The 141,364-nt window shown below is 51.5% G+C and overlaps 1 protein-coding gene and 1 long non-coding RNA gene across 6 annotated transcripts; one reads left to right on the top strand and one right to left on the bottom strand.

The window, feature by feature from the left end:
• Positions 1–50,315: 50,315 nt before the first annotated feature.
• EPN2 (epsin 2) lies at positions 50,316–137,164 on the top strand. Of its 5 annotated transcripts, none has more exons than XM_042914454.1 (10): positions 50,316–50,453; positions 91,033–91,797; positions 112,825–112,937; positions 115,019–115,111; positions 116,080–116,254; positions 129,339–129,512; positions 130,085–130,171; positions 132,208–132,423; positions 134,349–134,386; positions 134,648–137,164. In XM_042914454.1, the coding sequence occupies exons 2-10, from the start codon at positions 91,203–91,205 to the stop codon at positions 134,864–134,866; spliced, it is 1,710 nt and encodes a 569-aa protein (XP_042770388.1). In that variant the 5' UTR covers positions 50,316–50,453; positions 91,033–91,202; the 3' UTR covers positions 134,867–137,164. The 5 variants fall into 5 exon arrangements, with proteins under 5 accessions (XP_042770388.1, XP_042770386.1, XP_042770384.1 ...); XM_042914452.1 differs by adding an exon at positions 52,331–52,437 and having other exon boundaries at positions 134,349–134,737; XM_042914450.1 differs by having other exon boundaries at positions 134,349–134,737.
• Positions 104,289–115,057, bottom strand: LOC122205843. The gene is made up of 3 exons (XR_006196290.1): positions 114,857–115,057; positions 106,379–106,865; positions 104,289–104,625 (listed from the first exon to the last, which is right to left on the bottom strand). It is a non-coding gene; the product is annotated as an uncharacterized LOC122205843 (long non-coding RNA).
• Positions 137,165–141,364: the final 4,200 nt, after the last annotated feature.

The following is a 141,364-nucleotide window of genomic DNA, read 5'->3' as shown; positions in this document are numbered from 1 at the left end:
GGAACGTGGCAGAAGCCGTTGCCTACCCCGGAGCCCTAGCCGCCCAGGCCTTGGCTAGCGCCCCACGGCCCCTCCCTGTCCTCCGCCTGCCCCAGACCCTGGTGTGACAGGATGTCATAAGGTTCCTCTTTCCGGCTCAGTTTCAGCTGAGGCTTCAAAGCCTCAGAATGGTGCAGTCACGGGGTTGGGATCCACCCCCACCCCAAATCTGAGGTGCCTAGAGGCAGAGGTGGGAGGGGACTCCTTATGAAGCAGACCATGTGTCCCCTGGGGCTCAGGGGGCCAGGTGGCTGGTTTAGTTTATGCTTTTCAAAGGGCTTATTCTGTGCCAGGCCACGCACAAAAAAGGCTAGTAGCTCTCCTAAGGGCCTATGGCTAGCAAGTGGCAGGCCTGGGGTTCAAGCCCAGGCAAACCTGAACCAGGCCCGTGCCATAACCCCTGTGCCACGTGACCTCAGCCTGGAGCCTGGGCCACATACACGGCGAGTCAAGGGAGTCGTGCCGGGGGTGGGCGGCAAATCTTAGCAGCATAAATGCACCAAATTCCCAGAGACCAAACAGGACCCCCCAAAAGGGACTTGACTGAGACGGCCCTTGGGGGCTTTGGGCACCCCAGCTGAGGGTGGATGGCAGGGCCTGGGAGGAAGGGACATCAGATCTGCAGGTTGGGACGAGCATCAAGCATACCAGGGGGACTGCAGCTGGGGTTCCCACGGAGGTCCCTCAAAAGCTGCCCACAGGAGGCAAAAGTCAGTCAGCATTGGTCACTAACAGGCCACAGCAGAACCAGCCACGAAAGACTCTCAGTCCTTAGACCCTGATCCCATGTGGCAGGCTGATTAATGGCCCGAAGACATCCAGGTCCTAATCCCAGGACCCTGCGAATGTTCCCTCATCTGACAAAGGGACTTCACAGATGTGACTAAGGATCTTGAGCCGGGGAGAGGATCCTGGATGATCGGGGCGTGGGGGGTGGGGGGGACCCTCAGGGTAACCTCAAGAGTCCTATGAGAGGGAGGCGGAGGGAGGGCTGATGGAGAAGAAGCAAGAATGTGACCAAAGTCTGATGCTACCGAGGCTCCTGGCTTTGGAGATGGAGGGAGGGGCCGTTAGCCAAGGGACGCTGGGACCACAGCTCTGGAAGCTGAGAGCGGCCATGTGTGGATTCTCCCCTGGAGGCTCCAGAAGGAGCCAGCCTACCCCTGCCTTGACGTTAGCCCAGCGAGACTGGTTTTGGACTTCTGGCCTCCAAAACTATACAGAATAACCGTGTGTCGTTAAAGCCACTAGAGCTTGTGGTAACTTGGTACAGAAGCCGTAGGAGACAAATACACCCATCACCCTCGGGGCTGATCCAGCAGGGACGAGAGACAGAAACGGCAGCTTGAGGGGCACCTGGGTGGTTCAGTCAATTAAGCCTCCGACTTCGGCTCAGGTCATGGGCTCAGGTCACGATCTCATGGTTCACGAGTTCGAGCCCCACGTCGGGCTCTGTGCTGACAGCTGGAGCCTGGAGCCTGCTTCGGATTCTGTGCCTCCCTCTCTCTCGGCCCCTCCCTGCTTACGCTCTCTCTCTCTTTCAAAAAGAAATTAAAAAAATTTAAATAATTAAAAAAAAAAGAGAAAGAAATGGCAGCTTGCGACCTAGAGAGGAAGACAGAGAAATTGATCACGACCCCCCCCCCCCCCCCCGACCCCGTTCCCGGTCTGGATCTGGGGCAGGGGGTCGGGGAAGTGCAGTTTCAGTGAAAGTCAGAGTCCTGTAATTATAGACTGGACTATACCATTAACACCCCAAGGAGGGAGGATGGGGACCTTCTTATTTTCAGATATTGACTGAGACATCTGAAGGGTCTCCCTGAGTTTTCATCCTGGGCAGGGAGGGTAAGCACTTGTCAGGGAAAGTTCAACAAGACAGTGGAGAGAAAGGATCACGTTGTTTTCTGGGGCTCGTTCGCTTAAGAACTGTTTCTTGAGCCTCTACTCTGTGCCGAGCTCCACGTAAGGTTTTGTGCATTTTCTCCCATGAGGTGGAGAAAAAAAGTCAAAACAAAACAGATCTCTGCCTTCAGACATAGATATCGGCAGAACCAGCACAAGGGGGTGCCACAGACCTGCCTTCCCATAAAGCTGGTGAAAACCAGTAAACAGAACCGAAACAATACTGAACGCTTCTGGAGATGGTCCAAAGGGTGAACAGAAAATGAAAAGCCGTGCAAGAACATTTAGGAAGATTTGGTAAGATAGGTGAGGGTCTGTGGTATTGGAACCAAGAACACTCCCTCCCTCCACCCTCCTTCCGGCTCAATGAGGTGCAGACTCGACTCTGGACCACTTCAGCCAACAGCACAGGCTCCCCCTCCCCCAGACCAAGAGAACCGGGACCCCCTTCCCCCACCAACAACACAGAGACCCTCTCTCCCCAGACCAACAACACAGGGGTCTCCTTCCCCCAGACCAACAACACAAGACCCCTCCCTGTGGTGACAAGCTGACGGAAGCCGGCTGCAAGGGTGGTGAAAGAATTCACCCAAGGTAGAGGTGCCTGGGTGGCTCAGCAGGTTAAGCGTCCTGCTTCGGCTCACGTCACAATCTCCCGGTGCATGAGTTCGAGCCCCGCGTCGGGCTCTGTGCTGACAGCTCGGAGCCTGGAGCCTGCTTCAGGTTCTGTGTCTCTTCTTTCTCTGCCCCTTCTCTGCTCATGCTCTGTCTCTGTCGCTCAATAATAAATGGACAGTAAAAAAAATATATAAAAAAACAAAAAGAATTCACCTAAGGTAGAACAAAGGAAATGGTGGTTTATTGAATACACCGCAAGAGAGCAGCGGGCAGGACAGTGAAGGAGAGACTGGATATGCACCAAAAGGTGACGATGACAAAGAAAAAGGTTAACCCCAAAAGGGGTGATGATTATACTGTGAGAGCAGGACGTCAAGGGGGGGAACAGCTCCAGGAAAGTTATGATGTCTGACCAAGTAAATTCGGAGGGGTCACCCTGAAGGAAAAGGTCGAGAATGAAGTCTTGCAATTGGGAAGGAGAGATCCTGAGCATTTGGGGAGGAAAGTAGGGAGTTTTTCTAAGATAATATAATCGAATGCTTGCATGGGAGAGAATGGGGACCGGGTATGGGCCAGATTCATGGGTCTCTAGGCCTCGGGGTGTGTACCCCCTGAGTCTCATTGGAACAGTGCTTAGATCTCCAATGGCTCACAGCTGGACTTGGCGGGAGGTCTCCTCATGTGGGGCAGGAGGAGTCTTGATTCTGGAAAGATGGCTTCTGGGGAAGCCGTGAAGGGTTACCACTGTTGGAGTGGTGGGGAGAACTTGATAGGACCCAGTTCAGACAGGTTCACATGGCTTTTTGTTCTGCGAAAGAGTCTTGAGGTACGCCCAATCCCCGGATGTAAGTTTTGGATGTCGTTTCCTGAGAAAGAGGGGCCAGGTTTTGGACTGTACTGGTTTGGGTGGTCATTAATGGTGGAGACAGTTTGCCCTCAGGGTTAATATAATGTGTGAGACAGTGGCTTTCAGGGCCTAATATAAGATTTGTCTGGAGGAAAGATCTCCCATAAAGAACCTCGAAGGTACTGAGATGGGTTGTGGGATTTGGGGGTGATACATGACCTTAATCTTGGCTAAAAAAACAAACAAACCAATTTTGTTTCTATCTGAGACAAATCAGACATTGGAAAGGAAATGTGGACCCTAATGGTCCCTGCACCCCTGTTCACTCCCTCACTGATGGGCATTTTGTGGAGAAACAAAAGTCAGGTGCTTAGGCTCATAATTAGTGCCAGACGGCTTTGGGATGTAAGAGAGGGGGCCTTGGTAGGGTGGTGGCAGGGTAGTGGCAATGGCAGGGGCCCCTAGGGCACTAATAGGATCCAGGGGAGCCTCTGGACCTTCAGGGGGAGGGGAAAAATGACCAGGTGGAATAAAAGAGGGGTAATCTAGAATGTCCACGGGGTTAGATGGGCCATGAAACCCAGAAAGGCAACTTCTACAGTTTTTCTGGGGGCCGGGATTGGGGACAAGGCCATGAAGGTTTGCACATGTGAGACTTCTGACCATTTGGAGGAATTCTGGCAAAAGAGGTCAAGCGGGAAAACAGTATTCTAAGAAAGAGCTCTGTGAGGGGCCTTACCTCTTGATCTGGGCCAGTTTTTCCCCAGGCCAGGAAACATTACATAAAGAGAGGAGACATTTTCTCCTCAGGCCTTGAGGTCAAATTCCTTCCAGTTTTTAAGAACACAGCCCAAGGGGGAGTCCGAAGGAATAGAAAGGGTTTGTCCCATAGTGGAAAAGGCCGGTCACCAATTCCCAAAGGGGCCTCCCACCTAGGAGAGGGTCACGGCAAACAGCAATAGTAATCCCTACTGGGTCACTGTGGGTGCCAGGTTTCCATTGCGCCCAAGCCTGTTGCCTAAAAGTGTCCCCTACACCCTTCCCACTCAAACCAACAACACAGCGCCCCTCTTCCCCCAGACCAGTAACACAGGGCCCCTCTCGCCCTAGCTCCTACTAAGAGGGCCTTCTTCCTGGGAGGCGCAGGACGTCGGCATTTCTCGACTTGTTCCAGCCACCTAAGTGCATGACCACAGTTGAGAGGTGGCTGCCCCTTTCTGCCCAGCCTCCGTGCCTGGAACAGAGCCAGTGCTTTGAGCCCAGTGTACTGGGAACCCCGGGGCCCTCTTACTCTGGCCTGGGCTCCCGAGGTGGTGATGGCACACCAGGAGGGGCAAGCGGAAAGGACCTCGGGCTGATCCCTCCCTAGCTCCTCACCAGGGCTCAGCTCCTAAAGCAGGAGTGTTATTCAGAGAGAAGCTTGCCTGGTCCCCACCCCCGCCTCCAGAACCCTGGCTCAGAGGTTTGCCTGGGGCTAGAAACTGGCCATAAAACAGCTCCTACTCTCTTCCCGCAGGAGCTGACCTCATTTATAGCAGAGAGCGAAGAAGTTCAGACCTAAAGGTGTTCTCAAGGATAGTGGAGGTTCTGGGGCGCCCGGGTGGCTCAGTCGGTTAAGCGTCTGACTTCGGCTTAAGTCATGATCTCACAGTGTGTGGGTTTGAGCCCCGCATTGGGGCAGCTCAGAGCCTGGAACCTGTTTTGGATTCTGTCTCCTCTCTCTCTCTCTGCCCTCCCTCCCTTGCTCACACGTTCTCTCTCTCTCTCTCAAAAATAAATATTAAAAAAAAAAATTTAATTATGAACTATACAGTATTCCTTCAAAGGAGACAGTTGATGGGATTCTTACTGTTCTACGATTCTTTCCTAGAACAATGTATGCCCCAGGGTATTGTTGAAAACAATAGAAAAATCAGTTGGAAATTAGGGCAGCTTAACAGCTGGGTGGGGTCAGGAGACCTGCCCAAACCTCTGTCATTCTAGGGTGGCTAGGAGCATTCCCTGAATTCCCTGTGCCTCCCTGAAAAGACTATCAGAGCCTTAACCCTGTGAGGAGGAAAGAGACTTCACCAAAATTATCCGGTTGTCACTGAGCAAATAAGAAAATAACAACAATAATGAAACAAAACAAAAAACCAAGAAAGCATGACCATACACAGGAAAAAAAACAAAACAAAACAAAAAAACAAACAGGCAACACAAACTGCCTGTGAGAGAGACCAGATGTTAGCTTGACCAGAAAAAGACTTTAAAGTAGTCCTTTTAAACATGTTTACAGAACTAAAGGAAACCATGATCAAGGAAGTAAAAGGAAGGCATGATGTCACGTCTCATCAAATAGAATAATTCTAAAGAGACTGAAATTGTGAAAGGAACCAAAGGGAAGTTACAGAGGTGGAAAGTACAATAACAAAAATGAAAAATTCACTAGAAGGTCCTTTTTTTTTTTCTTCTCAAATTTTTATTTAAATTCTAGTTAAACATACAGTGTGATACGGCTTTCAGGAGTAGAATGCAGTGATTCATCACTTAGCACAACACCCAGTGCTCATCCCAACAAGTGCCTCCCTTAGGACCCACCCCCATCGAGCCCCTTCCCCCACCCACCTCCCTCCATCAACCCTCAGTTTGTTCTCTATTGTTAAGAGTCTCTTATGGTTTATTTCCCTCTCTTTTTCCTCCCTCCCCTATGTTCATCTGCTTTGTTTCTTAAGTTCCACACATGAGTGAAATCATATGATGTTTGTCTTTCTCTGACTTATTTCACTTAGCATAATACATTCTAGTTCCATCCACAACGTTGCAAATGGCAAGATTTCATTCTTTTTTTTTTTTTAATTTTTTTTAAGTTTATTTATTTTTGAGACAGAGAGAGACAGAGCAGGAACGGGGGAGGGTCAGAGAGAGAGGGAGACACAGAATCGGAAGCAGGCTCCAGGCTCTGAGCCATCAGCCCAGAGCCCGATGCGGGGCTCGAACTCACGGACCGCGAGATCGTGACCTGAGCCGAAGTCGGACGCTCAACCGACTGAGCCACCCAGGCGCCCCAAGATTTCATTCTTTTTGATGGCTGGGTAACATTCCAGTGCATGTGCATGTGTGTGTGTGTGTGTGTGTGTGTTATATACACACACATAACATCTTCTTTATCCATTTATCACTCGATGGACATTTGGGCTCTTTCCATACTTTGGCTATTGTTGATAGGCTGCCATAAACATTGGGGGTACATGTACTCTTTAGAATTTGTATTTTTGTATCCTTTGGGTAAATACCCAGTAGTGCAATTGCTGGATTTTGGGGTACTCCTCTTTTTAACTTTTTGAAGAACCTCCATACTGTTTTTTTTTTTTTCCAAAGTGACTGCACGAGTTTGCATTCCCACCAACAGTTCAAGAGGGTTCTCCTTTCTCCGCACCCTTGCCAAAAAAATTCGCATTCAAAGAAACAATGGCAGAAATCTTCCCAAATATATTGAAAAACAGTAACCTATACATCCAGGAAGCTCAACAAACTCCAAGCAAAATACATACAAATAAAACCACAAATAGACATTATATGGCACAAATGCTGAAAGTCAAAGGCCAGGGAGAAAATCTTGAAAGCAACAAGAAAAATCCAAGTTCTTACAAGAGAACCTAACAGATAGGAGCACCTAACTTCTCTGCAAAAACCAGAGTACAAAAGGCAGTGAGATAACATCCTCGAAGCAGGCAAAGAAACAGCTGTCGACCAAGAATCCTGTCTCTAGCAAAGCTATCTTTTCAAAAATGAGGGTGAAATAAAGATCTTCCCAGGAAACAGAGGTGAGAGAATGTGTCGTTGGCAGACCCACCCTATAAGAAATACTAAAGGAAGAGAGGTCAACGTGGCGGAGAAGTAGGGGGGCCCAAATTTCCCTCATCTCTCAAACACAGCAGTATTGAGGCCAGAAGATTTGGAATTCCAGGAATCCGGGCTACAGAGTGACAGAGGCATCTCCAGGGGCCCCTGGGGACAGCTTGGCGGGCCATAGGTGCGTGATTGCAAATTGGGAGAGATAAAATGGGGGGCATAGGGAGGGAGGGGAGGGATCCCCTTCTGTGGAGAGACAAAAGGAAGAGAAAGAGAGGCTGTGGAATTGTGGGATTGTATTTGGCCAGGAGAAAAACCTCTGTGGACCCCAGACAGGGAAATGGAAAAAACGGAAAGAGAGCCCGTTTCTAACTTGCAAACAGCCTTGGGAGTGACGATCCAGGATTGCAGGACTTCCTCCGGACGGGGGCCTGCCACCCTGTGCACGCTCCTGGTGGGGAAGGGAGCCAGCCCCAGGCTCAGTAGGGAGCTCAGAGGTGCAGGCGGAGAGAGTAGTCCCCTCCCTTGAGTGCTGTGGGACAAAAGACCCCGCAGGCACCTGCCAGCCAGAGGCCCTTTGTCAGCTGGGCACAGTGGCACTACTCGGGAACTGGGGCACAGAGCTGGATCCTTTAAGACATCAGAGGTCAACGTGGCGGAGAGCGAGCGCCCGGGGGCTCAGGAGACTGTGGAGCAGGACACACGGCCTGAGCAGAGTGGTCTGGGACACCAGCTTGGGGGGAGGAGAAACTGGGGTGTCACCATTTTTCTTTTCATCCCCAACATGGTGGGGCTCCAAGGAACTGGACGGTGGGCTCACGGTAGAGGCGGGACCCACTTACACCAAACCCCACCCCTCCGTGCCCGGTAACTTCCTATCTATCGGAGTGAAATTGACACTGACCAGACCAGACGGCCCCTCCACCAGCTTCCAGACCAGCACAGCCACCTGTTGCAAGGCACCGTCAGATATTGTCCAGCAGCTTTGCATTTCTTGATTTGATTCTTGGTCAATTCTTTTTTTTTTTTTTTTTTAATTTTTTAACGTTTATTTATTTTTGAGACAGAGAGAGACAGAGCATAAACAGGGGAGGGCAGAGAGAGAAGGAGACACAGAATCTGAAACAGGCTCCAGGCTCTGAGCGGTCAGCACAGAGCCCGACGCGGGGCTCGAACTCAGGGACCGTGAGATCATGACCTGAGCTGAAGTCGGACGCTTAACTGATTCAAGCCACCCAGGCGCCCCGGTCAATTCTTATTATATATTTTTTTTTCCTTTTTTTTTTTTTTCTATATTTCTTTTCTTCCTCTTATTTCTTCCCTTCTCTGTGCTGGTTGTTGGTTTGTTTAAGCAGATATTTTTAATCTATTTTTTGACACCTTTTCGGTATCTCCTTCTTTACTTTCTCCTCTCTCTCTGGATTAAGCCGTATAGTATCTCTGACTCTCTGCCTAGTCAGTTTTTTTTTTCTTCTTTTCTTTTTCCCTGCCCCTATTATTTCTCTCTTTGTATGGGATAAGGCTTCTTCCACACCCACCACCCCCTTTAAACTTTTTTCCAGGGTTACTTCAACGAACAAATCAAAGCACACCTGGTGGAAGGTTCAAGCCACCACTATGAGTAGGGAGATAAAGCAGCCAGAGTCACAACAGAGAATACGCAACATACTCCAAAAACACCTCCTGAAGGGCCAGGCCCTAGACAGCATAGGACCCTTTTCAATAGAGTCGTGCTTGCAGGTGCAGGACACCTAACTAACTATAAAAACATGTAAAGGATAGAAAACTAGCCCAAATGATGAAACAGAAGGATTCTCAAGAGAAATTCCAGGAAGAGATGACAGCTAGAGAATTGCTCGAAATAGATATAAACAGGGGCGCCTGGGTGGCTCAGTCGGTTAAGCATCCGACTTCAGCTCAGGTCACAATCTCGCGGTCCGTGAGTTCGAGCCCCACGTCGGGCTCTGGGCTGATGGCTCAGAGCCTGGAGCCTGCTTCCGATTCTGTGTCTCCCTCTCTCTCTGCCCCTTCCCCGTTCATGCTCTGTCTCTCTCTGTCTCAAAAATAAATAAACGTTAAAAAAAATTTTAAAAAAAGAAATAGATATAAACAGTATATCTGATCAGGAGTTCAGAATAATAGTCATAAGATTAATAGCTGGGCTTGAAAAAAAGCACAGAAGACAGGAAAGAACCTATTGCTGCAGAGATCAAGGAACTAAGAAACAGTCCCGATGAATTAAGAAATGTTGTAAATGAGGTGCAAAATAAGCTAGATGCAGTGACAGCAAGGATGGGAGAAGCAGAGGGGAGAATCAATGAAATAGATTCAGAAATACAAACAGTTATTAGAGAATACTATGGAAAATTATATGCCAACAAACTGGATAACCTGAAAAAAAAATGGACAAATTCCTAGACACCCACACACTATCAAAACTCAAACAGGAACAGATAAAAAATTTGAACAGACCCATAACTAGCAAAGAAATTGAACCGGTTATCAAAAATCTCCCAACAAATAAGAGTCCTGGGCCAGGTGTCTTTCCAGGGAAATTATACCAGACATTTTTTTTTTAATTTTTTTTTAATGTTTATTTATTTTTGAGACAGAGAGAGACAGAGCATGAACGGGGAGGGGTAGAGAGAGAGGGAGACACAGAATCGGAAGCAGGCTCCAGGCTCTGAGCCACCAGCCCAGAGCCCGACGTGGGGCTCGAACTCACGGACCGCGAGATCGTGACCTGAGCTGAAGTCGGACGCTTAACCGACTGAGACACCCAGGCGCCCCTATTCCAGACATTTAAAGCAGAGTTAATGCCTATTCTTCTCAACCTGTTCCAAAAAGTAGAAATGGAAGGAAAGCTTCCAGACTCAATCTATGAAACCAGCATTACCTTGATTCCCAAATCAGACAGAGACCCCACTAAGAAGGAGACTTACAGGCCAATATCCCTGATGAACACGTATGCAAAAATTCTCAGCAAGATACTAGCAAATCGAACTTAACAGTATATTAAAAGAATTATTCACCATGATCAAGTGGGATTCACTCCTGGGCTGCAGGGCTGGTTCAATATTCACAAATCAATCAGTGTGATACATCACTTAATAGAAAAAAGGGTAAGAACCATATGATCCTGTCAATGGATGCAGAAAAAGCATTTGACAAAATACAGCATCATTTCTTAACCAAAACCCTTAAGAAAGTCAGGATAGAAGAAACATACCTTAGCATCATAAAAGCCATGTATGAGAGGCCCACAGCTAACCTCATCCTCAATGTGGAAGAAACTGAGAGCTGCCCCCTGAGATCAGGAACACGAGAGGGATGTCCACTCTCACCACTGTTGTTTAACATAGTGTCAGAAGTCCTAGCTTCAGCAAGAAGACAACAAAACGACATAGAAGGCATCTAAATTGGCAAAGAAGTAGTCAAACTTTCACTTTTTGCACAAGACATGATGCTCTACATGGAAAACCTGAAAGACTCCACCAAGAAGCCACTAGAGCTGATACATGAATTCTGCAAAGTCGCAGGGAATAAAATCAATGTGCAGAAATCGGTTGCATTTCTATACACCAATAATGAAACAACAGAAAGAGAAATGCAGAAACTGATCCCAAGTACAAATGCACCAAGAATCATAAACTACCTATGAATAAACCTAACCAAAGATGTAAATGATTTGTAGGCTGAAAACTATAGAAAACTTATGAAAAAAATGGAATAAGACACAAAGAAATGGAAAGACGTTCCATGCTCATGGACTGGAAGAACAAATATTGGTAAAATGTTGGTGCTACCCAAAGCCATATACCCATTCGATGCAATCCCAATCAAAATTGCACCAGCATTCTTCTCAGAGCTAGAACAAACAATCCTAAAATTTGTGTGGAACCACGAAAGACCCCAAATAGCCAAAGTAATGTTGGAAAAAAAAAAACAAAAAAAAAACTAAAGTGATAGAGCTCACAATCCTGGACTTTTGCCGGTACTACAAAGCTGTAATCATCAAGACAGTACGGTATTGGCTCAAAAACAGACACATAGGCCAATGATATAGAATAGATAACCCAGAACTGGACCCACAAATGTATGGCGAAAGCAGGAAAGAGTATCCAATGGAAAAAAGACAGTGTCTTTAACAAATGGTGCTGGGAGAACTGGACAGCAACAAGCCGAAGAGTAAAACCGGACCACTTTCTTACAGCATACACAAAAATAAACTCAAAATGGATTAGAGACCTAAATGTGAGACAGGAAACCATCAAAACCCTAAAGGAGAAAACAGGCAACAACCTCTTGGACCTCAGCCACAGCAACTTCTTACTTGACACGTCTCTGAAGGCAAGGGAGATAAAAGCAAAAATGAACTATTGGGACCTCATCAAGATAAAAAGCTTCTGCACAGCAAAGGAAACAATCAACAAAACTAAAAGGCAACTGATGGAATGGGAGAAGATATTTGCCAATGACCTATCAGATAAAGGGTTAGTATCCAAAATCTATAAAGAACTTACCGAAATCAATACCATAAAAACAAACAATCCAGTGAAACAAATGGACAGAAGACATGAAGAGACACTTTTCCAAAGAAGACATCCAAATGGCCAACAGACACATGAAAAGATGCTCAACACTGTTCATCATCAGGGAAATACAAATCAAAACCACAATGAGTGGCTGTCAGAGTGGCTAAAATCAACAACTCAGGAAGCAACAGATGTCGGCGAGGATGTGGAGGAACGGGAACCCTCTTGCACTGTTGGTGGGAATGCAAAATGGTACAGCCACTCTGGAAAACAGTGTGGAGGTTCCTGTTTCATAGGGACATGTGCTGATTCATAGGGGCACATATACCCCAGTGTTTATAGCAGCACTATCAACAATAGCCAATTATGGAAAGAGCCCAAATGTCCTCCAACTGACGAATGGGTATAGAAGATAGGGTTTAGGGGCGCCTGGGTGACTCAGTCGGTTAAGCGCCGACTTCGGCTCAAGTCATGATCTCGCGGTTCGTGAGTTAGAGCCCCATATCATTCTCTGTGCTGACAGCTTAGAGCCTGGAGCCTGCTTCAGATTCTGTGTCTCCCTCTCTCTCTGCTCCTTCCCCACTCGTGCTCTGTCTCTGTCTCTCAAAAATGAATAAACATTAAAAAAAAATTTTTTTTAAAGAAGATGTGGTTTGCATAGACAATGCAATACTAGTTGGCAGTGAGAAAGAATGAAATCCTGCCATTTGAAACAACATGGATGGAACTGAAGGCTATTTTGCTAAGTGAAGTAAGTCAGTCAAAGAAAGACAGATATCACATATTTTCACTCATAGTGGAATTTGAGAAAATTAACAGACGCCCATGGGGGGAAGAGATGGGGGGTAAATTAGTTTCAAACAGTGAGGGAGGAAAACCATAAGAGACTCTTAAATACAGAGAACAAACTGAGGGTTGATAGGGGAAGGGGGGGATGGGGAGTGGGGAAAATAGGTGATGGGCATTGAGGAGGGCACTTGTTGGAATGAGCACTGGGTGTTGTATGTAAGCGATGAGTCATGGGAATCTACTCCTGAAGCCAAGAGCATGCTGGGTACACTGTATGTTAGCTAACTTGACAATAAATTGTACTAAAAAAAAAAAGAAAGAAAGAAAAATATTAAAGGAAGCTCTTCAGGCTGAAAGCAAGTGACTCCAAATGATAATCTGAGTCCACCAAACAAACGAAAAGGCAACTATGTAATTATAAAAGAAAATGGAAGTGGATTTCTCCTACTTCTAACCGATTTATAAAGCAATTTTAAAAAGTAATGTGTATACAATGTATAGTTGGGGCTGTAACATGTAAAAATGTAATATGTGCAATATATTTGTCAATGACAGCACAAAGGAAGTTGGTAGGAGCAAAACTGTGTTGGGCTAAGGAAATAACTATAGATGGTAAGGTGATAATTATAACAATGTATTATTGGGTTTGTAACAGTAATGGATATAATATAACAACATACACAGTAACACCGCAAGAAGGGGGGAGAATAGAGCCATATAGGAGTATGATTTCTATATACATTACTGGAATTAAGCTAATATAAATCAGAAGCTTATTCAGATAAGTTAAGTTGTATGTGGTAAATCCTAGAGTAACTGCTAAAATACTAAAAAAAAAAAAAAAAAAAAAAGGGAAAATAATTAAAGGAATTAAAATTCCACATTAGAAAATATTCTCTTGGGGCGCCTGGGTGGCGCAGTCGGTTAAGCGTCCGACTTCAGCCAGGTCACGATCTCGCGGTCTGTGAGTTCGAGCCCCGCGTCAGGCTCTGGGCTGATGGCTCGGAGCCTGGAGCCTGTTTCCGATTCTGTGTCTCCCTCTCTCTCTGCCCCTCCCCCGTTCATGCTCTGTCTCTCTCTGTCCCAAAAATAAATTAAAAAAAAAAAAAGAAAAAAAAAAAGAAAATATTCTCTTAATGCAAAAAAAAAAAAAAAAAAAAAAAGCCATAAAGGAGGAATACAGGAACAAAAAAGGCATGAAATATAGAAAACAACAAGTTCCATGGCAGACATAAGTCCAACTATGTCAGTAAGAACATTAAATATAAATGGATTAAATAAGGCGGAGATTGTCATACGGGATTAAGAAACAAGATCAAACTGCATGCTGTCTATGGGGCGCCTGGGTGACTCAGTCGGTTGAGCGTCCAACTTCGGCCCAGGTCATGATCTCGCGGTTTGTGAGTTCGAGCTCTGAGCTGTCAGCACAGAGCCCGACGCGGGGCTCGAACTCACGGACCGTGAGATCATGACCTGAGCCGCAGTCGGCCACTTAACCGACTGAGCCACCCAGGCGCTCCAAGAGGGACATTTTTTTTAAAAAGAAGCTCTATGCCCAATGTGGGGCTTGAACTCATGACCCCAAGATCAAGACTCGCATATTCTACTGACTAAGCCAGCCAGACTCTCCAAAGAGGGACATTTTCATAATGATAAAAGGATCTATCCATTAGGAATGTATTGAAACAATAGTTACCAAGTAGCACATCACCAAAATACATGAAAGAAAACTGACCAAAATGAAGGGGAATATAGAAAATGAAAAAAATATTTGGAGACTTCAATAACCCATTTTCAAAAAGAATGAAACAATTAGACCACAAGTCAACTAAGAAATAGAAGACTTGAGTAAAACTATAAACTAACAAAATTTAACAGACATCTGTGGAACCCTCCACCAACATCAGCAGAATACACATTCTACTTAAGTGCACATAGAAATTTCTCCAGGATAAACCACATGCTAGGCCATAAAATAAACCATAACAAGCTTAAAAGGATAAAAACGATATAAAGTGGAATTTTAGAAAATGTTTTTAGGGGCGCCTGGGTGGCTCAGTGGGTTGAGCGTCTGACTTCGGCTCAGGTCAATCATGACAGGACACAAACAGGATGAATCACAGTTCGTGGGTTCGAGCCCTGCATCGGGCTCTGTGCTGACAGCTCGGAACCTGGAGCCTGTTTCGGATTCTGTGTCTCCCTCTCTCTGACCCTCCCTCATTCATGCTCTGTCTCTCTCTGTTTCTCAAAAATAAATAAATGTAAATAAAAAAATTTTAAGAAAATGTTTTTAATGCTTATTTCTTTTTGAGAGAGAAAGAGACAGAGTGCAAGCAGGGGAGGGGCAGAGAGAGAGACACAGAACCTGAAGTAGGCTCCAGGCTCTGAGCTGTCAGCACAGAACCCAACGTGGGAGTTGAACTCACGAACCGGGAGATCATGACCTGAGCCAAAGTCGGACGTTCAACTGACTGAGCCACCCAGGTGCCCCACAAAGTGGAATTAAATAAGAACTCAACAGCAGAAAATATTAGAAAACTCACAAATATGAGGAAAGTTAACAACACATCCTAAATAATCAATGGATCATAGAAGAAGTCAAAAGAGAAATCATAAAATACTTTGAGGTGAATGAAATGAAGAAATGTGATACCAAAATTTACACTAAAAATAGTGCTTAAAGGAAAACTTAGAGCTACAAATGCTTATAGTAGGAAAGAAAGATATGGAGCACCTGCGTGGCTCAGTTGGTTAGGCATCCAACTCTTAATTTCTGTTCAGGTCATGATCTCATGGTTCATGGGTTTGAGCCCTGCATTAGGTTCCGCACTGACAAGTGCTGAGCCGGCTTGAGATTCTCTCTCCCTCACCCCCTCTCTCTGCCCGTCCTCTGCTTGCACTCTCTCTCTCAAAAATAAATGGGTGAACTTTAAAAAAAGAAACAGAAAGAGGGGCGCTTGGGTGGCTCAGTTGGTTTAGCATTCGACTTTGGCTCAGGTCATGATTGCAAGGTTTGTGGGTTTGAGTCCCACATCGGGCTCTGTGCTGACAGCTCAGAGCCTGGAGCCTGCTTTGGATTCTGTGTCTCCCTGTCTCTCTGCCCATCCCTCGCTGGCGCTCTGTCTCTCTCTCAAAAATAAATAAGCAAGTTTTTAAAAAACATTTAAAAATAACAAAAATTTTAAAAAAGAGAAAGAAAGCTCTCAAATCAATAACCTAGCCTTCCACCCAAGACACTGGAAAAAGAGGTCAGGGCACCTGGGTGCCTCATTTGGTTAAGCATCTGACTCTTAATTTTGGCTCAGGTCATGATCTCATGGTTCATAAGATCAAGCCTTTCTTTGGGCTCTGGGCTGACAGCATAGAGCCTGCTTGGGATTCTCTCTCCCTCTGTCTATGCCCCTCCCCCATTCACATGAGCACACTCTCTCAAAATAAAAAAACAAAATAAATAAAAAACAAAAAGACACTGGAGGGGTACCTGGGTGACTCAGTTTGTTGAGTGTCTGATTTTTGGCTCAGGTCATAACCTTGGGATTTGTGGGTTCGAGCCCCATATCAGGCTCTGTGCTGACAGCTCAGAGCCTGGAGCCTGCTTCAAATTCTCTCTCTCTCTCTCTCTCTCTCTCTCTCTCTGCCCCTCCCCTGATTGCACGCTGTCTCTCTCTCACCCACACAAAAAATAAATGAATAAAAATAGAATAAAATAAATAATAAAAGACACTGGAAAAAGAAGAGCAAACGAAACTTAAAACATCAGTAGAAACAAGCAAATAATAAAGATCAGAAAAGAAATTAAAGAAGTAGGGAACAGAAAAAATAAAGAAAATAATTGAAACAAAAAGCTAGTTATTTAAAAATATCAACAAAATTGACAAACATTTAGCTAGGTGAAACCAAGAAAAGAAGAAAAGACTCAAATTACCAGAATCAGAAATGAAGAGCGGGGGTGGGGGTGGGGTGGGGGTTGTTATTACTACTTACCGTACAGAAATAAAAAGGAATATGAAGGAATATATGAACAATTGTCCACCAACAAGTTAGATAACTTAGATGAAATGGAACAATTCCTGGAAAGGCATGAACTACCAAACTGAATCAATGGAAAATAGACAATCTGAGAGATCCATAATAAATGAAGTGTTTCGAGTAGTAGTAAGTAAAGAAAAAAACTATCCACCACGAAATGTCCAGGCTTAGATGGCTTCATTGCTGAACTCTACCAAATATTTAAGGAAGAATTAATACCGATTCTTCACAAACTCTTCCGAAAAATAGCAGAGGAAGCAACACAACACTCCTATGAGGTCAGTATCAACCTGATACCAAAATCAAAGCCACCAAAGAAAACTACAGACCAATATCGCTTATGAATATGGATGCAAATCCTGAACAAAATACTAGCACACCAAATCCAAAAATACAGTAAAAGAGTGATAAGCCATGACCAAGTGGGATTTAGCACAGGAATGCAAGGCTGGCTCAACACCCAGAATCAATTAATGTAGTATAGCATACAAATAGAACAAAAAACAAAATCACAGGTCATTTCAATAGACTCAGGGAAAAAAAAATTGGCAAAATCCAACACTCCTTTTGATAAGAACGCTTAACAAACTAGGAATACAAGAGAATTTCCTCAACGTGATAAAAGGTATCTATGAAAAACCCACAGCTAACATCGTATTTAATGGTGAAAGACTGACTGATTTCCCCCTAAATCAGTAACAAAAGCGTTCACACTCACTACTTCTGTTCAACATTGTACTGGAGGGACTAGCCATTGTAATTGAGTAAGAAAAAGAAGCTAGAAAAACAAGAATAAGCAAAACCCAAAACTAGTAGAAGGAAGGAAACAATAAAGATTAGAGGAGAAATAAACAAAATAGAAACTAAAAACAAAACAAACAACAAAAAAAGCCAATAGTACAGATCAATGAGGGGCACCTGGGTGGCTGGTTGGTTAAGCGTCCAACTCTTGATTTCAGCTCAGGTCATGATCTCGCAGTTTGTGGGATTGAGCCCCACAATTGGGCTCTGTGCTGACATCACTGAGCCTGCTTGGGACTCTCTCTCCCTCTCTCTCAGTCCCTCCCCAACTCACACACACACACTCTCTTTCTCTCTCTCTCTCTCAAAATAAATAAACTTTAAAAAAGAACAGATAAATGAAACTAGGTCTTTGAAAAGATCAACAAAGTTAATAAACATTTAGCCAGACTTAGAGAGAGAGAGAGAGAGAGAGAGAGAGAGAGAGAGAGAGGACTCAAATCAGAAATGAAAGAGGAGAAATGACAGCCAACACTACAGAAAAATAAAGGATTGTAAGAGAATATTATGAAAAATAAACTGGACAACCTAGAAGAAATGGATAAATTTCTAGAAACATATAATCTCCCAGAACTGAATAAGGAAGAAATGGAAAATTTGAACAGATTGACTACCAGCAATGAAATTGGATCTGTAATCAAATAACTCCCAACAAACAGAAGTACAGGACCAGAGGGCTTCACAGGTGAATTCTACCAAACATTTAAAGAAAGGGGCGCCTGGGTGGCTCAGTGGGTTAAGCGTCCAACTTCAGCTCAGGTCATGATCTCGCAGTTCGTGGGTTCGAGCCCCATGTGGGGCTCTGTGCTGACAGCTCAGAGCCTGAAGCCTGCTTTGGATTCTGTGTCTCCATCTCTCTCTGCCCCTTCCCCACTCATGCTCTCTCGCTCTCTCTCTCAAAAATACATAAACATTTAATAATAATAATACAATAAACATTAAATAATTTTTAAAAATAAAAATAAACATTACAAAACAAAAAACAGTGCAGTACTAAAATAGAACAAAGATCAATGGGACAGAGTAGAAAGCCCAGAAATAAACCCACAATTATGTGGTCAGTTAATCTTTAACAAAGGAGGCAAAAATATGTAATGGGAAAAAGTCTCTGCAATAATGGTGCTGGGAAAACTGACCAGCGACATGCAAAACAATGAAACTGGGCCACGTTCTTACACCATACATAAAAAATAAACTCAAAATGGATTAAAGACCTGAATGTGAGACCTGAACCCATAAAAATCCTAGAAGAGAGCACAGCCAGTAATCTGTCATCAGCCATAGCAATGTTTTTCTAGATATGTCTCCTGAGGGAAGGGGGAAAAAAGGAAACATGAACTACATCAAAATAAAAAAAAAAAAAAAAACTTCTGCACAACAAAGGAAATAATCAACAAAACTAAAAGGCAATCTACTGAATGGGAGAAGGTATTTGCCAGTGACATATCTGATAAAGGATTAGTATCCCAAATACATAAAGAACTTATACAACTCAACACCAAAAACACAAATAATTCAATTAAAAACGGGCAGAAGACGTGAACAGACTATTTCTCCAAAGACACAGAAATGGCCAACCGACCCATGAAAATATGCTCAATATCACTCATCGTCAGGGACTTGCAATCAAAACCACAATAAGGTAACACTTCACACCTGTCCGAATGGCCAAAATCAAAAACACAAGAAACAACACATGTTGGTGAGGATGTGGAGACAATGGAACCCTCACGCACTGTTGGTGTGAATGCAAACAGGTGCAGCCACTTGGAAGACAGTCTGGAGGTTTCTCGAAAAATTAAGAACGGAGGGGCACCTGGGTGTGGCTCAGTTGGTTAAGTGTTCAACTCTTGATTTTGGCTCAGGTAATGAGATCTGAGATGTATGTTTGTGAGATTGAGTCCTGCCTGGGGCTCTGTGCTTACATCAGGAGCCTGCTTGGGATTCTCTCTCTCCCTCTCTCGCTCTGCCCCTCCCCTGCTTGTGCTCTCTATCTCAAAATAAATAAATAAACATTAAAAACAATAGAAAAATAGGGGTGTGCAGGTGTGTGTGTGAGGTGGTATGTAAGAATTCTTTTATTTTCTGCTCATTTTTTTTTGTAAAACTGAAACTGCCCCTGCAACATGTACCAATTAATTTTAAACACACACACACACACACACACACACACACACACACAGGCAAGCAAGTCCCTGGCTGTCCACAGAAAAAAATAGCAGGGATTATGATCTCATAATCATAGCTTTCCATCTATCCTATCATCCTGTAGAGACATGAGGAGGTTGTGTAGACAGAATTCTGAAATTATATTCATGAAAGAGAAAATCCCACTTATGATGATGATTTATTGCCTATTTTCTTCATACTTTCAAAACTGCTTAGGGGCACCTGGGTGGCTCAGTCGGTTAAGCGGCCGACTTCAGCTCAGGTCACGATCTCGCGGTCCGTGAGTTCGAGCCCCGCGTCGGGCTCTGGCCTGATGGCTCAGAGCCTGGAGCCTGCTTCTGATTCTGTGTCTCCCTCTCTCTCTGCCCCTCCCCCGTTCATGCTCTGTCTCTCTCTGTCTCAAAAATAAATAAAACGTAAAAAAAAAAAAAAAAAAAAAGAAAGGGATGTGACTGCTAAAAAAACAAAACAAAACAAAAAAAAAAAAAACTGCTTGGATTCGTTTCTGTTGAGCGTATATTTTATTTATTTATTTATTTATCTGAGAGAGAGAGAGAATACGAGCAGGGGAGGGACAGAGAGGGAGAATCTCAAGCAGGTTTTGCCATCAGTGTGGAGCCTGACACGGGGCTCGAACTCACAAACCATGAGATCGTGACCTGAGCTGAAATCAAGACTCTGGCGCTTAACCGACTGAGCCACCCAGGCCCTCCAAGCATATATTCTTTTAATAAAACCAACCAGAGGGGGCGCCTGAGTAGCTCAGTTGGTTAAGTATCCAACTTCAAAACTTCTGTCTCCCATTCTCTCTGCCCCTCCCCAGCTCATGCTCTCTCTCTCTCTCTCTCTCTCTCTCTCAACTAAATAAATTCTAAAAAAACAAACAACAAACAAAAAAACAAATAAAACAAACTATCACCCTTTATGCGGCGCCTGGCTGGCTCAGTCAGTAAATTATGCAACTTTTTAATCTGGGGGTCGGGAGGGGCAGAGGGAGAGGGAGGGAGAGCATCCACGACCAGGACAGAGCTGACAACAGGCTGACGACCCTGGGATCATGACCTGAGCCAAAATCAAGAGTCAGACACTTAACCAACTGAGACACGCAGGCACACACACCCCCCTCCCACCAGCATGTGCCTCTTGATCTCAAGGTCGTGAGTTTGAGCCCTATCTTGGGCATGGGGCCTACTTAATATAAATACATAAAGAAGTTGCTCCCTTGGGGAAAACAACAACAACAACTATCACAATTTAAAGTTAAAAAAAAATTCATGAACGAAGGGGACATTTCTTGCATACCTGAGTTTATAGGCAAGGGATCATATATTTATGTTTGCGGTGAAAAAAAGACGGCAAAGCTTTTATACCAAGATGATAGGATAATAGATAGTTTTTTTTTAAGTGCATTTTTTTTCTTTTTTTCTGCAATTTTTATTCTTAAAAAAATTTAAAGTTTATTTATTTACTTATTTATTTAGAGAGGCAGCGCAAGTTGGGGGGCGGGGTGGGGAGAGAGAATCTCAAGTAGGTTCCACACTGTCAGCGCAGAGCCTGATGCCAGGGCTCGAACTCATTAACCGTGAGATCATGACCTGAGCCAAAATCAAGAGTGGGGAGCTTAACTGACTGAGCCACCCAGGCGCCCCCTGCCAAACCTCACAATTTTTAATCACGCCATTTCAGTGCTCACAAGCTTCCCCCATCATGCACAGGGAAATAAAAATGCCTTAAATTCTTCCAGCTTATTAAGTGGCCCACAGCCCTTGTGGGAGGTCCACAGTTCCCATGTGAAAGTCAGGTTCATGTCCTAGGTACGTTATATTCCCATTAATTAATCCTTACAGTAACCCATTTCACTGGGGGCGAGGAGGGGGATAGACAGCCCAAGAATTGGAGGGACACCGGTTTGCACCTCGGTCACAGGGGCGCAGGGAAATAGTTTCTTTCCAGGGCCCCAAGGTTTATCCACATCCCGAGGCCCGCGCCTGCAGGCAGCCGGCCCCTCAGCCGAGGGCCGCCTCTGCCCCCTTGCGCCATCTCTCGGAACTACAGGTGGTCTTCCTGTCTGAGAAGCGAGGGCTCAGTGAGGGGAGGGGGGTGGGGGCTGAGCTGGAACGAAGGGACTCCTCAGGGCCCAGTCCACACAGACACAGAACCCAAGGGAAGGACTGACCCTACCCGCTTTCCGCTTCCCGCAGATGCAGAGACGGAGGCAGAGGGATGTGCCTAGGCCCAGGCTGCACGCGGAGCCAGGCCTGGCACCCCGTCTCCAGAACCCTGCTTCCCTGACGACCACCAGACCCGGGGGGCTCCCAGACAGGGGCCTGAGCCAGGGGAGGCCTGCAACCTTCCTCAACCTTCCTCTCTCTTCCTCTCGCCCCCCCCTGAACTATTACTGTAATTGAACTTAATCTTATTCTACAAGGACATCTTTTATTTTTTTAATTTGATTTTTCTTAATGTCTATTTGTTTTTGAAGAAGAGAGAGACAGAGTGCAGTGCAAGCGGGGGAGGGGCAGAGAGAGAGGGAGACACAGAATCCGAAGCAGGCTCCAGGCTGTGAGCGGTCAGCCCGGAGCCGGATGCGGGGCTCGAACCCACGAATTGTGAGATCGTGACCTGAGCTGAAGTCGGATGCTTAACCCAGCGCCCCTACAAGGACGTCTTTTAAAACGTCAGTAAATGTTTTTAAAGGGAGAACTTGCCTATTGCTACTCTTAAGTGGAACACGAGGGCCACTTTATACATAATAACAATGAAACTATGATAAAGACGACAATGTTATTAACCACTTTATACATAATAACAATGAAACCATGATGAAAACGAGACAATGTTATTAACCTCTACTTGATACTGTTCCTCACAAAAGCCGAGTGGGGCTCGTTCTTTGCTCAAAGGGAAGATTAGTCAAGTATCAGAGAAGGGATTTTCAAACACATTTTACCTTCCAACCCAGGAGACAAGTAAAAATTTCACAAAGTAATACCCTTATTTTTCTGATATTTTATATTCTGTTTGGTGCAATCTATCTTGTTTAATTTTTTTTTTAAATGCTCAAAGGCAGGTAGATAAATGAGTATAAAAGCTATTGGTGGCGGGGCACCTGGGTGGCTCAGTCGGTTAAGCGTCTGGCTGTGGTTCATGTCATGATCTCACAGTTCGTGGGTTGGAGCCCTGCATGGGATCCTGTCTCCCTCTGTCAGCACAGGGCCTGCTTCAGATCCTGTCTCCTTCGCTGCCCCTCCCCTGCTCATGCCCTCCCTCTCCCTCTCTCTTAAAAATTTTTTTTTTTCTTTTTTAAAGAATTTAAACAGGGGCGCCTGGGCGGCTCAGTCGGTTGAGCGTCCGACTTCGGCTCAGGTCACGATCTCGCGGTTCGTGAGTTCGAGCTCTGCATCGGGCTCTGGGCTGATGGCTCAGAGCCTGGAGCCTGCTTCCAATTCTGTGTCTCCCTCTCTCTCTGCCCCTCCCCCGTTCATGCTCTGTCTCTCTCTGTCCCAAAAATAAATAAACGTTAAAAAAAATTTGTTTAAAAAAAATAAAAAAAAAAAGAATTTAAACACTATTGGTTTGTATTCACTACTCTGATTGTGTAACTAAGGGGTCACAACCCATAATCGGAAAACCTTAGAGAACATTTAAAATCTCCCTAGGGGGCGCCTGGGTGGCTCAGTCAGTTGAGCGGCCAACTTTGGCTCAGGTCATGATCTCGCGGTCTGTGAGTTCGAGCCCTGCGTCGGGCTCTGTGCTGACAGCTCAGAGCCTGGAGCCTGTTTCAGATTCTGTGTCTCCCTCTCTCTGACCCTCCCCCGTTCATGCTCGGTCTCTCTCTGTCTCAAAAATAAATAAACGTTAAAAAAATTTTTTTAAAAATTAAAAAATTAAAAAATAAAAAATAAAATAAAGTCTCCCTAACACCATGCAGAAATCTCACCTGCACATAACAGACTGAAAGAGAATTAAGAAGGAAATGCTTTCCCACTGCAGCTGATTATCTCCCAAGAGGACATCACCAATTTTTCCTCCCCATACACATGTGTCATTCCCACATCAAGGAGGAAAGCCTGTGTCCTCTCCCCTTGAATCTGGGCTAGCCCAGACCAATGGAATGCACTGGAAGTAATGCCCTGGGACTTCTGAGTCAAGACCTCAAGAGAACTAAGAGCTTCTGGCTCCTTCCCCTTGGAATGCCCCTTCTTGGAATGAGCCATCACGTTGTGGGGAAACCCAATAAGAAAGATCCATTTGGGGGGCTACTGTTGTGGCTTCTAACAGCCCCAGGCAGCACCAGCTACCAGCTCTGATGCACCTGAACAGGTGGCCAGATAAAACACAGGACATGCAGAGAAGGGTGATTTTCAGATAGACAATGTAGCCATTCTTTAGTATAAGTATGTCTCAGATATTGCATGGGATATACTTATTCTTAAAAAAATCATTCATTATTAACCGGTAGGGTCAAATTGAACCGGGAGTCCTGTATTTCATGTGCTGAAGTCACAACCCGACACCTCAAGGACCCCGGGGGGGGGGGGGGGGCTTTCTCTAGCTGCAGGTGAATGCTCCGCCCAGGTGAAAGGCAAAGGGGCAAAGTTCAACCACTTAGGGCAGGTGCTACCCTTCCCAATTGTCCTTGAGGGGGCAATTCTGAGATGTGCCCTACCCATTTTTTGAGGCTCCCAGTGGCCCTGAGAAGCAGCTGCCAGCAGCAGGACCCTATTCCTTCCCTGCTCTCCTCCTGTCCGCAACGTCACTTCCCCTCCCCCGTGTGTGCCTGGTGCTCCCGAGGGTCACCTCCCAAAGACCCCTTGCACCCAAATTCTTGTCTCAGGGTCGGTTTTAGGAGAACTTAAATTGAGACAGTAAGAAGTCCGTAAAGGTTAACCCAAGAGAAGGACTGACCCTACCCACCCTGGCCTATAATAATAATATCTCTGATGATTCAGCCATATTTTCTCTCGCAGTGGAGGAACATCAGAGGGAACAGCTATCATTTATTGCACACTTACTGGATACACGCTCTAGGTGTGTTTCCTCACCAGTAGCCCTCTGAGGTGTCATTAAGTTGACTTTACAGATGGGGAAACGGAGGCACGGAGCAGCCAAGTGATGACTCAACATCTCAGTGCTGGTAAGCGATTCCAGAAAGCTTTCCCTGCGCCCACCCCAGGCTTGGTCAGGCTCCTCTCGGCTCCATGGTGCCCAGGCTGCTTCCGTTTCAGAAGGTGGGGTCCCCATCCGCTGAGTCCCAGCACTGCCCAGCTGGGGGCTGGCGTGAGGACGGGCATACACGAGGGATAGAGCAAACACTCAGACGTGTGGCTGGACGAGTGGATGGCTGAGTGAGAGGCGCCGTCCTGCCCAGCTCAGAAATCTACAAATCTGCGTTCATTGGGCACCTACTGTCTGCACAGCACTGCTCTAATGAAGGAGACTGACCGACTCCCTGCACTCACAGGGCTATCTTCTCATGGGACAGACAGACAATAACATGGTAAGTCAGATGTGGAGCTTGGCACGTACTAGTAAAGTTCTCTAGAGCAAAGTCAAGCAGGGAAAGGAGATAAGAAGGGAAGGGTATGATCTTAAATAGGGCAAGGAGGGAAGGCTTTGTCTCATCTGCTCTGTCCTCCTCTGCCTTCTGTCTTCTGTCTCAAGGCTAATTTGAACAGAAACCTGAGGGGTGTAAGGGAGCCCTATGGAGATCTGGGGGAAGAGCATTCCAGGCAAAGGATACAGCAGGTACAAAGGCCCCGAGGTGGGAGCGTGCCTGGGGGGTTGAGGAGCAGTGAGGAGGCCAGTGGGGCTGGAGCGGGGTGAGAGAGAGAGGGTGGGAGGTCACAGAGAGGCAGGACAGGGGCATATTCACCGAGAAGCCAAAACAGCCGAAACCAATGTCTCCTCATCTGCCAGGCCATCCAAGGCACTGGCAGGGGTCGCACGCTTTTTTTTTTTTAATGTTTTCTTTATTTAAGTAATCTCTACACCCCACATGGGGCTCAAACTCTTGACCCTGAGGTCAAGAGTCATGCCCTCCTCTGACTGAGCCAGCCAGGCGCACCAGTCACACGCTTCTGTAAAATCTGCCAAAGTAAATTAAATGCCTTTTCTGAAACCCTATGTGTTAAAAAAAAAAAAAAAAAGCCAATTTAAACATTTTCCAAGAAACATAGGTCAGTTATTGAGAGCGTCACTCCATTCATAATGTTCAGTTAATGTACTGTATTTAATTCATTTTATCCTCTTAGGAAATTTTTTTTCTTTTCTTTTCTTTTCTTTTCTTTTTAAGAGCGAGAAAGAATGTGTGAATGGGGGAGGGGCAGAGGTGGAGAGAGAAAATCTTTTTTTTTATTTTTATTTTTTTACATTTATTTATTTTTGGGAAACAGAGGGAGACAAAGGATGAGTGGGGGAGGGGCAGAGAGAGAGGGAGACACAGAATCCAAAGCGGACTCCAGGCTCCGAGCCGTCAGCACAGAGCCCGACGCGGGGCTTGAACCCACGAACTGCGAGATCGTGACCTGAGCCGAAGTCGGACGCTCAACCGACTGACCCACTCAGGTGCCCCGAGAGAGAATCTTAAGCAGGCTCCACACTTAGCACAGAGCCCAACATGGGGCTCAATCCCACGGCGGTGAGCTCATGACCTGAGCTGAAATCAAGGGTCAGATGCTCAACTGACTGAGCCACCCAGGCGCCCCTGGAGATTTTTCTACTGAAGTAGAATATACATAATATATATACAGAAAAGGACACACATCGTAAGTGTGGGCCTCAATGCATTTCCACAGAGAGGCCAACACCAGATCAAAAACCAGAATATGACCGGCTCCCTGACGCCCCTCAGGGGTGACCGCTTATCCTGCCTTCTCACAACACAGAAGCATTCGTTTGTCTGGTTTTGAACTTCACATGAGTGGGTGTCACCCGTTCTTGCTGCATTGCTCTCAGTGGTAGAAAGAGGCCGCCGTTCGCCTTCTGCCCTCTGTTGACTGCGACGGGCACTGCGGCCGTTTCCAGCACGGAGCTGTGATGACCAGCGTCACGAACACTCTAGAACCTGTCTCTTGGTGCTTGGTAACACGCTTGCACGTTTCTGTTGGTGCTGACGCAGGGGAACTGCTGACTCTCAGGGTGGCCACATGTCCTGCTTTATCAGTCACCGCCAAGCTGTTTTCCAAAGGGCTCCTGCCCGGCCAGGCAAGCAATACCGATCACCACCCTCTTCTGTTCTAACTCCCCCTTCATCCCAGATTCTCCCATTTTGCGCTTGTAAGGTTCTGTTCTTTCTGTCAAGGAGGGCCTCCTACGTTTTGAAAACTTCAGTCCTCCCCCAAACCTCGCTCTGCCCCGAGGGTGTGGCTTTGTAGACCATGGGAAGGTTCTGAGTGAGCCGGGAGCCCAGCGAGGGCCCTGAGCACAGGAGGGATGGGGTCTGAGTTAGGTGGGGGCAATCCGACTGGGGGCACGGGTGGTGAGGGAGGCCCTGCGCTAGTCCAGGTGAACAGCGTCGGGACCTGGAGGAAGGTGGGGGCTGTGGGTCAGATGCCGGGTACATTCCGGAGGGAGCCAACGGGATTTGCTGGGGGATCAGACCCAAGGATTGAGGGAACGAGAGATGTCTTGCCCTGAGCAGTTGGCAGGATGAAGTTTTATAGAGAAAGAGAAGACAGAAGGTGGAATGGGTCTGGGGGAAAGTTGGTTTTCCGACGTTGGATTCACGCGTCTGGCGTTGAGGGTGAGGGCAGGTCCGAGGACAGCATCTTGGGAATTGTCAGGGCTTGGCTGGTGTTTAGAGTCTCTGGGTGGAAGCCATCCTGGGAGTTAGTGTAGACAGGAAAAACAAGGCCCAGGATGTGCCCAGGGGTGGTCCAACATTTCCAGAGAGAGGAGGAGAGCCCGGAGAACTGGGTGAAGAGACTGCTGTGCAGAAAGCCAGCACGCTGCACACCCACGCCACCCCACCACAGCCTGGTGGCCGGCCACTGATGGCTTCACCCGTGAGGCCACCCCCAGCCTCGCTCCCGAAGCATCACCTCCTCTGTGCTCGGTCCGCCTCCCAGATCACTTCTGATGAGCTTTACTCACCTGGAATACAGCTGACATTATGCTCTGTATTTGTCTATTGCCTGTCCCCTCCGTGTCTGCTTCCTGAGGCCGTGACTCTACTCAGCCTGTCACTGCTGTATTCCCAGTTCAGTATCTAGAGCACCACAGTAGATACTCAGGAAATCATTGGGGAATACATTTTGCAGGAGGGGGAAAAAGAGAGGGAAGGCGATTTGCCAGAGGTTACATGGAGAAGGCAGGACAGGGATTTGGGCAAGGTTGGTGGCCCCAAGGCCGAGATCCTCTTGTCGCTCTCCCCCCGCCCCCCAACTTCTGGCCTCGATTGGTCCTCTGGACCCACGACCTTGGACCCGAGCCCGGGACAGGACTGGGTTCCAGGCGGGCTGAGACTGCGGCGCGATCTGGGAGCCGCCGGTAGAGGGCGCTGCCGACGCGCCGAGGGAGGAACCGGGCCGGTTTAACCTAATTGAGGAAAAGGGAGCAGAGGGTCTGCACAGGGGGTGCGGGTGGGGCGCGATAGGGAGACGGAGGCCAGAGAGAGGCTATGAGAGTCCCTTCCTAGGGACCTTTACCAGCCTGGGGAGGGAAGCAGAATGAGGACAGGCTTCCCAGGAGATGAGTTTTTAACTCTATCCTGAAAAATAGTGGGGGGTGGAGTTTGAGAAGGGCAGGGGGGTGCTGGTGGGGAGGGGAGGTCAAGTACAACTTAAGTACAACTTGGGTGTGCGGCAGTGGGCCCCGTAGGGGGCAGACACCCCGGACTACTTCACTGAGTGGCCAGGACCCCGGGGCTGCCTCTCCCCAGGCCTCAGGCTCATCATCTGTAGAATGGGGTTCCACTGTATGGTCTGAGGCCGCTTCCAGGTCCTGGGGCCAAGATCAGCAGGAAGGATTAGCTCCTAGGGGCCCACTCCCAGCAAACTGTCCCTCCTGGTTCCTACTGCAAGTTTCCAGGGAAAATGTTGGCGATAATAATAATGACTCTGTGTGTGTGTGTGTGTGTGTGTGTGTGTGTGTGTGTGTGTGTGTTTCCCTATTTCGGGAACTTTTCTTTTTTCTTCTTTTAAAGTTCATTCATTTATTTAGAGAAAGTGTGGGGAGGGGAGGGGCAGAGAAAGAGTCCCAAGCAGGCTCTGCACTGTCAGCGCAGAGCCTGATGGGGGAGCTCGAACCCACGAACCTCTAGATCTCGTCCTGAGCCCGAAGCCAGACGCTTCACTGACTGAGCCACCCAGGCGCCCCCAGGAACCTTTCTAAGTGATGTATATATTTATGAGATCAGTTAATCCCCCAGCAATACCATGAGCAAGGAACAACTACCAATTCCCTTTTACAAAGGAAGAAAGAGACTCAGAGAGGGAAGGGACTTGTCCAAAGCCACACAGCGGGGAATGAGTAGTTTGGCTCCAGAGCCTCTGGGTCCCTAAGGTCACTTGAGTGAGGACAGAGACCCCAAACCTCAGCCCTTCTCTGAGCACAGAGATATATGTGGCTCTGGAGGTCTCCCCACAAGGAGAGGCCCCCTTCAGTCTGGGGATGGCCAAACCACAGAGCTTAGCTGGATGGGATGGGGGTGGGGGCGCAGGGGGGGCAGTCGGCCCTGGGCTGGGGGGGGATGGTGCCTGGCTGGCTGATACTGCCTTTGGAGCAGCAGCTGGAGGGTACAATCCCAACTGTACCACTCTCTGCTGTGTGATTCCAGGCAAGTCACTTAGTGGCTCTGTGCCTCAGTTTCCCTTTCTGTAAATGGAGAATAAGAAAAGCGTCTCCTTTTTAGAAGACTGTGATGAGGATAAAACAACCCAGGGGCAGCGTTTGCCTACTATTGTTCCATGGGCTCTCCTTGGGTGACTCTGTCTCTCCTGGTTCTGGAAACTCGCCCCACGTGCAGCAGAGTGGCCAAGACTAAGTGACATCATAAGCCTCTCACCGGTCCTCCGGGGTTGATGTTAACTCTTGATTTTGGCTCAGGTCATGATCCCAGGATTACGGAGCCTGATTAGAATTCTCTCTCTCTCTCCCTCTGCCCCTCTCCCCGACTCATGCGTGCTGTTTCTCTCTCCCTCTCTAAAATTAAAAAAAAATAAAATAAATAAGGGGCACCTGGGCGGCTCAGTCGGTTAAGCGTCCGACTTCAGCTCAGGTCATGATCTCACAGTTCGTGGGTTTGAGCCCCACGTGGGGCTCTGTTAGGACAGTGCAGAGCCTGCCTGGAATTCTCTTTCTCACTCTCTCTGCCCCTTCCCTGCCTCGTGCTTTCTCTTTCTCTCGAAACAAGTAAATATAAATAAAAGAAAATTAAATTAAAAATTACATAAGTGGATTTGCCTATATGTGCATAAAACAGCTCTAAAGTTTTTAACAATGGACTGATTACATTATCTATCCCTAGGGAGGGGAACTGGGTCCTCGGGTCTGAGGTCAAAAGGAAATTTTTTGCTGCACACGTATACAATATCTAAAAGGGATACTTTGTGTGTTAACTCCCTGAACGACGGCAGGGAGTGGGAAATAGATACATTAATTCGGAGGTTCACACTCCAACACCAACAAAGGCCAGGCAAGAAAGGTCGATGAGTGAAACAGTCAATGTAAGGAAGTGGTGAGTGAAATAGGAAACAAAGGCAAATGAAACATTAAATCTCCCGGGGCGCCCGGGTGGCTCAGTGGGTTGAATGTCCGAATCTTTCCCAGGGTGGCGGGATTGAGCCCCGTGTCGGGCTGTGTGCTGAATATGGAGACTGCTTAAGATTCTGTAGACCGCTTCCTTGCTCTCTCTCTCTCTCTCTCTCAAAATAAATACATGAATAGATAAAATTAAAAATTAAATTTCCTTACAACTTACAGCCCGTTGACATGTCCCTGAGACAGGCAGAGTGACCTCCCTCCGGGAGCTCAGCTGCCTGGATGATGACACGCTGCTCAGGGCAAAAGACAATCTTAGCCCGACCCCCCAGGGTCCTGTAAGTCTACTTTAACATATACAAATTCCTTTGGAAACTTCCTTTATCTCTAACCCCCCCAAGATACATGTGGGCAACCATACTCCACACTTACGGCCCCCCGATAGACATCTGAGGGATCTCATGACTGAGCTTTTACTAAACGGTAATGAATGGCCTTTTCCTAGCATCGGCTAGCCCCTCAAGGTCCTAGCAAACTTGCTTCCAGAATATCTTAGAGACTTCCATTATCCCTAACACCCTCTCAACCTGAAGGTATATAATCAGTCACCTGTCACAAACCCCAGTGCAGCTCTTTCTGCCCATGGGTCCTATCCCTGTGCTTTAATAAAGCCACCTTTTTAAGAAAAAAAATGTTTAAACCTGGATTCATGTTTGAGAGACACAGCATGAGTGGGGGAGGGGCAGAGAAAGAGGGAGACACAGAATCCGAATCAGGCTCCAGGCTCTGAGCTGTCAGCACAGAGCCCGACGTGGGGCGGCTTAACCAACTGAGTCACTCAGGCGCCCCCATCAGGCTGCCTTTTGGCACCGAAGATGTTTCGAGAATTCGTTCCTGGCCATCAGCTCCGAACGCCAACACTTCAAACCCCCTCAGTGGGGACTGAGGCAAACTGAGTCATGTTCTACCCAAAGGGGCAGCCTTACTCAGTGTCAGCAGGTTGCTGCCTTAAGGAAGGGCAGGCCCAGAGTCGTCCTTCTAAGAAGAAATGGAAATGGGATGGCCGGTGGGTGAGGGAGGAGGTCAAGGTGACTACAGGGAGCATGGCCTAGGAGTGGCAGAGCTAGAGAGAGGTGGGACGGAAGGAGTGGTAGACACGTCTGCTGACCAACCTATCTGCCATTCCTAATCCCCCTCTCCGCTGCTGCCTTCCACCTTAGAGGATAGAAGAGACAAATGACTCGCTTTCCCACTCTCCTTTGCAACTGGGAGCAGTTATGTGACACAGTTCAGGCCAATTCATTTAAGGAGCCTCCTTGAGGGTGGAGATGAGTTTTTCATGATAAAAGGGACAAATGCTTTCAATTAACCCTGAACTTAACCATTCTTCTGCCTTCCCATCTTAAATGTGAATGCAGATGAAATGCCGGGAGCAGCAGCAGCTATTTTGTAAACAAGAGGGAAAACTCAAGTGAATTGCACACCGGCCCTTGACATCACTGGCCTGATAAAGCCGTACCAGCCAGAGCTGGTCTCCAAGCTCACTGTGCTGGGGGAAATTAACTCCTCTTTGTCTAAGCCATTGTGATCTGTTTTGTAGTCAAACATTCTGAACTTTACAGAAGATGGGTATTTGATGGAATTCAGAAGATGAGGGAAAACGGGAGGCTGGACAGGAGTCAGTGGAAGGTTAAGGATCCAGGGCAGAGACTTTTTGTTGGAAGGTAGGGGACGTCTGAGGATGTTTCCGTCATAATAACCAACATTTATTGAGCACACATGATGTGTGGGGCACAGGGATCTTCACGGATCAACTTATTTGTCCCCACAATCTTCTGAGCCAGGACTGGCTTTGTCCCCCTATGATGGGAGACTCTGGCCCAGAGATGCAAAGCAACTTGTCCAAAGGTCCTGTAGCTACTAGGCAGTGCAGGCAGGATGGGAACTCAAGCGGATGGAGTCCCCGCAAAAATGGAATCTTTGAGTCCTCCGTCAGTGGAGTGAATGAAGAAGCATGTGCCCCTCTTAGGGCCTCAGTCTCTCACTGTGTGAAATGGGGCTGATTGTCTCACCGCAGTGATGGGGCACCAGGAGCCTGTCATCTGTGGGTGGCCCTTGTGAGGGCTGAGGCAAGAGGGGATGGCACTGGAGTGGGGGGTGGGTGCTGAGATGTGCCAGCAGGGTGAACTGGTCTCTGCTGGGCCAGCAGGACAGGGGTGGGGGGGGGGGTCGCTGCCTGGTGCTTGGGGTCAGTCATGTGACACCTCCCCTTCCCGCTCCATCTCTGTGTCCCTATGCCCTGCCAGGAATCCTGCCAGGACCAGGGGCTACCTGCAGGGACAGAAGGAGTTTGTGGATGATGGCAGCTGGGGGCAGGGGACCTGGAGGGAGCAGCTGAAATGCTGAAGGCTCTGTGACCCCACTGGCCCTCTCTGTGCCTCGATTTCCTCCTCTGTAAAATGGGGCTTGAATAGCACCTCCGCCGCCTACTGAGACGGTTCACAGAGACGACCGCAAAGCCACAGCGAGGTGCGGGGACGCGCGGGGGACGCGCGGGGAGCCTCAGGGTGGCCGCTGGGGAGGCGTGTGCGGGCCCCGCGGTGTGTGGGTCCCTCCTAGGCCGACCTCACTCCGGTCTGCCCCACTTCCCGCCCCAAGCATTTCCGGCGGGCTGGTCTCAGGAAATACCAGACCGCCCCCCCCCCCCCCCCCCCCCCCCCGCCCCGCGGTCCCCATGGGCCTCACGTCACCCGCAGGCGAGGGAGCTGCCCTCCAGCTCCTCCAGCTCCTCCTCACCCGCCCCTCCTCCACCTCCTTCCGGCAGCCAGCGGGCCTTTGCTCACATCTCCACCCCCCCCCACCCCCACCCCCGGGAGTGCCCTCTTGGGCCGGACCTTCGAGACTTGCCGGCAGCCACCAGAGCCTTCCAGATGGTCTGCACCTCCTCCTTCCTCTTCCTCCAGCTCTTTACTCCCGCTGGGAGAAGGCAGGTTGAGGGCAGGGCTGGGGCGGGGCTGGGGCCCTGGGAACTGGGCTGTTACACCCGGGAGGCATGGCTGCTGTGATGGAGGGGGGGGGGGGGGAGTTGGGGACATTCTGGAAACCCAGAAGAGGAATCAGAGAAGCAATCGGGGAAGGCTGCCTGAAGAAGGTGACGTTTACGTCTGGACTGGAAGAGCAAGGCGTTAACCAAGGACAAGTGTTTCAGACAGTAATTCATTTAGTCAACAAGCCTTTACTGAGCACCTACTTGGTGCCGGTCCCAGCGTGAGGCCCTGGGATTGGGGCAGGAGGCAACATAGGTTTGCGTGCCCTCGAATATTGCAGCGGGGGAGTCAGAGGAGGAGGCAAACTGACAAATGGGGCACAGAGCTACTGAGGAAGAGACATGAGGGGAGGCGAAAGGGGCCTTGTGCTAGTCTGAGGCGGGCAGGTGGGCAGAAAGGCTTCCCTTCCCTGGGGAAAGGGCATTGGAATGACTGTGGGACAGTCCAATGCCCTGAGCAAGGCTTACTTAAGCAAAGATAGGGTTGGGGGGGGGGGCGGTTTCCCGATGGGGAGACGGCAAGTGCAAGGCTGGAGGTTGGGAGGACGTGGGAGACCCTGCTGCAGGAGCTGAGACCTCCAGGTGGCACGATATTCACAGGCCAACGAGGCCAGTGAGTCAGGCCAGTGAAGGGACTCGCCCGGGGTCACAGGGGTTAGAGCTGGGATTTGAGCCTGGAGTTCAGGGACAGGAACTGCTAGCCACAGGGGGCTTCCTGGCTTCTCGAAGCCGACCCAGTGCCGCAAACCCCTCCAGGAACAGCGGCCAGCCTCCCCTGCCAGGCACAGCCACCACCGAGGGCTGGCGCTGAGGGAGGGGGCGGCCAGCTGTTGGTAGGAGACACTGCCCTGGGACAGGCGGTAGCAGAAATCACCGTGGGATGCTGGAGGCTGTGGTGGCCATGATGTGGTTTCTCCAGGGCCCCTGTGGTAACAGCCTGGGCCCTGTGCCTGCCTCCTGTGGCTTCTTCACCCACAGAGTCCTCACTGGGGCCTGTTCTGTTTCCCAGAGCTTGGGCTGGGAGTCCGGAAGGGACCCTCCTCCGTCCCTGGAGACCTCCCTCTCTTTCTCTGCTGGGGGGCCGGAGTGGGCATCCCTGTTTTGTAGAGCAGGAAACTTGGGTTCAGAGAGGGACAGTGGCTGGTCCCAAGCCACACAGCAGAGGAGCTGCACCAGGAGCCCGCAGCTATCCCTGTCTCCTTTTCCCACGCTCCTCAAGGCGATTCCTGAGGGGCGCCTGCGTGGCTCAGCCGGTAAGGCGTCCGACCTCTGCACAGGTCACGCTCTCACGGTTTGTGAGTTCGAGCCCCACATCAGGCTCCACGCTGACTGTGCGGAGCCTGCTTGCGATTCCCTCTCTTCCTCTTTCTCTCTCTCTCTCTCTCTGCCCCTCCCCCACCTGCGCGCACGCTCGCTCTCAAATAAATATACTTAAAAGAGGAAACTTAAAAAGAAAAATAAAGGGGATTCCCGGGATCCCATCCAAACACGGGACTCGCACTCCAATCCTTGTTCTAGGTGGGTTTCCGGGGGTGCTGAGAGAACACATTCCATCAGTCTTCAAACGTGACCTACCCTGAGCCCAGCGCCCGTGCTCATAGGACAGGCTCTAAGGGTGTTTGTTACCCGTGGCTTCAGTTTGTAGAGGGACTGCATAAGGGCACAGGCTCTGGGTTCAAATACCTCCTGCCACCTGCTAGCTATGCTGCTTCACCTTCCTGTGCCTCAGTTTCCTCGAGGGCGAAATGGGATCGTGACAATGCCTTCCTCATCGGGTTGGTATGAAGGTTCAATGAGATAATATAGGGAAGTGTTTAGGAGAGGGGCTGCTAGGGGGTGTCTGTGTGGGCTTTGCTCTTATTATTAGGCACCTGCTGTATGCTGTGACCCTGCACAAGCCTCACAGCCACAGGTGAGGCAGATAGTTTCACACCCTCCGCTTCACAGATGGGAGACAGAGATTTGATGGGAGGTGAAGGTTGCCCAGAGTCTCACAGCTGGTAAGACATGGTGTCAGGATGGAAACCCAGGCCAAGCTGACTCAGACATCCCCGGGCCCCCCCCCCCCCCACCCTCCTGCCAGCAGGGCGGCTGTGACTCAAGTTTGCAGGAAGAGGGGGAGGAGGGTGGGGTAAGAGGTACCGAGGGGAATCCAAGACCTCTGTTTTCTCAGAAATAGAAGTGCATTTGGTGACGTCTGCATACGGTATGGTTGAGGCGGTCGGGGCTGAGAATGAGCCAGTAAGGGGCCCGGGAGTTCATCAACACAGGTGGCTTGACGGGGTTGTGGGGAAATGTGTGATCTCTTCAGGGGCGGCTGGATTTCAACCTGGGACTCTGAGGCCTGGGCCTGGCCGTGGCTACAACCTGGGCCCAGCCCCTAGCAGTGTAGGAGGCATCAGGCTGGCACGGGAGTCCCCAGTCCTCTCTCTGGCTCTGCCCTAACCTGCTGTGTGACTTCAGGCCCAGGCAAGACCTCTCGGGCTCCTCGAGGGCTAGAAGGGAGGCAAGTGGCTAGGATAAGTGAGCCCCCGGCCACCCTGCGTAGAGGGCTGTGAGTCAGCCGACTCAGAATTTGGAGGGTCCCAAGGTAAAGCCAGAGCCGGGGCTGGGGAGGTCCTGGACCCCCTGGGCTGGTGGCTGGTGAACAGAGCACCCTCTAGCAATAAGCCGGGCAAGGCGAGGCACACAGCCCACAGTGGAGCTGGTGGCTCATCCTTCTCCAGGGTCTGTGCACCCTGAGTAGCTGGGCCAGCTGTCCTGGGGGTGATAGTTTCCAGCTGGGCCCTGGGCCCCACCCATCAGGAAGAACCCAGACTCCCAGCAACTGCAGCCTGGATACGAGGTTGGAGAGCACTTCTCTGGGCCGTGCATCTACCCGTTGATTCACCAGATCTTTGTTGGGCGCCCACTGCGTGCCAGGCTGTGATCTGGGTTCTGGGGATTCTACCATAAACAAGACAGATATAAAGCCCCGCCGTTCGGAGGGGAAGGAGACAATAAACAAATCCATGCATAACATAAGTCAAATAGTGATCAAAGCTGTGAAATCCATACCAAGCAGAGAGCGGTGGAGAGAGGTATGGGTGCAGGGGGAAAGAGGGCACCATCATAGTGGCCCGGGAAGACTGACGGAGCATTGGACTGGAGGGAAATGAGGACAGGGCATCTGGATGTCTGGGGGAGGGCATTCCAGGCAGAGGGAACAGCCAGGGACAATGTGGGGGAGGCTCCACCTGCAGAAGAAGGCTTGGGGATGGGGTAGGGCGGGCAGGACCTTTTAGCCATGGGAGGCGCTGTGGATTTGATTCTAAGGGCCCTGCAAAGTCCTTGGAGGGTTTGAAGGAGGTGACAGGGTCTCATTCAGTCTTCCCAGCAACCCTCTGCCAGCAAGGGACGTCGCCCCTGAATTGCAGTGAGGAAGCTGAGCTCTGAGAGCACCACTGAGCAAGTGTGAGGTCTTTGTCCCAGGCTCCCAAATCCACTGTTTATGCGAGGCAAGGCACTTGGTGCAATCCAAGCCCTTCCCCAGGGGGCCACATTCCGTCAACCTGGGCCTCCCAGACGGGCCTCCACCCCTCAGCAGACAGACATGACGCCCGTGGCCAGGGGCCTGCAGGGGCCTGTCCCAGCCCGCCCTCAAGAAGCTACCAGACCACAGGGGGACAGAAACGAAACGGTGCGTCATCATCCAGGGAACAGGTGCTTGGGAGAGTCTGCAGCCAGAGAAGGCCCTGAGCACGGCCTTCAAGGTGGGATGCCTACTGAATCCTAAAATCTTCAGCCAGGTCAGCTGCTAGAAGGGGCCTGAGGGCCGGAGCGGGAGACAGTACGGAGGTACAATTTTGTTCTCATCTTTCTGCTCGGGGCCTTCTCAGCCACACACATTTACAAAAACTAATAACAATATTGCTTCATGTTCTTAACTTGTATTTCCTTTGGGTTGAAGAAAGGAGTGGGGAGAAGAAAAGAAGACAGGAAGGAAATAAGGAAGGAGAGAAAGAGGCAGGGAAAAAAAAAAAGATTTGAAGGGTTTTGTTTTGTTTTTTAATTTTTTTTGCCTTTTTCGGGGCTATCATGGCCCCAACCTTTGCATTCCATCACCTGTTGAGTCGCTGGCTTCCTGCCCCCTTTGGTTCCCCTGTCTTGGCTTTTAAACTGCTGTATCTGTACGAGCCTCCCCCACAGCTTGACGGCCCCTGGGACAGTCATGCTTCAGCCCCAGTTTTCAGTAACACACGGTTTGGGCGCAGAAAAGGAAGTCTGTATGGATGAGTGGGGGTGAGTGGGAGGAGAAGGTGGCAGGGAGAACCGGTCTGGAGATGTGTTCCACGGTCTCAGGATAGACTGGTCCATCCTGATAGTCCAACCTAGTAGCCTTGGCCTAGGGCCCTTCCAGCACTGAGGCCTGCCCTGTTGGCATTCTTCCAGCAACACTGAATTACAAGCTTATGAGTGCCGACTCTGTGCTAGGCCTTAGACTGCAAACTTTCCATCTTCCATCTGAGTACCGACAAGCAGGTGTTATTCATGGCCCCCTTTTACAGGTAAGAAAGCTCGAGGCTCCGAGAGGAGCAGTGAGTTGTCCGAGATCACCTAGCTGGGAAGTGATGGGGTCTGGATTCAAATCCAGGCCTCTCTGTCCCCAGGACCCCTATTTTCAACCATTGATATGCCCCCTGTAAGGGGCCAGATTATGGGCATGTCTTTGCAAACAGAAGAGCATCCAAGTGGAAAAGCTGTAGAAGTTAAGCAATTTCCCCAACATTGTCACAAGAGTTTATTCCTCTCCACTTCTAAACATTTCTGGATTCTCTCAGGGCTTCAATATTTTCCTCTGTGAAATGGGCCAGTAACCTTGCCTGGCCTCCTCCTCATCTAATGTGAGAGTACTGCGGGCAGGGCCCAGCCTCATTAGCATGATGGTTCCTTCCTGGTTCCCTGGGAAATCAGCCAGGCTTGGGGTTTCTGGGAGCAGCTCTCCGCGGCTTTGCTCAGCCCAACGCACATGCATACACGTTTCCTTGTTGCACAGAACTTTCATAGCTTCTGTAATCTGGGACTCATTTAAAGTAGACCAGGCAGGCATTATCACTGCCCTGTCCATTTTATAGTCCAGAAAACCGCAGCTCAGAAAGGCAGAGCGATATGCCTGAGGTCACACGGCTGCTGAATCCCTTGCACCCAGGGTATTCCAAATCCCTGTGGCTTTGCACCCAGCCCTATCACGTGAATTCTTCTGCAGGCTTCTCAGTCTGCCCAGGTCCCTCTGGCCTCCCCTGGAATCCTCCAGGCTGCAGGCTCTCAACTCAAACCCATCTGTTTTTCTTCTGGGGAGGAAGGAAGGGGATCAGGACTCTAAAAATGGAGAGGAAAGCAAGGAGCAGAGCGACAGTCACCCTGAGCACCTGCCCCCGTTGCCCTCACGTGGCTCTGGCAGAGGTCTCATGATGGGTGCAACGTCGGGGTGACAAAACCCACATGACAGGTTGGAAGACTTAGGTCCGCAAAAAGGTGAAATGGCTTCATGAATGAAGGAGCTAGGATCTGAAGCCTGGCTTGCTGACTCCCAATGTCATGCCCTTGGCATTGGAGGGGGCCGTACCTAGAGAGCTGACCGTCATCTCAGTCTTGATTTGGACTTTTTGCCCGAAACGATTAGCCGATGCTCACAGAAGAGGATGATGCAGGACAGGAGTGATCAAGGGCAGGGCATGGTCCCCAGCACGATGATGTCGTCTATTTCCACCTCTTTGTATCAAAGACAGAAGCATTTTAGGAATACAAGCAGCAAATGGCTTGCTATTACACCTAAAATGTGGTTGGGAGGGAACTAGGTGAATAAAACTAAGATTTAAATGTGACTTTAACAAATATTTATTCAGATCTGAATTGATATCAGGAACTAATGGAGAAGTGCTCCGAATGGGGTAAGTATTGCCACAAGAGACTTGCTACATTCCCTTATTAGTGACTTGAACGGAGGCACGGGGGCTGGGGGTGGGGGGGACAGCCATTTATTGACCTGGGATAGACAAGGTATCACATAGAGGTCTTTGGTCACGAGCAAAAAAAAAATGGATCCTGGTTAACTAAAGAAAAAAGTGAAAGGACATTTTTAAAAAAGTGGAAGGAGGGGCGTTTGGGTGGCTCAGTCGGTTAAGCGTGGGACTTTGGCTCAGCTCAGGATCTCCCCACTCTGAGTTTGAGCCCCGCCTTGGGTTCTGTGCTGACAGTTCGGAGCCTGGAGCCTGCTTCAGATTCTGTCTCCCTCTCTCTCTGCCCTTCCCCCACTCACGCTCTCTCTCTCTCTCTCTCTCTCTCTCTCTCTCTCAAGAATAAATAAACATTAAAAAAAAAGTGGAAGGAATTGGAGTGGCTCAGCGGATCAAAGGCAAGGCTTGGAACGGCTGCCACCTAAAGCAGCTCCAGGATCTCAGAAGTGACAATTGACGGGCATGTTTCTGAGAACGACACTGCTCTAGGGTGGTCCCTGAAGGAAGGACAGACGCTGGGCAGTTAATCCAATGGAGGACCCCTCCAGGTGGCTAGGATGTTGGCTAATATCATCCAAATTCCCAGAGGTATTACCTGCAGCTGACAGGTGGGATCTGAGTGAACAAGAATTTTGCTACGGTTGACCTCAAATCTTACCTTTTTGTAAATTTTTGAAAATTTTTTTACTTTTTTATTTATTTTGAGAAAGAGAGAGAGGGGGAGGGAGAGTGCGGTGGGGGTGGGGTGGGTAGGGCGCAGAGAGAATCCCAAGCAGGCTCTGCTCTGCCAGCTCAGAGCCCAGCACGGGGCTCTATCCCACAAACCGTGAGATCATGACCTGAGCTGAAATCAAGAGTCAGATGCTCAACTGACTGAGCCACCCAGGCGTCCCTCAAATGTTACTTTCGGCTTGAGAACCCGATATAGGTTGGGGATACCTGACATCACAGTAACCTATAGACAAGACTCTGGAATTGCTCTTTGAGGGCCTTTATATAAGGAGCGTGGCACAGGAGTGCAAAGACCTATATGGCCAAGGACACACATTGCATGGAGCATCGTTTCTAGAAACAGAATGCAGGGATAATGTCCTCCATTTGCTGGAGACTGGTTACCTACACTAAGCCATCATGAATGAGGCAGTTCTTTTTATGTTTATATGGAAGAATCACCAAGATATATGCTGTTCGGTGAAAAGAGCCCAATGCAGTGCATAGAGGAAGCTATAAGTATAGAGGTTGGAGGGTGGTACAGATACATATAAGCCTATAAGTAGCTAGAGAATCCATATTGCACTATAACAGTAGTTGCCTCAAAGGAGGGGGACTGTATGTCTGGGGAGACAGCAAATGGGACACTTATTTTTCACTGCCTAGCCTGATATACTGTCTGAAAATTTTCTGTGCGTGTTAAAGACAAAACAAAACAAAACTTGTATGTGGCACTTGGCTGGCTCAGTCGGTGGACATGTGACTCGTGGTCTTGGGATTGTAAATTTGAACCTCACATTGGGTGTAGAGATTATTTAAATACAACTTTAAAATATAATAATAAATAAAGCTTTTTATTTGGACTAATTTATGGAAAAGTTGCAAAATATAGCACAGAGGGTTTCCCTATACCATTCACTCAGTTTCCCCCCAGTTACCATACGTTTCCATTGTCCATTTGTCAAAACTAACAAATTAACATTGGTGCCATACCATTAACTAAGTCACAGAAATTATGTGGATTTCACCGGTTTTCCACCAATCTCCCTTTTCTGTACTAGGATTCCATCCAGGACACCAGGTTGCATTGAGTTGTCTTGTCTTTTCAGTCTCCCTTAGTTGGTCACAGTTCACTACTAGTCTTTCTTGTGTTTCATGATCTTGACAGTTTTGAAGAGAACTGGTTAGGTATTTGTAAGATTTGTGCACATATATTTTTAGGATTATTTTTAAAGATATTTACTAAATACAAAAAAAAATAAGAAGAGAGAGAATCAGAGAAAAAGAAATATGGAAAGACGGGAAGGGAGAGAGAAAGAATGATTAAATGAAGCAAAGGAGAGAACAAGGATAAAAAGACTTTGGGGTTTCTCAAAAGAGAACGTTTCCTGAGACAACAGTGAATGTGGCCTTCAAGAAAACTATAATGATGCGACCTGACCTAACAGCTCTGATCACCTGGTTCCTGGGCTGGTCTGAACTGGAAGTGTTAAGAATCGTCTCTGTGATATTGCTGATGATCGTAGAGTCAAAAATCTTGAATAAAATATTAGGAAGTCAAACTCAACAATGCACTGAAAAGATCATACATCATGACCAAGTGAGATATATCATTTCAGGAATGCAAGGATGGTTTAATATCCACAAATCAATTACTGTATACAGCACATCAACAGAACAAAGGATAAGAATCATGTGAACATCTCCATAGATGAAGAAAAAGCATTTGACAAAATTCAGCAGCCATGTATGGTAAAAACTCTCAACAAAGTGAGTATACAGGAAACGTATCTCAACGCAATAAAGGCCATATGTGACAAACCCACAGTAATATCATACTCAATGGTGAAAAGCTGGAAGCTTTCCCTCAAAAATAAGGAATAAGACAAGGACGTCCACCCTCACCATATTTATTCACCATAGTATTAGAAGTCCTAGCCATAGCAATTAGGTAAGAAAAAGAAATAAAAGGCATCCAAATTTGTAGGGAAGTATGGGGTGCCTGGGTGGTTCAGTCAGTTGAGCCTCCGACTTCGGCTCAGGTCACGATCTCTCAGTTCGTGAGTCTGAGCCCCATATCAGGCTTGCTGCCCTCATCGCGGGGCCTGCTTTGGATCTTCTGTCCCCCTTGCTCTCTGTCCCTCCCCCGTGCATTCTCTGTCTCTCAAAGATAAAATAAAACATTAAAAATTTTTCAAATTTGTAGGGAAGTAAAACTCACTATTTGCAGAAAACATGGTATTATATATAGAAAACCCTAGAGAGGCACCTGAGTGGCTCAGTTGGTTGAGCATCATACTCTTGATTTTGGCTTAGGTCATGATATCACGGTTTGTGAGTTCAAGGCCCATGTCATGCTCTGTGCTGTCAGTGCGGAGCCTGCTTGGGATTCTCTCTCTCCCTCTCTCTGCCCCTCCCCTGCTCACATGCATGCATGTGCTTTCACTCTAAATAAATAAATAAATTAATTAATTAAAAAAATAACACTCTAGAGACTCCACCAAAAAACTATTAGCACCAATAAATGAATCCAGTAAAGTATCAGGATACAAAATTAGTATAGAGAAATCTGTTGTTTTTCTATACATTAATAATGAACTATCAGAAAGAGCAATTAAGAAAATAACTCCATTAACAATTGCATCAAAAGGGATAAAATACCTGGGAATAAATTTAACCAAGGAGGCGAAAGACCTGTGTTTTGAGAACTATAAGACAGTGATAGAAGAAACCAAAGACAAAACAAACAAATGGAAAGATATACTATGCTCATGGATTGGAAGAACTAATATTGTTAAAATGTCCATACTACCCAAAGCAATCTATGGATTCAATGCAATCCCTATCAAAATACCAATGACAGTTTTTTCCATAGGACTATAACAAAAATAAGTCACAGGAATGTAATGTACACCATAGGGAATACAGCCAATAATCTTGTAATAACTTTGTATGGTGGCAGATGGCAACTAGACCTACCCTGGTGAACATTTTGTAATGTATAAAGACATTGAATCATGGGTCTTGTATACCTGAAATGAATATAATAGTGTATGTCAATTATAATTCAATTAAAAATTTTTTTTCTCTCTGCTGTGACAAAGAGGGATCCTAGCAGCTCTAGGCTTCCCGAGTCATTGGTGCCCACAATCTCAGAAGCAGAGAGGGCTACTTTGTTGCTAATTTTAGGTAAAAATCCTGGAGAAAGCAGTTATTGGCTGAGCTTGGGTCACATGCCATCCCCGAACCAATCGTTGTGGCCAGGGAGATGCAACACTCTCATTGGCCAGCCAGGGATATACCTGCCCCTGGTCTGATAGTGAGGAGGGTTGCTCTCCACACCTGTGCAAGAAAACGTTTAAAAAAATGGACTGGCTTGTTTAGAATCTTCACTATAGGGAAAAAAGCCGAAAGATTAAAAGACAATAAGAAACAGAAATGTTGTGTCATAAGATCAGAAGCTATATTTAAATGGATGCTATGTTTTTATAGTTGCACATAATGCCCTAGAGAGGAAAACTGATGCAGGGTATTGAAACTTGTTTATGAGGTGTGATAAGGGCTTTGGAAGAAAGGCATTGTGTAATCCCAAGCAGAACGGTCAGTTTGTTCGTTGATTTAGTGACTAGTACAAGTATAAAAGCATGGAGCTATCAAAAATTTAAATGTAGGGGCGCCTGGGTGGCGCGGTCGGTTAAGCGTCCGACTTCAGCCAGGTCACGATCTCGCCGTCTGTGAGTTCGAGCCCCGCGTCGGGCTCTGGGCTGATGGCTCGGAGCCTGGAGCCTGTTTCCGATTCTGTGTCTCCCTCTCCCTCTGCCCCTCCCCCGTTCATGCTCTGTCTCTCTCTGTCCCAAAAATAAAAAAAATAAAAAAAATAAAAAAACGTTGAAAAAAAAAAATTTAAATGTAAACTGGAGGTGGGGTTGGTGACCATTATCGTTAGGAATCAGGGTACTGAGTGATGAAAACCCAAGTCAACCAGTTGAAGGAGGAACAGGTTGTTGCATACCACCCCAGTACCTTTTCGCCTTCCATAAATTCACCGCCCCCCACCCCCCCAGCTCCAGGGATGAGTCCTGATTGGTCTAAGCCAACCACCTCAATTCCTTGCCCCAAGTTCCCCACAGCTGGCTCGGGGATGAGCAGGCAATCCAAATTCTTTCAATCACAGCAAGCCGTGGATGGTTGGGAAAAAGAGATATTGTTTGCTTCTGGGTGTTGTGGCTACAGACGTGACACACGGATCTGCTACAACCAGTTTACGGCAAGTTGAGAAACCAGCCAAGGAAAATGATGACGTGTTTATGAGGCATATGGCTTATGTCAAAGAAATGGAGCCAGAACCTTGATCATACTGTACCTGAAGCCCTAGCTCTGGAAATTTTAATTAAACGAGCTAATTGATTCCAAATATTATTTAAGCCACTTTGAGTTTGGTTTTCTTTTTTCGTCCTTTTTTCTTGTCTTAAATGTTTATTTATTTATTTTTTATTTTTTTTAATTAAAAATTTTTTTAACGTTTATTTATTTTTGAGACAGAGAGAGACAGAGCATGAACGGGGGAGGGTCAGAGAGAGGGAGACACAGAATCGGAAACAGGCTCCAGGCTCTGAGCTGTCAGCACAGAGCCCGACGCGGGGCTCGAACTCACGGACCGCGAGATCATGACCTGAGCCCAAGTCGGCCGCTTAACCGACTGAGCCACCCAGGCGCCCCAATGTTTATTTATTTTTGAGAGAGAGGGAGAGAGAGAGAGAGTACAAGCAGAGGAGGGGCAGAGAGAGAGGGAGACACAGAATTTAAAGCAGGCTCCAGGCTTGAGCTGTCAGCACAGAGCCGGATGTGGGGCTTGAATCCACAGACCACGAGATCATGACCTGAGCCAAAGTTGGACGCTTAACCGACTGAGCCACCCAGGCGCCCACATCTCTGTGTTACTTTCATTCTCAGGCTGGTTCTCCTACTGTAGAGCTGCCCCAGCCTTACATCCCACTAGCTCAGCAACCTAATGGGAGGAGAAGCTTCCTGTCTCTCAACGGTTTCTGCGAAAATCCTGGCTTGAGTCTTGGCCGGTTCTGGGTCGTGCGCCCGCCCGTTTGGAACGAACCACTACGACCAGGAGAGATGCTCTGATAGGCTTAGCCTTTGTTATACACCCACCCCTGGGGCTGGAGGGAAGGGGCAATCTCTCCCCTCAGCGTATTCAAATTCCTATTTCAAGGAGATCAGCTTGGAAATCAGATAAGCCTCGGGGTTTCCAGTATTGTTGCCCTTTTAGCATTGTGATCGAGGACGGATAATTGAATCTCATCTATAAAGTGGGAATAAAGATGGTCTCAAACTCAGGGTTGTTATTAAGAGGAAATGAGATCATCCAAGCCAAGCATTGTTATTGTTATTATTACTATTTCCTAAGTCTACTACCTCCACTTCCTGGAAGCCTGTCTGATTACTTCCCCCCCCAGGAGCTAGAAGAAAATTTTCTCCCTGTGAGCTTTCACAGCCCTTTCTTTCACGATTCTCTATGTGTTATTACAGTTTCTGCTCATGTTCATGATTCCTTTCTGCCCTTTTCAACTTCCAGCCCCTAGAGGGGCTACAGTAGGTTCATCACTGTATCTTTTTTTTTTTAATTTTTTTTAACGTTTATTTATTTTTGAGACAGAGAGAGACAAAGCATGAACGGGGGAGGGGCAGAGAGAGAGGGAGACACAGAATCGGAAGCAGGCTCCAGGCTCTGAGCCGTCAGACCAGAGCCCGTCGCGGGGCTCGAACTCACGGACCGCGAGATCGTGACCTGAGCTGAAGTCGGACGCTCAACCGACTGAACCACCCAGGCGCCCCATCACTGTATCTTAATAAGAACCACTGCTAACACCCATCCAGGGCTTGTTAAAAAAACAAAATTCAACCAAGAAAACGTTGAAGATCTCATTGACTTTATTAAATGATTCATAAGTTGAGTAGCACCCCATCTAGCAAGAAGAAGGACTGCCTATAAAAAATGGAAACCTTTCATAGGAAGGAAGGTGAGCCAAGGAAGTTATGAACAAAAGAAAAGAAAGGATTGTTCTAGGCGAGACCACCTTTCCTTAGGGGAAAAACTGGAGGGTCTTATTATACAGGTTACTTCACCTTCCTTAGGTGGTGGTAGGGGTGGGTAGGGAGAGGGCCCACCTCATTGGTGCAATCCCATTGAGTGTGATGGATTATTCCCACTTCACAGTTCAGGAAACTGAGGCCTGGGGGGACCAGTGACATGGCCAAGGTCAAACAGCAAATCAGTGGATAAGAAGTTTGGTGTTTCCGGATCCCCAGCACAGGATTCTTTCTGCTGGACAAATGGTTTTGAATCTAAAGTTCAATCTTTGGTGAAGATCCCTGAGACCTCCTTCTGAACCTTTTACTAGGTGATTCTTTTTTTTTTTTTTTTAATTTTTAAAAAATTTTTAAATTTTTTTAAATTTTATTTTTGACAGAGAGAGAGAGACAGAGCATGAGCGGGAGAGGGGCAGAGAGAGACACACACACAGAATCCGAAACAGGCTCCAGGCTCTAAGCTGTCAGCACAGAGCCCGACGTGGGGCTCGAACTCACAGACTGGGAGATCATGACCTGAGCCGGGGTCAGACCTCAATGCTCAGCGCTCAACGCTCAACGGACTGAGCCACCCAGGCGCCCCTAGGTGATTCTTTTCACTCAGCATGCCCACCTTCCTTAACCCAAGACATCCCTGCCTGCTCTGCACAGCCATCTGTTTGTGCTTCTGAAACACCACTCAGACCAGCCCCAGTCACCGCCTCATTATGCATCTGGAACCAACTTCCAAATCTTAGTGAAAGTGGACTTTACCTCCATTTTGACTTCAAATATTCTAATGGAGTAAGTTCTTTCTGGCTTATCTCTTTTTTTTTTTTTTTTTTAATTTTTTTTTTTAAACGTTTATTTATTTTTGAGGCAGAGAGAGACAGAGCATGAACAGGGGAGGAGCAGAGAGAGAGGGAGACACAGAATCTGAAACAGGCTCCAGGCTCTGAGCTGTCAGCACATAGCCTGACGCGGGACTCGAACTCACGGACCGTGAGATCTTGACCTGAGCCGAAGTCTGACGCTTAACCGTCGAGCCACCCAGGCGCCCCTGGCTTATCTCTTAATTTAGGCAAAAGGCCCTTCGGGCAAAGCATCCCCTGAGGAACCAAAACTACCCCCTCAAGCAATAAGGACTGACCTGAGCCAGCCAGACCCCGCCCGCAGGTGACTGACTCCAAGGTGACCGTGGGCCTGACCTTTACTGCCCACCTGCAGGTCCCCACCGATCTCTGTCCCATATTTGCCTAATGTAAACCTGGAAGTATTTTCAGCACTTTGGAGACTGTCTTTGGAGACTGTCTTTGAGTCCACTGTCTTCCCCGGGGCTGGCCTCACTGCAGTAAATCCTTTTCTGATTTCACCTCTCCTTCTCTCTCTCTGTCTTTGGATTTTGTCAGCAGTGAGCGGCGGAACCTGGTCTGTTTGGGACCCCTGGAGTCAGGTGCTCTTGTACGCCTGAGCCCCGGCTACACTAGGAAGGGCTGATGAAGATGTCTGCGCCAGCCCTGTGCCCTGGGACTGCTTTGGGCGTGGGCACAGGGTCTGGCTTGTCCCTCAGCCTCCTCTGCAAGACTGCTTACATGCTCTGGACCAGAGCGTGGGTGTGAATCCCAGCACTGCTGTGTGCTGCCTCTGTCTCCTCATCTGCAAAATGGGGATAGGACTGCTGACCTTAAGTGCTCATCGTGAGGGTGAATTGAGAGAGGGACCATGAAAGAAGGTGCTATATTTCAAAGCAGTGCAGGAAGGAGAAATCACTTGAAGGAATGCAGGAATGTCCCCTCTGACCCTGCACATGGGTGGGGGTTTGGGGCCTCAGGAGGCCCTCCCCCACCCCCCAGCCTGGCTCAATCTCCAACTTACTTTCTGGGCTGTACTTAGCTCATCGTATCTTTTTTTTTTTTTTTTAAGTTTGTTTGTTTGTTTATCTAAATAATCTCTGCACCCAACGTGGCACTCGAACTCAGGACTCCGAGATCAAGAGTTGTAGGCTTCTCTGACTGAGCCAGCCAGGTGCCCCATCGTGATCTTTCTGTCTGTATCAATTTCTCTTTCCAAAACTTGCGTCTTATCTCTGTGGCGACACGCTAGTTGGGTGGGGAAGGGAATGGGTCCCATGTGCAGAAAAACTGGCCTGGATGACCAAGCCCTGGCATCTCTCCAAACCTCTGATTCTTGTCTGTAAAATGTGGACAGTAAGACCGCTCACCTTGTGAGGCTCTGGTGAGGTTTCAGGCCAGCGCTGTTCAACGTGGTAGCATCCAGCCACATGTGGCTGTTTAAATTCATTAATTAAAATAAGTAAATAAATTCAGTAATTAAAGTTAAATAAGGTCTTAAAAACTCAGCTCCTTGCTCAGACTAACTGCATCTCACGTGCTTACATGTGGATGGCACGGTTAGAGAACATTTCGATCATTGCAGAAAGTTCTCTCGGGCAGCACTGGTTCAGACAATCTAACGCACTCCAGCCTGCACTGAGCACCCACAGTGTATTGGCATAATTCATCTGAGGTTGCAAATCCTAGTGAAAGTGAACTTTACCTCCATTTTGACCTCAAATATTCTAATGGATTAAGTTCTTTGAGGGCAGGGGCCATGATTCATGTAAAGCTCTGCTCTCCCACAAGGCCCAGGAAGGCCCCGCCAAGAGTGAGCTGCAGTTTACAGGAGTGTTGAACTGGTTGAGGACCCTCTCCAGGAGGGGGAGTGGGCCAAGTTCAAAACACAGGTTCCTGCCACAAGGTTTAATTCACTCTCCTGGTGCAGAAAGGACACTGAGCAGCGGAGGGGGCTGCAAACCATGGGGAGGAGTTTCTAGCATCTAGAATTACCAGTGTTGGACTTTTCAAAGGAAAAATGACCGGGTGGGTTTACCAATGTGTTAGTTTCTCTCTCCGTCTTCCTTGTTGCTCTCCTCCCCTCTCCCTCTCCTCCCTCCCTCCCCTATCTTTTCTTTCCTTCCTTCTCTTTCAGTCTCTCTTTTCCCCTTTCCTTTCACTCTTCTATTTTCCCTGAGAAGGGAAGTGTAGATCCCAACTTGTAAGAACAGAAGGGATGTCTTTATCCAACTGGTTTCTTCATAGGGAGGAGGAATATAAGGCTCAAAGAAGTGCAGTGACTTTTGCCTAAGGTATCTTAGGAGAGCAGAATGGGACCCTGAAAACGGAGTTTGGCATAGTGTTGTCACCTGGGCCTCCTGGGAACAGGGATGGTGCTGTCCACAACCCAGCAAACCCTGAACCATACCCCATACTCTGCGGTGAGGGGTTTCTGCTCACCCCACCCTGTCTGGAGTAGGTTAATGCCGTGAGGTCCCAGGAACCTCTGCAGGGTCTGCCTCTTCTCCAGCTTTGTCTTTGTCTCCCTTTGAGCCTTGCACAGAGCTTGGCACATAGCAGGTGCCTCATGGGCACTGGTTGAACCACATGGAAGGAGCGGTTCCGGCTGCTCTTTTGAGAGTTCCAGGCCGTGTGAAGGGGTGAGTCTGTGAATTCCTCATGTGAGGATGACGGTGAGCCAAGGGATCCACCTTCTAGATAGATCCCTTTGGCAGTCTAGCCAAGGCGATGCACCCCTCTCTCGGAATGATGTTTGAGTGTGTTTTATTGAAGTATTAACACACATACGGAAAAGTGCACACGTCTAACGTGTACATCGGTAAATTTTCACAAAGTGAACGCACTTGTGACCCTAGCACCAAGCTCAAGAAACCGAAAGTGACCGGTGCCCCAGCAGCCCCTGGCGCCCTCCAGGCTCCACCTCCTGAGAGAAGCCCCTACAGGAACAATGTTTTCAAGTGCATACTGCGAGGGCAAGAACGGAATTTCACGTCCGATGAGGGCTCGGGGTGCGTGCTTGAGGCTGGTGAGATGCTTGTGGAGTATGGGGTGTGGGCGGACTGGGTGGGGGGCGGATCTCAGGGAAGGTTGCCGAGCGCGTGGGTTCGGGTATGAGTTCGCCAGGGCTTGTAGGCGGTTGGGGGGGTCGTCGAGACGCGTGTGTGGGACTTGGGGGGAGGTCTGGGGGATTCGGGCGTAAGCCCCCGGCGCCGCAGGAGGGCCGGGCGTTCCGCTAGGGGTCGCGGGTCTGTGGGTGGGTGGGGGGAGGTCGCGGAGGCGGGGCCTCGGGGCGGGGGCGGGGCCTCGGGGCGGGGCCGGCGGGCGCGCGCACGCAGCCGGCGCGCCCCCTCCCGGCCGCCATGTTGGCTGGTGTGTGGGTGTCAAACGGAGCTAGACGCGGCGGCGGCTGCGGCGGCGGCTCCGCAGGCTCCGGTCGCTCCCGCCTCCTCAGCGCTGGCGGCGGCCGCAGCCGCGCACCCGGGCGGGCTCGGAGGAGCGGAGGTGAGCGGGGCCCACGCGCCTCGGGGGGCGGGAGCGGGGCCCCAGGGCGCGGACCCTCCCCTCCCTGGGGCGCGGACGCCCTCGCAGAGCAGCTCCCCTCCAGCCCGCCCCCCAGAGCATGCACCCCAGCTGCCCCAGCTGGGTCCCTGCCTCGCGTGGGACCCTTTTCTTTCCAGCCAGGCCCGTCCCCACGGGCTGGGGCATGGCCCCCCTCCCCACCTGGATCCCTCTTTCCGCTGCAAAGACCCCCACCTCCCCCCACCCCGTTTCCCTATCGGGGAGCTTTTGCTTTTATATTCTCTGAGTCTGAGGCTCCTCTTACTCCCACCCCAGATCTGGGAGCCCTCTCCGGGCCCCCATCCTCTTGCCTTTCGGCTTGGAACCACCCCGCCCCTCCTCCCCAGATCACTTTCCTCCCCACCTCGGGCCAGGCACCCCTTTCCTCCCTCCCGCCCCCGTGCACAGCCCAGCCCCCCGTTTCCTCCAGGAATCGGGGGAGGGGTCCCCGCTGTCCGGGATCCCATCCCGTCGCCCCTCTCCTTCGGGCTGGAGCGGGGCCCCTTTCCCTCCCCAGGGACCAGGTTCTCCCTCCCCACCCCCGACCCCCACAGCACAGCGGGGACGGGGGCGGCAGAGCCGGGCTCCAGCTGCCTTTTGTTCCGCGTGGGATGGCAGAGACCCCGCCCGGCGGTCCCGTTCGGCTGATCCGGGTGGGTTTATGGGTGCGTGGGGGCCGGCCTCTTCAAGGAGACCCTCTCTCTGCCCGTGGGGCGGCTCCCCCTGAGCAGAGCGTGTTGGGAGAGGCTGGCCCTTCCTAGAGGAGTCTGTGCCAACAGGTTTTTGTTTGCGACCTGAAGTTGGCCCAGTGGCTTTGCGGGGGGGCGGGGGAGAGTGGGGACAGCTTGTTGTCCCCTGAAACCCCAGAAGGGGCCTGTGAAAGCCCATTCCTCCGCCCTGGGACATCGGCCGGGGGTCCCTTCGCTGTTTCGTCCTGGGGATGCATCTGAAATCTGTGCTTTAAGGGAGGACCGGGCCTGACCATCATTGGGGTTCAGATGGGGGAAACTGAGGTCCAGAGATGTAGTGATTTGCTCAAGGTCATGCACTGGTACCGTGTCACCGCCAGAACTAGAAGGTTGGTCTCCGGGGCTTGCTTTCCAGGACATTTTAGAATTTTTTTTTTTTTTTTTTTTAGAGAGATGTTCAGGATATTATCCCCCTCCCCCTCCCCCTTTTATTTTTAACATTCACACGAGATAACAGGCAGGAAAAGATGTGAAGTATGAGTTCTTGCTTTCCACCTCCAGAAAATGCCCTGTGAAAGAAGAGATTGCAACAGGAGGTTAAAGGGATAGAAAAAGGTGAATTTTAATTACTCTCTCCCCCCCCCCCCCCAATTACGTAAGATAATGAAGATTTGGCCGAAAACACGTACATCTTGTAGCTCTAGATACCAGATGATAGGTGCTGGCAATAGCAGATACTGAGTCCTGCACAGCAGTGATTGAGTTTGCGCTGATAATTAAGTTTTCGTCTGTATTTAAATGAACATCGGGAGGGACTACAGTTTGTTTCCGAATTGTTCTTGTGCCAGTGAGTGTATTTGGGGTAAGTGATGGTGTTGGGGAAGCCATCAAGATCTGATCTTTTATGTATCTTGTATTTTCCCTTTCATATTTTAAAGCTTACTAGTTTCTTTAGTTCTCATATTCGGTTAGTCATGTTACCCGTCGCACTGGGCTTTTCTTTTGTAAGCGCTGAATGAGATACCGGCTAGTAGAGTTGGGTAGAGTGCAGATCGTTTCCCACGAGGTCCTGGAACAGGAGCAAGTTTGGATTGTCCTGTGGGATGTACTGATCTCTCCTGGTTTCCACAGGCTTTTTGCCTCCTTGAACCTTGAGTCTGGCAGATGGGGAGTTCGGTGGAGAACTCTTCTCCCAGCAAGATGTGCTGTACCAAACACCGTGGTGCGTGTGAAGAAAGGTAAAACTTTCAAATGAGGATACTTCGTTTGGTACATGCAGCCTTAGAAATGACCCATCCCTTGTAAAAAAGGCTTTGTAGAAATACAGTGGATGCCGGGGCGCCTGGGTGGCTCAGTCGGTTAAGCGGCCGACTTCGGCTCAGGTCATGATCTCTCGGTCCGTGAGTTCGAGCCCCGCGTCGGGCTCTGTGCTGACAGCTCAGAGCCTGGAGCCTGTTTCGGATTCTGTGTCTCCCTCTCTCTGACCCTCCCCCATTCATGCTCAGTCTCTCTCTGTCTCAAAAATAAATAAACGTTAAAAAAAAAAATTAAAAAAAAAATTACTTGGGACATGAGTAGTTTAAAAAAAAAAAAAAAAAAAAAAGAAATACAGTGGATGCCTCTTCATGTAACTGCCTTCCATGATAAGGTGTGGATTGCCTGAGACTTGGCATTCTGATAGGAGTCCTGCAAAAGTAGATGCGTTTTTAGGGCTTTGATTTGTTGTAATGGCTGGGCTCTTGCTGAACTTAAAGAGTGGGATTTTTATTCATTTCTTTTTGAAGATTTCATTAGGAAGAGGGCAACTTCCAGTTCTTTGTGGACTAAAGTGCCAAGAAATTTTCATGCAGGAATTGTCCTTTTCATCCTCTTGGGAAGCGCATTAAAGTTGTTAAAGCTTCTTGGCAGTTGGTCTTACTGTTGTTCCCCAGAACCTTCCTGTCAGAGCGATGGGGCCTGGATGACTGCGGTGGTCGTCGCTTTATGGCATGAGTACCTGGTGACCCTGAGCCTTGGAGAAATGACAGGGCTTGCGTTTGGGGAACTTGAGGTGGGGGAGGATATGAGGAATTTTCTAGTTCTCCTCCCCTGTTTGTCTGCTGGGCTTTCTATTCATGTGTTCAGTTTAAACAGCCCGCTTCTGTCAGGCCTTTGCCGGCCACCTCCACCAGTGTTTGGGTCCCTCAAACCCTTCTCTTCAAGCCTCACCACCCCCAACAGCCTTTTGGGGCACTTAGTCGTGTTGTCTCAGTATCGGGCTTTTGCGGCACTGTGACATCTTTGAGGCCAGCGACCGCCCTCCCTGTCTTTGCTTACTTCTCCAGTACCCAGCTCAGGCTCTGACACATGGTAGGTGCTCAGAACAGGTCTAGGATGTGAATAACTCATGGGGGCAGAGGAACAAACTTTGATTGGTCCCCTGCTACAGGCTCCACTATTTCGCCTTGCTCTTGCAAAAACCACTACTGTTGGTCCCACAGTCATCTGTCATATGGGTGTGTCACGTCACATGGCACATGGGCGTGTTCAGCCACATGCGTGTTATCCCCCACCTGCAGTTGTGAGAACTGAGACCCAGGTGCTGAAGTCATGTGCTCAAGGCCACACAGCCACTAAGTGATGGGGCTGGGATTCCAGCGGGTTTGTTGGGGTTCCAAAATATTCTTATGCCTTTTACCTCACTGGAGAAACCAAGTCTCAGAGAGACGAAGAGACTTGTATGAAGCCCTCCTGCAAGTTGGCAAGGGACTGAGTGATGTCACTAAGGTCGTCGAGGGTGGGAGAGAGCACATTTTGTTTGGCCTTGTGAAACGACTATGGCCATCCGTTGAGTTTTTGAACATTGACAAGCTTTCTGATAACTTCGTCAATGGTATTTTCCTTGGTCTGAAGGGGTCTAAAAATAGAAACTTGGGAAAACAGATACAGTGAAATAAGTGTACGTGCCGTTGAGTGAGTGTGTCCCGTCCATCTATGGACTTGTTTGGTTCCATCAATTGTACTGTCAGATGGTTAAGTTTTTCATGTCTTGAAATGCAAAGTTGTTTCAGCAGACTTTTTTTTTTTAATGTCATTTCATTTTGTCTTCACATCGACCTATGACACAGGGATCACCACCCATCTGTGAGTGGAAGAATGGAGGCCCAGAGATGTTAGGTAACCTATAAGGAATTCACACAGCCAGCAGCCAAACCAGGGTCTGTGTGATTCCCAAACCTGGGTGCCTCGTACTCCACCAGCTCCTGTATAAAGCCCCTCAGTGTTATGTGTGCTCATTTAATTTATTATAGAGGATAAACCTGTGATCTGAAAATCACCACCGAGTTTCTGTAGAAAGTTGGAAATTGTGAATGAGATTTCTTTTTCCTGACCTTAGGATCAATGAAACCACTGTAAGTTGAATGTCAAGAGTTTAATGAACCAATTGAACTGACGGACGCTAGATTTAGGGTTAGATTAAAAAAAAAGAAAGAGAAAGAAAGAAAGAAAGAAAGAAAGAAAGAAAGAAAGAGGCTTGCCTCCTTTGAACCAGATCTGCAACATTGTTAAAATGTTCCGTGTCCATGCATCGGATTCTTTGTGGTGACTCATTCCCAGCATCCCCAGGTACTGGAACCTGCTTTGTGCCTGGGCCCAGAAAAGCCTTCCTGTGGGTGTCAAGGTTGCACTCTCAAGCGTTCTGGAGACAGAACAGGTAACTTCTCTTTCTGTTCAAAGCAGTGCCAGGAAGTGGGTGCACAGAGGGCTGTGCAGAGGACTCCCCCGCTCCGCCTTCCCTTCGTGGCAACCCCGCTGATAAATGGAGCAGGGAGAAGCAGGCTCGTCCTGAGGGATGGCCGACCATCTAGGGCTGATGCATGATGTGGGTTTAAAAGCATCTATAATTAATCAGTTCTGAGTGCAGGCTCCATCCTTCCTCTTTCCCACCCCTCATAAGCTAATGTCATCGTCTCATCCTGGTGGCTCAGTAGCCGAGAGCACCGCATGGTCCAGACAGTTTGGCTACAAAGTCCGTGTGAGAAATAGCTGTGGAATCAGACGTGGGTACAAATTGGTCTCCTGGCTGGGTAGCGTTGAGCGCTGTACTCACGGAGCTTCATCTTCTGTATCTCTGAAGTGGGGCTAATAGTAACCACCTTGCAGAACAGACTAGTGCTTCTCAGACTCCAGGCGTGCATTGGCATCACCCCGTGGCCCATTAGACACGTTGCCGGGCTCCGCCCCAGAGTGTCTGAGTCAGTAGGTCTGAGGTGAGGCCTGAGACGGTGCGTTTTCAGCCAGTTTCCAGGTGTTCCTGATGCTCCTGGTCCAGGAACCAGGTTCGGGAACCCTGGCCCAGAGGACCGAATAAAGAAGGCGTGTGAAGGTGTCAGCACTGGGCGACTGTGCCGAGGGCGCTCATACACAGCAGTGGTTTTCTGCCTCTGAAATGCTTCTGGAATGCTCGGAAGGTGATGGCAATGACACTTGGGAAGGGACTTTGGTGTGTCAGATGTTTTCGCTTCCTTCTTATGTGATGATAACTTGGACCGTGGTCACAGGCGTCATCACTATGGGAGTTAGTTGGGGTGTTTTCCTTAATGAAGGGAATGTAAGACATCAGTGCCCTTCAAAGAGGCGCTAAATCTAGGATTCTGTTAGAAAAGCCGGTTCATCATTCCCACACATCAAACAAGATGTTCACGGTCAAGGCTTTTTAGAAATGCAGCTGAGAAAGGGCAGGGCACCAGACAGACTCCCACGGGGCCATTAGGGATGGCCACTGGTGTTAATGGAAGTCACTCCTCCTCCTTCCCCATGGTTCAGATTGATTTAATATTCTTTGGTGTTTAGGGTTTGGGGGGAAAAATTCATTTTCCACCAATAGTAATTACCGTCTTGTCCATCAAAACCAAACACGGTCTGTGTGAGTGTGTGTGTATGAGAGAGAGAGAGAGCCCTGATGGTTTTCTGATGTCTCCTGTGTGCCAGGCCCTATGCTACGCCATCTACGCACAATATTTAATTTCATTCTGTTCCTCCAAGGCCTGTCACGATTTCCCTTTTTTGCATATGCAAAAACTAAGGCTCAGAGGGGTTCAGCACCCTGCCCCAGGCCACACAGCCAGTAAGTACCCCACCTAGTTTTTGCTGCCACCTGTGTCAGATTCAAAACCACATATTTTCACTGCCTCACTCTGTAGCCGTGCCAGGTGCTTCCATTGCTTTGCTAAACCCTCCTAGCAACCCTGGGAAGTACACGTTTCACAGATGAGTAGACCAGCTTGGGGAGGGGGGGGGGGGTCAGGCTGGTTCTGTGTACCCACCCAGTCCCATACCTGTCTGGTTTTGGAGCCTCATGAAGCTGTTTCTGTGGCAAGACCTCACCTCCCTGTCCAGGGCCACAGAAGTAAATTCTAAGACGTACATCTGCCTGGATGCTTACAGCGGGGGCCTGGGAGGACCCCAGCTGGGTTGGCTGGGAGGAAGTCTGTGTGGGCTGGTAAAGGTTTTTGTGTTTGCAAAACTGTGTTAAAATAATTGCCCAAATTGCTCTGAGGAAAGGGCTCATTTCTTTTTTACTCTGTAATCCTGAAGCTCTGCACATTGGTTCTGTAAACATGACACATGAGAATTAAGGACTCAAAAAAAAAAAATCCTCTGGTTAATGCTGTTGTTAAAACGTGATCAAATTCACGCAGAGGAACTTGTTAGTCTTAAACAGTTATGTAAATAAAAATATAAAGTGTCTCCTTCCTCAGTAGGCAATTAACATATGACTTGTAGCAAATGGGTCATTTTTCTGGTCTTAACAGTGTATGTGGAGGTTGGGGTGTGATCACTTTCCCAAGGTTTAAAAATTGCCTGCAGCTCCCAAGCCAAGGAGTGGTAAACAGCTATGTGTCAGTACCTGCCCTGCACTCTTGGGAGGCCCTGGAGGTTTGGACTCAAATTTGTTGTTCTGTAAACGCTTTCAGGCCGAGGTGAATAAATCATCAGAGCTGGAAGTTGGTTCTGCAGAGTCCGCCCCCGGACCTGTCCTTCCTCCCTCCCCAGAAAAGTCATAGCAGTGGAGGAATACTGACAGGCTAAAAAATCACATATTTACTTGAAAGTGACTTCTCTGCGAGTGCCTGGTGATATCCAGTGCTGTCCTGGGGTATAATGACTGTACCTGGGATCCCAACGTTTGGGAAACACATGATGAGGGGAATAACTTTTATGCCACTTCATGAGAGGCAGTTCAGCTGATGCAAAAGCATGAGGATCAAACCGAGGACCATTCTATGACATTAGGGCAGAATATTTGAGGTCACCGTCGACCTGGAAAATCTGCGACATGTGGTCTCTTGTCAAGATGATGCGTGTCGGGGAAATGCTATGTGTCTTGCCACCGATCGAGAAGTCAGTTAATATTTGTGAGACAATAGAAGCTGGTGGTTTGCTAAGCTGTGATTTTGATTCTTTGTTAGGACATCAAGAATGCAGAAAAATCTAGAAGAGTCAGGGAAGACATCAGGGAGAAGGTAGGATTTGAGGTAGACCTCAAAGGACAGGGACCAGTATCCGGGTATAGAGGACAGATGGGAAGGCCTTTCAGGTCGAGGGAACATCAGGGGGTGAAGCTTGGGGTGGGCGTGGGCTGGGGCCTGCGTGTGGGGTGTGCGTGGCACCCCACGTACACAGAAACAGCTCTGCCCGGAGGATGCTGGGAACAGTGAGGACAGAGGTGGCCCGATGGCCACTGGCTCTGATGGGGCAGCGGCCTTGGGATTTGGTGGTGTGGGCAGTAGGGCGCTCAAGTGTTTGGGGTGGGGCCCTCTGTCAGGGCCTGACCCGGCAGATCGGTGAGACGAGATAGGTCACAGTTCCAGCAACAGCACGAGGGTGTGCGTCAGAGTGAAGGGAGGTCCTGGGGTCCGGTTCTGTTTGGGGAGAGGCAGGTGCCCCGGAGGCCTCCGTGCTGGCTGGGGAGAGTGGATGTGACACCCTGAGAGCCTGCAGTTTTTACCCTTGGCTGCACCTGTAGGTCACATGGCCTGGAAAGCTTTTTAAAAATGCCTGTGATGGGGCCCCACCCCAGACCATGGAGGAAAAGCCGGTCGTTTTTTTTTTTAGAAGTACCCCCAGATGATTTTCATGGTTTGTGTGGGCCAGCAAGATGAACTGTGTGCTCAGGGGAGCCTCTGGGCGTGTCAGGGATTAGAAGGTGGGAGCCAATTGGAGCACGAGGAGAGCAAGAAGCCTTTGCAGTGATGAGATATGAGGTGCTGGGCTCTGAGCTACTGTAGAGTCACCGAGGAACCAGCTTGAGGAAAGAGGGAGGGGGCAGCATGTAAGGTGGAATCGTGCCAGGGAGAGATCACCCCCCGGGCTGCTGAGGTTTGCCTTGAGCCACTTTGCAAAAGGGGGCTGGCCCAGCAGAGAGTGTCAACTGGGTGAGGGCCGGAGAAAAGATTGTGCCCCACCTGTTTGGCAATGTTCCTCCCCCCTGATTTTCAGCCAGGAGTAGGGAGCAGGCACGGCGGGTTCTTATCTGGCCGTTCAAGCCTACGAGCCAGATTCCTTCCTACACCCCTGATTGTAATGACTGCAGCAAACGCCACTTGTAAAACTTAAAACTACATTTGTTCACAGAAGTTCCATCAAAGGTAGTTGTAATTTAGAGTACCTAACTGAGGTAGATTCGCTTTTAGCGGAAGATGTCTGGAAGAGAGGTTTTACCTGGTGCATTTCATGTATATCACAACATCATAATTTATTATATTTTCAGAAAGAAATTAGTTTGCGGTCCAATTCTATAATGTTTATTGAGCACATATGTACTGTGCTCTATAGGTTGGAAATACACGGATGGAGAGGTGTAAGTTCCTGGGCTCACGTAGCTTATGGTGCACAGACAGTGGCTCCTGACGGAAGGATAAGTGATGGCAGCCTGGGAGGGAGGGTAAAAAGTGGTGTCAGATACCGAGAGTGAGGCTGAAGGCTTCAGGGGAAAGGGTAGGGAGGTAGAGTCTTGCAGGGAGAGGGGGAGCTCTGGGGGACGCAGAGGAGAGGCCTCCGGGCCAGAGAACAGGGCCCGGCCAAGGGCTGAAGGCGAAGGTGTGAGCTCGAGCTGAGCGAGGGTGTGGAGGAGGAAGGGCCGGACGTGAGGCGGAACAGGCCGGCTGCTTAGCGCGCTCTGAGTCGGGACGTGGCTTTCACACAGTCTTTTGGTGGCGAGTGGGCAGCGCCCTGGGTCCTCCACGCTGCCTCTGATTGGAGCAGTTCTGCTCTGCTCTGCACGTGGGAAACTAAAAAGAGCTCATTTGAAAAGTGTTCCTCTGCTGTTTCAAAAAAAAAAAAAACAAAAAAACCCCAAAGTGATCTCATTGCTGTAGGTGCAGGGGAGTCACTGACAGCAAGAGAGCGCCCTGTGGGTGGCCGGGAGAGAGGGCCTGGAGGCTTCCCCAGGGAGCTGAGAAGCCCCCACTTCTTTCTTTCTGCAGGAGAAGGCGGGGCTGAGAGGGGTTCTCACCTCTTCCACCCTCTGCTCTAGGCCACTCTCCCAGGTCCCAGGGTGAGGTCTGGGCCATGTGCCTGCTACGGCTAACAGGTCCTTTGGGAATGGAGCTCTTTACGGCCAAATAGCTCTGTTTTTGTCTTTTTCTCTTTTGCAAATAAGCTGTGTGCCCAAATGGGGCTTGAACTCATGACTCTAGGAGCAAGAGTTGCACGTTCTACCGACCGAGCCAGCTGGGTGCCCCCAGCAGCTGTATTTTCCAGAAATCCCTGGAGAATTTTATGACCAGGTCATAAAGGTAAGGGACCTAGCAGTTCACCCTGGGATGCATGTCCGAGAGATCACGTGCCAGGCTCTTGTGCTGGGTACCTAGGAGGTGGCCTGGCCCTCAACTCTTCTTAGACTAGACAAGAGTGGTCCACAGGCCCCATGCGGCCCACAGATGTATTTTGTCTGGGCTGTGCTGGGCCTTTTTAAGGAATTAAAGTTGGTTGCCCTATTAGTTTCCTCTGGCTGCTGTAACAAATGACCACAAATGCAGTGGCTTAAAACAACAGTTGTGTAGGTTAGAATTCTAACACAGGTCTCAGTGGGCTAAAATCATGGTGTAGCCAAGGCAGTGCTCCTTTCTGGAGGCCTTAGGAGAAGATCTGTTTCCTCGTGTTTTCCGGCTTCTGGAGGCTGCCCTCATCCCTTGACTGGTGGCCCCTTCTGTCTTCAAAGCCAGCCACAGTTAGGCTGTGTCTTTATGCCGCATCATTCTGACAGGGACTTTTCTGCGTCCCACTGCCACTTTTAAGGATCCTTGCCATTACAGGGGTAATTCAGGATCTTCCCTATTTTGAGGTCAGCTGTTCAGAAACCTTAATCTCATCTGCTGCCTTAATTCCCCTTCGCCGTGTAACTGGGATTAGGATGTGGACATCTCTGGGAAGCCATTATTCTGTCTACCGCAGTTGCCAACATGAAAATCAGGAGATCTTACATAGCAATCCGGACTTGCAGCTTCATTGACAAATCAGAACACTTGGCAGCCAGGGGCCTGCACTGTTGCCTGGCAACAGTGGGTCAGTGCCAGTGTCGGCGCCATCTCTGGATGGGGCTTCGTGTGCCAGTTCTCTGCAGCCCCCACCCCTCCCGTGACGCCTGCTCACTTCCCTTCGTGGCCTGGGCCCTGCTCTGGAGACCCAGGACCCTACACAGTTCGTCACGGCAGTGTCTCCTGTTCAGGGTGGTGGGGCTTGCCAACCTCCCTGTTCGATGCCCTCCTCCTTGCCCTCACGCTTCACCCTCTCTGCTTAGACACTTGTCTCCCACCCTCCTCTCGTTCCCCCCTCTCCCTGACCCAGGCCTCTACATTCCAGAGCATCTCTGATGCTATTTTAGGTGGGCGTTATTTGCACGATAACTCCTTGCCTCCTGTCCTCTCCTTTCCTGGCACCCAACACCGGTACATTCTGGTGCCTTCCATTTGGTATCTTGCATTGGCATTTGTGAGAAGCAAGTCTTTACGATGCACCTTGAGAGTAGTGTCCATCAGAAGTCAGGATCACACAGCAAACATTTAGCTGAGCCTCTGCTCTATGCCGTGTACTTTCCTACCTGCTGGGCATTCAGTGGGAAGGGTGGTAGGGATGCTGGCCTTGCCTCCCACCTCCATGTGGTTCTCCAAGGGGGAGGAGGAGAAACAAGCGGGTAGGTGATTGCAAGTTTAACCACCTGTTGCATCTGGGAAGCGCCTGGCAGCCTCCTGCTTCCCTGGGGCTGGGAGGTGAGCTCCGTTTGCAGTGGTAGGGGGTCCCCTGGCTCTGTTAAAGGCAGTTCAGTGAAAGGTTTCCTTGTTTCCAGACCCTCGCTGAATTTGGGGGAGGCATCTCGAGGCCTACGTGATGTATTGGTTTACAGTGTGAAGGACCAGGTCAGAGGACTCTGTGTGGCTGCCTGGCGGTCTCACCTGGGGCTCTGGTTCTTTTCTGAGGAGCCCCTTGTGTGGCCTCTCGTGGACAGGCCTCCACAGTGACCCTGAGCTGTAGGACTCAGGTGGAGGACACTGGGTAGAGCCCCCAGAACTTGACAGCTTAAGGGCATCTAGTTCTTTAACCTGCGCGGAGCATTATCTAGCATATTAAGGGTATCGGGGAACTTGCTTGAAAGCAAAGTAAAACTTTTCATTATGGGGAATTTCAAACATAGAAAAATAGACTAGTTCAGTGAACTCCCAGCACTGAGCTTCAGGAGTTGTTTTTTCCGTTTTTAATGTTTATTTATTTTTGAGAGAGAGAGAGACAGAGCACGAGCAGGGGAGGGGCAGAGAGAGAGGGAGACACAGAATCCAGAGCAGGCTCCAGGCTCTGAGCTCTCAGAGCCTGGACGCGGGGCTCAAACTCATGAATTGTGAGATCATGAGTTGAGCCAAAGTTGGACGCTTAACTGATTGAGCCACCCAGGCGCCCCGCTTCAGCAGTTTTAATCTAGGATCCTTCCCCCTACCCCTCTTCGATTCTCTCTTTCCTTTTTTTTTTTTCCCCCCTCTTCGATTATTTCAAAGCAAATCCCAGACTTACTTCATTGATCAGTGCTTCGGTATCTATCGCTAGCAGATACACACTCTTTGGAAACTTGTTTTTGTAATCTTTTTTTTTTTTTTTTAATCTTTGTTTTTGAGAGAGAGTGCGCATGCGTGTGTGCAAGCAGGGAAGGGGCAGAGAGAGGGAGATACAGAATCTGAAGCAGGCTCCAGGCTCCAAGCTGTCAGCACAGGGCTCAAACTCCCGAACCGCGAGATCATGATCTGAGCTGAAGTTGGATGCTTAACTGACTGAGCCGTCCGGATGCCCCCGGAAGCTTGCTTTTCAGTGGAGACTAAACACCAGGCATCCTAATTTTGATTTCATGTGCTCTGGAGTCGAAGCTGACCTTCTGTACTTGTGGGTGATAATCTTTATACAAAATCTTGATGTGGGTTGAATTTTATTAGCACAACGAGAATTTTGCGATTAATTGTTTTAATTGCAAAATACATGTAACACAAAATTTACCATGGTAACCATTTCAAAGCGTTAACAATTCAGTGGCATTAAGGGGCGCCTGGGTAGCTCAGTCGGTTAAGTGTTTGGCTTCAGCTCAGGTCACGATCCCGCGGTCCGTGGGTTCGAGCCCCGCGTCGGGCTCTGTGCTGACAGCTCAGGAGCCTGGAGCCTGCTTCAGATTTGGTGTCTCCCTCTCTCTCTGCCCCTCCCCAACTCCTCTCTGTCTCTTTCTCTCTCAAAAATAAACAAACATTAAAAAATTAAAAAAAAAAATTCAGTGGCATTAAGTATATTTACACCGGGGCATGTGGATGGCTCAGTTAGTTGAGCGTCCGACTCTTGATTTTAGCTCAGGTCATGATCCCAGGGTCATGAGATCCGAGCCCATGTCAGCTCTGTACTGGGCGTACTTAAGATTCTCCCTCTCCCTCCGCTCCCCCCTGCCTGTCTCTCTCAAAAAGAGTATATATACACTGTTGTGCAATCATCACCACAATGTAGTTACAGACTTTTTTCATCACCCCAGAAGGAAACCTGTACCCGTTAAGCAGTTATTCCCTATCCCTCCCATCCCCAGCCCCTGAAAACCACTAACCTGCTTTCTCTCTCTAGGGTGCTCGGCCTGTGCTGGGCATTTCATATGCATGGAGTCATATGGGTGTGATCCTCTGTGTCTGGCTTCTTTCACAGAGTGTTTTCCAGGTTCAGCCCTGGAGTCACGTGTGTCATTCCTTTTTGTGGCTAAATAATATTCCATCGTGTGGACAGACCACAGTTTGTCTATCTGTTCGTCTGTTGATGGACATCTGGGTTGTTTCCACCTTTGGCAATTGTGAGTGGTTGCTACTTTAACTTGTCCGTGCTTACTTTGAAATGGGTGATGTGATACGTGGATCAAAAAGAAAATGTCGTCATACAGGGGTGGGGGGGGTGGCAACTTCCATAATCCGTTGATTTTTAACCCATTTAAAAAGAACTTATTGGGGCGCCTGGGTGGCTCAGTCGGTTAAGCATCCGACTTCGGCTCAGGTCATGATCTCACAGTCTGGGTTCAAGCCCCGCATCGGGCTCTGTGCTGACAGCTCAGAGCCTGGAGCCTGCTTCCGATTCTGTGTCTCCCTCTCTCTCTGTCCCTCCCCTGCTCATGCTCTGTCTCTCTCTGTTGCAAAAATAAATAAAATTTAAAAAAAATTAAAAAAAAAAGAACTTATTACTGAAGTACATCATAGGTAACGGAAAAGCATACTCCACGTCAGGGACTCAGGCCTGTTGCTTTTTTTCGGTGGCCATGAGGCCTGCTTAGGAGGCTGCCATCTGAGAGACACCCTCCTCTTCTTAGACCTGAGAGACCACAGCTATGGGTCTGAGGGTGGGCAGTGGCTTTTTTTTTTTTTTTTTTTTTTTTTTTTTTTTTTTTTAGCACTGGCATTGAGGGAAATGCTTGACTTTGACTCCAGAGTTATAGGGGCAGACTTGGTGTTTTCGTGAGTCATTGCCTTTATTTCCATGCCTCAGTAAACAGTGTCTGCCCTTGTGTTGTCAGGTGCCGGAGGTCAGGGGGTTAGGTTAGGTATGTTGTTATCAGTGTGCAAAATGAAGTGGGTTTGGTAACACGTTTTATATGTAGACATTGATTTCTGTTAGATTTTATTTCTAGCAAGGAGTTAGCGAACAGGCTTGAATAAGTCAACTGCTGACTCGTGGGGTGCCCGTCGCAGGGGCTGCCTTGTGGGGCGAGATGCTCTCTCGCATCATGCCGTGTGTCCTCTTTTGGAGGGTCCAGAGAGGTGTTCATCTCAGGTCCCAGGACAAGGAAGAACTCTTCTGTGAATTAGCTCTATTTCTGTCTCGTGGGCAGCGTGAATCATCTTTGCCTTGGCCATCTGGAAGCTCAGCGCAAAGTCGATCATTTGGGCCCGCTCTAGTGCGGCCTGCCCTTGGGGTTCTAACCTTGCTTTTTGGCCCAGCGTTTTGTTTTGTTTTGTTTTGTTTTGTTTTGTTTTGTTTTGTTTTGTTTTTTCCTTCTCTTTCCCTGTTGCTTGAGTTTCTTTGTTTGCTTGCTTTTCATTGTTACATGGGTTTCTCTAAGCCAGTGATTCTCAATTGGGCTCAATGTAGTTTGTCAGGATAACCTGGGGAGCTTCTTTTTTTTTAAATGCCGATGCTTGGGACACCTGGGTGGCTCCATCGGTTAAGCCTCTGACTTTGGCTCAGGTCATGATCTCACCGTCTGTGCGTTTGAGCCCGCATTGGGCCCTATGTTGACAGCTCAGAGCCTGGAGCCTGTTTCAGAGTCTGTGTCTCTTCTCTCTGCCCATCCCCTGCTCACTTGCTCTCTCTCTCTCTCTCTCTCTTTCTCTTTCTCTCAAAAATAAATAAATATTAAAACAATTTTTTTAAATGCCGATGTTGGGTCCCCACCACCTTCTGTTTTAATCGTTCAGGGAAAGTGGCCTGAGCCTAAGTATTTTCCAAAGTTCCCCAGATATTTACCTGTGTGGCCAGGGTTGGGAGCTGCTGTTTTAGGCCATTTCACATTTGTTTAGCAAACAAGACAGGGATAAACAGAAGAAAAGGATGGAGTCTGGGAGGACAGCTGACCCTAAAGTATGGTGGTTTAAGCTCAGAGGAGCCAAGTAAAAGGGATTATGTAGCTTCCAGTGGTTTTCCTGCCAGTGGAACCAGTGGGAAAGCTCTGAGGGGATCCTCTCTGTGGCCAGAACTGCAGAAGGCTTAACTCCTGGGACCAGGGTTGGGGGGTGGGGGGGAGTGGCTGGGATTTTGCTCTGAATATCTCAAGCCTGCTTAGTGGTAGTACAGCTTTGTAACCAGGTCTTCTGGCCCATTCAGGACCCACGTCCCATACTTGGGACCTAGTTTGTGCTTTAATTCCATTTGTTATAAAAAGTAATCATAGAGAAGACCCAGTGTATAAAGAGAAAATTTAAAACATGGTCTTTGCAACTAATCTGATTCCTCCTGCACTTTGAAAAAGCACTGTCTAGGGGCGCCTGGGTGGCTCAGTCGGTTAAGCGTCCGACTTCAGCTCAGGTCACGATCTCACGGTCCGTGAGTTCGAGCCCCGCAACGGGCTCTGGGGTGATGGCTCAGAGCCTGGAGCCTGCTTCTGATTCTGTGTCTCCCTCTCTCTCTGCCCCTCCCCTGTTCATGCTCTGTCTCTCTCTGTCTCAAAAATAAATAAAAACGTTAAAAAAAAAAATTAAAAAAAAAAGAAAAAGCACTGTCTCTGCCTTTTTTTTTTCTTTTTTTAAATTTACTTATTTTGGCGAGAGCACAAGCAGGGAAGGGGCAGAGAGAGGGGGACAGAGGATCTGAAGTGGGTTCTATGCACACAGCAGTGAGCCCGATTCCAGACTCAAACTCATGAATCGTGAGATCATGACCTGAACCAAAGTCAAAAGCTCAACCAACTGAGCCACCCAGGTGCCCCTAGCACTTTCCCTGCTTTAAAGAGAAACAAGAAATTATGAAAGAAAAGACATTCTTTATTGATTAAAAAAACTATATTTTATTGGTAGAAGAAAATGGTAAATAGCACAAGAAATCACTGTAATCTGAATGCAAGGTGTTGGATAGATGTTAACATTTGAAGAAAGAGAAATGATTATCGAAACAAAACCAAACCCATTATTTCTTTCTTCATCCCACCCCATCATTGTTTTTATTTACTTCTTTCACTTTTTAACAAAAATCTTGTTTGCTCTTTTTCTCTTCTGATTATGTTTAAGTCCACTCTACCAAAATAGATTATCTGCAGTATGGTATTTCCAGGCTGATTTTCTTTTTGCGCTAAGTCTCGGAGAATGGTTAGGGTGCCCGTTTGAATGGTCATCAAAGAAAATTTGGAAAGTTTACCTAAGTAGGAAGAACCAAACTGGAACTTGACCTATGGCCTTGCCCCTGTAGTCACTGTTAATAGTTTGGTTTGTTTTCTCTAAGTTGTTTGTTCGTTTAGTACCCAGGGGTCCTTGTGTTCTGTGTGACCATTGCCAGGATGGTCCAGAGCTTTCCCTTGAACAGCCACAGTGGGAAGAGGTCAGTGCCTCCTGCAGTTTGTCCCCTCCTCCCTTGCTGGGGGTGGCTCCGGTCTTCAGCCCCCAGAGGCTCTGGGAGGGCACTCAGGAACTCTCTGCTTTGCGGGATTGCTAGGGGCTTATTAACCAGTTGGATGTGGGTGAGGGAGGGGGGACCCTGACTGTGGAAGCTGTTGGTACTGGTGCGGAGATGGGAAGTGTAGAGGGGGAACCGGTCGAGGGGGAGGAGGGCTTCAGGGCCGGACCATGGAGCCAAAGACTGACAGAGGCTTCCAGAGAAGGGCAGGCTGGCCCCTTGGGCAAAGTTACCTACTGGTCTCTGGGCCTCAGTTTCCCCCTCGATGGTATAAATGAGAGAGTGGGACTAAGCGATACCCAGGTCCGTCCTGACTCCCAGATGCTTTCTTCCATCCTCAGTAAGAGCGGCAGTCGGGCTGGCCGTTGTTTTTGTCTTCTGAATGTGTCTTTTCCCTTTGGTGAGCTGCTGATGAGGTGTCGGTGATGTGGGTGTCGGCATGTTCTTACCGCAGTTTATTGCCTCTTCTCAGAAGTCCCCGTCGGAGGAGGAAACAGGCCAGTTCCTTAGGAAATGTGTGTGCCTGGGGCTCAGCAGCTCACTTCTGATCCAACCCGGAGAGCTGGTCCAGGTTGTAGGTCAACTGGCTCGCTTCAGGGGCACCCATGACATGTCCACGTGCGGTCATTTCCTTCTGGGGCCCTCAGCATTGCTGCCGCAGGGGGACAGGCAGAGGGATCATTTGTGGGTCCCTGTGAGTGGGTGTCCCACGCTGGGGACAGGTCCCCGCTTCTCTGTCCGGCGGTGTCAGGCACGCCTGGCTGGTTACTGAGCCAACCCCAGCGACAAGCTGTTAGCTTTCCCACAAGACTGCACATCCCGGGAGGAGAGCAGACCCTGACGGGTGCCGCGTTCCGCCCAGGGCCTGGTGGTGGCGGATGGCTTAGCACAGACTTGTCACTTTGAGGTTTTCATTTGTGTGCTACATCACACTACCAGCCGGTGGATATTTAAGAAGTCTTTTTGACAGAAATTTAAAAGCTATTATGGAGGCTCCCCCCCCCCCCCCCCCCCCCGCCCCAGTTTAGAAGAAGGAAATCCATTTAAAACTCAGAAAGGGGAAACAATGTTGTCTTCTTTAAGAGAAAAAAAAAAAACCCTCATTCTGTAACTTACCGGCTTCTGAATCGAGACTCAGAAATGAGATTAAAAAAACAAACAAACTGCCCTGTGATCTGTGCTGACAACACTGAGACTGCTTGGGATTCTCTCCCCACCCCCCCCCCCCCCCCCCCCCCCGCCCTCCCCTGCTCATGCTTGCTCGCTCACTCTCTCAAACAAATAAACATTAAAAAAAAAAAAAAAAAAAAAAAAAACTGTCCTGTGAGGCTCATGGAAATCGAATTTGGAATTGGTCAGCCTAAAGTTTGTCTCCTTTCAGTAGGTAATGTGGAAATACGGTTTTGCTGTTGTTGTTGAATATGAGCACAGTACCTCGTTGACTTGGCATGTTTTGAGCACTGAGTCACTTCAGAGGGAAATTTCCAGACAAGGATCACGTCCCTTTGAGGGCCAACAGCCTGTCCTTCTCACTTGGCACTTCTTTTCGCCCTCTTCACACTTGCCCTGTTCGCCCCCGCTGGCTGCTGGCTGGGTGGTGAGGAGGGCTGCCTTCCTCGGAAAGGCCCAGGCTACCTGCTGGGAGCTTGCGGTCTCTGATGGGTCTTGAGGAGGCTGAGACTCCCCTCCCCCCGGAACGGAACGCCTGGAGGAAGAGTCCGTGTTCTCTGTTGCTGGCATCCAGGGCCCATCCCTGTTTGGCCTGCGCCCTCTCTTCTGGCCTCCTTCTCACTGCTGTCCCCTCCCCACTGGCCCGGCTGGGGCCTGAGCCCGTCATTTTGCTTGGAATGCACTCTGCCTGCCGCTCAGCCACCTTGACCTTCCCCTTGCCCGCTCCACCGCTGGCCCGTACCCCTTGGGCTTCCATAGTAGGGTGTCGGCTGTCTGTGCTTCCCTGCTTCCCATGGGCTGTGTCGTGTGAGCTCTTTGCAGACAGGGTTTGCGTCTGACTCACCTGCGTCCCCCAGCACTCTGCTGCCACCTGACGGGGGGGGGGGGGGCAGGTGTTGAGGACACACTTGCTGCACAAGTGGGGGCTCGTAGCCTCTTGTTCCTCCCTTCCTTGCCCCTGCCCCGGGTGGTCAGAGAGGCACCTGCTCAGGGCCATGCAGGGGTGGGGTGGGGGTGAGGGGTAGGAGGTGAGAGTAGCAGGGTGGCAGGGTGGGTGGGGGTGCGTGGACCTGTGGGCAGCACAGGGGAGAGTGCAGGTTGGAACGGGGTATGGACAGCTGGGAAAGGCCACCACAGGCCATTTGCGGCCTTCCAGGTGTGAAACCTGAGGAGCCTGGCCTAGACGGATGCAGACTGTCTTCTAGTCCTTGCCCTTCAGCTTCCCAGCTGTGGAGGTGGAGGTGGGCTCTAACAGATTGACAGGCTGAAGGACACAGGGCTGGGCGGAGGCTTACGCCTGGCTGCTCATGGCACCGGCACGTTGGCCAGGGGCTTTGATATTTAAAAAAAATTTTTTTTAATGTTTATTTTTGAGAGAGGGAAAGTGAGAATGGGGGAGGGGCAGAAAGAGGGAGACAGGATCCTAAGCAGGCTCCTCACTGAGTGCAGAGCCAGATGTGGGGCTCGAACTCATGAATGGCGAGATCATGACCCGAGTGGAAATTGAGAGTCAGCCGCTTAACTGACTGAGTTAAGCACCCATACGCCCCAATATTTTTTTAAATGAGGATGGGACTTTTTTTTTTAATGTTTTTTTTTTGAATAGACAACACATTGACATAGGTTTGAAATAAAAGATTATTAAAGTATACTTTGAGAGATCTTGCCCTTCACCTCTGATCTCATCTGCCTTGTCCCCCCTTCTTCTTTTTTTTTTTAATGTTTATTTTTGAGACAGAGAGAGCACAAGCAGGGTAGGGGCAGAGAGACAGAGGGAGACACAGAATCTGAAACAGGCTCCGGGCTCTGAGCTGTCAGCACAGAGCCCAACGCGGGGCTCGAACCCACAAACCATGAGGTCATAACCTGAGCTGAAGTTGGAAGCTTAACCAAGCTGAGTCACCCAGGCACCCTCCCCCACTTTTTCTTTTTTAGCGTTTATTTTTGAGAGAGAGAGAGAGCGTGAGTGAGAGTGTTGCTGGGGAGGAGCAGAGAGAGGGAGACAGGGAATCCCAAGTAGGCTCTGTGCTGTCAGCACAGATCTTGACGTGGGGCTTGAGCTCATGAACCGGGAGATCATGACCTGAGCCAAAATCAAGAGTCAGATGTTCAACCAACTGGACCACCCAGGTGCCTCCGCCTTCTCCTGAATAGAGAGCCCCTTTTAGCAGTTAGGATATCCTTCTAGTGTTTCTCTACTCAAATAAAGCAAACACAAATTTATATCCTTATTTCTCCCTTTTTATTAGAGAGAAGAGCACACTACGCATAATCATTCTACACCTTGCTTTACACTACCACTGTAGCCTGGAGATTTTTCTATTTTCATACTTGGAGAATCATCACTCTTTCAGCTATTTGATATTGTGAAGTTGTTCCTTTGTTTGTTTTCTTTTAAATCCCATCCCCTAAACAAAGGCATTCGGGTTGTTTCCAGCATACCTCACCTGCATCCAGTAGTCTTATCCGTGCATCTTTCCCGCGTGTGCAGGGGGCCCTGAGGGTAGCGTCCCCCAGGGACACCGCTGGGTCAGAGGGCGAACACATTTGCAATGTGGGTAGATTTTGCGAAATTGTCCTCGGCAGGGGTTGTTCCAATTTGTACTTCCATCCAGCAGGTATGAGTGCCTGGATCCCCACAGCCTTGCCGAGAGAAGGCAGAGTCAGATGTTTGGATTTTTGCCAACCTGACAGGTGTAAAAGGCATCTCAGTGTAACCTTCAGTTTGCATTTTTCTGAAGTGTGAGCCGATCGTGTCATATGGTTAAGGACTACTTATTTATTTAAGAATATTTATTTATTGTTGGCAGAGTGCGTGTGGGGGGGTGGTAAGGAAAGGCGGGCAGAGGATCCAAAGTGGGCTCTGTGCTGACAGCAGTGAGCCACTGTGGGGCTTGAACTCACGAAACATGAGATCACGACTTGAGCTGAAGTCGGATGCTCAACTGACTAAGCTACCCAGGTGCCCCGGGACCATTTATATTTTTGGGTGGACGGTTCTTTTCTCATTTTTTTTTCTTGGGTTATTGGTTGTTTATTTCTCAATCGCTGTGAGCTCTTTATGTTTTGGGGAGTTTAGTTCCTTAAGTTAGGAGTTGTAAAAATTTCTCAGGCTAGGAATTGTTTCGATCTAGCCAGGTTCTTTAAGTACCTCCCTCCCACCCCCATCTCCTGTATTTAAAGATTCAGACTGTGGCCTTGGGACAGAGTCTGGTCTCTATTGGGACAGAACCACAGCCTTGGCTTCCTTCCAGGATTTCAAATTAATTGACCACAGACACGTTTTGAGTCTGCATGGGGGTGGGCTACGTGGTGTTGTGAAAACAACCAGCCCCTCATGTTTCCGTGGCCCGACGCAGCAGAGACCTCTCTCTCTCCTCGTGCTGCGTGTCCAGTGTGTGCGGTCATCGTCGTCATTCACGGGCCCAGGCTGATGGAGGCACCTTTTTTTGTTGTTGGTGGTGGTGGTTATTAATGGCTTTATCGATTCACAATTTGTGTCCCACGCATTAAAGTTCACTTGTTTGAAATACACAGTTCAGTAGTTTTTAGTATATTTACAGTTGTGCAACAATCAGCGTAATCTTAACATTTCATCACTCCCCCAAACACCTCATACTCATACCCGTTAAGCAGTCCCCCCACGCCACCCCCAACCCCAGCCTTCCTTTACCTTCTGGCAACTGTCAGTCTACTTTCTGTCCTCTGGATTTGCCTGTTCTGGACATATAAACGGAGTTATGTATACAGTAGATAGCCTTTTGTGCCTGGCTCCTTTCTTTAAGCATGCGGTTCTTTTCTTTTTTCTTTTCTTTATTATTTTTTAATAACAAAATATATATGTTTTCAGGAATAGAATTGTGATTCATCACTTACATACAACACCCAGTGCTCATCCCAACCAGCATCCTCCTTAATGCCCCTCACGCCACTAGCCCTTCCCCCACCCAACACCCCGCCAGCAACCCTCCGTTTGTTGTCTGTATTTGAGAGTCTCTTATGATTGCTCTCCCTCTGTTTTTATATCATTTTTGCTTCCATCCCCTTATGTTCATCTGTTTTATATCTTATTCCACATATGAGTGAAGTCATATGATATTTGTCTTTCTCTGACTAATTTCGCTTCGCATAATACACTCTAGTTCCATCCACATTGTTGCAAATGGCAGGATTTCATTCTTTTTGATTGCCGAGTAGTACTCCATTCTATATATATATACCATGTCTTCTTTATCCAATCATCCATCAGTGGACATTTGGGCCCTTTCCATACTTTGGCTATTCTCGATAGCGCTGCTGTAAACATCGGGGTGCCTGTGTCCCTTAGAATCAGCATTTTTGTATCCTTTGGATAAATACCTAGCAGTGCAATTGCTGGGTCGTAGGGTAGTTCTATTTTTAATTTTTTTGAGGAACCTCCATACTGTTTTCCAGAGTGGCTGCACCAGCTTGCATTCCCACCAGCAGTGCAAAAGAGATCCTCTCTCTCCGCATCCTCGCCAACGTCTGTTGTTACCCGAGTTATTAATGTTAGCCATTCTGACAGGTGTGAGGTGATATCTCAGTGTGCTTTTGATTTGTATTTCCCTGATGATGAGTGATGTTGAGCATCTTTTCACGTGTCTGTTAGCCATCTGGATGTCTTCTTTGGAAAAGTGTCTATTCATGTCTTCTGCCCATATCTTCACTGGCTTATTTGTTTTTTGGGTGTTGAGTTTGGTAAGTTCTTTATAGATTTTGGATACTAACCCTTTATCTGGTATGTCACTTGCAAATATCTTCTCCCATTCCATCAGTTGCCTTTTAGTTTTGCTGATTGTTTCCTTTGCTGTGCAGAAGCTTTTTATCTTGATGAGGTCCCAGGAGTTCATTTTTGCTTTTGCTTCCCTTGCCTCTGGAGACATGTCAAGTAAGAAGAAGTTGCCGTGGCCAGGGTCAAAGAGGTTGTTGCCTGCTTTCTCCTCTGGGATTTTGTTGCCTTCCTGTCTTACGTTTAGGTCTCTCATCCATTTTGAGTTTATTTTTGTGTGTGGTGTAAGAAAGTGGTCCAGGTTCATTCTTCTGCACGTCGCTGTCCAGTTTTCCCAACATCATTTGCTGAAGAGACTGTCTTTGTTCCATTGAATATTCTTTCCCGCTTTGTCAAAGATTAGTTGCTCATACGTCTGTGGGTCCATTTCTGGATTTTTTTGTTTGTTTGTTTCCATGATCTATGTGTCTGTTTTTGTGCCAGTACCATACTGTCTTGATGATTACAGCTTTGTGATAAGCTTGAAGTCCAGGATTGTGATACCTCCGGCTTTGGTTTTGTTTCTCAGGATTGCTTTGGCAATTTGGGGTCTTTTCTGGTTCCATACACATTTTAGGATTGTCTGTTCTAGCTCTGTGAAGAATGCTGGTGTTGTTTGAATAGGGATTGCTCTTTCAGCGTATTTTCAAAGTTCATCACGTTGTAGCGTATATCTGTACTTCATTCCTTTTTAAGGCTGAATAACACTCCGTTTTGCACCACATTTTATTTACCCGGTCATCTGTTGATGGGCAAAGCTGTTTTCAACTTTTGGCTATTGTAAGCAATGCTGCTGTTAACACGGGTGCACAAATTTGCGTGTGGACGTATTTTTTCCTGTCTCGGGTAGATAGGCAAGCTCTGTGTTGACCCAGGCCGCCACCATCACCACCACCTTGGGAAGGGAGTTTAGAGAATTACACCCTGGCTTTTAAAGTGTTTGACGGAAAAATGACACATTTCACTTCTAGCAGATTTTATTGGCCGGGGGCCGTGACTGACCTGGGGACGTGCAGTTCCCAGAGTACTTGGTGCATGTAACTAATTTCTACAGAGAAGAGAAACGGGCCTTCGTGGGACCCAGGAGAGCGAGTCCGTGTGGACAGGCCAGTCTGGGAAGCGTTCAGTAGTAAGGTGGGGAGTCCCCGGGTAGAAACTACCTGGAACTGAATAAATGGGGCAGCCTTGAAAGCCGGTCGGTGAGAAGACCTCGGATCTTTCAAGCGGCAGCTTTAGAAGTGGGGGATGGTATCGGAGAGGAGCAAGGCAGTCTCGTGCAAGTAACCTTGAATTGGCCGAGGTTTGGGACCGGGCTCGTCCAAGTTTTCACGGCAGGTGTTGTGGCTCCGTGCAGGGGACGCAGACCTCACCCCACTCATGCGCGGTGTCACCCACCCCTTGCTTCTTACCTGTAAAATGCCTCCCTTGCAGAATTCTGGCACACAGTAGGCACTGAGTAAGGTACAGCCGTCACCCTGATGCATTTGGCTCGCTGCAGCCAAGCCTGCGGTCACCAAGCGGCCATCCCCAGGCCTCTGGTTCATGTTTTCCTTGCGAAGCATACACGTGCTGAAGGACTGTCCTCTTCTCGGGGCCTGGTTATCCCCAGGGTGGCCGAAAGAGGAGGAGGTCGGTGGTATTGACGTGGCCGATGAATATTCCAAGGCGAGAAAACAGTTCTTCCTCAGCCTCTGGCGCAACAGATTTCTCAACTCGAGTGTTTTCTGAGCCCCGGAGAAACTGGGCAGATCTGTGTGCACACTCAGTCCTACACCCTTGTATTATTTTTCTAAACAAAGCAGGACAATGGCAATGTAAACATTGTTTGAACAAAGGCATTTGGCTAATGGAGATAAAACCAAGAGGAAAATAACAATTTTAATTTCTTTTTGGCTTTCGTGTTTTGACATTTGCCAGCATACTTTAATCTTTTAAGAATTAAAAAAATTACACGGTTTGCAGACTGCTGTTTGTTTCTGCTTGTTAAATTTAGTGTGAAATTGCCTCAGAAATCCCCCCCCCATGTCAGCTTGGTCTTGTTTTCCTCTTTCGGGTTGGGGTCGGGGGGGGGGGTGGAGGTGAGGGGCCAGTGGCCTGCAAAGCGTGTGGGCGAGCATGGAAACTGGTAGAAGCAAAAGCTTTCACCTCTGTTCTCACAGCTTGTGCGCGTCCATTGTCTTGTGGTGCCTGGCAGGCCGCCGCGTCCATTTTCCAGATGAGAAAACGGAGGTTCAGGGACGCGCCTGAACAGGGGGGGGGCGGGGGGTGGGGAGGAGAGGCAGCCATCTTTCCACTCTGTCGGGCTGTCATTTCTAACCCCCCACAAACAGTACCGAGAGGTCGCGTTTTACATTCTGTCAGAGCATCTGGAGGTTTGGTTGGGGCGCGGAGAGGAGCTCAGAGACGTTGGGGGGGGAGCGTGGGAGCAGGTGGGGCCGGACTCGGGGCCTGTGGAGTCATTCATTCCCGCGGCAGATGTGTGCCAGGCGCCGTGCCAGGCCCTGTGAGGCGGGCGGCAGTGTGGAGACAGTCGGGGCCTCTGTCCCCCCGAGAGCTGCAGTCCAGAGGTCGTGGGAGGAAGGAGGGAGAGCGGAGGGAGAGCCGGAAGCCCAGGCAGGCAGCAGGTGGCGGATCCTCCAGCAGAAGGGGAGGGAATTGGGGGTGATTTGGATTCGGTTTTATCCTGAAACCGGGGAGGAGGTAGTCGCCCCGGAGGTGCGGGCCACGGTGCCACAGGTCTGGGAAGTGGCCTCCCCCGCGAGGATGTCTGAGCCACTCATTGGTGTCATGAGAAGGCATGCTGCTCACGGCACCCACGGGCAGGCTTCTTGCCGCATCCTCTGGACTCTTCTCTGTCCCGGTTCGTTAGCATCACTCCCTGGCCTCTCCCCTCGCCTGCGCCGGATGGTTCTCTGGGGTCTCCGGCCCCCTTCCTGGCACTTCTTGGACTTGGCCCGGTGACTGCTAGCCTCCGTCCCTGTTCTCCCCCGGTCGTCTCACCGCTCCCCCCAGAGGAACGTGTGGACCCTGGTGCCCCTCCCCAGCCCTCCGTGCCCGCTGCCGCTTGGCCTTTTTCGCCCTTCGCTCCCGCTTTGCCGTCACCTCCAGCTACGTTTGTTTGAAGGAAAACCACGGATTCGGCCTCTTTCCTTCTCCTGAAACCTGCACACTCTTCCCACCTCTGTGTTCTGTGAAGGGCGCCTCTGTCCTCCTGGCTACCGCCACTCCACCTGTCGCACCCCGCGCTGACCTTCGGCTGTCGGGGGTTCGTTCTGCTCTGCGTTTATGTCCGAGGCCCCCCGCCTTTCTGCTCCCCTGCTGCCCCCGCATTCGGGCCTCGGTTCTTCTCATCGCCCCTCGTGTGGGTTCTGAGTGGCCTTCCTGTCTTCCTCGTCCTCCCTCCTCCCCACCCTGGCCCTCTCACCCTGTGCTGCTTGGTCAGGATTCCAGAAATACTGTTGGGACAGCGTCATTGCCCTGCTCCCAAACAAAACAAAAACCAGGCTCTGTAGCTTTGCTCCAGCAGTATTTCCTAAAATAATTTTGAGTGGTACGCAGTCGAATGTTGAATTGCAGTAGTTCTTTATCTTAAAAATGCCCTGGTACTTTGGCAGTTGAAAAAGTTCAACGCTGAGTTACCACATGAGCTGGCGAGTCCAGTCTTCGGTGCAGACCCAGGAGAGGAGAGCTGAAGGCGTAGTCCGTGCAGACACTCGTACGCAAATGTTCACAGCGGCACTAGTCACCGGCCAAAATAAGGGGGAAACAACCCAGCTGTCCTCCAACGAAGTCGGTAGATAGAGGTAGTATCTCCATACAGTGGAAAATTCCTCAGCCCTAAAAAGGAACGAAGTCCTGATTTATACTGCACCGTGGATCAGTGTTTAAGATGTGTTAGGTAAAAGAAAGGAGACACGAAAGGCCAGAGGTTGGGTGATTCTGTTCATATGATACGTCTGGGAAAGGCAAATCCAGCAAGACCGAACGTGGGCGGGGGTGGGGAGCGGGGAAGGGGCTCGGGTGGGGACTAACAGATGCACGGCCCCTTCTTGGGATGACCCTAGCACAGGCACTGTGGATATACTAAACGGGAAGTGTGATTTGTGCACCGAAAAATGGTGAATTTTATGCTCTATGAATTCTGTCTCAAAAACAAAACAAACAGGGGCGCCTGGGGGGCTCCGTCGGTGAAGCATCCGACTTCGGCTCAAGTCATGATCTCACGGTTCGTGGGTTCGAGCCCCGCGTCGGGCTCTGTGCTGACAGCCTGGAGCCCGCTTCGGATTCTGTGTCTCCCCCTCTCTCTGCCCCTCCCCTGCTCACGCTCTGTCTCTCTCTGTCTCAAAAATAAATAAAAACATTAAAAAAATAAAAAAAAAAACAACAAACAGGCCCCCCACTTCCCAAATGTCACAGCAGTGATGCCTGATTTCGTGTATGTGGTTACTTAGAGTGGGTATTTGAATTTAAAAGGAAATGGATTTAAAGAAACGTAGTAAGCGAACAATAGTACCACTTAGAGGAACAACTAAATGAGGCCCTTCCTAAGGCAGCACCTGGCGCTTAGCAAGCGCTCTGTGTCAGCCACTAGCATTATCATTTTTGGGAGGAAATGGCAAAATCTTGCAAGTGAGTAACCACGCAAGTCCAGATTTCGTAGTGTGCTGAGTGGGGCCCCGGCAGCACAGCCTCTCCCTGCCGGCCCCCTGGAGACCCCACTCCCACACCCCTCGCTGTCTCTGCGCTCTGCCTGAACGAACACTTGCTCGTGCCCCTCGTTCTTCAACAGCATTGCCTCAGATGCACTTGGCATCTCACAGCCTGTCCTGATCTTCCTGTGAGCTGCCCCGGGGCCCGCAGCTTGTAATCTGCTCTGTTGTCCCCCCAGCCGAGACCGAAGCCACGTCTTGTGCCTCCCTAAACCCTCGTGCCTGTTGGAGCCGTTCTTTTCACACTGAGCGAGTGAAGAGTAATTGTTGAACCTGGTATCGACTAAACCATTAATACGTCTGCTCTGTAATGATACAACGATGTCATTAAAGGACAGCAAAAGCGTTCTCAAAATCTGTGGAGAGCTTTTGCACACCCTGTAAATGAGCAGTTCTACCCTTAGGAACGTACTTGGAAACACCCTGCCCCTGTGTCCTGGGAGCCGTGCCTGCACGGACCGGAATTATTCACGATGGCAAAAGTTTGGAAATAGTTTAAGTGTCCATTGGCAAGAGAGTGTGTATAAAGTGTTGCATGCGAACATAAGGCAGGCGGGCCACAGCTAGCCTTATGGCGCGACGTGGATTCGCCTCAGGAACATAGATGGTATGAAATGACAGAAGCAACTCGTGGAAGACCACACATTATTTGGTTTTACGGCACTGGCGGTAAAATAATTTTCTGCTTTAAACAGCAAGGGACGGGGCTCCGGGGTGGCTCCGTCGGTTAAGCATCTGACTTTGGCTGAGGTCACGATCTCGCATTCGTGGGGCCCAGCTCTGCATCGGGCTCTGTGCTGACAGCTCAGAGCCTGGAGCCTGCTTCAGATTCTGTGTGTCCCTCTCTCTCTCTCTCTGCCCCTCCCCTCTTCTCTCTCTCTCAAATAAACATAAAAAAAAAAAAGAATCAAGGTACTGAAGAATCCAGAACCGGAGCTGTTTGCCTGGGGCAGAGGAAGTAGGGAGGGGAAGGACCCCCTGGGGTGGGCACTGTGGTCGTGCCCTAGGCCTTGAGAGCGTGGGGGATCACAGGGGTCCCTTTTGTTTGTGCCTCACATGTGGTTTGCACTTAATTCTTTTATGTGCATCCGATAACACATAATAAAAACTTAAGCAAACAGAGGAACAGCAAGAAGACGTTAGGGCCAGCTCCCGTCTTTTCTGGGGCAGAGACTCTGACATTTAAGAGTTAGAAGGAACATTTCCTCCTGACATATCCAGTCGGTATTGCAGAGTAAATAAAGCACTGGGACCGTCTCCAGCAGAAGAGGAAGGAGGGAAATAATATTTTTATTCTGTACCAAAAAAGAAGGTTTACCTTTCAACATGGAGACCCAGTTTTTTCTGAGTGGAATTTCAGATGACCACAGCTATTTGAAAGGAATAATACAAGGGCGCGCCTGGGTGGCTCAGTAGGTTAAGCGTCTGACTTCGGCTCAGGTAATGATCTCACGGTTTGTGAGTTCGAGCCCCACCTTGGGCTCTCTGCCGTCAGCATGGAGTCCTTTTAGGATTCTCTGTCTTCCTCTCTCTCCGCCCTTCCCCTGCTAGTGCTCTCTCTCTCTCAAGTAGAGAAACATTAAAAAAAAAAAAGAAGAAAGAAAGGAATAATGCAGACTTCTTGATGTAACTGAATTAGCAGAAGATCTGGTTATAGCCAAAGAGACATCATTTCTTAAGGATGTGAGTTCTGAAGAACACATTTAAAAAAATCGTTTTGGAGTCTGTGGTATTTCAGACTTCTGTCCTGATTGATTTCATTGTATTGCCAGTCTGTAGAACCTTACACACTTCAAGGGGAAGCTTTCTTTGAAGCACATCTTTAAAACCTTTTTCCTTTGTGGGCTATGCTGGTAGGAGCTGGGAATGCCAGGGTCTGATCCTGGTACAGCATTAAATTGCTCTGGGCCTTGGGGCGCCTGGGTGGCTCAGTCGGTTAAGCGTCCGACTTCAGCTCAGGTCACGATCTCGCGGTCTGTGAGTTCGAGCCCCGCGTCGGGCTCTGGGTTGATGGCTCAGAGCCTGGAGCCTGCTTCCGATTCTGTGTCTCCCTCTCTCTCTGGCCCTCCCCCGTTCATGCTCTGTCTCTCTCTGTCTCAAAAATAAATAAACGTTAAAAAAAATAAATAAATAAATTGCTCTGGGCCTTGGTGTCTGCACGTAGGTGAGTCCTCAGGCCCTTCCGGCTCCAGCATCTTTGCCCCTGCTCACGTGGCTTGGTGAGCTGGCTGGGGACGGGACCTCTATCCGGTGGCCAGCTGAACAGGGGTAGGAAAAGAGTTTCTCCCCCACCATTTTCTGGCCTCTCAAACACAGAGGCAAGAGGCGCCTTTCCGGGCTGCAGCGTCAGCAGGGACAAATTCATTGTTCTCGTGACTTTGAGCCCTGGATGGGACTGAAGCCAGAAGGAATATATACGAAGTACAGAATAAGACCAGAGGCCAGAGGTCTGGGATCAAATCCTGGTCCTAACCCCTGCTGGCAGTGCGGCCTGGGCTGGTTCCTGAACCTCTCTGTGCCTTAGCTTCCTCCTCTGTAAAAGGAGGCTAATAATAATAGCTCCCTCTAGGACTGTTACGGAGATTTAATAAGGAAACGCGTGTGTTCTCAGAACATGCCTGGCATATAGTTGGGGCTCAATTAGTATTTGCTAGTTTCTATTAAAGAGCGTCTTCTCTTTCTCCTGCTGTTCTAAGGCTATTCTATCACAGTTACTAGTAACAAAGAATTAGCACACGGAGACCTTTCTTGGAAATGCCAGCCACAGAGAAAAGCCGGAGCCGGTGACCCTGTTTACCAGGTTGCCGTGTGGTCAGGAAATGGGTGCTTGTGGACCAACAGACTGGTAGACGATATCCACCCAGCACGGTTTTCACGGAGAAGCTCCCGTGGGCTTTTGTCTCCTGCTTTGGAAGTTCTTTTTTTTTTTTCAACGTTTTTTTTTTTTTTATTTTATTTTTGGGACAGAGAGAGACAGAGCATGAACTGGGGAGGGGCAGAGAGAGAGGGAGACACAGAATCGGAAACAGGCTCCAGGCTCCGAGCCATCAGCCCAGAGCCCGACGCAGGGCTCGAACTCACGGACCGCGAGATCGTGACCTGGCTGAAGTCGGACGCTTAACCGACTGCGCCACCCAGGCGCCCCTGGAAGTTCTTTTTGAGTCGCCCTCGGGGACGTGCCGAGTAACATCCTTACCGACGTCCTCCCCTTGGTGGTGCCGGGAAGAGGACGCAGATATTTGGACACCTGTTATTTGCCAGTGTCTCTCCAGGCACCTCGGTAAGAAATCCCCGTGTTAGCCCTCACATGCGGCCTGACGCTGGCCGGCTTTGCTCCCGAGCCTAGGCTGTCGGGGGCATCGAGTGGTCTCTGCTCTGCGACTCGGACGCCGCCCCGTGGGGTCCGGGCCCTGGCGACTCTCTCCACTCCTGTGGTGGCGCTCGTGAAGCCGGGGGCCTGGCAGTCCTGTCCTCGGGCAGTTCATCCCTGGGCAGTCAGTACGGCAGCCGCTTAACTCCCGTGATGGTGAGCTGAGCGGAAAGGGAGACGGCGTTAACGCTGCTGGTCTCTAGATAGACGGGACTGTGAGAACTTTAAACACGGTCTTACTTGCCGCCCCTGTGTTCGCTCAGCGCTCACTGCGCGCCGGGCTCTGCTCTTGGCCCAGAGGAGACTGCGGTGAACACAGGCAGGACGTGCTCTCACAGAGGTCAGGGGCGGGAGGGTGGGGGGTGGAGGGGGCACAGGGGAGAAACAGGTTCACAAGCGAGAAAACGCCGTGCAGAGCGGGGCTTTGCTGAGCATCCGAGGTGGTGACGTGGCAGGGTGACTGGTGGGTCTGAGGAGGCGATACTTAAACTGGGATAAAAATGAACCAGAAAGGCCGTCCAAGTGACAGTCGTGGGAAGAACGGCAGGCAGACGAGGCAACAGGTGGGTAGAGGGGCTGGGGCCTGTTTGTGGCACATGGGCTTCTCTGAAGTGACAGTGAGCAGACTGTCCCAGTAATAGGACAGTGATTGGAGAAGAGGGTGCAGCACATGGTGACACAGAAAGAGTTAACCTTCGAGTCCTGTCCTTCCTCGGGGTAGCCCCGGGCCCTGATTTCCGAGAATCCGGCCTATCCTTTCTTTCCGATTGCCCGTTTTGCCGAGGTGAGCCTGTCCTCTGGTCTCTGGGGCCCTGGCTCGACCACCCCCCTCCGGCCCGCTGCCTGGGGTGGGGGATGGGGACCCAGGCCCAGCCTTGAGGGTCAGCGGACATCAGCCATCACTCCCTGACAGTCCGCGGAAGTCACTCCCCAGCCGCCCACGGAAATTGGCCTCGTTCCTTCACAGCCTCTGCGAGGGGAGTCCCGACTCCTGGAACTCCTGCTTTAAGGGCAGAGAGAGGTGAGCAAACCAGTTGTTCTCCTCCTGGCTTTGGGTTTGCTCTTACAAGTGTGGAAATACGTGTTCCTTTCCTGCAGGGTTCCTCTTGGCAAGCATCTCGAGCTCCGTTTGAGAAAAGCGTTAGCTCTCTGCTGTGCCCGGAACCAGGTCTGTGGGGTCCTGGCCCAGGGGGCCCATAGTTCACCCTCACGCCGCTCCCGCTCTCTCGCTGGCTCCTCGGGAGACGGCGACAGCCCGGGACTTAGTGCCATCACAGCGGCCAGCCAGGGCTAAATTAAGCACAAAATCATGGGAATTCTAAATTTTCCCATGCAGCTCTGCATTTTTTTCAGATGTCTCAAGCTGGAAAATTGTACTGATCAAAGTCTAATCCATAGCTGGGCCTGCCCCATGGGGGTGGGATGGGTGTGTGGAGCCATCAGATGCCCCCATGCCGTGGTTCCCAGTCTCTGGGTGGCATTGCAGCCAGTTATTTGTGGGTATTTCTAGTAGCACAGTTACAGTGTGTTAGAGATAGAGACGCTCTGGCCCAGGGGTCACACACAAGCTGCCTTCCTGGGAGGAGGGAAGGGTTCTCAGGGCTATTCATGCCCTCAAAGGAAGCCCTACTGTTTTGCCCACCATTGAGCCCCATAGGCCGACAGAAGCATCTGCCACTAGGCTCGTAGCCAGAGTTCTCACCTCACAGTCAGTGACCTGTGGCTGAGCTGGTCAGGGCTCCCCGTGACAACCACGGAGGTGGCAGGGAATTGAGCCATTTGTCAGAAAGAGGGTCTTGGGAATTGAAGGGTTTAGGGAGAGCATCCGGTCTACCCCATCATTTAAAAAAATTTTTTTAATATTTATTTAGTTTTCAGAGAGAGAGAGAGAGAGAGAGAGAGAGAGAGAGAGAGAGAGCAGGGGAGGGGCAGAGAGGGAGACACAGAATCGGAAGCAGGCTCCAGGCTCTGAGCTGTCAGCACAGAGTCTGACGCAGGGCTCAAACTCATGAGCCATGAGATCATGACCTGGGCTGAAGTTGGATGCTTAACCAACTTCATTTCAGAAGCGAGGATCCTGGTCACTGGCTTGCCTGGTGCCTCAGAGGGGTCACAACTCTGGACTTAAGATTCTCAGTTTCCTGTCTCCTGATTCTGTGCATTGACAGCACCACAGTGTTTACTTTTTGGCATGATTCTTTTTAAAAAAATATTTATTTGTTTTTGAGAGAGAGAGAGAGAGAGAAAGCATGAGCAGGGGAGGAACACAGAGAGAGGGAGACACAGAATCGGAAGCAGGCTCCAGGCTCCGAGCTGTCAGCACACCGCCTGATACAGGACTCGAACCCACGAACCGTGAGATCATGAAGTCAGACGCCCAACCGATTGAGCCGCCCAGGCGCCCCTTGGTGTGATTTTTTAAGAATGCTGTCAATGATTGGTCATTTGCAAAACGACTTTGAAGAGTAGAAGAGAGGTGGGGAGCATTAAGGAGTTCTTTTTTCTTTTAAAATGGCATATTTATGCCTTGCCTTGGTCCAGTTGTCAAGATTTTGATCCTTGACCCTCCCGGTGAGAGAGCCACAGCTCAACATACCCCGTCTCCTAAATCGGGGAGTGAAACTAAGTGGCTGTGTCCGATGGCCAGAGTGTAGCCAGAATGGCCAGAGCAGCTCTGACCCTGGCTCACGTGATCTTTAAAAATGACCGCATTTCAACACCCATATAATCTGCACCCACAGGCTGCTCTTCTCAGAGACTAAGTGGTCGGGGCACGCTGGCAAAGAAAAAGAGAATTCATCATGGGTGTTTCAGTACTTCAGAAAACTTTAGAACAGGTAAAGTCATAGAAGGCTATCTGACTTGCTTCAGTGACTGTCAGATCCTGGCAGAGGCCGCCCAGGATGTTCTCCGGTGGAGGACTGGCTGCCTGGTGGGAGGAGGGGCACTGCCCAGCATTGGGGCGGGAGTCCTTCATTTCCACCTGGCGGTAGGTTAGCTGACACCCTAGTGGGGCTCTTCCTCCCCTAGAAGTGAGAGCGGAGAGGTGCGTGGGCAGTTTAACCTGACCTGCTTTATCATCTAGAAGTCAAGTCTAAAATGTTTGTTTTTGGGGCACCTGGGTGATTCGGTCGGGTAAGTGTCTGACTCTTGGTTTTGGCTCAGGTCACGATCTCACGGTTGGTGAGTTCAAGCCTCGCATCGGGCTCTGCACTGGCATTGTGGAGCCTGCTTGGGATTCTCTCTCTCCCACTCCTCTGCCCCGCCCCTGCTGTGTTCTCTGTCTCTCTCTCTCTCTCTATCTCAGAATAAATAAACATAAAAAAATTTTTTTTCATGTTTATAATAATCCTCCTTTTTGGATGGTGATATAAAATTTGATTTCTCCACTCAGTGAAGAGAACACTTCTTTTTTGGCTGAATCTCACCGTTTTTCTGGTGAACGTAAAGGGTGTTTCTCCCCCCCACCCCCTTTTCCTTTCTCCCCTGTGCATGAGCAGTAGTCATTAGGCTCTGAGTTATTGCTAGCTTGGCTGATGCAGGGTCATAATAGTCCTTTCTCTTTAGGCTGAAATGATTACTGTGGAAAAGAATGTGGCACTGTCCATATTGTCCTAACTGGACCGTTGTCTTCTGGAAAGCCGGCTCAGTTTGGTCATGTGAGCCGTAGTCTCAGCCACCCCCTGACTGAGCCTCCTTGTGATGGTCGTGGTACCCTTTTCCCCAGTAGGAAGGTGGAGATGTTTCCTCACTCGTGGATTGCACGCAGAGGAGAATTAAAGCCAACTAGTCAAGGCTTGCAATGTGTTTCACAAACTTTTGGTGTCTATGAGTGTCATGAGGTGACACCAGGGCACTCACTCCAGGATACTCAGAAATCACCCCGGGAGCTTGGTCAGGGTGTCGCCTCCCCTCGGCGCTGCCCCCAGTTATTGTGTGTCTGGAGTTTTTTGACCAGTCTCCGCAGGGGCTTCTGGAAGACGGCCGACGGAGGGCCACACCAGTGTGCCACGGCAGGAACGGTGGCCGTACCCCCTTCCCACAGCTCTCCCCGTCCTCTGCCTCGAGAAAAACAAAGTGCACGTGAAGTCACAGGAGGCTGCCACACACAGATAGTTTGAGCCCTCATCTGAGATGATGGTTTTCGGATCAGTTCACTCAGCCGTGTCTGTCGATCGAGACTGGGTCATCACAATTGGCGTTGGTTGACCTGCAGCTGTTAGGTTTTGGGGAGCAGGGAGAGACCCTTGGGGCTATTCCCTCATAGCTGGTCTTGCCCCCTGATGATGATCCCTGGTCCCTGCGAAGCCACTGCCAGATCTCCTTAGGGATGTGGCGGGGACCTCGGTGGGCAGGGCGTGTGTCTTCTCGGAGCCGGCCAGCCACGCCCTCCTCCGTGAGGCAGCAACGCAAGAGCGGCCCAGGGACCTCCGGGCTCTGACCGCGGACCCACCCGGGCTGCTCTGGGGAGCGGAGAGAGCCTCTTCTTTCTTTCAGCGACTGGGAACGCTAGGTTTGGAAGGAATTTCCCCACCCAGTTGCACAAGCCCTTGGAGCACATTTTTATGGAATTCTTCTTGCCTCCAGGGGCACCGCTCTGGCCTCGGAATGTTTGTTTGTTTATTTAGTCTTGTTCTTTGGCTATTCCAGTCTCCGGTGCCTCTTGGATTCTGGTTGTGTTTTCAAGAACGCCACGGTTTGTCTTGCCCAGCTTGTCCCCAGCGAGTGTGACCGTCGGGCTCTCTTTGCCGTCACTCTGGAAGAGACCTTGACTGGTGGCCGCCTGCGTTTTGAGGAGTGACGAGCCTCCCTGGGAGGGACGCGGCTCCTCAGTCCGCCTGAGGTCGTGGGTCAGGTGTGCCTGGGGAGAGTCTGGTTGGTGTCCCCTCACGTCTACTTGAAGCCCCGTGGGGGAGTCGGGGTGGGGGGCACTCACTGTGCGTCTGGTGTTGGCCCGTTGCCGGCTTTCCTGCTCTCAGGGCGCTCCTCGCGCTGGGCTCGCTGTTACAGGTGACGGCACACGTTGCTGTAGGTTACAAGTGACCACGCGGGCACCTGCGTGGAGGAGAGATGGCTTCAAGCACAGGTGGACCCAGAGGCTCCACCCGTGTTGTCTTGCTGCCCTCCCTCCCTTTGCTCTTTGCTTTCTTCACTGTCCCTTTAGGTTTAGGGAACCCCTGGCCCTGTGGTGGCTTCCGGCAGCTCAGCCACCTTCTGGTTTCCTAGCACTTTAGAGCCACCCAGAAGGGTCTCCGGACGGCCCAGTCTGGATGGCCCACCTGCCGTGATGCAGCCACTGTGGTTGAGGGCCTGTGGCGCTCTGACCGGCAGAGCCTGGGCTGGACCTGCTCCTGGCCGCTTCCCCCTTGGAAGACCCAGGATCTTTCTAAGACAAGAGGAAGTGGATGTTGCATAAGCAGAAACAGTAAATTCCATTTCCAGGACAGAAATGAAAGAGATCTTTGGCTTAAAGAATCTTCTCCGATACTGGGGCCTAACTGTAGAAAAATGAGTGTCCCCTTCTATACTGGATAGACTGTTGGCTTTTGATGGGGGGGGGGGGGGTTCTCCAGAACTCTCAAAGGCCTTTTGGAAGGCCTGACAGAAATGCGCATTGCCCACGATGAGACTTCCCCAGGGCAGCTGAAATGTTCAGTTTCTTTGCCGTTTGTTGGATTTGATCAACTCAGTGAGGTTTACCTCTTGGGCACCAGAAGCCTTGATTCTTAATAAAACAAATTAATACATTTTCAAAATAGGCTAGTCAGGGCTGGGGCCGGAGTGGGGAGGTGTGGTGGGAGCCCCGTGTGATCTCATCCAGGGTAACAAATGGACATCCTTTGGCTCCTGGTCAGCTGTTCTGTAGATGCAGAAAAATTTGTTTGCTTTTTTTTTTTTTTTAAGTTTATTTATTTTGATAGAGAGAGAACGAGCTGGGGAGGGGCAGAGAGAGAGGGGGAGAGAGAGAATCCCAAGCAGGCTCCCTGTTGTCTGCACAGAGCCCAATGTGGGGCTCGATCCCACGAACCGTGAGATCAGGATCTGAACCCAAATCGAGAGTTGGACGCTCAACCGACTGAAACACCCAGGCACCCTAAAAATTTGTTTACTTTGAATAGAAATCTCAACTTGGCTCCATTCAGAAAATATTGAAAGTCCTAACAGTTGTACAAACTTTACCACTTATAATGCAATAGTTTAAGTCGTGTCTGATAACAGAACTCGATTTCTGAAGCTCTTTCTGATTACTGATTTTTTTAAATGTTTATTTACATTTGAGAGAGAGAAAGACAGAGAGACAGAGAGAGGACAAGTGGGGGAGAGACAGACAAGGATACAGAATCCGAATCAGGCTCCAGTCTCTGAGCTGTCAGCACAGAGCCTGAGGCGGGGCTCAACCTAAGCCATGATGTCATGACTGAGCCACCCAGGTGCCCCATCTAATTACTGATATTCTGATGGCATTTGTCCCTTGAGTTGTTGGTATGTAATTTATGGAAATAAGCCCTCCCCCCTTTTTGCCATCTTGGTCTAAACCTTTAACAAAGTTTATTTTTCCTTCTTGTTTTGACAGTCCGCATCGCTTCCTACCTCCTGCCTTCCCCATATCTGAGCTCAAGCTCCTTACTAAATGGGGGTATATGAACTGACCACGGCTTCCTAGGCTTGACTGAAGAGTCCCACGAGGTCACAGATTATCCTGTACTAGTTAGTTCAGGCTCAGCAAGCTGGAAACAGAAGAAAACTAGCAGATGAAGAGGGAAGGTTTGGAAGGTGGACCATGCGTACTGTTCAAAAAAGCAAGAACAAAACAAAACTTAGGTTCTGGAAACACTGCAGGGTGTATATTTGAAGATGCGCTGTGTTCAGGGCCGGTTTTGGGGAGGGAGTGCCTGGCAGATGTTTGCCTGGAGAGGAGATGTTTAGGTGTTGACTGTCCAATCCTGAGGTTGAGGGGGAGAAGTTTTGGAATGGGGAGAGTGAGGTCTGAGGTCCACGTGGACAAGTGCGATAGGGCCCCCCAGGTCCCCGTCCCCAGTTGGGGCCTTCTGGGAGATCCGGGGCTGTGGTCCTGCAGCCCACTCGAGTGTCGCTGGCTTCTCTCACGGCAGGAATTGGAAGGGTCGGTCTACAGAGTCTCTGGTGAGGCGTGCCACCCAGCTGGCCTTAAAGATGGTTTCTCGGAGACGCCTCTGGTGTCCTTTCTCCTATAAGGAATTTTGTATCCCCAGGTCTCCTCATTCTCACCGCGTGCCCATCCTGAAAGCACCTCTTATCTACGGCTTTACAAAAAAGGCAGGCAGCCATTCAAATTATATGGGCTTTCTATATTTCTCTGACTGTAAGAAATGTTTTATTAGCTTTGCCCTTCTTAGAGCCTAAATATTTCAAAGAGACTGCTAACAGATGTCTTTGCAAGTTGAGCCTATTAGAGAAAACCCCTGCCTTGGTCTGCAACCCCGGTTTCTCAGCTCCTTTGCCAGCCTCTGTCTGGCAGGGCAGGAACACTCCCCGCCCTTGATCGGAGGAAGTGCAGCCTTTTCTTTGCCACCAAAGGCCTAGGAGGCTTGGTGGGTGCCCTGGCCAGGCCTCCTGGCCTCTCCTTGCCCTCTCCCTAGGAGGACACTGGGTCCAAGGTGGCTGGACTAGAAGAAGGGAGCAGAGCCGGGCGTCATTTCTTCCTCAGGAAATTGTTTTGTTTTGTTTCTCGTTATGTTTCCAACCATTTGAGGCCTTCTTACCAAGACCATTTGCTCTCATGCTTAATCAGAGCTGCTTCCTGACCAGGAGGAAGGTGGCCGAGGACCTCTTCAGCAGCGGATTCCCACGCCTCCTGCCTCCCTGACAGTGGGAAGGTCGTACCTGCCGCGCACCAGATGGAGTGACAAACGGAGGGGCCCGGTGGTCCCTGGCACGTCGCCGGGCCCCTGGGCATTAAGTCCAGCTGAATGTTACTACTGATTTTGACGAGTGTTTGTTTGTACTTTAAGCTGAGGGATGCTCATTAAAAATCAAAGTGTTCCTTTTTGCTTTTGAGGCCTGCCCCATCCCTGGCAGCAGTGAATGTTGCTGTGAATGAAAAAGCCTAACTAAATCAAATGTGCAGGTCACCGTGAAAATTTTTATCCCTGGTCCTTTGACAGGCTTTAGAGGATTTATGAGAGCTGGCCAGATCAGTGGAGAGGCAGAATATGCCTGCCTTCTGCTGAAGCCCCGTTCTGTGGCTTCAGATGGGGACAGAATTCTTGGCATATCTGAGGCTGGAGAGAAGGCCTTGTTAGCCATAGCAGATATATCGGCTGTCCCCAGGATAAAATTTTATGAGCTGTCCCTTATTTGTATGGTTACATGTGATAAGTGATCATTGTGTTTCCTGTCGTTCTTCCCTTCCCCTCGCCCCTACCACATCTCTTGTTTGTTTCTTTATTTTTTTGATGTGCCCATTGCCCATGTGAGGCTTTAGATGAGGAAGGTGAGGGCCATCCGTTGTTTCTCTGGCAGAAGCAGCACAACAGCTGCAGCAGCTCGTGGGGAGGATGGTGGGGAGGACGGGGAGGACGGGCCACTGCAGGAGGAGGTGGGTAGGGAGCAGGTCCTGGCCGCACCAGGCTGCTTTGGTGGAGGTGACCTTGGTTAGCTGACCCCATGACTTCAGGTCCTCGGGTTCCTCACCTACCTTACCTGGAGGCTTTTCGTGAGCATTCAGGGAGATAGAGCCTGGCCCAAGGCTGCCTGGGCTGCTTCACAGCCGGAAGAGCCTGAAATGAGCCCCGTAGGTGGTCATGGGGGGTGGGCAGAGGGAGGGCACTTGGTTCGTGTCCAGGCTCCAGCTGTGCTGCTCTGTCTTTGGCAGTCCCTGGAGTCTACTGGACCCCAGTTTCCTCATTTTACCGAGGAGGAGTAATTTACATTATCGCTTCCTCCCACCCTCTCAGGTCTCCTCAGCTTTGAAGACACACTGGGAGTTCTTTCTCACGGAAATTCCTTCTCCTGCCTGCCTTTGCAGCCCCTAGCAGCCAGCTGAGTTGGTCGTTCTGGCTTTGCATCCTCAGATTCTCTGTGCTCACCTCCAACCCCTGCCAGACTGGCCTTCCTGAGGAGAGGGACACTGTTTTTAATCTGTTCTGTAGATTTATTCAACAGTATTTATATCCACGTCAGGCACAGTGTGGGAAGCTGGGTGGTTGTTGATGAAAAGACCACACTCACTGACCAAAGCCCATTGTCAGAGATGTGGGCCTCACTCTAGCCCAGTAGATGTTTCTTCTCTGGAGAGGGGGGATACGTGTGTCCATGCCACAGGGCTGGGTGGACCCATTAATGTGTAACCTTGGGCCTCAGTTCTGTCCTCTGTGAAATGAGGGGATTCGGCTAGAATCAGGTTGTATTAGCTCAGGCCAGATGCTGGAGACTCTGAAAGTCCACTGGAGGGTCCTGACTGTGCTTTAGAAGAGTAGTTGGAAACCTTTATAAGAAATCAGGAGAAAAGCGGTGCTCACAGAAAATTCCCCGGAATTTAGAAGCACATTGGACCAAAGCCAAATGTTGAGTGATTTTTAAAGGCATAGACAGCACCTGACCGACTCAGCACAGTGTGTGACTCTTGATCTCAGGGTTGTGAGTTTGAGCCCCACATTGGGTATAGAGATTACTTAAAAAAAAGGCATAGACAGACATTTTTATTTGGGGGGGGGGGGTGTAACATATACCTGAAATAAGTCTTTTCTTGCTCCCGTACATAGGTAATTTAAAATTTGTCAGGACCAGCTTCCCCCAGCGTTATGACTGTTCTCTTCTTTCGCCAGTCAGTGAAAATACAACCCACAGAAGAGCCATGCCAGTGGAAATGTTTTGAAAATAGAACAACTGTTACAGTGTTTACTTCCTATCTTCCCAAGGCTTAAACTTGAGTTTAGATTGTATTCATTATTAACTTGTAGTATTGATCTTGTCGCAGTGTTTTTTTTAAAGGTGGCTCTGTCTCCTCCTAGGGAGGCTGGAGTATGTCCACACCTCCCCCAACCCTCCTGACCGCAAACCCCCCCCCCCCACCCACCAGACCTCAGTACCTGCCCTTTCCAGAAAAGGCCAGAGCCCCCTACTCTCTCCGAGGCGTGCGTGCTACAGTGAGCGTGTTTCTTTCTTCCTCCAGGTCATGGCTTCTGGCTTCTCGGACCTGAGGCTCCAGCGGAGGACATGACTCTCAGGGATCCTACTCCAGATCTGTTGCGGAGACTGAACCTTCGCAGGGCACGAACTCGCCCAGGACAGGAGAATCTCTCTCTCTGAAGGGCTCTACGAGTGTCGCCAAGAAGAGTAACAATGGCGACTTCGTCTATCAGACGGCAAATGAAAAACATCGTGAACAATTACTCGGAAGCGGAAATAAAGGTCCGGGAAGCCACCTCCAATGACCCGTGGGGCCCGTCCAGCTCCCTGATGACGGAGATCGCGGACCTGACCTACAACGTGGTGGCCTTCTCCGAGATCATGAGCATGGTGTGGAAGCGGCTCAACGACCACGGCAAGAACTGGCGGCACGTGTACAAGGCGCTGACGCTGCTGGACTACCTCATCAAGACGGGCTCCGAGCGGGTGGCCCAGCAGTGCCGCGAGAACATCTTCGCCATCCAGACCCTGAAGGACTTCCAGTACGTGGACCGCGATGGCAAGGACCAGGGCATCAACGTGCGCGAGAAGTCGAAGCAGCTGGTGGCCCTGCTCAAGGACGAGGAGCGGCTGAAGGCCGAGAGGGCCCAGGCTCTCAAAACCAAAGAGCGCATGGCCCAGGTCGCCACCGGCATGGGGAGCAACCAGATCACCTTCGGCCGTGGCTCCAGCCAGCCCAACCTCTCCACCAGCTACTCGGAGCAGGAGTACGGCAAGGCCGGGGGCTCGCCCGCCTCCTACCATGGCTGTGAGTAGTGGAAGCGCCCCCCACCCCTTGCCAGCGCGCTGGGCCTCAGGTGGGGTGGGCGCCCTGGGGCTGAGCGAGAGCTTGTGTCTGTCCTTCGTTCTCAGCTCCCTGCAGCCTGCGCAGCACCGCCGGTGGTCTGCACCGGGCCACGGCGACACGGGGGCTTGGTCCCTTGGCTGCTCTGCCTCCGGGGTCTCAAGACCCTCTGCTGCTCCATGGTGTGATTCGGTACATCCGGGCAGGGCCGGCCGGCCCTCGGGGAGACGGTCTGCCCCTTTCCCCCACAGGGAAGGGCCGGAGTGAAGCGACTGGCCTGCCCCACACACGGTGGGAAGTTGACTGTGTTTGGTAGGTAGGAGGAAACGAACGTTCTTTCTCGATGATCATCTCGTTTCTTTAATCTCATTAAATGTTTGTCTAACCACTGGGCTGCCGGTCTCCCGACCGGCTCAGCGTGTTATTCTACCTCAGCGTCCCAGGGGAGAGAGATGGCATGTCTCTGTCTCCCTTAAAGAGGGAGGGAGAAGGCAGAGGCCTCTGCAGGTGCCAGTGTGAGCGAGGCCCCTCTTTGGACATGTGGGCGAGAGCTCTTGGTGATTTGCTTTTGCATGGCTGGGTCTGTGCTGGGTGGGGCTGCTCTGTTTTCTCATTTTGCATGTCGGATTATGCTGGGCCTTTGCCCAACATTCGGACGAGATTTCAGGGAACAGAAGTGGAGTTCAGGGCCTGACGGCAGCTGGTCTCTGTGAGCCACGTTGGTGTCCTGGGCATTCACTAACAGTGGCCCCGGGAACGGGCACCCTGCTGCTTTCCCCGATGCTGTGTCAAGACAGGTGGCCCTGGTGGCCTGTGGGGACGCAGAACTTGTGTCTTATGGCTGTAAAAACAAAAGTGCATGCCCCTACACAGCCTTTCGTTTTGGTATCGGTAACACTGTGTCAGCATAACACCAGCCTTTTTTTTCTTACAAATTTTTTTTAATGTTTATTTTTCAACGAGAGAGAGAAAGAGAGACAGAGACAGAGACAGATCACCAGTGGGGGAGGGGCAGGGAGCGAGGCAGACCCAGAATCCGAAGCAGGCTCCAGGCTCCGAGCCGTCAGCACAGAGCCCGACGCGGGGCTCGAACCCACAAACCGTGAGATCATGACCTGAGCCGAAGTTGGACACTTAACCGACTGAGCCACCCAGCCACCCCATTTTTTTTTTTTTTTTTTTTAAAGGAAATTGTTTGTAGCCTGACGAACGCCTGTCGGTCTTTGTGTGGTCATTGGTTCTGCTGGCCGACCACCTACTAACAGCCCCCCCCTGCAGGTGTCAGTTTGACGTTGCCCTGCCACCAGCAGCATTTTGAGAAATGTGTCAAACGGGAGATTTGTGTACCAAAGCCAGACTTCCTGACTTCCCTAGGAATTCCAAATTATGACCGAGCTTGGAGAGGTTAGCATTTTTCTTGTCCCTGTTTCTAGTCGTGGCTGTTTCCCTCTCAGTTTGAGCTGCTCTGCCGAAGCATAGGTTGTGACCCTCGTGAGACCGCACGAGAAGGAAAGCGACCTGCGCCCCCAGAAGTCTCCGTCTGGGCCAGGTTCATCACCAAAGTGGTGACGATTGCCCTTTAAAGGGAGAGCTCGTTTGTTGCTCTCATGGAGCCGCCCCACCCCCCAAAAGTGCCCGCTGCGGGTTGAGCTGGTCCCAGGCTGCCTCGGCTTCCTGCCTGGGAAGTGGACGCGCCTCCCACTCCCTCTAACGGCGTGTCTCTCTCTGTGTGTGTGTGTGTGTGTCCCTGCCCGACAGCGCCCGAGGCCTCGATGTGCCCCCAGCACCGCGCAGGGGCCCCGCTGGGTCAGAGCGAGGAGCTGCAGCCGCTGAGCCAGCGCCACCCCTTCCTGCCGCACCTGGGGCTGGCCTCCCGCCCAAATGGCGACTGGTCCCAGCCCTGCCTCACTTGTGACCGCGCAGCCCGAGGTGGGACGGCGGTTTGCTTTTCTCCTTCCTGGAAACGCTGGGCGGCTTGCTGGGGGTGTGCTTGTTGTGTGTCAGTACAGCCAACTCTCTCCCTGTCTCCTCCCCGGCCTCTCGGTCCACCCTCCCGCGGACCCAGGGCCCCCTTTTTCCTGTCTCCCTGAGAGCCCCCCTCGCACCACCACGTGTCACTCGCCAGAAGTCCTGTTGCGATTTGGGTGAGGCATGGGGTGACTGTCCGTGCTTTCCCGCTGTCCCCACACCCCGAAAATTTGGACGGGGCCCCGCTGTCTGCCAGACCCAGGTGTGGTGGGGGCCAGACGCCCTTCGGCTTGTTGAGCCAGAAGGGTGCGGCTTAGATCTCGCAATGGTGGGCAGACCCGAGGGCCTCGGTGGACGCTCGTTGGAAGCCATCAGCCTTGATGCAGTGATACGTGCCTTGATGGGACAAAATGGGATTGTTTCTGCTTCTCAATTAACTGCTGCCCTTCCAGAAATCCCCATTACCGTGGTAAACAGAGAGTTAGCTGTACTGTCGATTCTAGGTCACAGTGTTTGAAGACACCTAATTCAATGGGTAACTAAAAGCGGGGCTTCTCTTTGGACTAATTAACAATGTGTCCCGGTCAGAGGCTGCAACTATTGCAGGTTAAACCGAAAGCAGATTTTTTCTGTCGCCTCCAAGAAAACGTTCTCAGTCTGATCAACCTTCGGCCCCAGCGCCCCGCCCCCGCCGCCCGCCCCCCACACACAGAGAAGAGAGCTATTCTCGCCTGTCCTTACTAGAAGGGGCACCGACGGAGAGCCCCTGTGTGACCTCCCCGATAAGGTGGCCCGCCTTTATTCAGCCCTGGAAACAGTTACTGTTCATTCATGCCTCATCAATATTACAGCTCGTTTGACTCGGGTATTTGTGTGGTCACTAGATTTAGCTCTGGGATAGTTTCCTTTGTGCTCCTGTCTTCCCCTAACAGCGTGTACAGGATTTTGTGAGGAGGACCGGCTTTGCACTCTGCAGGATGAAAAGGTCAAAGTGTGTTTTGAAGGATCATCCAAAGGCCCTTGGGTTGCACACCGTTTCTTCCACCAGATCTTTGGCGGCCGTTCCTACAGGTTCCCAGTGTTCCCCCAGGACTCCGGGGTCCGCCTTTGTTCTTCCCAGATTTCATTCGGTAACCGGGAAGGTGTGTTTGGAGTCTTGGACCAGCTCTCCTGGTGGCAGGTTGGCTCTGCTGGGACGTGTGCATATTAAAATAAGGCCGCCCTGCTGCCCACCTCCCCCGCTGTGGTCCGGACCACACCCTGCGCCACCAGGCCAGTCTTGTCCCCTCTGGTTCCTTCCGCCCGGGTGCCTCCCCTGCACGCACACATCTGGCAGGTTGCTCGAGGTGCCCGGTCCATGTGGATTTCTCTTCTCCTGCAGCTCTGGTAGAAATTGGGGGTCAAAATGAGCAGGTCTTTTTGGCGGCTTCTCGTGTCCCAGAAGAGTTTGGGGCAAACGAGTGTCACACGGTGCCACGTTCCGTCCTTCAACTGGTTAGTGTGTGCGTCCCTCTCTGTATCTCACACGCTGCCCATCCTTAGGCTGCTGGAGAGCAGGACCCCCGCCCACGACGACTTTCTGTCCGTTCTTAGCACCTAACGGTGTTCAGTGCAAGGTAAGTGCTTCACGTACGCACGTCGGTGGGTTTGCTTTGAACACGCCGGCTTGGAATCCGGCAGTGGAGGAGTCAGACGGACACCGGCCGTTCAGGAAGTGGTCTCCTGAAACGCAGGCCGTGATCCTGGAGGAGACGTGTGGGCGGGGCACACTTAGGACCCCAGACCCCGCAGAGGAGGCCCTGTGGGCACGGGTGCAGACTCAGTGTGGGGCAGGGGAGGCAGACGGCTGAGAAAGCCCCTTCGTGGGAGAGCACGCACTGCGGGGAGGCTTTCACTGCTGGGTGGCTGTTCTGACCCACAGTCATCATGCCGGTGTTTGAGGAGACCGTCCTTCCACGCGCCGTACCCGCCTGATCCTCTCTGTGCCTCCTTCCTCCCTTTTGCCTCCCGCATACGTCGGCAGGTCTGACCTTGGAAACCTCTCAAATTCTGTCCTTCCTCTCTAGTTCCATGACCTCAATTCAGTGTCTGCTTTCTCACTGGTTTCCTTGCGGTCAGCCGCCCTCCCCCCCACTCTTGTCCACCTTCCATCTTGAGAAATGATACCCTGACCCTGGGTCTTGGGAGAGATCCTCTAGATTCCAGGGTCCAGGCCAGAGCCTTTGACACGGCAGACGACTCCCCTGGGGGTCCTTGGCTGCCCTCTGTCAGCCTAGGTGTGCGGATGTCCACCTGGAGGCAGCACTCCAGGTTGTCTCTGCGAAGCCTGCCCCAGCTGCCCTCTGGCTCCCACATTCCCTCCTTCGCTCAGCAAGTATCGAGTTCCTGTCGTGTGCCCAAGCGCAAAGCAGAGCCCTCCGCCCCTACTCAGGGGAAGAGAGACAGTAAGACACCATACGGGATATTACGCGGTGAGTGCTTTGGAGAACGGCAGAGAAAAACGAAACAAGCATGAGCATGCCCAGCCGAGCCTGAGGAGTGGGGAGGGTGGTCTGCAAGTGTTAAGGAGGGTGTCGGGGTAAGCCTGATTGAGAAAGTGAAGTTGGAGCCAGGGTCAAAGGAGGATGAGGAGTGCTCGCGTGAAGGCTCGGAAGAGGCAGTGCAAATGCCCCCAGGTGGAGTGTGCTGGGGGGCGGGGAGGGGGTTGTTTGCAGACCCGAAGGGCCGCTGGGGCTAGAGCTGAGTGAGGCCAGTGGTGGAGTGGCGGGTGAGGCCCGCCCCGAGGCTGGCGAAGGTGGAGGGCCCTTCTCAAACTGCCTCTGGCAGGGAGCAGTTCTTTCAATTCCGGATCAGTCTCAGACCGATACTTTTGTATCAGCCTGTGGATGTTGTAGCTATCTCAGAGTGCCCTAAAGGTTTCTAGCCACTTTCTCTCACCGCGCTTGCTCCTCTGGCTCTGTCGGGAAACCACGGTCCTTATCCAGGTGGGGGGTGACAGGCTGTGGAGGCCCGGGGATGTCTTACAGGAGAGCCAGCAGGCTTGCTGGAGGACTGGACGTGGCAGGGGAGGGGGGGGGGCATGGGGAGAGGAGTTGAGGACTGCCGGCTGAGCAGCCCGGGGAGGGGGGGTGGGGGGATGCCGCTGCCATCATCCGGCCGCCGTGAGGGTAGCTGTGAGCCACGTGGCTGCGAGCGGAGGTGGGGTTATCCTCTGGCCATGGCGAAATGTCTACTAGACATACAGGTGGAGGTGTGGGGAAGGTCTGAGAAGCCGAGGGCTTGGGGGAGAATTCCGGGCTGCCAATGGCTTCAGCTCTTTGGCCTCACCTGGCATTCATGTTTCCTTCACAATTGTGGTCATCCCTGGTGCCCCGCTGCCCTCCCCGCCCAAAGCTGGGCCCTGGGCTGGCGCGCGTTGGCCGTGTATGTGATTTTGGCACGTAGCCGGTGCTCAGGACTGCCGTGTGCAGGGGAGGCTGTGGGGCCCAGGGGAACCTTTCCAGGCTGAGAGGTTGGGGTTTGCCAGAGAGCACCCAGACAGGGCAGCTGGCTTGGGCGGAGCAGGGGTGAGCCACCTGCCTGTTGTTACCCTCCCTCACCCCCCCCCGCCCCCGCTCTGTCCACCCTCCACCCTTCAGCAGGCAGGGGAGAAACTGCAGAAGTTCTTGGGGTGGTGGGAAACCACATGAAAGGTGGCGTGGCGGGGGGGGGGGGTGCGGGGGGAATCGTCCCGTGAGTCCGGGTGGAGACCTGAATGTAAGACTGCCACTGTCCTCCAGCAGGCACACCCAAACTCAGGGCAGGACCTGCCACCTCCCTCATCTGTCCTGTGGATGGAGGCTGGTGAGGGAAGGAAGGAACGCCCAGCCCGTACACCCCCAGAGCCCGGGCCACGCTTGCCTTGCTGCGGCATGAGGGCGTCCTGTGTTTGGTACCTTGCGTTTCTGGGTGCGAGGCCAACCACCAGCATTCCCATTTTTCTTTTTTTTTCTTTTCTTTTCTTTTCTTTTCTTTTCTTTTCTTTTCTTTTCTTTTCTTTTGTTATTAATTTTAAAGTAAATCTCTTTTGAAAGAGAGAGCATGCACACAAGCTGGGGAGGGGCAGAAAGAGAGGGAGAGAATCCCAAGCAGGCTCACGAACCGTGAGATCATGACCTGAGCTGAAATCAGCAGTCGGGACACTTAACCAACGGAGCCACCCAGGCCCATCCAGCGTTCCGGTCCTTAGACAAAGGAAGGAAGAAGGAAGGAAGCAGAGTAGAAATGCTTGTTGCCCTCTGATTCCCTCGGATGCATCAGAACCAGAGTGGGCAGTTCTGTGTTCGCACGCACCAAATGGGGCCAGGTCTCGGGCTGACCCGATGGGTCCACTGTCTTGGTGACCCCTTGGACGCTTGGATCTGGTGGAGCAGCCCCCCTGCGATGTGGCTGGGCTCTGCTCCCAGGAGAGCTTCGGGGCTTGCCTCAGGCCGGCCCTTCTTTTGGGCTGGGAGCTCCTCACGCAGGGCTGCGCCCCCCAGACCCTGTGGACAGCGACTCACCAAGTGATTACCAGAGATTATGAGCATTCCATTTATTTGCTCTGCTTCGGTCTAGAAAGGATTGGAGTTGGCTTACAAAACACATTCGATACCAGAGGATTAAATAGGGGCAAAAGGAAAATAACATAAGGCCCGAGTCACACATAAGTGCTGGAGACGGATCCAAAATCGGCTTTGAACTTCTCAGCCGCCAGCACCAAAGAGGGCGATTTCCCTTTAGTTTCTGGATAAGAGTCTAGGATCCGGATGACGTCCAGGGAGGCCAGGTAGCCACCGTGCAGCGGGGGGACGGGGCCTAAGAGCAGCCTGCACAGGCCTTCACGGGGAGCACTTGATCCTGACTGCATCCCCACGGCCGGATCACCCGAGCCTGTCCTGAGCCCTACCCCGCTGGCCTGGTGTGAATCCGGGGGAGCTTGAGGTGTCCCCGGGACTGGAGGGTCCGTGTGGTTATCTCCCTCCACGGTGCTCAGCCATTCTTAAGCCCATTAGGGAGAATCTGAAAGCATGCATGTTTGGGAGGAGCCCAGGGGCACGGGCCTTCCCAGAACTCTCCAGGGAAGCTGGTTCTCCACAGCAGGGAGCCTCAGGGGTGAACCAGAGCCCCTGCGGCCCCTGCCCTGCCAGCCAGACTATGGGAGCCGAGCGGGAGCAGGTAAACACGTGCATGCGCACAAGAGGACATTTTAATAAGGGTTAGGCATCTGAGGAAGGGAGGAGTCCTACACAGGTCTGTTTCTGAAAACTTGAAGATGTGCGAATATATAATAATAATAATACGTTATTGTTTTTAAAAAGCTACAAACCCAGCCAGCATGCCCCTCAGAAGCCCTCGGGGGGTGTGGACTCGGAAGGAGCCTGGGTCAGCCCAGGCCCCCTGAGAGGGGGGGAGGGGGAGGGGAGCTCTGAGGTGCAGGACTGAGTGGTGCTGCCCAGGCACGGGGTGGGGGGGACGTGCAAGGGCCGAGAGGCGATTGCTGGCTGCCAGCCAGGTAATTCCCCAGTGTCGGGGAGGCCGGGGCCAGCCACCCGGTGAAGAAAGTTCCCGGCCCTCAGGGGTCCCAGCCCTCAGCGGCAGAGTGTTTTTCAAGAGGGATGGACTAGGAATCTGGTGGGAGATGGGATCCACGGGACTTCCCTTTTGCTGGGGCGAATATGCCCTGTAAGTCACGGGACCCCTGATCTTAGGCAGGCAGGCAGGCAGGCAGGCAGGCAGGAAGCCCCACGGCAGAGGCCGGTGCCAGGCTGGCAGCCTCAGCATGCTCTGGAGTTAATCCCTTCAGGTGGAGGTAGAATCTCAGAGGAGGCTGGTCAGTAACGTCAGCAGACCCACGGGGGCGGCCGTGTTGCCGACACACGACCCCGGAGATGCTGCTTCTTGCCACAGGGGCTGGGTCCCAAGTGGGTCTGAATGTGCCGGGTGAGGCTGTCCCCGGAGCGGGCCGTTGCGAGAGACAGCCGCAGGGTGAACTTCCCACCCGTCTGCTTTCCCCGTGACTGGTCCATCTGCCGCTTCGACCTGCCTGAGGAGGTGGGCGGGTGCTCCTCAGTAAGGACACCGAGATGGCCTGAGCGGAACCCACTGTGTCATAAGTGGTAAAGCTGGGGTTCCACCGAGTAGACGAACGAACATACAGCTGCACTTGTTTCAATCATAAGATCGTATGGCTCATCCCATGTAATGCTTTTTTCTTTTATGGTTTAAAAAAAAGTGTTTTTTTTTTTTTTTTAACATTTATTTATTTTTGAGAGACAGGGAGAGACACAGCGTGAGCTGGGGAGGGGCAGAGAGAGAGGGAAACACAGAATCCGAAGCAGGCTCCAGGCTCTGAGCTGTCAGCACAGAGCCCGACGCGGGGCTCGAACCCAGGAACCACAAGATCATGACCTGAGCCGAAGTCAGACGCTCAACCTACTGAACCACCCAGGTGTCCCTCTTTTATGGTTTTTAAAAAAAATTTTTTTCATGTTTATTTATTTTTGAGAGAGAGACAGAGCGTGAGCAGGGGACGGGCAGAGAGAGAGGGAGACACAGAATCTGAAGCAGGCTCCAGGCCCTGAGCTGTCAGCACAGAGCCCAATGCGGGTCCCAAACCCACGAGCCGTGAGATCAGGACCCGAGCCGAAGTTGGACGCCCAACCAACTGAGCCACCCAGGTGCCCCCTTCTATTATGGCTTTTAAAAGCAGGGGTACCTATTTCAACTGTTACATAACGGGGACCCAGATTTTAAGGAGTTCCTGTGATTGTCAGAGAGTGTAACATTGAAACACAGCCATCCGAATTGCTGATTGGGGATTATCAGCTAAGGACCAGTGTTGTCTTGTGCCATAGAAAGTTGAATTTTGAATACAAAATTTGTATCTGTCCGTTTGTCTTTTAAAAAAATGTTTTTTTTTAATTTATTTATTTGGAGAGAGAGAGAGACAGACAGACAGACAGCAGGAGCAGAGAGAGGAAGAGAGAATCGCAGGCTGGCTCCACGCTGTCAGCACAGATCCCGACGCAGGGCTTAAATCCACAAAACTGTGAGATCATGACCTGAGCCAAAACCAAGAGTCAGGTGCTTACCCGACTGGGCCATCCAGGCACCCCTCTGTTTGTCTTTAAAGCAGACTTTGTAGTATAGGTAAACAGTGTTGTTTATAAGCTCATAGTAAGTGGAGTATGAAACAGGGAAAAGGAGCTTTAAGTCAAGGTCGACAACAGTTACACAGCTGTGACAGTGCCTGGGTCATGGCTGCCCGGTTCCATAGTGGCTGGCTTCAAATAGTCCACTTCAAGAGGGCATTTAAAACTTAAGTAAAAATAAGAAGGAAGGTCTAAAGATAGATTTTTTTTTTTTTTTTTTTTGGTATGGCGAAAGAGACTGTATGATTTACTTATAACCCCTGTATATCATGTTCCTCTCTTTTATTGTGTTCACGGTACTTTTTACTATTTGAGTTATCATTTATTTCATTTTCTTTCTGTCTCCCTGCACTAAAACACACTCTGAGAGCAGAAGCCTGGTCTGTGCTCAGTGCACAGTGCCTGACCCGGGGGAAGGTGTTCAGTAAACACTTACTGAATGAACAGATGCTAAATAAACCTTAATCTGTCTTCCTCCCTCCCTCCCTCCCTTCCTTTCTCTCTCTTTCCTTTCCTCCCTTCCTCTCTTCTTTCTCTTTTCTTTTCTTTTCCTTTCTTTTCTTTTCCTTCCATCGTTTGTTCCTTCCTTCCTACCTTCCTCCTATCCATCCTTCCGTCCATCCATCCATCCATCCATCCACCCGTCCATCCATCCTTTCTTGGTATTTCTGTGTTATGCTCATCTCTCTTGGTGTTCTGCCCCAGGCATAAGCATTAGTCTCTTGGAAATATATTTTATAGGCTTTTCCAGAAATAAAGAGACACTTTACATATCTGTGCAGTTTCTTGGTGCTTTAAGGTTGAGTTTAGTTAGCAACAGTGTAATTCATAGATGCTGGGTTTTGTCTATTAATAAAAAGCTGTTCCTCGTCTTGCTGGCTGCCTTTTTTTTTTTTTCCTCTAAGCCACTTGCCCTCAGGCCGGCTGCCGAGAAACTTTTAAATGTTCCAAAACATCCCAAAGCCTGGGCTGCACGTCTGACCAGTGAAGTCAGAACCTCTGGGCTGTGCCCAGGCTTCACAGCGTGCGCCCGGGGCCGGGCACTGCGCCTCCAGTGGTCCATTCCGGGTCAGCTTTTGTTCAGCAGAAGCCTTCTGTTGTCCCCTCTCTCCAGCCGATGCCCAGTAGCGGTGCCCTTTCAGAAAGTTACAGTCGGCAGGCAGAACTTTCAGCAGCTGGAAATTGATGGTGCCGATTGAGTTAGTCTCCTCCTGCCGACAGCTTAGTCCAGCTGTGGGGAATAACCTGCACCCTTCAGCCCAGATCCCTGGTGGCCCACTTCTCCAGTACGAACTGGTAAGCGCAGGGTGGACCTGAGCTGAGGACCTGCGGCCATTTCGTTATAAAAGTAACATGTGTCCATTCGTGTTCGTGTAGAAAGTGCAACACGAAGAAGACAAATATCCCCTAATCTTATTACAGAAAGACACAGCCTTCCTTTACACGTTGGTACATTTCCTTTCGGACTTTTTTCTCAACATTTTTTGTTCCACGAGTGCATACATGGTAAATGCAAGTTTGTGTCTCTGGGTTTTGTCTCATAACATTGTAACAGAAGCGCTGTCTCCCTTCCTCCCACCCTGTGAACATTCTACCAGCTGCACGCAACATTCCAGTGGGTGGAGCTTCCTCGCTCATCCCGCCCGATGCTGGACCTGCGTTAACTCTTCTGGCTAACGCCAGACAGCCCGGCCATTTTCAGTGCCAGGGTCCCACTCCCTGGACCGTGAGCACGGAGGCTTCGAGCCCCCCGGTTGTGCGGTTTTGTTATGACCATCTTCCTGTGGGCAAAGCAAACAGGTTCCTAATCGGGAAAGGAATTGCAGGCCAGATCAAGACCCACATCCCCCAAAGGCGGCTGTGCTGACATATCTGGACCGCAGGTCTGAAGACCGCTCCGCGAAAACAGGACTAATCTAGCGTTTTGTGTTCTGCAGATAATAGCCCGGTATACAAGCGTCATTCATAACCACATGACATTTGCAGAACACAGTTTTCAAAGCATTAAGTTTGTTCGCTTGCTCATTTCGTAAGTCCCGTGGGCCAGGGCCGGCGCTGAGTGGTGAGGGGCCCATATAGCAGCCGAAGCCTTGTCCCTCGTGGGCTTCCAGTGTAGGAGAGGCAGACACATCTATGGGGCACCTAGTATAGGGCCTGGAAGGGGCCTGGGCAGGCGGTTTCAGAGCTTCGTGGCCATCTAGCTGTTCCAATGCTGTGTGTGGTGTGATGGGGCGAGCTAGCGGGGGGGGGGGGGGGGGGGGGCGGGGCTGTCAGCGCAGGCCTCGGGGATCCCTGTGCAGTGGCTGCAGAGGGTTGCCCTTCAGCTGACTCCTTAGGCTGCATTCCCACGAGAAATAATACAGTTAAGCGGTCTGATCTTTTCACCTAACTTTCTATGTGCATTTTCCATGTCGCCACAAAGTTACTCTTAGTTTCTTTCTGTTTTTCTTTTTTTATTTTATTTATTTTGAGAAAGAGGGAGCAAGCAGGAGGGGCAGAGAGAGAGAGAGAGGGAGAGTGAATCCCAAGGCAGAGCCTGATTTGGGACTCCAAGTCCTGAACCTTGAGATCATGACCTGTGATTGCTGCTAGTTTTAAAGCCTTGGGCAGGCTTCTTCACTCTGGCCAACCTAAGTCTTTTAGTTGGTAAACTAGGGATAAGGGTAGTCTCTCCTGGATTATGGCGTAAATTACGTATGCTAATATATGCTGTGCACATACGGCCTTACACAAACGAGGCGTGCCATAAGTGGATTGTTATGATCAGAGTTGTTTTCAGCTTCTCACCAGTGTAAATAATGCTGTGGTAAACTTCTTTGTGCAGAAGACTTGCTTTTCAAAGGATTCCTTAGGTTCAGTGTGGCCTTCGGTGTGGAGTTCCCAGAAGTGGCATTAATGGAGAAGCGTGTGGACATCATTCTGTCTCCGGAAACGTGGCAGATGCTTTCCAAACAGGTTGTGTCCCCTTGCCGGGCCCCCAGCTGTGGAGACAGTGCTCAGTTGATAGCCACGGAACCCAAAGGGGGTACTATAATTTTTTTGTAAAGATTGTTACTAACAGATGGAAGTTACTATCAGAATACTCATTTTATGTGTTTGTTCTAAACATTTATTTATTTATCTTTAACGTCTGTTTATTTTGGGAACGAGTGTGTGCAAGTGGGGGAGGGGCAGAGAGAGAGGAAGAGAATCCCAGGCAGGCTCCACACTGTCAGCACAGGGCCTGAAGCGGGGCTCGAACTCACGAACCGTGCTGTCACGACCTGAGCTGAAATCACGGGTTGGATGCTCAACCGACTGAGCCACCCACGCGCCCCCAGAATACTCATTTTGGAAGTGAGTTCCCAGTTTCTAAGTATTACTCTAAGAAACTGCTATAGGCATTTAACTTCTTTATTTGAATTCAAACTTATGATTGGATTTTAAACGACATTCCATCTCCGCTGAAGTTCATGCCTCACCCTGGGCCTGCTCACAAGTTTGGGTGCCAGCGTTCACTCATCTCCACGGGGCCAGATGGGCTGCCCGAGCCCCAGCCCCTCCCTCCCGAGGTCCTGCCTGGAGAGCTGTGGGCACCTCCCGTGCCCCACCCAGAGAGCGACTTTCACCGGGGACAAAGCCGGGGGTGCCGAGGCAGGAACGATGGGGGCCCCTGGGAAAACAGTAATGAGAAAACGTTGCTTAATGCTGTGGATGAGCCCTCCCTACCACACCTCACAAGCCGGTGATCTTGAAATGGAGAAGGTTTCACCTGTGGCCCAAAGAGAACAGCACAGACTTGCTCTTTTATTCCACGCAGAGCATGGGCTCTGAATCGTGCAAACAAAAGGACTGCCTTTTGTCTCTGCTCCCCCCTCCCCCCCCCCCCCCAACTCTCCAGCCCTTCGGGGGAGGACCGGGACCACCGTTCGGGCTCTGCCCCCTTCCTCCCTGGGCTTCGGCTTCCCTATCCCTGTCCCAAACTGAGGCGGGCAGCACCAGTGGCTGAGGCTGGTGGTAAGGAGCGAATGACGTGGGAACTGAACTTGAAAATGAGCCAACAGGTGTTTGAACTCCTGCTCTGTGCCTGTCAGGAAGCCGACGTGGCCCCTGCCGCCGTGGAGTCTTCGGCCACATCAGTTCGAGGAGATGGCCCGACTGCACGCAGGTCAGCGGTGCCGCGTGCATAAGCACTGATTACAAAGGGGCAGACGAAAGCCACGAGGTGCCCTGCTCTAGGCGCCAGGGGTGGCGGGAATCAGGCCAGCAAGGACGCCTGCCCCGAGGAGCATCCTACTGGCCTGATCGAGGAAGACGTGCTTGAGAAGGTGCCGCTGGAGCTGACACTTTGGCTGAGGGGGCCTCTCTTTCCCCCTTGCGGAACAGCGGGATGGGCACAAAAACAGGGAGGAGCTGAAGGATTCTAGGAACTGAGTGGAGACTGGCAAGCTGGGGTGCCTGGGAGGAGATGGGCTCGTGAGCAGCCCCAGGGAGTGAAGAGTCCGTCCTGGAGCCGGGAGGCGGTGCTTCCTTGCCTGCAGGACGAGGATGCCCATGTCGCTGTGTGCAGGGAGGCGGTGGGAAGACGCTGAAGCTGTGCATGGGTAAAGCTTTGACCCGGTGGCTTCCCACAGCTGCTGCAAGCGAGCGCCCCAACCCAGGCAGCTTAGAACAACGGAAAGGGGTCGTCTGTCCTTCAGGAGGCCCCAGGTCCAAAATCAAGGCATCGCCAGGCCCACACTCCGTCTGAAACCTGTAGGGGAGAGTCCTTCCTTGCTTCTTCCTAGCTTCTGGTGGCGGCCAGCAGCTGAAGCGCTCCAGTCCCTGTCCCCCCTCGTCCTACGTGGCCTCCCTTCCTGTGTCTGTGCCTGGGGCTCTTCCCCTTGGTCTTGTCAGGACACCGGCCATATTGGATTTAGTGCCCACCCTGCTTCAGCATGACCTCGTCTTCCCTTAATTACATCTGCAGTGACCCTGTTTCCAAATAAGGTCATGATCTGAGGGGCTGGTGGTCAGGACGTCCCCGTGTCTTCTTGAGGGACCCAGTTCTGCCCACAGCACCCTGGCAGAAGAAGGCACTCTGAGTGATCGCAAGCACTGCTTCGGATGCAAGGTGTCAGCCAGGCTGGCCAGGGCCACAGATTCTCTCCTGTGGCCTCAGGCTGGATGGTCCAGGAGCCTCTTCAAGTATAATAGAATCTCAGTTGAGTGAATACTGAATCCAGCCACGTCTTACCTCTGGCAAAGCTACCACTATTGCTCCCAGAGACCAGTCACACTGCATCATGGCTCCACTTAGATGCCAGAGCCCCTCTAAGGACCCCAGGAACCACCTTGGCTCTTCCCTCGTGGCCCTTTGGACACCCTCTGCCTTCACCAGCCTCACAGCCAGTGCCCTCCACCCAGTGAGTGAAGCTCCCACTTACCCTCTGTCTGACCTCCTTCCACCACCCAGGCCTCTGCTCCAGCATCTCAGAAAGGCCTTCCCTGACCTTTGAACACACAGAGCAAGCTCTCCTCTGCCTGGGATTCCCCCGCCCCCTGCTCCCTCCCTTCCTTCCTTTCTTTCAAAAATAAGCTTCCTGCCTGTTGCAGAGCCATGGGAGCCCAATGCTGGGCTTGAACTCACAACCCTGAGATCAAGACCTGAGCTAAGATCAAGAGTGGGACACTTAACCGATGGCGCCCCACCCTGCCTTCTTTATTCCTTACTGGCACACAAGCTCCGGGAGATCGGGGACTTTGCTCCTACCTGGAGGGGTGCAGGGCATGGTAGACATTGAGTGTAAAGACAGAGTCCCGGAGCCCCTTCAGGGTGCTGGAGCGAGCATGGCATTCGGCCCTGCGGTGTGGCTTTGAGTTCTGGTGTCCGTGACCAAGCCATTTAGCCTCTCTGGGCCCCAGCTACCTCCTCTGTGGAAACAGTGATAACCAAGAACAAGGCCTTAAGGACCACACTTTGTCTCTCTCACCGGCTGGGTGACCTCTCAGCCTCCGCCCGGGTCTGCGAGTTGGACTGAGGCTTCGCTGAGATACTAGTAAGAGTCACACGAGCACCGCACGCCAGGCCCTGGTCTCAGCGTCTCAGTGCTCTTCACAGATGAGCTCACTGAATTCTCACAACTACTCTAGGAGGCAGGGACTCTGTCTCCATTTTGCAGATGAGAAACGGGGGCCCAGAGGGTTAGCGACCTAGGCCAAGGTCACCTGCTGAGAAGTGGCAGGCAGAGCCCAGATCGGAGCCCTGCCCTCCACGCCGGGCTGCGTCTCATGTGGAAAACACTCGGCCCAGGTGAGGCGCACACCTCAGGAATGGATGTGCTTCCCTGCGCGTAAATGCCAGAAAAGCACACCCACGCACATCCACGCGGAGTAGGCATGAAACGTTTTTCTGGGTGGAATCACAAGAAAATGTCAACAGCTGTTTCCTCCGAGGAGCGGAATGGGGGCAGGATGAGAGGCGTGGCTCCCACTTCCTTTTATGATGAACTGTTTAAAAATAGTCACAGGCATCATCACATTCCACCCGTAAATATTCTGTACGCGTCTGTTCCTGAAGAGTGAGCCACGGCGCCCTGGCCGCACCTCCCGAAAACAGCAGCACCCGTACCACCCACACTCAGCTTTTGTCACTTGCGCCCAGAGTGTCTTGCAGCTGATGTGTCTAAACTGAGACCGTCCCAGGACCGTATGTTGCATCTGATTGTCCTGTCCCTTCTGTCTGTCTGATCGCAGCAGATTTCCCTTTTTTCCCTAACCTGAATACACCAAGCGCCTGGGCCACTTGTCCCCTAGAGCACTCCTTAGGTCTGGGTCTGTCCCTGCACTGCATTAGGCGGTGTTTGGCTCAGTCCTCGCCCTGTCGTTCTGTGAACTGGGAATCAATTTCAAGTCTAGATTGGAATCAAATCCAAGATTTTGCCCGAACTTTCATGGGAGGTGGGTGATGTCATGTGACAGGCAGAGGGTGCCCACAGCATGGCGGGTGTGTGTGTGGGGCGCTATGGCTTATCCCTCTGTCACGAAGTCACAGCCTCCCCCCCCCCCGCCCCCCGCTTTGCCCTGAGAGTGACCTGACTGTCATACTTGGTTTCTCTTCTCATCTTGTACTTTAAAAAAAAAAATGTCTTTTGTACTTTAAAAAAAAAAAATGTTTTTAATGTCTTATTTACTTTTGACAGAGAGAGAGTGGGGGAGGGGCAGAGAGAGAGGGAGACACAGAATCTGAAGCAGGTTCCGGGCTCTGAGCTATCAGCAGGGAGCCCGGTGCGGGGCTTGAACTCATGAGCCGTGAGATCATGGCCTGAGCGGAAGTCGGATGATTAACTACTGACTGAGCCACCCAGGTGTCCCACCCCCCCCACCCCTTTTTTCCTTTTTTTGGCTTTTCCAACCATGTATCTATATTTTTTCTGTTTTAATGTTGCCTGGGGTAATCTGAACTTATTTTCTCATAATTCATCTCATTTGACCTAAAGTAATGTTTCTTGCTCCTCCCTGTGAGGAGATGAGAGGAAGACCCTGGGGGGGGGGGGGGGGTGGTCTTCTGTGGGGAACAGGTTTAGAAGCCTCAGCTCAGGCCAGGCTACTGAGTGGGGGTGGCCTCGGTTTCATTGCTGATTCAGGAAGTGGCCCGTGGAACCACAGGAAGATGTCACCACATTGAGAAAGATCCAGTAAGCACTTGCCTGCAGTTCAGTGATGAGGGAGGAACTTCACTGGCCTGGGGCACCGGTCACTGGAGGGCGGAAGCTGGAAGGCTGTTCCCTAGCTCCTCCCTCAAAGGACCATGGCCCCAGTCCTGCTCCCCTGGAAGCCTGGGAGGGACCAGGGTCCAACGGGATACCCACTTACGGCTTCCGTGTGAGTGCCAGGCAGCTCCAGCCCCTAGGGAGTCTGGTGGCCTTGGGGTGGAGCAGAGAGCAGTGACCTGGGGGCCGGGCGCATTCTCACCGGAGAGCCAGCTATGTGTTGGGCGCTCCTGACCCTTCCCACCAGCCCCGCTGGCCTCCATCTCACAGATGTGGATACAGAAGCCCAGAGAGGTCAGGCCGTTGGCACGTGGTCTCACTGCCAGTTGGTGGTGGGGACAGGATTTTGAACCCTGGTTTCCCTGCCAGCTAACAGGCACGGGATTATAACGGTGGGGGCGGTGCTCAGACCCAGATGGGGTCTTCTCGGGCCCCTGAGGCCTGGTGCCCTTCCATTCTTCCCGGGTTGTCCGACGTGCCTTGTGTTGCCCAGCATCAATGGGAGACACGTGGAGACAGGCCGTCACCTTGCGTGAGGCTCACGTACCAGAGAGTTTTACCAGAAGTCACGCTGGTCGGCACGCAGAGCTGTTTTCCTGGTAAGGTCGTGTCCCACAGTGGCTTCCCTTTCATCGATGCGATTGCAGGCATGCTCAAGTACTTTCTAGGAAAATCGTGACACGGCCTGAGAAGTGATTTCCTGTTTTCCTATTACCTGGACTGCTTCGGTTTCTGCTTTCAAAATGGTCCAAGGCCGGCCAGCCGAAGCCTCTGTGTTAGAAACTCTGCCAGCCTTTGCTTTAGGAGCACATTTGGGAACCCAGATCCTTCCTGAAGCCCAGGGCGTGGGCACCCACACTGGGCCTGGTGCCCCCCGGAGCCGTGGGGGGTGGGGAGTGACTGCCAGAGACTCTCGTCCGCCTGCAGTGGGAGGTGTTTCTTGGTCTTCCTCTTAGCCTGTATCTTGAAGGAAAAGTTGGCTTTATAGGCTTCCTCTTCAGCCTTTCCCCTTGGCTTTCTCAGCCGGCATAATAGGCCCGAGAGGATCAAGTCGAGGCCTAGCTCTGTTTATAATTCTTGGCCCCAGCGAGCGAGGACTTTGAACTCTTCCAGGTGGGACCCGGGAGCAGGGCCATGATGCTGCACCCTTGATGCTCCATCAGTGGTCAGCCTCCACTAACGGCCCCTGTTCGTCCCTCCAGAAGGTGGCGGGCTGAGAAAGCGTCTCTCGGGCACTTGCGTTTTCCAGGGGTCTCTGGGAACCGTGGACCTCCAGAGCCGCCGAGCAGGGCCAGGCTCAGGTGGTCAGGAGGGTCTGTCCGGGCTCATCTCACAAGCACATCTGTGTTCACGGTCACGTGCGCGGGTACAAGAGGCCCTTTGTGGGGCGGGGATGCTGTCACTAAGGCAGAATGTCTCCGTTGGAATCCTCCCTCACAGCGGAGGCCGCTGTGTGCAGCTCAGCTGATACTTGGGGCTGGCGGCTGTGAATTCTGCCATCTGCAGAACTGAGAGCTGTACATCCGTTCATAAAAACCACAGCGTTTAGGGGAATACCCTTTGTCTTTAATTTCCACATTGATGTGGTAAGCCATTTCCCTACGTGCCGGCTATGTGTTATTCTAACAGTCAGTCGTGGTAGGCACTCACATGTACATTTGCATTGGAAGCCAGTCTGGCCTTGCAGATGTGCTGAAAGGCTCAGAGGACAAGGGAGGCCTCATTTCTCTCGAAGGTCCCTGTTCAGGGCCCCGTCCCATTTGTCCCTGGCCGGGCTGACTCGGGCGCTGTGGCCGTGCGGCCAAGTAGCAGCATTCCCTGCCAGGACGGGGCTCATTTTTCAGAGCGCTTAGCACTTTTTTGGGGTGTGGGGTGGGATACAGGTCTTCTTTATCGACTCCCCATTTCCATTTGGTAGTGAATGAAGGACATCGAGTGTGCTGTGTTTGTTATGAACAGAGTTCTGTGAAGCAAGCTTCAGAGATTCCCGGAAAGAGGCTGGGAACAGGCAGGCCTGAGTGGTTAAGCATGGGAGAGCCACACACATTCTGTCGAGCAGAATCTTCCAGAGCCGTTCCCCAAAACCGTGCGGCTTCGTTTGTATCCAGCAGTCTGGATGGTGACATCTTTGCTTCTAGAGTACAGGAAAGCCCAAACCTGAGCCCTGTTATTGGCATAGGTGAGGTTTGGGAACAAGAGCACCACCACCATAAAAAAAAAAAATATATATATATATATATATATATATATATATATGCTTTTATTTGGTATATTATTAATAAATCAGATTATTAAGATGGACTGGACGTTCCATTTTGTTACCTTCTAGCTTTATTTTTAAAACAAACACTTTGGAAAATGCAACTGTGATTTACTAGGCTGGGATTCAACCTGATTTGTTTCTTTTTCCTTTTATTTCTTTATTTTTTGTTGGGGGGTGGGGGCTGTTCTTCTGGTTGACAGTAAATCATAGCAGACACACTGCTTCACAACACAGAATTGTTCCCTTCAGAAACGAACCCTTACTGCCGCGTGTTTTGTGCGCTTTTACAAAATTGTGTGACAGAGCATTGCCTTTTGCAGCCTCCTGCCCTTGCAACCTTGCCTGGTTCTTCTGTGATCACGTCCGTGACTCTGTGTCTAGCCCTCTTCTTCCTGTTTTTATTCATGGTGGCCAGAGCCGAGCCAACTAGAAACCTCATCTGTCAGGAATCATTCCTGACCTTTTACTTTCTCCCAAAGAGGCAGGTCCTAAGGAGCAAGTTTACATTGGGGTTTTAGGCAGAAGCAGCGTTGGGTGCGTGGGCCCTGATGGTGGGGCTTGCTGGAACGGACATAATGAAAAAAGGAAGAAAACTGATACACGATTAGAGCATTTTCAAACAGCTACCCGTCCGCCATGAGATTGAATTCTCCATCTGTCCGTCTGTCCATCTGTGCATGCTTCCACGCATCCATCTATCCAGTGGGTGTTTGCCAGGTGCTCTGCCAACCTTTGAGGATGGATGTGCTGGTGAGAAGACAGGCCTGGACCCTCCTCAAGGAGCGTACCTTCTGGCATAATCCACCAAACTGCAGACTAGAGGGGAGTGCTGACCCAGCCCCAGCCGGGAGGGCAGTCCGGGAGGACCAGGGCAGGGGAGCCGAGCTCCGAGAACTGAGGACTTGCCGAGGACATGCCAGGAGGGCATGGCATGCACAAAGGCCCAGAGGGAGGATGGAGTGTGGTTCCAGACCTTTCAGGCAGTGGGGCTCGGCTTTGAGGGTTTCGGAGAAGCTGTGGACCTTCTCTCGAGGCAGAGGCAGAGGCGGGCACGTGCACCCAAGCTTTATGCCCTGTTTCTGGAGAACCCTACACTCCCCGATGCACAGAACATCTGATGGCCGTGTCGTTTTCCATACGGGGAGGCCCAGCCTGGTTTAAGTGTGTGAATGCGTCAAGACTCCTTTCCTGGAGGCTCACTGCATCTGCTAGGAGTCCACATCCCATCCCTTCAGTAAGAACTGTCTTTCCAGGAGCTGCTTTCAAGTGTTTACACTAGCTAACTGCTGACAGCAAAAATGTGTTTTTCCCAAGTCGGTGCTCCGTTTTACTTAGAAAACCCAATTTTTCAGGGTTGCCGCAGAAACATTTGGCTTCATTTCCCATGGTCTTTACCCCCATGAGATGCACAGTGAGATTCTTCAATGTTGAGGAGTCTCAAGTGAAGTTCTTGGTCCACAGATAGCCCTGTGCTTGTTTGAGTGACAGTCTTTGATCCAGCTTTTCAAGAACAATACTTTTCATCTTCTCAAAACAAACCAACCAACAAACAAGCAAACAACTTAGTTTCTCTCTCTGAAGGAGGGCAGCCTGGAAGCGAAGACTGAGGTTCTAATCCTGGCGAGACCTGACCATGGGGCTGGCGCCTGAAGGCCTCTTTCCTTGACTGGGGCCACGTGGCTCCTGTAATTGAGAGTCTGTGTTTGATGTTACTAGATTTTAACCTTGCAATAGTCACAACCCTTCCGTGCACGGCCGACCCTGCGGGTGTGAGGTGGGGACGGGGTGTGGTTCGACCCGGTGGCTGTTGATCGTGAGCCTGTCCCTTGCCGGTAGTGACTCTGCCTTTCCCCTGCAGCCACCTCCCCGAGGGTGTCCTCTGAGCTGGAGCAGGCCCGGCCCCAGACAAGTGGAGAAGAAGAGTTGCAGCTACAGCTGGCACTTGCCATGAGCAGAGAGGTAGCGGAGCAGGTGGGTGCCTGGACGGGGGCGGGTTGCGCGGCGGGGGCGGGGGCGGGGGCCGGGCGGGGCGCGGAGCAGGCCCTGCCCTCGGTGTTTCGGGTGTGTTTCCTGAGATGGGGCTTCGAGGTGCCAGGACCGTGTTCTTGCCGCCCACCGTCCCCTGTCAGGAAGGGGGGCCTGTGCTGTTCCAGGTAGGGAAGCCTCTTGTTGCCAAGGGATGGAGTGATCGGAAGTGCGCCCCAGAAACACTTTCGCACACACAGCAAGTGTCATGGCCTCTGGGCGTCCACAGCCCCTCAGCGAAAGGCCTGTGGGTGCGCAGTGGGGCTTAGCCCCTTGGGAGGGAGGTTTGGTGAGATGGATCGAAAGCATCTGAGCGCCGAAAAGGCGAGAAGAGCTGCAGGTAATAGAGTGCTCATTGCGTTTAGATGACGGAAGTGTGTGCAGTTTTAATTTTTTTCAGTTCCTGTTTTTCTCTAATAATCATGCATTACTTTAACACGGAGAAGGAGGGAAAGACGTGATGGAAATGACCTTTCAGAGCGGCCATCCCGTGGGCCCCAGTGATGAGGTCCATCCCTGCTGACCTTGGGTTAGGGAGGGTAGACTGAGTCAGGTAGCGCGAGGCTCCGTCTCGCCCAGAGGTGATGTGTAGGGACAGATATTAGGGAGTGCGACGGGAGTGCGGCGGTGGCTGTCCCAGCCTGACTTGTGTCGCTGTAACTGGAAACCTAAAGTCCAGCAGTAGTGGACAGCTTTGCTCGGTCCCTCTGTTCACAGCAGGAAAAACACAGCCATTAAATCTGTCCCTGTGGATGCCTGGCTCTGTCACTGACAGCCCGGGAAGAAGGTGTAGGAATACAGGGACAGATGGACAGTCGGAGCCCATTTTAGTAAAGAACTCATCTCTGTGATTTATCACATTTAATATAAATGAAATATAACGATTTTTTTATTTCATTATTATGCAAAAGCCTAGGACAACCCAGTCTTTTGCATAGGGTGACTTCACCTTAAATAAATATAAATTAAGGGCGCCTGGGTAGCTCAGTCGGTTAAGCGTCCGCCTTTGGCTCAGGTCATGATCTCATGGTTTGTGGTTCAAGCCGTGCATTGGGCTCTGTGCTGGACCCTGCTTCGGATCCTGGAGCTCAGAGCCTGGAGCCTACTTCGGATTCTGTGTCTCCCTCTCTCTCTGCACCCCCCACCCCCCACGCTCAAAAATAAACATTAAAAAAATTTTTTTTAATAAAAAGATAAATATAAATTAAATACAGGTGACCTTTGAGCAACACAGGTTTGGACTGTGCTGGTCCACTTATGTGTGGATTCTTTTCAATAAATAGTGTAAAGATACTGCCTCTTATTAATAACATTTTATCTTCTCTAGCTGTATTATAGTAACACAGCATATGATACATATACAGAATATGCATTAAGTGACTATGTTCTAGTCAACAGTTGGCTATTAGTAGTTAAAATTTTTTTAAGTTTACTGTTTTTGAGAGAGTGTGCGTAGAGTAGTTAAATTTTTGAGGAGTCAGATATGTATGTTGATTTTTGACTGTGCAGGGGCGGGGGTTGGTGCCCCTAATGCGCATGTTGTTGGAGGCTCAGCTGTATAATGAATCATTTCTGTTTGAAATCATAGAAATAAACATACAGCCATTTTCTGTAAGCATGTGCTGTGCGAGGTGCAATGATAAGTGATTTTCATCCTCTTTTCTAATTCCTTTCTGGGCTGTCAGACTTTTGTATTTTATATGGAGACGTGTTGCTTCTATAATTACAGTTATAAAGCCATTTTCGTTTTGAGAAAAAGTGTTCCCTTTCCCTCACTTGGCTGTGCCTGCGCCCGTCTCCCTGCTGGGACCCCAAAATCAGGGAAGCCACACGAAGTAGGTGGGGCGGAGCCCTGTGGGCTGTACCTTCGGGATAGAAGACTGTGTTTCACGAGTCCTTTTCCAATCTTCCTTTGAAATAATGCGTACTACAGTTTTGCGCATCCTGTTCCTGGCCAGCGCTGCTTTGTTCTCTACCGTGATGTTATTACAGTCACGGTCATCTCCAAGTCCCATTGTCCTCTACAGGAAGAGCGCCTCCGGCGGGGTGATGACCTCAGATTACAGATGGCCCTAGAAGAGAGCCGAAGAGACACAGTTAAAGTTCCCAAAAAGAAAGAGGTAAGCGCTTCACGGGGAAGGTAAACGTTTGAGACGGTCCCGTAGTCGCTGGGGGAATGTCCCAAACCTAGCGTGCAGAGTACCCTGCCTTCTCAGAAGGTGCTCTTTTCTCCCTTGGCTCAACAAATACTCCTCGGGCCCGTGCTGAGCATGAGTGAGCCGAGGACGTACTAGAAAACACATCCGCCCCAGACATTACTCCCAAGGCTCTTCTGAGACCGGCCCCAGAGGAGATGGGCATGGGCGAGGGGCTTCTGTTGACCAGGGCCTCCCTTTCCTCCCGTGTAAACGAGCACGATAATAGCCAGGCAGTCTTGGCGGCCCTTACATAAGCCAAGCGTCAAGTGCTTTGGAACAGATTCCTGGCACAGGGTAAGCCCTCACTAGTGCCGGTCTCCACTGCCGTCATCAGCCTTACTCTGCGCCAGGCTGCCTGCTAGGAGCTTAAGGTGACTAGGACGCGGGTCTGCTCCCGTCAGGCTCATCCAGTCAGAAGACACAGGGCCAGCGGTGCCAGTGATCTCCTGTGGTACAGCACCACGGGGTCCCTGGCAGTAGCTGGGGTGGGGGGGGGGGGGCATGCGAGCGGGTGGGCGGGGCCGCCCCCCAGGAAGGAGGGCCCTGGATGATGGCTGGCAGCTGGGGGCAGCACGGTGGGTTGGTGGGGACAGCGTTCGGGAGGGAGGCTGCAGCCTGGGCAAAAGCTTGAGTCCTTCTGGAAAGCCCTGAGGGCCTTTGAAGGTGGGCGGGGCATTGGGCACAAAGTATATCGCTTGGTGTGGGTGGAGCCTGGGCCGCACTGAGACTTGGTTTTGTGAGGAGGTGGGCGGGGTGGGCAGCTCAGTTTCCTCTTGGCACCTCCCAGAGGGCTTCTCTTCCTAGGAGGCAGACAGTATTTATGGTTAACACGTGGATATTTGTTGTGACTGTAGCCAAGTAAAACCTGTCCCCTTCTCTTTGTCTCAAAGCATGGCTCCCACCCACAGCAGACCACTCTGTTGGATTTAATGGACGCCCTCCCCAGCTCGGGCCCTGCTGCCCAGAAAGCAGAGCCTTGGGGCCGGTCAGCCTCAGCCAACCAGACGAACCCCTGGGGCGGGCCGGCAGCCCCAGCCAGCTCTTCAGACCCCTGGCCATCGTTCGGTAAATACCTGCCCCCTTCGTCTCCCGTGCCTTCCTGTTGGATGTGTGAAGGGCAATAGGGCACAGCCTCTTGCTCTCTCCCCGCTTCTGGAGGTGGGAGTGAGGCAGGCCTTTGGTGGCGGGTTGGGGCTTCTCCAGTCCCCAACCATAATGTCAAGTAAAGTCCTCCCGAGGACTGCAACACAGGGCTTTCTGTTTTGAATGGTTTTCTGCTTTGGTAGAGGGAAAGCTGACTTCCTCTTTGCTTCCCACACGCAGTAGAAATGGCTGGTCCCCTTTCTGGGACGTGTGTCAACTCTCTGAGCCTCAGAATTGCACCCAGCACCCCAGGTTAAGAAACTAATACATAACTGGAAATTATGATGTGCTTGCTGTGGTTGCTAATGAAAAGAGGATGTGTTTGCTGTAATTCTTCCTACCTGTTACATAAAGCAATAGTCAGTTTACTAGGCTAAGTGAATATTTTAAAGTTCTTTTTAATGCCAAATGTCGGAGAGTCTGTGATAGGAGATTTGAAACACGAGTGTGGCGCAGATGCTTTAATCTGGGGAGAAATCTTGGGCCTGTGGGTTTCCTGATGGCTGGACACAGGGCCTGGCCTGAAGCCTTTGTAATGGCTTCCAACCCAGCCTGCTGCTCCGGGAGGTTCCCCCCACCCGGTGCTCTGAGCCCTGCCGGCCATGGCTGATCTGTCTGGGAACTTCCGGCGGTAGGTTTTGTGGCAACTTGCGTGTGTCTCTTTGGGGTCTCTGTTTCCCCCAGCTGGAACCATCTTTTGTGTTCGGCTCGGTTCCCTGGACGTTTGCTGGTGTACCGAACGCCAGGCTCTTTCTTGCTACTCAGGGACCCAGATGCAAACAGGTAGTGGTCTTGCCTTCAAGGTCCTGAGCAGGTGGGGGCAAGGTGAGGGTTCCAGCATGGCAGAGGTACACCAGATGGTGGGCTGGGCCTTGGCGGTGGGTCTTTAAGAGCATCCTGGGACAGGGCTTAGCTCAGGAGTCGGGCAGGCATGAGACAGGTATCTCGGAGGAACCTTCAGGGAAACACAGGAGGTGGCCAGGCTGTGAAGAGGCAAGGGTGTGCCTAGCAGAAGGCGTGGCTTTTGAGAGGCCCAGAGCGTGCAGTGGTGTAGTGGGTGCAGGTTACAGGCAGCGGGGAGCAAGGGCATGGGGTCGGGGCCCTCAGGGCCTGGCAGCCTCGTCCAGAAGGCAGTATCAGCCCCAGATGTCCTTTGGCAACGCCGTTGGCCTCAGGGACCCGGGCAGGTCCCCACAATTCCTTTGGCAGGAGCCCTCTGGGCCTTGGGGCAAACTGCAGGCCAAATGGCCTACAGGATCTCGGTCACCGAAAGCCAGGACCACGGTTGCCAGGAGCTTGGCAGTTCTCATGGCCCATGGCCTGCGCGCTGCGCCCCCGGGGAGCTTGTGGGCTAAAGTGTTACTGAGCATACACAGGGATGGCGAAGGCAGCTCTCCTGGAAATGCCCACTTGGGCCCCTTCCAGACAGTGGCTTTGACTTTATTTTTTAAATTTGAGAAATAGTTCCTCTGTAACGTGATGGCCACCTTGAGTTATGGGTAGGATGTTCTTCAGGAAACACTATCAATCCCTTTTGGAGTTGCGTAATGGATCATTAGACAGGACGTTTTCTAGTGCCCAGAAAGGAAAACCGGCACGCTAGGAGCCGGGTGCGTTTAACAAGATTGAATTCTGCTGAGTCTGTGGCTGATGGGGAGTGGTGGGGGTGGGGCTTGGGGGTTGGGAGGGAGACTACTTCTGTCTACTTTTTTTTTTTTTTTTTTTTTTGCTCTTTGACTTACTAGGGGTATGTGTCACCAGGTCAGGAGACACAGAATTTATGAATTTTCAATGAACGACTTTGCCCCTCCCTTCCTTTGGCTGGGGGATAGCCCTGTGCCCTGGAGCTGGGTGTCTTGATCGAGCCAGGGACTTGACCTCATAGGGTGTTTTAAAGTGGGCACTTCTGGGGCGCCTGGGTGGCGCAGTCGGTTAAGCGTCCGACTTCAGCCAGGTCACGATCTCGCGGTCCGTGAGTTCGAGCCCCGCGTCAGGCTCTGGGCTGATGGCTCGGAGCCTGGAGCCTGTTTCCGATTCTGTGTCTCCCTCTCTCTCTGCCCCTCCCCCGTTCATGCTCTGTCTCTCTCTGTCCCAAAAATAAATAAAAAACGTTGAAAAAAAAATTTAAAAAAAAAAATAAATAAATAAATAAAAAAAAAAATAAAGTGGGCACTTCAGCAGTTGTTAGCCATTCACGGTGTGGTGCCACCATCACTACTAATCCCAGGACATTCCCATCACCCCAGAAAGTGACCCCATTCCCATTAAGCAGTCACCCTCCGTGACCCCTCCCTCCAGCCCCTGGCAACCACCAGTCTACTGCGTTCTGTCTCTGGGTCTTCCCGTTCTGGATATTTCTTACGTGTAATGGAATCAAACAGCGTGTGGCCTTTGTGACTGCTTCGTGTCACTCAGCGTGATGTTTTCAGAGTTCATCGCTATCGTAGTGGCACGTGTCCTCACTCCGTTCCTTGTAACGGCTGAAGAACATTCCATTCTTCATGTGGAATGGAGAATGGTGGTGGTGAATAGTTCCACCGCATTTTGTTTAATCACTTAGCACTCGATGGACACTTGGGTTGTTTCCACTTTTTTGGCTACTAGAATCCAGTTTTTTAAAGAGAAGATGGAAACCTAAATTTTTGAAATCTGTTCATTTTTGCTCGTTTCTGAGAGAGCGCGCAAACGGGGGACGGGCAGAGGGGGACAGAAGGTCTGAAGCAGGTTCCACACTGCTGGCAGCAAGCCCGATGCGGGGCTCAAACCCAAAAACCACGAGATCACAACCTGAGCCGAAGTTGGACACCGAACCGACTGAGCCACCCAGTCGCCCTGAAATCTGTTAATTTTTAAATGTGGACAAGGAATTAAAAAAATTTTTTTTTAACATTTATTTATTTTTGAGACAGAGAGAGACAGAGCATGAACGGGGGAGGAGCAGAGAGAGAGGGAGACACAGAATCTGAAACAGGCTCCAGGCTCTGAGCTGTCGGCACAGAGCCCGACGCGGGGCTCGAACTCACGGACCGCGAGATCATGACCTGAGCCGAAGTCGGACGCTTAACCGACCGAGCCACCCAGGCGCCCCGACAAGGAATTTTAAAGTGAGAACATGATTTGGGGCTGATCAGATATATCTGCTGGTGGCCAGTGTGGTCTGCGGACTGCTGGTCGGCCATTTTCTTGCCCCTCGCCCAACCCAGGGCCCTGTCCTTGGTTCTGACGCACTTGGCATTTTAACCAGTGACTTGGGGAGAAAAGGGGACTTCAAAGCCCAGAGAGGCTCCTCCTTCCTCTGGTGTCACACGGCAAGTTAGGGGCAGGTTCGGTGCATGTGGCACCTAATCCTTTCCTGGAATCGCCATATGCCATCTTGGGCTGCTGCAGAAGCCTTCTGTGGCCGTGCGTGTCCCGGAAAAGTCACCTCAGACCGTAGCATGGAGATAACCAGTGTTAGAACGTTAGCTTATCTGCTTCCTGTCTTTTTCTGGCTCTTATGTTTTCACATAGGTGAGGCCATATTGTATATCCGGCCTTACACATGTATATAGGTATTTCCATCTGCACTGTGTGGTATTTCCAGGCATCAGAAACTCTGCACTGCACGGCTCCCGTGGGACAGTGCAGGGCTGTGGCACCGTGACACAGCCCCCGGCTGTCCCCGGAGGTGGGTTGTGCAGCTCTGAAGCTCCCCTTCCAACAGCCCTGCAGGAGATGGCCTCACACCAGCTCCTCCATGCACTGGAGCATGGATACAGCCCCTCTCTGCTTCCCCCTTCCGAGAGCCGCTCCAGAGCAAGACACGGTGTCAGACTTGCCGATTAGCCTCAGGCAGAATCCGCTAGTGTGTGTTTTCTGGGCCACCCCATTGCCCGGAAACACATTCATAAATTTGAAAGATGTAGAGAGTTCCTACCCAAGCGCTGGTAGTCGCCCCCGCCCCCGGATGAAAGGAACACTGTTTCGTAGCAAAGCCCTGCCATTCCCGGTTCTCTCCAAGCAGCACTGGGGGCGGCTTGGCCAAGCGGCCTTGGGAGGAAATGCTGAGGGCTGAGAGGAGGGCGGTCGGAGCCCGCCGGGTCAGCGGGGCACTTCCTCCTCTGTTCCAGACACACAAAGCAGCCACCTGGGATGAGAAGGGCAGACAGCCTGGTGATTCAGAAGGCCTTGGCTGGCTCAGGCCCGCTCACTGCCCGGGCCGGGACAGAGGCCGTCTTCCGCCCCAGTGGCAGCAGGTGGTGCTGCTGGTTTCCTGACGATCCCCGCCACTCAGTTCTGTGACCCCCACAATGTGACTGCCCCCCACCCCGCCCGCCCCCCCAGCACATGAATATTCCTATGCGAGGCCTCGGATGAGCCAGGCCCACCAGGCCGGCGGGGGAGGGGCCCAGGGACACTTGCTCCCTATGAATGGGCCCACAGAGCGGGAGGCGGAAGCCGCTTGATCTTTCTGCCCCGAGTTCCATCCTCCTTTGCTCTCATTCACTCGCGCTTTCAACAAGCATTTATTTATTGGGTTTGTGGTGTGGCCCGGGCCCCGTCGACTACGCGGAGGACAGAGCACAGAGGAGCCTTGCAGCGAATCCACTGTCCATTCATGGAGGAGGAAGACGGAGCGCCGGTCCCCAGGGGCCGCGCTGTCAGCAGGCGTAAAGGGGGGTCTGCCCCGCCAGGCTAGCTTATGTGGGCTGTCGGCACCCATGGGAAAGCAGAGGGCACGTTTTCTGTCCCCCAGGTAGGTCTGAGGAAAGCGAGGTGCCACCGCGTGTAGCCTCCTGTGACTCCAAAAGTCAGCACGGTGCCTGGTACACACATAGGTCCCCAAGCACCACTCGCAGACTGGAAAGCCAGGAGCCCGCCATGGCTAAGCGGCTCATCCGTGGTCATCTGGATGACTGGCCAGGGATTGAACCGAGGGCGTCTTTCATCCCACGCCCAAAGCTCTCTAGGCTGTGACCGTGCTTTGTCTGCGTGCACGGCGGTGCGGGGGCAGGGAGCTCTTTCTGGACCGGAGCTTGTGGATTTTCAGCATCGTGCGTGCTGGGTTTTAAAGTTCTTGGCCGTGCTGTTTCAGCATATTCTAAAGGGGACGCAGGGCACGTGGGAAATAACTGGGGGTCATAAGAGGCTCTCGAACAACGTTAGGGTAGAGTTGCACAGCAGCGGGGGGGGGCCCCGTGTGGGAAGCCTTGCCTGTGAGCCCAGGATGACGGGGCTCAGCGTGGTGCCAGCTCACGGAGAGGGCATTAGAATGCGCGCGGTGTATATAGCCTCACGTTACCGTGTCCGTGCAAAAGGAGCTCCTCCGGAGACATTGAAGCACTTTGTTTTCACTCTTACCGTTGCCCGTTTATCAGTTTGAGGGAAAACTGGTGTTTCGACCCTCGTTGCCCGAGCTAGGGTCTGGATGGAGGAGCAAAGCCTGATTTTGCACCTGTGTGGCAGGTGTGCAGTTGCCGAGGGGCTTGCCCGTGTGAGGCCAGGAGGGGAAGGCCCGGGGCCCAGGGCTGGAGGGGTGGCGGAGCACCCCAAGAGTTGTCTCTTTGTGGGGGCCGCCTGGGTTCCCGTGAATGCCTGATCCTTCCTTTTTACATCGTGTCCAATTGTCCGCCTCGCAAACTCCTGTGTATTCTTGGATACGCGGCTCACATATGCTGCGTGGAAAGATGTCACCTGTCCACAGCACTGCCTGCCCCGATCCCGTGGTCACCGACTGCCCGTGCCAGCCATGCTGGTTGCAGTAGGTGTGTTCTTGTTTCTTCTCAGAGGCGGGACCTGGACCCGGGCCTGGTGAATGCTGACCAAATGTGCTCAGAGCGAGGTGACTCCAAGGAGCGCCTGTGTGTGGGAGGCGAGGCTCGTCCCCGCCCGGCGTTTGTCCATTCAGGCTGTGTGTCTGGCTGGCGCTCAGATGGTGGGCCTCTGCTTCCGAGAAGGCTTGGCCAGGCACCTGAGTGCTCCAGGAGCTCGGTGGCTCTCACACATCCTGGCTGCCTATTCTAGTCACTTCTAAGCTTCTAAGAATCCAGACGCCCAGGCGCTCCCAAGAGTCTGTGCGTGTGAAGGGAAGAGGCAGTGTTAGTGTTTTACTCTCATCCCTCGAGGTTCCTAAGGACAACAACACCTGAAAACCACTTCTCTGGTGGCCCCTGAGCCACACGGCCAGTGAAGTCTTGCCAAATCTAAGGCGTTTGAAAACTCTGCGCAGCGCGTCAGAGCTTAGGGGCAGCTCTTATCTGTGTGTGTTTCTAACACCCCGAATTGTCCAGAAGTGGTCACTGAACTCCAGTGTTCAAAGATGCCTCACCGGAGGGAGTTAGTGTGGAAACTGCAAAGTCCCTTCCGGCCCCGGGGTTCTATAGCTCCCTTGATCCTTCACCGCTTCCCTCCAGCCCCCAATTAGTTGTCGAGCATCTTTTGCGTGTGAGGCTCAGTTCTGAGCACGGGGCAGGAGCGGCGTGGGCCAGGTAGACCCGGCCACTGTTCTGTGGAACACGCGCTCCAGCTGGGGAGGCGCATTGTCACGTGAGCTAGCGCAGGGGTGAGTTCCTTGTGAGGGGTGAGGGGCTGGGCTTAGAGTGGGTGGCTGAGGGATGAGGTGTTGTGGAGGCTGCAGGGTAGGGGTCGGGCCTTCTCAGCAAGCACCTCCCACCCCTCCAGACACACAGCGGCGGGAGATGACCTTGCAGACAGCTCCGGTAGAGATGGGTGGCTCTGTCTTCACACCAGCCGGACACCGTGGCTCAGACATTATCACCAAGACCCAGACTTCTTTGCGCAGCCCGAGCCTGTGGGCCCTTCCCCTCTGGCCTCCGGCCTCAGAAGCCCCGGGTCCTGCCGCCTTGGGGGCTACCTCATGTTCTCAGTCCACAGCCCAAGGGATAGGGAGGATTTCTCTGTAGCTCCTCTGCCATCCAGGGGTTTGGGAGTGGGGGGCTTGGGACCGGGGTACTTTGCAGGTTCACGTCAGCTGGTGGAAACCCTCCCCGGTTGCCACAGCAAGGTCAGTCCGCCTCGGACTGGGACTGGGAGTAAGCCGGGGGGCGGTGGGTAATTCTCCCAAGGAAGTCAGGGTATCCTTCAGGGAAACAGGGCAGGAGTCTCCCGATGGAGGCGAGCGGCTGGAACGGGCAGCAGCTCTCACACACAGTGCCCGAGGTGGTCAGGTCTGCAGGGGCAGGAGCGTGAGCCTCCCGGTCCGTGTCCTCCTGGCGCAGGTGAGCTGGGGGGTGTAGACCGGTCTCCTGACGAGCTCGTTCAGTTCTCGTGGTTGCTGGCGAGCAAGGGGAGGCTGAAGAAAGGGTGTCAAGATTCCCGTGCTCTGGGGCTCCTGGGTGGCTCAGTCCATTAAGTGTCCGACTTCGACTCAGGTCATGATCTCACGGTTTGTGAGTTCGAGCCCCACATCGGGCTCTGTGCCGACAGCTCAGAGCCTGGAGCCTGCTTCGGATTCTGTGTCTCCTCTCTCTGCCCCTCCCCTACTCACGTTGTGTCTCTCTTTCTCTCAAAAATAAATAAACATTAAAAAAATTAAAAAAAAAAAAAAAGATTCCCTTGCTCACAGGGAGCCGGAGAAGTCTGTCAGTCTCTCCCTGACACTTTCTACCACATGGCCCCCTCTAGTCAAGGTGGAGAACCAAGGCCCCGTGAGGTGCTGTGTTGGGGACAGAGCAAGGACCCATCCCCACTGTGATCCCAGCCAGGACCAGTGTCCTGCTAAGCGCCTCGTCACGTTTGGCAGAAGTGGGCCTGGGGAGAGCTGTCACAGTCACAGGGAGGTGGCTCTGTGTGTGCTTCTGGGAAGACCTGGAAGGAAAGGTCAGAGCAGCTTCTGGAGGCAGGTGGGTGTTTCTGGAGGCCTCTGGAGGGTGTGGGTGTGGGGGAAGCAGCAGGAGAGGTCCCAGCTCCACACAGGAGTTGACAGGCTCGGGTGTCCAAGTGGTGGTGGGAGTGAACCTTGCAGGTCCGTCTGCCTTGGCCCGTGCCCAGCCATGCACGCTGCTGCTGGGGCTGTTAAGAGGGGCCTGCGTGGGAATGGGGCCCAGGGAGGCGAGTCCTCTGGGCTCCAGAGGCGAGTCCTCTGGAGGCCTGGGGGACATTCCCTGGTCTTCTCTGACACTGGCAGTCACCACCCTTCCTGCTGCCCTCTCTGAACCTCAGAGCTCAGCCAGATTGTCGCAGGAGCCACCCGCACACCTGCAGCGGGGAGGAGCGTGACGGGGGTCACAGCCCAGGGAGACTCTTAGGCAAAGGAGTAGTTATGGTGCTAAACGATAGGTGCTCTAAAGGAAAGCTGAGTGATTCCAGAGGAGTTAGTGAGGGCAAGCGGGGAGGGGAGAGGCGGAGGGACTCGAAGGCCCAGAGGCAGCAGGCGGTTTACGTGCCCTATTGTGTGTCCGGGGGTGCTGGGGAGGTCAGTGTGGCTGGGGAAGCACAGGCAGAATGAGGACATCTAACACACATCTCTTTGGAGTTCCAGAAGAGTTTATGCTTGAAAAGATAATGATTGATGGTTTTTAAGTTTGTGGCAAGGTGCTACTTCTCAGATCCAGGAAGCCTAGTGAATCGTAAGCAGGATAAAGTAAAAGAAATCCCCACCTGGGCACATTGGCAGGAGACTGGAGAACACCACAGGAAGGGAACATCTTTTAGTTTTTATTTTAATGTTTCATTATTTTATTTTTGAGAGAGAGAGAGAGAGAGAGAACGCCGGTGGTGGAGGGCAGAGAGTGGGGGAGAGAGAATCCCAAGCAGGCTCCCCACTCAGTATGGAGTCCAACACGGGGCTTGAACCCCCGAACCGTGAGCTCATGACCTGAGCCGAAATCGAGAGTCGGACATTCAACTGACTGAGCCGCCTGGGCGCCCCTAAGGAAGAGAACGTCTTAAATAAACCCAAGGGAGCATTTGCACCACTGAAAAGAGACGGCAGTCAAGCGGACGGCTGACTTCTCAACGAGGATGGCCATTGCTGGCAAGCAGTGGAATAAGGTCTTGGGTGCGCTGGAAGAAACACCATCAACCTTGAATTCCCTTCCTAGGGAAACCTCTTTCTTGCCAGAATGATGGTAAAATACATTTTGAGACACCAGCGAAACATCTGTTACCCTCCGGAATTCTGGATTCATTGAAGGTATTCCTTAGGAGCAAAGGTGAAATAGTGACATTTGCAGGCCGCAGAAATGTCCCAGCTTCCCATCGTGACTTGGTCTTTCTGGTTATTCTGGCTCCAGCCAGGAGCCCTCCAAGGAACCTGGCCAGAGTCGCCTCAGCTGAGCAAGAGATTCTCCCAGTGCTGTGGTCACTTAAGAGATCCCAAGGGTTTCAGGAATTCGGGACCAGGAGCCGAGGGTGCAGAGACCAATATGTATATTTCATATCATTTCACAAAAAGTAGTAAAAATGTAACAGGATTTGAGCGGCACAGTTCATAAGCCTGCGGATTTGTTGTTCTCAGTGACAGGAGCACACGCATTATTTTCAGTCCCCTTCAGAATACTTAGCAAAGACTTGATCCTGTGCTAGGCAAAAAAAAAAAAAAAAAAAAAAAAAGGCCTGCCTCAGCACATTTCTGGAAACCGGGATCACCTAGAACACACATTCTGACTACAACATCCTCAGCAACAAAAGGAAGACTAGAGAAACTCCATATGCTTGACATTTGAAAAACTCCTCTGAATTCTTGAGTCAAAGAAGAAATTCTAATGAGAATCAAAACACTTAAAACCAACTAGTAAGGTAAATATTTTTATCCCAGAATTTGTGGGGCCACTAAAGCAATAGTGAGGGGGGAACTGGTAGCTTTCACGGTTTACAGAATAACGTGACACCGAAAGTGGAAGAAATGAAGTAAGGATAAGAACAGAAATGAGTGCATTAGAAAACAAACACACGGGACAGTCATCGCTGACCGAAAAGAGCAACAAATAAAACAGATCTCTGGCAAGAATAATTTTAAAAAATAAGGAGGAGGGGCACCTGGGTGGCTCAGTCAGTTAAGCGTCTGACTCTTGATTTCGGCTTAGGTCATGATCTGTGGTTTGTGGGTTCAAACCCCACACTGGACTCTATGCTGACAATGCGGACCTGCTTGGGATTCCCATTCTCTCTCTCTCTCTCTCTCTCTCTCTCTCTCTCTCTGAGACCCTCCCTTGCTCAAGCTCACTCTCTCTAAAGAAATAAACTTAAAAAAAATTTTTTTTTAAATAAGGAGGAAAGACGCAGGCGTTATTAGGAATGAAACAGGGGGACATAACTGCCCACACTGCCAAGGTTTCACACGGAGTCAGAGGCTGTTTGATCAGCTCTGTGCTTTCAATCTGAAAACTTAAAGTGGATAAATTTAGAAGGAAAACTTAGCAGAGCTGACCGGAGATCAGTAGGAAATCCGTAAATAGGGGTAGTGCTATATCATCATTAAAGGCATCGAGTCAGGACTTAAAAATCCTCCCCACCCCACAATCTACCCGGAGGGCTTTCCTGGCAGATTGTAACACCACTCTGGAAACAATTCCACCTTTATACAAACTCCTTCAGAGGGTAGGAAAATAGGGAGTACCCTGCTATTTTATGAGACTAGCATAACCTTAGCATCAAAAGCAGACAGGACATACAGTGTGAGAACAGACCTGTCAGGCCACTCCCGCTCAGGAATACAGATGCAAAAAGCAGATAGTTGCTAAACCAACATGAAAAATATAAAAAATGATAGAGTACATCAGGAGAAAGTTTGCAAGGACCCCGTCCTTAGAAAACGTATACATACGTGTACCAAATCACAGACGAGAAGGGGAAAATCATGCTATCATCTTAATTTTAAAACTCATAAAATTCATCAGCCATTCACTGTGAAAGTCTTAGCAAACTTGGAATAATGAGGAGCTTCCAGAGCCTGATTAAGGGCTTCTAGAAGGAAAGAAACCTATAAATGGTAAGTGCTACCATTTAATGCAAAACGTTGAAAATTGATCCCGTAAGAGCAAGACAGGGACACTGGCTGCCCACACTCGTGCTTTATGTTGACGCTGGTGGTCCCAACCAGCACAGTGAGGCGGTAAAAGGAAAGAAAAAGGATGAAGGCTGGGAAGAATTAGGCCATCGTCACTTGCAAGAGATGTGCACACAGAATAAAAAGGAAATGTGTACATAGAAAAAAAAGACCTTTGAGGTGTAGGGAAGGCTTTCCTAGTCATCACAAAAAGCACAAATTACAAAAGAAAATACCGATAGGTTTCTCCCCATTAAACTTCAGAACATCTCTGTTCATCAAAAGATACCTTAAGGGGGAGCCTGGGTGGCTCAGTCGGTTGAGTGTCTGACTTCTGCTCAGGACACGATCTCGCGGTCCGTGAGTTCGAGCCCCGTGTCAGGCTCTGTGCTGACAGCTCGGAGCCTGGAGCCTGCTTCAGATTCTGTGTCTCCCTCTCTCTCTGCCCCTCCCCTGCTCATTCTCTGCCTCTCTCTCTGTCAAAAATAAACATTAAAAAAAAAAAAAAAGATACCTTAAGGAGAGTGAAAAGAAAAGCCACAAATTGGGAGGTAACATTAATGGAACATTATGAACATTAATGCAGGGAACATTAATGAGATTATGGGGCAGTTCCCAGAGCACCAGGACTTGCACCCACACAGCATAAGGCATGACTGTGGAGGCCACACGGGCATCACTCGGTGAAGGGGAAGGAGCTTCGACCGAGGGCCTCACACGTATGAGCGCACTTGGGGATGAGAACCAAAGCAAAACCTAGCCAGTGCCTTCAGCGGACCAATCACATGTGGGCACCCCCCGCCCCGCCACGGAGCGGAATATTATACAACCATAAAAAGGAACACGTTTCCACTGCACGTCAACGCAGGTGAAATCTCCCAAATAAAATGTGGCGTGCGTGAATAGAGCAGGCCGTACAGGATGTGTACATTTATATATAGGTAAGAAAGGCACAGCTGATCGATAGGTTGTGTAAGGCTGCCTCTATGGGGTAGAGGGGGAAGTCGAAGGAAGGGCTAACACGAAATTGATGAGGATTGGGGTGGGACCACCATTGCGGGGGGCACTTCTCCCTGAAAGGCAGCAGTGGCTTTTAGTTTGTTTTTACTTTTTCGCATGTTTGTTTTTGAGGGAGAGACAGAGCACAAGCGGGGGAGGGGCAGAGACAGAGACAGGATCTGAAGCTGACTCTAGGCTCCGAGCTGTCAGCACAGAGCCTAATGCGGGGCTCGAACTCACAGACCCTGAGATCATGACCTGAGCTGATGATGTCAGACACTTAACCGATTGGGCCACCCAGGCTGACAGCCAAGCTGTGGCTTTTAAACATTGTTGTGACTCCATCAGAAGCTACAGGTGCAGGTTGTGTGTCCGTGCTTACTCGTGAGAAACGCCCCGTATCTGTGTGTGACCGAGGTGAAGGACTGGTACAACAGGATCAACCCCTTATATTAGGTGCATTCTCTTTTACTCTTTTGAAAACCGGTTGTGACCCACTAAGTTGATTTGCCACTGACGGTTTGAAAACATTTTATTGCCTAGGTACATAGGCATTTGCTTCTGATTCCTTTTCACATACACCTCTGTTTTATTCACCGTCTGTCAAAAGCAGAAACCACTCAAAGCAAGTGGGGACGGGATGCTGCCAGGGCCTGTGGCTGGAGCAGCAGATGGGCAGGGCTCGTTCCTTGGAGGAAGCCTGTGGACTCCGGGGAGACGTGCTCGAACTTAGCTCGGGAGGCTCCTCGCGAGACCGTGTATGGCGGGGACTTTGGAAAGGTTCTCCGCGGTTTCCTGTCTGGTCCCTTCCCAGCAGGCCAGGCCCAGTGCACTCCCCGGGGTGGGCACCCCCGATGGCTGTCGGCCCTGGCCTTCAGCTCTGTCCAGCTTTGCTGGCGTGGGACAGCACCCTTTGGGTGACTGCCTGTCTTGACATGGGGCCCAGCGTCCTCTCCTTTCTCTCCCCAGCCGCCCAGTGCTCTCCGAGGATGTATCTGAGCCTACCCTGCCTTTCCACAGGTGCCAAGCCAGCTGCCCCCGTCGACCCGTGGGGAGTGCCCACCGGAGCCAGCATACCCTCCGTCTCCAAGGGCTCGGACCCCTGGGCAGCCCCACAGCAGCAGGCCCCCAGTGCTGGGAAAACAGCCGACGCCTGGGCCGCAGCCTCGGCCGCCAAGCCTGTTTCGGCCACTGGTGAGACCTCCCTCTGCCCAGGCTCCGAGGGCCCCTTTGGGCCCCATGCCTTCCCCTCTTCTGGCTCTGTGGCGTGGGATCTGTGGGTTTGCCTACATTTGCTGCTGCTACCCCATCACCTACAGCCTTTGTCCCCAGTCTCCCGATGCCACAAGCCCACCGTGAAGGGTGAGCTCACAGGTCTTCTGGGCACCGTGCCTCTGTCCAGAGGGAGCTTCCCGAGGGGGTCTGGGCAGGCTACCCTCTGGGCGCTCCTTCCAGTAGCTTCCTACAGGCTCTATCCAAGTCTCGAAACCTAGCTCCCAAGTACCTCCACCCACGTTAGCGCCTCCTTCAGTCTGGGGTTGGGGCAGGCGGGAGCAGTCGCAGGCAGGCGCCCCCACACCATGTCCTGGGAGGCCAGGATCCTCGGCCTGGCCCCCTCCCAGACCACCAGGTGACCCTGAGCCCCGTGCGATGGGGTAGACCTCTCCCCTCCTGCTCCCAGCACACCCCTGGGTTGTAGACTGGACGGCAGAATCGCGGGGTCATGTTGATGTGCCCACAGTCACCGGCCTCTTATGTTCACCCAGGGGCCTTTGATCTCTTCAGTAATTTGAATGGTACAATTAAAGATGACTTTTCTGAATTTGACAACCTCCGAACTTCAAAAAGAACAGGTATGTGAAAGATGGTAGTCGTTTCCATAACGTCTGTGCCTTTGACCAGCCCAGTTGTTGCAGAAATAATCGGCTTTCAAGACCTATCGACTTCCTGCATTTTGTTGTGTTTTGGTCTCGGGAGCTGTAAGTGGCTGATTGCAGGAATTCACACATTGGCAGTGAAAAGTCATGCGGTTGGGTTTTTCTTTCACCCCGTCCTGGTGTCGGGCCTGGGTTTCCTGTCTCATTCACCTCTCTGCCTCGGCCCCGCCCCCAAACCCCAGAGGCTGCCTGCACGAGCCCCAGCCCAGCATGGGCCCCCGGTGTCCAGCCTGAGCCGCTATGACTGTCTTCTTTCCTCCGGAGTCCCCACTCCCCAAGCTGCCCCTTTTGCAGACAGCCTGAGCTCTGGGCCTGGACACGGTGTCTCTGCCCGACTTCGTCACCCCCGTTGTGGCTCTCACCCAGTGCCTGTCAGAGGCCCAGGCCCAGTGCCCCCGGGGCTGGCGGGGCATCAGGGCAGGTAGGGTACAGAGAGACCGGACCAGGGGGAGGGGGCCGAGGCCAGAGGCCAGGGACAGAGCCAGGCTGTCTCTGTCCGTCTCCGGCCACGCCTCCCAGCTACATAGAGCAACTTCTCTCCTTTCTCTTTCCTCTCTCAGCTTCTCCCCGTGCCCTCCCCGTTCTCCATTTGCCCCCCACCCCACCCCCTTCCTCCCTCCCACCTCCTCCCACCCCTTCCCCCAGCTACAGCTACAGGCCTGGCTGGCCCTGGTCTAAGGTACGAGCAGCCTGGTGCCCCGGGTCACCCCTCGGGCCCCCTCTCAGCTCAGGGGACCAGAGGCCACATAGAACGTGCTGCTTCTTGGGGTCTTTCTTTCGCTGCGTTAAAAAAACAAAATGCCATGCGTGTCCTCTGCGGGCCAACTTACAACCTAACTGTCCTGGCCCACCCACACGTGCCTCAGCGAGAAGGCGGTGTGGCTTCTTTGTGTGGACATCGTTCCGTGGACTTGCAAAATAGGTACCCCCAATTCTAGAGCTATTTCCCCTGCAGAAAATTTGGGAAAGTTTGTGGAAGGAAATGAAAATCATCTGTAATCCTTCCACCCACCCCAGCCGCTGTGTATGTTTTCTGGGCTCTGTGTATACGGTCTTTTTTGTTTAGCTCATACTGTCCGATGGAGTTGGGTCCTCCCCCCTCTCCTCCTTTACAGAAGAACAACGGATTGAAAAATGGAAAAATTTTTCTCAGGACATAAAAAAAAAAAAGACTTTAGCAACTATTCCATCGCTGTGTAATATTCTGCTTGCATTGCTCAGCGGTAATTTATTTGATCTGTAACTTTTGGGAGGACATTTTAGGTTGATTCCAGGTTTCGCTCAAGTAAATAATGCTGCTGTGAACAGCCTGGTGCTTACATCCCTGTTCACATTTCGCATTATTTCCCAAGACTGGATTCCTAGAAATGGGATTACCGAGTGGAGAGTATGACCATTTTTAAGAACCCTTAACCCCATTGCCGCGTTGCATCTTGGCCAAGCACACTGCGTTCCCACCAGCCTGTCTCAGTACACCCTCTGTTGGCTGAATTTTTGAAAATAATTTGCTTTCTTCTCCATCAAGAAATTCACGTTCATTGTAGAAAATGGACAGTGAACACACACCAAAAAGTAAGCTGCTCGTGCCCAGCCAGCAACCTGAAGGAGCACCCCGGTATTTTGGCGGGGGGGAGTCATGCTGTCTGCGTTGTCTTGTCACCTGCTTGTTTTCACGTAACGTTGTGATACGGCTCTTCCCTCATCATCGCGTCTTCTGTCCCTGCGCTCTGGGTTTGGTTACGTGAACCGGGGGTCCTGGGAGCTGCCCCTGTGGCCGACTGTCCCCGGTCGGGTCTGTTGGAAACGGCCCTGCACCGAACATCCCGTCTTCTGCGTGGCCACGCGGGGTGCCCCCCGGAATGCCTGTGTCTCGCTTGGGACTCTCCTGGGGTTGGCGTCTCGGGGCCCCACCCTCCGCTCTCACTGTGCCCGCGTGTGTCCCTATCTTGCAGCTGAGGCAGTGGCCTCTCCACCGTCCCAAAACAACGGAACTACAAGCCCCGACCCCTTTGAGTCTCAGCCCCTGACCGCCGCCTCGAGCAAGCCCAGCAGCTCCCGGAAAACCCCAGAGTCCTTCCTGGGCCCCAACGCGGCCCTGGTGAACCTGGACTCGCTGGTGACCAGGCCAGCCCCGCCAGCCCAGTCCCTCAACCCGTTCCTGGCACCAGGTATGCGCACCTCCCGGCCGCCCTTCCTGAGAACGGGTTTGGGGCAGGCCTTGGGCCCTGACCTCTCCTCCATCCCTCGGGGGGCGCTTCCTGCCATGTCCCACACGGTGGTGCCAGATGCTCAGAGGCATGGCCTCAATTGCTGGGCTTCAGCGGGCAGGGGTGTGAACGCCGGTGTGCAGTGGTGGGGTGGGGGCTGGCAGACGGCCCCTCTCCTCAGGTAGACCGAGACCCCTGAGCGGAAGCTGTCCCTGACGCGGTGCCCTTGGCCAGGGAGACCCTCCGGCAAGCACCGCCTCCTGGCCGGGCGAGGGCAGTGGTGGGGTGAGGAGGGGCCGGAGTTTGCTGCCCAGCTTTCCACTCTCTGGGGGCCACTTTCCAGGGACCCATGGACCCTCACTTCAGCCCCGCGAGGGGCTGGATTCTGCCTTTCCAGGGCTCGGAACCCCACCTTCCCATCCCTGTGTGTGTCCTCCCTGCCGGCAGGCTCCTTCTAAAGGCCCACTCTCCACCCTCAAAGGCTCCGTGTGGACAAGCCCCCAGCCCTTGCTTTAGCGTCCAGGGCTGCTGTGGCCGGCTTGGCCCTGCCTTCTCTGCCCCTGCACTCACACCCTCAGCTGCCCCGAGCCCCTCTGCTTTCCCTGCCCGGAGCGCCCTCTCTCCGGTGGGAGATCACAGTCCTTCTCGGCACCCAGCCCAGATAACCCTCTCCCTCTGGGGACCAACGCCCCCGAGATTTCCCAGCAAGGCCTTGGGAGCCCCAAGGGCCGGGATGTTATCACATTCAGGGCGTTCAGTCTGAAGCGCACCGCAAGACAGATCTGAAGCCCTGGGCTGCGGCCCCTCATAGAACCCTGCAGAAAAGAGGGACCCCAGGACTTAGAAGAGTTGAGGGTGGGGACCCTGGGGCAGAAGTGGGGTGTGTGGAGGGCCTGGTCCTGCCCAACCCTGTGATGGGCAAGGACGTGGTTGCTCCTTGCTCCCTGTGCAGGATGAGAACCCAGTGTCTAAGCCAGGCTGGCCTTCCCCCCCCTCCCCCCGGTGGCCCGCCATCCCTCCCCCCACCACTCACCCGGCGGCGCCTCGCCATCCCTCCTCAGGGGGCTTCTGCTACCTCTAAGGTGGCCCTGCTCCAGCAGGGCTGATCTGCAGGGTTACCAGGGGCTGGTGCGGGGACGCTGGCTGTGCCCTCAGCAGGGCGTGTGTCTCCCCAGGGTGGGGCAGAGAGCGGGCAGGGCAGCGTCTCCTGGTGGTGACCTGTGGGGGTGCCCTCAGCAGGCAGCCTTCGTGCTCTGGGGCTGGGCTGCTTTGGAGACTCAGTGCTGGCAGCTCTCGCGTTTTTGGCAGAACATCAACGGACATTTTTGCTGAAAGCTGGGGAAAGGTTTTATGACGTATGATAAATTCTGGACATGCTGGGTAAGACATGGCTGCATGCACTTCTTGACTGCGGGGCTTCTCAGAGCCTTTATCATGCCAGCCCTTGGGTCCCAGGGCCCAGCATGGGGACTGCCACCCTCCAGCAGCAGTTCCCAGCTCCCCCTCTGCCCTCCTCATTCCCGGCCCCCCGTGGTCACGGAGCGTGGCACGCGGAACACGGGAGCAGTGCCGGCTGTTCGTCGTGAGGGAGCCCCACGAGCTGGGCACGTTGCTGGCACTGCCCCATTCAGGCTTTGGGACTCTGGATGAGTCCCTTGGCCTCTCACAGCCTCGGTCTCCTCACGCGGACACCGGAGACCCAGCCGGCAGATGCGTGTGCGCGTGCAGAATAGCGTGTGCGAAACAGCGGGCGCCGGGAAGGGCTGTTCCCAGAGGGGTGGACTGCGGAGAGCACGTGCTCCCGGTGGCCGCCAGCTTCCGGCCCTTGGACCTGGGGATGGATGTTGTCCTGACGAGGGCCGCTGTCCCTCCTGCTCTCTCCTCAGGTGCAGCCGCATCCTCGGCCCCTGTCAACCCCTTCCAGGTGAACCAGCCCCAGCCGCTGACGCTGAACCAGCTGCGGGGGAGCCCAGTCCTGGGGACCAGCACGTCCTTTGGGCCGAGCCCGGGGGTGGAGCCCGTGGCTGTGGCCTCCATGACCTCCACAGCCCCGCACCCAGCTCTGGGGGGCAGCGGTTCCTCCCTGACGCCACTGGGCCCCGCCACGATGAACATGGGGGGCAGTGTGGGCATCCCCCCGTCGGCAGCTCAGGCCGCCGGCACAACCAACCCTTTCCTCCTCTAGTGCCCGGGCCTGGGACCCACCACAGAGCGAATGCCCAGAGCACCTGTGCCTGAGGACGCCCAGCAGGGACTCGATTGCAGAAGGGGGGGGTGGGTGTTAGGGCTTTCCACTTCCGGCTTCCTGATAAAAGGGTTGCCTCTACGGCCCCGATCCTCAGACTCGAGCGGCGGCCGGCCTGCTAGACGTCAGACCCGGCACGCGGGTCTCCGCGCCTTCTGAGGCCGCCGCTCGCCCGTCCCTGGCCTGTAGCCCGACCCTTCCCGGTCGCCTCCCCGCGTCCCCCCCACCCCCCACCCCGAGCGTGAGGTCCCGGCTCCTGTGGAGATTGGCCAGCTCTCTGGGGCCTTGGACGAGGGGGCGGGAATTGTCCGTGTCGCCCTTGCCCTGAACCTCAGCCCGAGGGCCTCTGGGACGCTGCCTGGCCCGGGCCTTGGGACAGCCACCGTGTCTTTGCCCCTGACCTCCAGCCCTAGCAGGACCCAGGCAGTCCCAGGTGTGGACGGAATGAAGCACCAGCTCCATGAGACGCTCACCTTTTGGGGACGTGGTTGTGCATATTTTATTTTCCTTTGACTCGTGTGTGAGTTCAAAGTAACCACCACCACCATGGAACAACTCGAATTAAATCCACTAGAGCAAGCTTTAAACTAATCTGAGCATAACCCCGCCACGTGGCTCTATGCTTGTATACGTTTGCACATATTTTGTTTAGTACAGTTTCATATTTGAGTTTGCAGAATTATCTAATAGTCTTTTTTTGGCTAATATTTTTATAACGTGGTTCTTATTTAACTGTCTAGTTTTGATAGAATTTACCAGGTCTGGCTCAATTAAGATATTGGCACGTGTCATGTTAGTGGTTTAAATGCTCTTATTTATGGTTTTAACTCTAAGAAAATTTAAATAGGAAGAGACAAAAAAAATGCCTTATGGAAAAACTAAAGCAGATTCTTTATAGGGAAAAATATGGGAATTTGATTACACATAAAAGATGATGTTTATTTAAAAAAAACAAAACCTACAACAGCAACAACGACAACATCCCAGCCTCCAGTTGCCTTTTCCTTTCTTTCACTCCCTTTTTTTGGTGACTTCCCAAACTGATTGATTTGTAGCCTTTTGGGCTAGATCCTGACAGAGGCTATTTTTCTTACCAATACACCACCGTCAAGAAAGTTAAAGAAAAAAAAAAAAATCCAATGTATGAATGTGACTCACCAGTTTGTATCGGCTAATTCCCTTTTGTAACTGAAGGCACGCGCAGATCGACAAAGGACTTCCGTTGGCAGTGGAAATCTGAAACGGAAGAGGCGTCTTGAACCTTGTGTCTGTGATCTCCTCTGTCTTAATCCGCACTCAGGGTGAAGATGGGGACGGCGTGGAGATGGCGGGTGTCTGGGGGTGCCCGTGGCTCCCTGGGGACAGCCTCCGGGCCCAGAGGGGTGAGGGACCGGGGCTGGCCCTGACCCACCCGGCTGCGAACCCCAGACACACACACTGCAGACTTAAAAATAATCATCTCTTATTTTGGAGAGGAGGGGGAAAAAAAAGTCCTTCTCACACAATAGATTTTTAACAAACGTGCACTAATCTCACCCCCCCCCCTGCTTCCCCCCGCCCCCCACCACTGTAAGAAAAGTATGAAGTCATGAAATAAAGACCAGAAAGGATGCGCTTCTCCCCAGGGAAGGGGGCCCCCCCCACCAAATCCCGCATCTGGTCAGCCTGCCTGGCGGGCGTTCCGGTCTTCCTTTCCGCCCTGGACTTTTCGACCCCGACACCAAGGGCAGCGGACCCCGCCCCCGGCCATCCTTCGCCCCCTCGCTGGTTCCAGGAGGAGATGTGACCCTGAGCACCGCCCTGAGAGCCGTAAGATGCCCGGTGGCGAGTGGGCGGAGTCAGAATTGCCTTCTCAGGCCACTCCTGTTTGCTGTTTTTACAAGCTCACCGTGCTGCTCCGAGAGGCCGTCCTCCGGCCCCAGGAGCCACCGCCGGAGCTCCTAACCGGCCACACCTCGGCCAGAGCCGGAGGCCCGGGGCTGGACCACGGGCCCCGGCGGCGTCTGGCCTCTTCCGACCTGGGGGAGGGGCCTCTGCAGGCCGCTTCCCCAGGGAGGTGCTTTCACTCGTATGGTGCGAGCCCGGACCCCGTCACAGGCCAGCAGACCAAACCTGACTACTTGGCCAGTGATTCTTGGTCACAGTCAAGACCCCTTCCTGACGTGACTTTGAGGCCCCCACATGGTAGCCACTGGGCCACCGAGGCCCCAGGAGACCCCCGTCCCTCCCCGCCTCCCGGCCCAGGCCCGTCCCAGGCGCCTCGTCCCTGTTGCCTGCTGCACTGATCATGAAGCCACCGGCCGCTGCCACACGTGTAACACACATGCCCTCACGCCCCCTCCCGATGGGCACCGTGGTAGGGGTGTCACCCAGCCCTTTTCTCAGTCCCAGGGGCCGGTGGCTGGTTTTGAACTTGTGTTGACTATTGATACTTATTTACTGTACAAATATAATTTATCATTTGTATCATGATGCGGTTTCTGGCTGTGTCCTTCCCTCACCCCCATCTGCACGTCAGTCCCGCCACGCAGGAGAGGGGTGGGCAGGAGCAGGGGGAACGGTGGCGAGGTGCATGCCCCGTGAGGGCCCCTCGCCCCAAATTCTGCCCCGGGGCAGCCCTGCACACGCACCTCTCGGCCGAAGACCTGGCCTGGCGTCCGCTCCGGGAGCAGGACTCAGCAGGGACCCTGGGGAGGGTTTGCCTGAGTCCAGAGCAGCTGGGAGCGCCCCTCTGCCAGGGTGCCCTGGGTTACGCTGCGTCGAAAGCCACCTGTCCGTGGCATGACAACCCGCTTACTTCTTACAGAGTCCAGTGCCTGGTTGGTCGGGCGGCTCTCCAAGCAGTGATCGGGGACCCCAGCTGCTCCTTCTCGCTACACTGCCATCTTCGACACACGTGGCCCTGAGGTCTGCGGGGAAGGCAGTGAGCGAGCAGAGCGAGGAGTGTGAGGTTTCACGAGGGCCAAGTCTGGCGGTGGCTTCTCCCCGAACCCTCGCCAGCACCGGCCCCAGGGCTCCAGCTAGGAGCAGGGAAAGGGGGGAATGCAGGCTTCCTTTGTGCCCTGGGGGACGGGATGTGAGTTGGGTTAACGTGGCTGGTCTGTCACAGCAGGCCTTGTGGCCACCAAATGCAGATTTCATCCTTTTGCACATAGAGTGTACCCCTACCCCCGAGGGCAGCATCCTAGGGTCGCACACAGAACCACCAGAGAGCGTATGTGGGGGTAATTTGTTACACGGCAGTAGAGAACAAGCATACACAGAATTCTGCCCTATTTCCTTGCTGTCTTACCCTCATATTGTTCCAACTTCCTGCAGCCCCTGTTGAGGCCATTTGGGATAACGGGAGGAGCGTCACCCCCTAAACCTGATACTTCCCGGGAGGCTACTTGTCCCGATGAGAAGTTTTACTAGGACTTTAGTGTCCCAACCAGTTTTGTTTCTTCCCTCTTCCCGTCTGTTTCTTATCTGTTCCCCCAAGTCCCATCGGCTTCTAGAAACCAATTCCTTTTCCAACCTCTCCATGCCCCCAAAGTTCTGGATTCGCCGTTTCTGTCATTCAGCTTTCCTGAGCTCACCGCTTCACTGTGCTAGCTTTCCAAGTGCAAGGATCGCTCAAGGGAGGTTTGAAATGGGTCGGGCCTATGAGTGGTGAACGAACATCTTTCAAACCTACGTTTCTTTGGCCAGAACAACTCACAGGGACCCACCTGTGTACCACGGGGCCCTGGGAAAACGCAGTCTTCTTGTGAGCCGAGGAGAAAAAGGAGATGTTCTAGTGAGCACACAGCTTTCTCACGGTGGAGGACAGAGGGAACAGCGAGGGGTGACCTCGGGGCCATCCCCTTTGACTGTTCTTTGTGTGGATGGTCACAGATCTCCACCCTGCTTCCCCAGTTCCCAGGCACAGAATACCCTCAGCTTCTGAAGTTTCTAGCATCCTCCTGACTGGGAAGAGGCACGAGGCAGCTTTCTGAGGAGATGGTCACATTCTACACCTTGACAAGGAGGATGAAGGGTACGCATTGGTGGAAACTCAGCGCGTGCGTGAAAATTAAGATTTCTGCATTTCATTGCACGTAAATGTCCCCTCAAAAGAAATGGCACCTGAAAAACAAGTACCGAACCCTAGTTAAGGAGAGGCGTGCTGACATGTTGCAGAAGGAGGTGTAGTGATGTCTGAGGTCTATTTTGCACTAAAACTTGGACGGATGGAAGGGGGAAGGCGAACGCAAGGGTGGGGAGATGGCGACAGGAGTCTAGGCGGCTAATATGCAGCCGGCCATTCACTGGGACATTCCAGCTTTTTCCATGTTTAAACATGTTAATAAGAAAATGTTGATAAATTAAAAAACTGCAAAACAGAGGCACCTGGGTGGCTCAGTCGGTTGAGCATCTGACTTCAGCTCAGGTCACAATCTCACAGCTCGTGAGTTCGAGCCCCGCGTCGGGCTCTGTGCTGACAGCTCGGACTCTGGAGCCTGCTTCGGATTCTGTGTCTCCCTCTCTCTCTGCCCCTCCCCTGCTCATGCTCTCTCTCTCTCTCAAAAATAAACATTAAAAAAATTTTTTTAACTGCAAAATGGAAGAGGACGAGAGGAGGGTGAAGCACGCTACGTCATCGGTGCTGGCACGCTGGGCCTGATGGGAGGGGTTCGGCCCCTCAGAGCTACAGGAAGGTGAGGAGGAGAGAGGAGAGGCATGTGGAGGGCCCGGGTTTCACTGGGTGCAGCTGTTCGCAAGCCAAGAGCCGCGTGGAGCTCAAACTCACAAACCCCAAGATGAAGAGTCCCATGCTCTTCTGACTGAGCCACCCAGGCGCCGTCTTGGATCATTTCCTTCTCCTCGTGAGCCCTGCAGCTGAGGGTGAGGGCTCCTGGAGGTTGGAAGAGGGACAAAGACGTGGAGGAGTTTTCTCTGAGATGCCGGCAGAGCTGGCTGGGGAGAGCGGGGTCCGCCTGCAGCCGCGAGGCAGCCCTGGCCGCGGACCGAGCCTGGCAGTCCTGTCCTGGCCTCTGTGACCATGCCCCGGCCCCGCAGCACCGCGCGGGCCCAGGGCTAGCTTTCATAGGGCCCAGGATGGCCGGGTGAGGACACGGGAGGGGACACGGGCACAGCAGTTGAGGGCATCGGATGAACGTGCCTGTAGTGACAACTGTGACTTTTTTTTTTTTTTCTTTAACTTACATCCAAATCAGTTCGCATCTAGCGCAACAATGATTTCAGGAGTAGATTCCTTAGCGCCCCTCCCCCATTGAGCCCATCCCCCCTCCCACCACCCCTCCCGTAACCCTCCGTTTGTTCTCCATATTTATGAGTCTCTTCTGTTTTGTCCCCCTTCCTGTTTTTGTATTATTTTTGCTTCCCTTCCCTTATGTTCATCTGTTTTGTCTCTTAAAGTCCTCGTATGAGTGAAGTCATACGATATTTGTCTTTCTCTGACTCATTTCACTTAGCACAATACCCTCCAGTTCCACCCACGTAGTTGCAAATGGCAAGATGTCATTCTTTTTGATTGCCGAGTAATACTCCATTGTAAATATAGACCACATCTTCTTTATCCATTCATCCATCGACATCTGGGCTCTTTCCATTCTTTGCCTATTGTCGATAGTGCTGCTAGAAACACGGGGGTGCATGTGTCCCTTCGAAACAGCACACCTGTATCCCTTGGATAAATGCCTAGTAGTGCAGTTGCTGGGTCCTAGGGTAGTTCTGTTTTTAGTTTCTTGAGGAACCTCCATACTGTTTTCTAGAGCGGCTGCACCAGTTCACATTCCCAGACAACTGTGAGTTCTGAACTGGGCAGGGAGGAAAGGAGAGGAGGGGCTGATGGCCGGCACGAAGGGGGTGGTGGGCAGCTTGGAGGACCCGGATGCAATGGACTGTTGAGGGGGGACCGCAGGAAAGGAACCACAAGGTGGGGAGGGAGTGGGCTGGGAGGGGGAAGCCTGGGTGGCTCTCTTGGAGGCACTGGTAACAAGAAACAGGTGGTGGGATGGGCGGCTGCTGAGGGGCAAGGCCAAGGTCACGGCAAGGGAGGAGGCTGAGGAAGAGGCCAAGTCGTGGGAAGGGTCATCTGCGTAGGTGGTGAAGTTGTCACGATTAGCTGGAGGGGCGCCTGGGTGGCTCAGTCGGTTGAGCGTCCCAACTCTTGATTTCGGCTCAGGTTGTGACCACACCGTCAAGGGATGGGGCCCAACGTCGGGCTTTGCTCTGGTAGGATGGAGCCTGATGGGAATTTCTCTCTTTCCCTCTCTCTCTGCCCCTTCCCCACTTGTGATTGCTCTCTCTCTCTCTCAAAATAAACTTAAGAAAAAAGAATAGCCGGAGAAAAAGGCCGAGGGCAAGGTAGTCAGGTCTCTGGTGGACGTCAGTCCTGGGGGCTGGGACACGAAGGCGGAAATGCTGCTGGGAGCCAGGACGAAGCTCATCTCTGGGCCCGTGGGACATGGCGTGTGGCAGCAAAAAGACACCGTTTAAGAGGGCTGTGAGCATAAGCGGCCAGGACTTGTTGGGGGGGGGGGGAAGGGTGTGGCCAGGGACAGTGCGGGTTTCAGCACAGGACAGAGGTGGAGGGAACTTTGCATTCAGAGAAGAGGCTCAGTATCCTAGGAATTTTGCTGACGACAGACCACACGTTCCAGAGCACACAGG

Source organism: Panthera leo, chromosome E1 (assembly GCF_018350215.1).
Source record: "Panthera leo isolate Ple1 chromosome E1, P.leo_Ple1_pat1.1, whole genome shotgun sequence".
Classification (NCBI taxonomy): domain Eukaryota; kingdom Metazoa; phylum Chordata; class Mammalia; order Carnivora; family Felidae; genus Panthera; species Panthera leo.
This window is presented reverse-complemented; position numbering and strand designations above follow the sequence as displayed.

Excerpts from the sequence above, each read along its gene's own strand:
- EPN2 (XM_042914450.1), top strand. The coding sequence starts at position 91,203 with ATGGCGACTTCGTCTATCAGACGGCAAATGAAAAACATCGTGAACAAT. Across the intron at positions 116,255-129,338 it reads AGACCCCTGGCCATCGTTCG|GTGCCAAGCCAGCTGCCCCC; the intron begins GTAAATACCTGC and ends GCCTTTCCACAG. Across the intron at positions 132,424-134,348 it reads CAACCCGTTCCTGGCACCAG|GTGCAGCCGCATCCTCGGCC; the intron begins GTATGCGCACCT and ends CTCTCTCCTCAG.